Below are 144,179 nucleotides of genomic sequence, written 5' to 3' on the forward strand. Positions count from 1 at the left end.
AGTCACCTCTTACACTCATTCTTCTGGACCTGGAACATACATAGCTGCTGAATGGATGAACAGAATGTAGTATCTCCATGTAGTGGAACATTATTCACACGTAAGAGTGAATTAAAAAAAATAATAAAAGGGAAGATAAAAAGGTCTCCTGCTCTGGGAAGTCCACCCTGACTGTTCAACCCGCCCTTTTCCCTTTGAAACCCAATCACTTATGCTCCACTCTACTCTTTTTGATAGTACTTATGACCTTCAAATAAACTTTAACGTTTTCAAAAAAAAAAAAAGACAGAGATGCTGATACCACTTCAACATGGACGAGTCTTGATAACAGCATGTTAAGTGAAAGGAACCAGACACAAACGGCCACATATTGTTGATTTCAGTGATCTGAAATGCCCAGAAAAGGCACGTGCAGAGGCAGAGAGCAGGTGATGGTTGCAAGGGGCTGGGTGGAGAGGAGTTAGGGAGTGACTGTTAGTGACAGGTGGTTTCTTCTGGGGTGATGAAGTGTTCTGGAAATAGATGGTGGTGAGGGCTGCACAACCGTGAGTGTGCAGAAGACAGCTGAGCACTGTCTCTGGGAGTGCCTGTTGTTGGGGTGGCTTTATTTTGTTCTCATCCTGCAATGTGAAGGGTCATCTTCTGCTGTGGCCATTCTACTCCTGTGAGTGGTGAGGCTCAGAGACTTTGCAGAGTCATGTTTCATTTTTCCCCCTTGCTGAGTGTAGGCAAAAAAAGTTTAAGCCTGAGAAAGTGCTCCATATGCAGAAATGTCTTTTAGATTTGCATGGTGTAAAAATCTTGAGAGCTTTTTAATCTTTGAGGACAGTCTGTGGGGGGAAACAGCCCATGAAGCCTGGGTAGGACCTTGAAAATCTGTGCTTCCCTCCCTGACAGGGGTGGGGATTTCACCCCCGTTCAGGCAGTGAGGGGTCCAGACTCGTGAGCGGAGTTGACAGTCGTGAATATTTACGTGTATCCGCTGCTTCATCTTGGATATTAATTTCAAGCTGAGTCAGTTTGTGGCGGCAGCCTCATCCTACATCAGGAATTTATAGTATCTGCTCTTTGAGGTGAAGACCAGACAGACTTGACTATTTAACAGTCTCGAATTGATATCTCAGATTCCTTTGTCAAAAGCAAAACAGCAGAAATACAGACATCCTTTAATAACAATGTGACGTGGAACGGGTTTAGTCTCTATGCCTCAGTGGCCTTATCTGCGGGTGGAGAAGATGATAAAAGTGCTTCCCTCAGATGGTGAGGGGGGAGTGAGAAGCACAATGGAGGCCTTACAGGAGATGCTCATGAATGACCGAATTTAGTGCTCTCAGCCTGGTGAGGCCTCAGGGGCAGAGATGTCAGAACAGAGCAGTCCTAGCCGGAGCTCGATCCGTGTTGGCATCTGTTATGATCAGTATCACCACTGTGGATTATCAGGTAGTTTTAAGACTTGGTAATATGAATCCATGAATAATGTTAGAAGACTAGACATCTCAGATCCAGTTTACATAGTTCTCAAGATTTCCTCTGAGAAATGGATGGTTTCTTCCCCATCTTAAATCTGAGATGTGTCTCTAAAGAAATTCTGTATTCCTCCATCTTTTTGCTTTAATTCTCCATTTCTTAAAAACAAAGTTTTTAAATGGAGTTAATGGGGACTGAACTGAGGGCCTCATTCATGCTAAGCACATACTCTCCCAAATGAGGTATAATCTCCACCCTGATTTTTTTAAAAATTTACTTTCTTCGTATTCAGAGGTCAGAGGCCTCTAATTCTTTATCTGGAGACTTGTCCATGAACCAGCAAATCTATAATTAATGGACAAAACATAGTTTATTAAAAAAAATCCATAGAATATTCTGCAATCCACCCAAAAGGAAATGCTAATTGACATAAAATGTTTCTCCTTTATGGGGATTTCTACTTTTTGGTCTAGCTTAATTTATTAAGAGGCATCCTCATCAACATAATGACCAAACTCGCTGTGAGTGGACACCTACCTAAGGCTAAAATGCTTTCCTCATGTTTTCCTTCATAGCAGGTGTTTGAGGGTAGGTATCAGTGTCTCCTTTTTTGCAGCTGAGGGATTGAGAGATGGAGCAGCTTGTCCCAAATTACACGCAGCAGGCGGTGGCTAGCTCGGTGCTGGAATCCAGGCTGCACAGGATGCATTCTCAATTTCTCCTCTAATCAGCATCCCGTTGAGTGGTTACCCGAACCCCTGTGACTCCATAAATCGCCGATTTTAGTGATCTCAGCCTGATGAGGCCTTCAAAGGAGAGACACCAGTGAGAATGTGAGATAGAGTGGCATAAATTAAAATTGTACATTTCACAAATGTTTTATTCTCAGGTAATGACTTAAAAAGGTACTTTTTTTATTTTAGTGCTTTGTAAGCTCTAGAAACAAAACCTTTAAAATAATTATTGTGCAAAAGAGAAGTTGGTTTTGAAAGTCGAACCTTTGCTAATGATGTTACTTGTTTTTCTCTAGTGGTGCTTATTGACTGAAAAATTTACAAAGACTGAAATGGTTTTATGTAGTCTTAATATGCAAGAAAAGATTGTCAGTGAGTATTGTAAATCCTTACTCTTTTCTTTCCTGATGATGAATATATTAGTTGTTTTCATGGCTTAAGTACATTTCCTCATTTGTGAAATTTGAGTAATATCGTTTAACTTGTCTGACTGTGAGAGTTAGACGCCTTGTATACAAAGCACCGTAAAGGTGCTTAATAAAAATGTGCTGTCACAATGACTGATACTTTAGAAGGATCAACTCTGAATACTAAAGAGGGTGGCTTATTTTTGATGCATATTCAATATGTATATATATGATATATGTGAATATGGGTTAAAGTAACAAGGGTTCAGTTTTTTTTAGTGCAGTATGAAGTTTTAATGAAATCTGTATCATTCTAGTGAGACAGGGACTAGTTAAATTGCCTTAAGGAGACGACCTTGAAGATTATTTACACAGAATGTGTATTGTTACAACTCAGAATTCATGTTGCCGTGTAACCATCCACTCAGACTTTTAAATTCGTGGGATTCTGACCAGAACCATTAAGTTTAGAAAAATCCACATTGATCATCTTCAGGGAATAAGCTTCTCTATTTAGTGATTAAAGAAAATTTTGATTTTTTTTCTGCACTCTTAACAGGTTTTAAAACATAAAATTTTTATTTGACATGTCACTTTTTTAATAGAGAGAATAAAGCTCATGTTGTTTTAATATGTAAATAAATGTTTTTGTATTTTAACAAACGTGTTATTTCCTGGCTCTTTGAGAAATATTTTGCAAGATACTTAGATTACCTACTGTTGGAAAATACAGACGTGACTTTTATGAATATAGGCGTAGTACAGATCTGTTGGTTTTTTCTACAGTGCAAGACATGAGACCTAGGAGAGCTTTGCTGCTGATTGCCAGGAGGAAAGATCCAAGATCTCAGTCTCCCCTCCTGTTAAATTAAGTAGCTGGACTGAATTCTTTCCTCTTCTAAGATGAGTTTCCATGAGCCTATGTCTTTTGTTTATATTTAGGAGTATTAGCAATATCATATTAAATACTGAATACCCCTCCCTTCCCCTGAAGCAAAGTGTAGTGTGTGCTAAATAAGCTTTTAGTTATCTGATTCTCGTTTTTCAACCTACAGGCAATTTTTGTGTTGCACCTTTCCAGGTAACCTGGAAGGTCTTTTTAGCGATAGGTGGCGCTATTGCACATTCTTACAGTCTTAATTTTCCTGTTTGTAAAAGAAGGCTTAAACAACGTTATTTTATTTTGATTTCTTTCCTTAATGATTCAGAATAGCACAATGTCCATTATGTCTGTCTACCTGGAAAAATTATTCTGCTTATATCTTAGTTTTATTCTGTCATCTCGCTGTGAACATTTTAGACTTGCTGTGCAAAGAATGGCAAAATCGGACTTTTCTTCCAGTGTTAGAAACCAGTGAGCCGGGATTTTATAAAACAGCTAGAAGCGGACTCTGGAGAAACTTAAAGGTAAAAAGTGTGTTGAGTTCACTGAGTATTGACCCCGCCGCTGTGTGTTAATTGGTGGTAGGAGATTTGGTACATATACGAAGGGGTGAAGTGCTTTGACTTGGGTTTGCGTGCACGCGCTGCCACTGAGCCACGTGAGCCTGAGTCAGTTTCTTCTGAGTTTTTCCCTCGCCTGTGATTTGGGGACGCTCATATCTGCTTCGTAGAATTGTGAGAATTAGTAATTATGTAAAGTGTTTACCACAGTGGGTTTGTCAAGAGGGCTCTTAAACTTTAGCTGCTGTTTTGTTTGAAGCCATCGTTTGAGAGTCTTTGGCAACTACTAAGAAACAGGAAAATAAGAAAAGCTGGTTTTATGATGAAAGATATTTGAGGAGGTTCTATAATTCCTATACCTATAATTTAGCATCACCAGAGTCAGAACTGTTACACAGTCGCCATGAACCAACGTTAAGCCACAGAATTTTTTGTTACTTCATATATGTTGGGGCCTCAGGGGATCCAAAAGTTATACACATGTTGTCTCCAGCAGCCAACTGAGAGATGACACAAAAGACAAGGCAGGAGATAAATGTCTTCTTTGTTACTGATGAAGCCACATTCTCCATGAACTTCAGGGCTGTGTGAAAATGCGTGTCATGATACTGTGTTGCAGAATTAGAAACTCACCCTGTCCCAGCTGTCTCTGGGCCACAGCGAGCCTTCCCTTGAGAGGACCTGCCCCTTCATACACAGAGCTGTCCTGCCATGGAGCTGAGCATCCCGGGTGCTTCCAAAAGGTGGTCAACACTGGAGGGAAAGGAAGGGTTTCACATACCCTGCTTGTCTCCCTGGACTCACACATCACTCTGTTAGTGTGACGAGGTCTAGCTGTGGGCCAGAGGTCAGGGGTGTGAAGGGAGAAGTACTCTCTATGGCCCAGAGGAGTGGGAAGAGGCATCCCCTCCTTCAGTTTAAACAGGTGGTGGGATGGAACAGAAGGGTGCACCCCAAGTGTTTATAAAAGGAGAAATAAGGATTTCCTTTGGGAGTTAGTCTAGCCAGGAAACACAGAAGACGATTAGAAAGGAGACTTGTAAACCACTGTATTTTTAAGTTGACATTTGTTGAGAACCAAAAATGTGCTACATTCTTTGCTGAGGGTTTTACAGAAATGAATCATTCAATCTTCTCAACAAGCGAGTAAGGAAGGTTTGATTGTTATCCCAGGTTTACAGTGTGGAAATTGAGGCACACAGAGGGTAAGTAAGTTGGCCAAGGTTACAGAGTTAGTAAGTGGCAGAGCTGGTATTGAAACCCTGGCTGTCTGGTTTTGAGGCTCCCAGAGATGGGCTTTGGGTGTTTAGATGTATCTGCATCCCTGGATTTCTGTACACCTGTGCATCAGTAAGCCCAGAAAGGACAGAGAAGGGAGAGTTACACAGGTGCTCAAAGTCGTGTCTTGGCCACTGTCCACGGAGAGTGCACCGTGATTGGCGTTAATTGATTTCCAGGCAGTAGATCTGTTTGTATAACAGAAATTTAGTCCATTGAGTTAATCTAGAAACCCTTCATGCTCTGCTTCTGTCCACGCTTGCCATGTGACTGCCCGGGATTTGGCCATTGAGGAGAAAATGTACTCATGGTTGAACTCTGATATCGCAGTCTGGTTCATAGTTTCATGTCTTCTGTTACATTAAGTTAAGTTTCTGGTTTTCTTGAATCGATGTCTCATGAGTTTGGTTAATGTGAAACCAGTCCATGGGAGCCCAGGGCTAATAACGGTATAATTTCTTAGAATGTTGTGGCATTTCTAGCCATGCAGACCTGACTGGAGGATATCCGCCTTCCTCACTGATTTCCCGCAAGATCACGGTCGTCTCCCACCCCCGGATATGAGGCTGGGAGCTCTCTGAGTAGGCCAGTCAGAGTCCAAGTCCAGCAATCAGAAAATGATGAAGTACCTGGAAGTGGGTTTAATAGAAGTAAGGGGCTTCCAGGTAGTCCGATGGGTTGTTTGAATAATTTGGTGAAAAGCTGTCCACTGTCTGTGGTTTAGCTGCTTCTTTGCTGTTGAAAAGTCTGGATTAGATGAAGGGATTTTAAAAAGCAGAAAGGAGTGATTTCAGGTGGTACATCCACACCGGGCAGATGTGATGGATGACCGCCTGTGTGAGGCGTATACAGAATCTTACAAACTTCATAAAACAGCTTTAAAAACTGCCATCTGAGTGCACTTCATATGGGGTCCAGATCATCACTGGTCGTGCTGTGAGGGCAAGTAACTGATGATGGCAGAAAGGACATGGAGGCATCAAAAAGGTCTCAGTCATGTTCCCTCTTTAAAGGATATGGCACAGTGTAATATATTTGAGCTGGTTTTTCACTGAACAATTTTTAGTGTTTTCTGGGACTCCCCAGTTCCCCAAGGTTCCATACAGCTGGGTGTCCCCTCAGTGCAGCTCTGTCAGCGCTTGCCCTGGGGTGACGTGGTGTCACGGGGAGCAGGGCGGTCAGCGTCCCCGGCTCCTCCAAGCTCCATCTCCTCATCCGCAGAGCCGGGTTTCTCATCCGTGTCTACTTAGCAGGATTGCTGAGAATCACACGTGATGGTGATTTGTGGTTGTCTCTGTGATTGGCATATAGTCAATATTTGATAGAAACACTTGTTTTATTATTGTAATTATGGCTCCTCGATTGCAGTGGTTTTTGTCTTTTTTTTATAACTATTTTCTTATTTTTAAATATGACCTTATTTCTATTTATTTTTTTGAAGGTACTGGGGACTGAAGCCAGGACATTGTGCATGCTAAGCAGGTGGTCTACAACTGAGTAACACCCACCCTCCTTGTCTGCACTTAAAAATAAATATTGCAATACACAAAATAGTTCTTAAACACCATCATGGGACCTAGTCTCTGTATAGGCAATTGAACACGTATACTATTTCAATAAGAATATATGTTGTTTGGACATACATTTCTGAATCTGTTAATGTGCTTAAAGATGATCATACCTAGTGATAAACACGAGACTTGGATCCAGTACTTCTTAGGGTCTGTTTTGCCATCAAGAGAAATTACATTCTACAGAGAAGGCTAATTTGGTCTCTTTGATATTTGGATGGTTTAGCAGTTGATCAAGGCTTTCAAAAGCTGACAGTTTTGTATTTTAAACAAACTACAAAGTTCTCTTCTAGAAGTTGTAAGTCCTAAGCTTGTGAAGTGCCCAGTAATCCAGGGGGAATATGTCTGTGTCTGTGTGAATGACTGTGTGTGTGTTTTCAGGAAGGTAGAAATAAGTTCCATATAGACTTCTGATATATTTCTCCTCTAGTTTAAGCTGTAGGCTTATATTTACACAAATAACTTGATATGCTTTTGTCATTTGGCATATTGGTGGAAATAAGTCGTTCTCATACTTGTTTCAGAAGGGTTGGGAAGGATGAGCTAAGAAAATGGGAGGAGAAAGAGGCAGGGAGGCTCTTCACACTTCATGCATAATATGAGAAACAGTAACTTTTGTTTTCTCTTTTCTTCTAAAGCAAACTGGCACTGAATTGTAACCTGCTATTACTGAGAATTGCTTTTCTGATCAGATACAAGTGCCTCAGATTTTTCAAGGGAACATGAATGATGAAATGTGTTTTAGCAGTTATCTTTAAAAGTAGTTTTATTTTTCAAGTAAAAGGCTGTAGCCTGTTCTTTCTTCCAGCGGTACACGAAGTTCTCATTGATCCAGGTACATGATTTATGTGCTTAGTTTCTTTGGGTTTTTTGGTTTTTTTCCCCAGTGCTTGTTTCATTGTGGTGTGAATGAATGTTTAAAATTTCTGGATTTTGATCTTTAGAACATGCTGATTTATCAGAACTGTTAAAAACCTGATTGTTCTTTCGTCCTTGTTTGGTGGGGCACCCTATTGGTTACTGTTGTCTGTTAAAGAGGGAAATTCTTCCTCTAGCCTGCAGATCATTAAGTGAATGGTTTGCAGTGTGCCTTTAAAATTATTTGAATGCATTGAGCATGTTTGTCCAGTGAATTTTGAATTGACTCATTGTAATGACTTTGCTTTGATTCTGTGGCTTTTGTCCTCTCCACAAGAATTTGAATTCTCTGTTGCATTTTGTATACGTGTTCTTCACAGGGGAAGAAATTTTGCATTTTTTACAGAGGTGGGTTTTCCTAACCCCTCTGAATGCATATTGTAATTGATACAACTATAATCTGTTTTTGCAGTGCTTAATTATATCATAAACTAGTTTTTGGCTTAATCAGAAACAATGACAGAGTGATAATAAAAAATAGGAAAACCTTCCTTCCTTTGAAGAATAGAAATCAGGTGGTCAGGCTCCCGCATGCTTTGTGCCTGACACACTTACTCTCATGTCATTGTGTATCATGATTCGGAGATGGAGTTGCTTCAGGTTTATAGATTTTTCTTTAAACATTTGTGTTGAATTCTTTCTCGAGGCTGATGTATCCTGTTGGGTTTGTTGAAAGTTTAGAAGGGAAACAAATGCGTTTTTTTGGTTTCCGGAGGCCTGAGTTGCTCATGATAAAAAGCTGAGGGTGGGCTGAGAAACAAAGTGACACTCCCTCTCCTCCCAGATGAAATTGATGAACAATGAAATCAATTAAGTGTATCGGTATTTGACCAATAAAAGTTAGCGAGACCAAACTGGCTAGTTATGCCCAAAGAAATTACTGAATTCACCTGCAGAATTAAGTGCTTTACCAAGAAGCAGCAGCTTACAGCAATCAGAAAAATCAGTAAAATGATGAGATATAAAATGAATATAATATCTTTTATTTCTGAAATGTTTCTACGTTAAGTTGTGTAGAGCTTAAATTAACTTTCAAGCACCAGGAGTTAAGAATGTGGGTGGTTCTGTATGATCGTTATTCAGGGATGTGCCTAGACCCTGCTAGAGTGGCTGAAGCTGGCAGGAAAAGGCCTAGAGCCAGGATTTGTCACCTAAGGTGTCCTCCAAAATGGTTCCATGTGGGAGCCCATTTTTGGGTTAAGAAATTTTAACAGACACCAGCCTCCTGTCAACTTTAAGAAGAAAAATATATGCTTAGCAACTGCTTTGCAAACAAGCGCCTGTGCATCCTTACTGCTGTCTCCTTGCCTTAAAAAGCAGAGACAATGCTTTACTTGAGAAGTTGTGGTTTTAGATAGCACTCAGCTCATTGCAAAGCAAGGACCCAGGCCTTCAGCTATAAACGCTGGGCTTGTGTGCAGTTAGATAGCCTATTATCCCCAAAACAAGGAACTAGCTGGTCTGGTGGTCTGCTGTGTAATTCACATATCTAAAGAATATATCTTACTCCCCTCACCCCATGACTTCCCTAAAGATATACTAAGCCTTTGTACTCATGTTGGATTCTACAATCTCTGTCTGATCCCTTTTTTCCCCAGGTTCCTGTTTAGTATCAACACTGTAGCTGTTAATGACTTTTTACTTTGATTATACACAATAAACATGGGAGCATTTGAGAGGCTCGTGGAGTTGGCTCCCTAATCCTTCTCTATTTCTTGACTTTTTCCACAGAGTCTTGAGTAATCATTCCGTGTCGGTAAGACTTCTGCCAGCCAGAACCCACAGTTCCAGGTGAGAACGTTGCAGGCTTTAACTCTCCTACCCGAGGGAGAGAGAGAAGAGAATTGAGATATGCTTCCCTCGTGGTCCCTTCCTGCCCCAGGGCCACTCCAGTTCACCTGCAGCCTTCTGGCCTCTGCTCAGAGGGCCTCTGTCCCAGGACTGACCGCAGCTTTTTCTTCCCTTGTAAACATTTCCTGTGCCTTTCGGAAGTTGGTCTCTTCTCTGCAATTCAACCCTGGCAGATGTGATGGTGGTCAGCGTGCTTGTGGGCAGTCACTTGGGGACTCCCAGGAGCCATGCTGTTTCCTCAGTCTCTCATTCGACTGTTACAGAACAGTCGAGCCCTGAAGGAAGCCCATTCACGTGAGGTCAACAGAGTATTTCATCACTTTCATTTTATTTTTAAATTTTCAGTGGAGAAATAGTTTGTAGCAAACTGTTCCAGATATTCGGCCACCTGCTTTCCTCACCACCTTTTCCTTGTTGCCTATGGTGCTTGTTTTAAGAACCAGGTTTCTTCTCTGGTCATTTCTAGCAGCTGGGCTTGCTAAATCCTTGATCTGCATTTGAAGCAGAAGGCTTCTTGGTAATGTCAAACTGATTTTCCTATTTCTGAATATTTCGTGAACACTCAGCAACAGTTTCAAGTGAATTTCTCTTGTCCAATTTCGGTTAACTCACATTTGCTGATCTTCTGCTTTCAATGCTGAGGGCAGTTTCTTCTTCCTGTATTAAAAGTTAGCAGTTTGCATTTACTATTTGAAGGTACTGGCACTAGGTTCTTTTTCCTTAACAGTTTTAATACAATTCACCCACTAACATATGCAGCACTTTTTACTCTATGCCCAGAATTATGCATCTAAGTCAATCTCAGAATATTTTCATCCCCCAACAGGAAGCCCCATATGCACAAGCAGTCATTCCCATTTTCCCCATCCTCCCCCAGCCCCAGGGAGCCACTCTTCTCTCTCTGTGGATTTACCTGTGCTGAACATTTAATGTAAATCGAGTCACTTCATGTAAGTGGAACCGTCTATTGTGACTGACTTCTTTCACACTGAGTAACGTGTTCAATTTTTGTCCACGTTGTGGCCTGGGTCAGTACTTTATGCTTTGCTATTGCTGAATTATATTCTACTGAATACATGGGCCCCACTGTTTACCCATTCATCAGGTGATAGTCATTTGTGTTGTTTCTGCTTTTTGGCTGTGATGAGTAATGGCGCCGTGAATATTCCTGTAGGAGTTTTTATGTGGACATTTGTTTTCAGTTCTCTTACGTGTGTGCCCAGAGAGCAGAATTGCTGGGTCATTCATAAACCAAATGTTCAACTCTCTGAGGACCTGCCAGGCTGTTTTCTAAAGTGGCCACGCTGTGTTACATCCTCACCAGCAAGGGCTGTGTGCTCCGCTTCCTCTGGGTCCTCATTAGTGCTTGTTACCCCTTTTTTTTTATAACCTATTGTAGTGAGTGTGAAGCAGTTTCCCCTAGTGGTTTTGACTTGATTTCCTTTACAGCTAATGATATTGAACACCGTTTGATAGTGCTTATTGGCCATTTGTAAATTTTCCTTGAAAAATACATTTTCAGATCCTTTATTCACTTTTTAATTGAGTTTCCTTTTTATTGTTGAGTTCTAGGAGTTTTTTTTTATTTGAAGATACAAATTCCTAATCAGATAAATGATTTTAAAAAATTTTCTCCTGTCTATTGTTTTTTCACTTTCTGGATGGTGTCCTTTGAAGCAAAGTTTTACATTTTGATGAACTCCAATTTATCTCTGTTTTCTTTGTTCCTTGTGCTTTTGGGGTATTATATAAAATCTGAGGTATTTTATTTAAACTTTTATATATAAAATAACTTAATTCTTAGGACCATTCTAGCAGACGGGTCCTGTTTTTGTCCCCAGTCTATGGATAGGAGACTGTGATGCAGAAAATTTCACTGACATACCAGTGTCACAGCTAGCCAGTGCTGTGGGAGTTCAGACCCTCATGTTTGTCCCCAGCATCTGTGCTCTTCACCACCATGTACCACTTCTTCCTGGAATCGTTATTGAAAAAGTCTTTCCTTTTTTGATTACTTGTTAGTTTGTTTTCTCATTGGGGACCTCATCTTCTCATTTTCCTTTCAGATATCAGTGTAGCTTTATTTTAGGTCTCATGTAGGCAGAAGCATTGCTGTCAGTTAATTTCTTTATTACTCACTCTCCAGTGATGATTGTTGCTAATTGACCTAATCAAGTCATGCTTAAGTCTTTTCTGCTCATGACACTAAAAACAGAGTCATGACTTACAGAATGCTCAAAGAAAAAAGTACTTGAGTGATTTTATTTTTCTAACCAATCAAATTAAAACCACGGTGTTAACACAGATTATAAGCCTTCCAGAATAGGTTCACTGTCTTCCTTGGGTTTCATTTGTTTGGTCACAGTGTCTGGATAGTGCCTTGCTGTCCAGCAGTTTTGTTAGGATACGTTGCTGGTGAATCATTGTAAAGACAGAATTTTGACAACAGACTGTGTTGTTCATTTCACGAGGGAAAAGATCATATAGAAATACTTGTCAGATGTATTTTAAAATTGAGCTTGGAATTTTGAGAAGAGTTCAAGAAAACATACAAAGCTCTTTTTCCCAAATTTTAGATCTATCTTAGATACATTATGTTTACATAACAGAGTAACTTATCAACTAGATTTGACAAGAGGAGTGTATTATTGATTATTTGTTTTAGTTGAAATATTCTAACTGGGATAAAGTAATCAGTGCCCATAAATGAACAAATATGTTTGTATTATTTTGCAACATAGGAGCAGACTTCATATGTTTCTATATAATATATATGACTGTGTGTTTTAATCTGTCTGTCAGTGTTTTCATAGTTTTTCAGCAATGTTGTAACTTTAGAATTCTTCTGAGAAAATCACCCGCGATTCTAGTGCAGTTTGTACCGTGCATCCTGTCTTTTGCATGGGATTCCACTGTCCCCTCAGTGAGGACTTTCCTCTCCTATTGAGTTAGTAGCAGAGTTAAAGGAACTGTGATTTCTAGGTCTTCGCTCTCCATGTGTTTGCCTTTGGCTGTCAATCATGATTTTCCCTTTCTTGAGTTTTCATTGTTCCATTAGAATTTTTGAAAATAACTATTAGTATGTTGCATCGGTCTCCCTAGAAACTTGATGTGTTTGTGCTTTTCAGTTTTCAATTTATGAAACATGAAAATGCACTCTTGTTTTTAAGTAGTCCTTTTTCACTAGATATTTGTTTACCTCTTTATAGTTAAAATATTTTTCCCAATGAATAAATTGGTGTGTATGTTTTAAAATATACCTTACTTTTTATTGTTCTTATTGTAACAGTTATATTCATTGTAGAGAATTTAGAAAATAAGGATAAACACAATAATAACTTAAAAATGGCCTCTAACCTCACCTGGAGATACAGTTGTAAGGTTTGAAATTGAGAATTACAAGTCCTCTCAACTTGTTCTTCTTTTTCAAGTATATTTTGGTTACTGAAACCCTCGAATTCCCATATGAATTGTAGCAGAAGCTAGACAGTTTCTGCAGTGGAGGCCGCTGGGATTGTGATCGAAACCACGTTGTATGTATGAATCACTCTGGGGAGCATTGCCATCCCAAGAGCGCTGTCTTCTGATCCAGGAATGTGCGTGGTGTCTCTGTCCAGGTATTTAGGTCTTCTTTAATTTTTTTTCAACAATGCTTTGAGTTTACAGAGCATTATTTTACTTTATTTTTCTTTGCCTTTATACTGAGGACAAGTGTGCAAGGTACCGGGATCAGAAGTGTATTTCAGCCCCGCGACTTGCTGCCACGATGAACGCTGCACTCTTACTTGGCCCTCTGTAAAATCTTGCACAAAATAGGACATCAGTAACTCTCTCGAATGAATGATAATATGATTGTTGATTGATGTTCGAGGGTCCATGTGATGATGTCTTTTTCCCAGCCTTTCCCCTCTTCTTAACTATGCCCTTTCTCTTCCTTTCCTCCAGCCTGGTTTTCAGCCTGCCTGTGGCATTGATTTTCCCTGCCTGTAGATTCTTCCTTTCACTGGTTCAGGATAATGTTACATATGGGCTGTAGAAACATGCTAGATGACAAGAAAGAGCAAGTCCATTGCATGCTAGTATTTTAGATTGAGTTATTCTTTTATCGATTGAAATTAAATCAGGCTGACCCCCTGAGCCCTCCCATGAGCTCTTTCCACCTTCCTACAAGTGATACTGCTCTTGTTGCTGCATGTTCCCTGCCCCCAGCCTTGATTTTGGAGTTGAGTAAGTCACCATCAGTGAAGCCCTCTCTTTAAAAGTTGAAGAGAACATTTGCTCCTTCTCTCTCATTGGGGACTTGGATGAAATGAGTTACCAGATAAAGAATAGAGCCCCACCTCATTCTGAACCCCGCTCTTTCCGTTCTTTTCTCCAGGGGAAAAAAGTACAATTCAACAGTATAAAGATTGTGAGCTAATGAGATAGACAAGACAACTGATCATTTATTAAATACCCTTTCATGCTAGAAACAAATGTATTATACACACAAACAGCACACAAAGCACGGTAGAACCGTGGTTACAAACTTGGGTCCGAGTTCGAGTCCTGCTCTGGAGTGACCAGTCCTGTGAGATGGAGAACTGGTAGGTCGGCTTAGCCTCTCCAGGACTGGTTTTCTGTCCTGCAGAGACGGGGCTCGCTAGGCGTCCCCCCCCGTAGAGTTGCTGTGGGGTGTAAACGATGCGCGTGGGCAGCCAGAGCACAGCTGCTCGTTCCTCGTAAGTGCAGGATCGCATAGCTTTTGCTGTGACGGCTTTATGACCGCCCTGTGTAGACTCTCAGTGCTCCGAAGGGATGCCTTGTGGTTTGGAGATGGGATTCTCACTTCTGTAAATACCCAAGGATAGTGTTATTGGGCCCCGCTGATTTGAATCTCTTCTTTAGAAAGTACATAATGTAGATATATTTTTCAAGCATGCGTGCTTTTTTTCTTTTACTATTTAAAATTCTACCCTCTCATCTCTTGGTGTGACTTTTCATGGAATCCAGGAAACAGCCCTAAGCTACCTGCCTCTTCACACTTCTCTGTGGTGGTTTCCTTCCCTGACTAGAAGAGGGTTTTGCATAGGAAATTTTATTTGGTCCCCTTTTCTTGGAGTCTCTCTGTCTGTCTGCCCATCTCTCACCTCTCAATCTGTCCATTTATCGACCCACTGATTCTTCTGACATGTTCCAAAATGCATTTCAGGCAGCTTACAGAAGAACAGATACCAAATAAACAGGTGAGAAAATGAGGCCAAGTTCATACAGTGAAGCTAGGAGGCGAGTCTTTATGACGGTTGTAGGCGTGAGACACACGCCTCTTCCCTGTGACTTACAAGATGGACAGCAAGAGTGTGCCTAAGGCTCCCAGCAGACACAGGGAAACAGGGTTTGTGGGAGATGCTCATTGACCGTGAAATAATGAAGTGGCTGAGCTACTTAGGCTTAGAAGAATATTTTGAGTGTCTTCCAAAATCAGAGTATTGCATCTTTTCTTTTGTGAGAGTTCTACGTATAGTTGGCTACATTCTATACCTGGAAGTTTCTCCAAAACTGCTTCCCACGTGAGTCCCATGGCTCGGGAATGGGGTGGTTCTGCTCATTGACGGGGGTTGGCCCGAAACAGAAAATGAGAGCCTCAAAGGAGCCTGGGATTTGTCAGTTATGTTTTGTCAGTTCTGTAGAGTTCAAAAAATGCTTTCACAGTTTCTCTCCATCTGAGGAAGCAGCGTGCTCTCTTACCGGCATCAGGAGCTCAGGGCCACGGGATGGTGGGGGCTGACTGCACTGCCTTCAAGACAGCTGAGCTAGTCACTGCAGGTGTGGTTCTTTTACATAATTCATTTCATGTTCTTTACTAGAATGTTTCAACAGGGAGTTAATTAACTGAGTTAATTAACATCAAATAAGTATGATCTTTGTTGAAAAGACATTTATAGGCAGAATATAAGCTGTGTAGACTTTAAAAACCGTTTCATTACTGAAATTTCATTTGGGAAGATACACAGTTTATCTTATATATGCCTCTCTTAAAGTAACAAAGAAACCAGACAGGAAAGGCAGAGGATGGTTTCTGTTCTTCCTCTCGGCTTGCAGGTGCCCTCACGCCCAGTAGCATCAATCCAGGCACCAGCACTGACACTGGCCGTGCTCAGAACTGCCTCAGCTCTGAAGACACTGCTGACAAATAGAAGGGGGCCGCGCCCTGTTACAGCAGGTGCTGTCACTCTGTGGGTCCTTATGTAACTGCGTGGTGTTAATCAGGATCGCCCGTTGTACATTGTGTGACGCTGCTGTCTTGTCTCCTAGCTACTTGTTTCTCTAAGTATTCATGTATTATTCTCCAATGTGTGGTACTACACACCTGAAAATGCTTTTTTCAGATGAAAAAGAATGTGCATTTAAAATAATAAGTCTGAAAAAGGGGTCAAAGTTGCTATCCTGGTCCCACTATTCAAAGATAATAATTAATACGTTAATGTATATTTTCGTCAGCGTGTATCACCTCTGTCATAAAAAACCAGAGAGCACTCTGTGCCTGTTTACTGTGTGGACACCTCCATTTTCCATTCGGCTTTTTATATGTTTTTCTACAATATTCTATCTCCCCTGGCATGATTTTCGATGACCAGTATAGCATTCTGTCTTGTGGAGGCATCGTCCATTTTACTTCGGACTTAAACTTTTAAATTCCAAGTATAGTTAACTGAAATACTGAAAAGAGAACTGTGGTGGTACAGGAAGGCCCTACCTCCCTTCCCCTTATTTCCGAAGAGTAAAAGCTGTTGAAAATTTGGTATATATATTTCATGACCCTTATGCCTATGACATACATATATACACACATATGAGAATTCTATATATACGTGTGTATATATATGCTTTATTTAAAAATGAGACCATACTATATGTTTTTCTGCTGCTCGCTTTATTCACTCAGGTGTATATCATACACGTCCTCCCACTCCAGACTCACCCAGTCCTTTCAGAAAGAGTGGAGGGTTCTCCTGATGTGCGGGTGTGGTCTCTTGTCCACGGACACCTTTGGTGGGAGAATGCTGTGGACAAGGCCCTGGACCACGGCGAAACGCCGGCTCCCCTCAGTGCTCGCAGGTCTCTGTGATTTACCGCATCATTGTCTTGATGGTGGACACTTAAGTTTTCTCCATTTTCCACTGTCAGAAAGGATGTTTGACTGGCATCCTTCTTGTACAGACATTCCTGTGATCTTGTATGTGTATTCCTTTAGTTAAGGCTTCTGGAAATTTAGTCCCTGGATGTGACATTTACATTCATCACAGACTCCTTTCAAGTGACTCTAGAAATTCCTTCTCCAGTGGGGAATGAAAAGATGTACAATTACCTATGTAACCAATTCTCTATTGCTGGATATGATTTCACTTAATTTTTTCTTCACACCATTGTAAACAGTGCTGTGTAAATGCCCTGAAAGGTGCATTTTTTGGACTGATTTTCCTTTTTCCTAAAGGAAACGATTCCTAGAAGTGGTGTTGAGTCAGTGTGTACGTACGTTTTTCAGAGTTTACATATCCATTGACATGTCGTCCTCCGAAAATGTCGCTCATGGTTTGTTCTCCCACAAATGGACACTAGCTAGAATATGTATTAAAAATGTTTGCCAATATGATGAGCAAAAGTGCTTTTTCATTGTTTTAGTTTGCATTTGATGACCAATGAGGTATTGAGCATTTTTTACTCATTAGCCACTTGACTTTTTTAAAATTAATGATACCTTTTTTCCTTTGCACACATTTAAGTGGGGGAGCTTCTTGTTGCTTTGTGACAGCTCTGTGTATGTTATGAACATTAACCCCTTGTCTTCATCAACATGTATCACAGAGCTTTTTCTTGTCATTTCTTGCCTTTCATTTTGTTCAGGAGTTTTTTTATTTTGGTTGTGTCTCAAAATATTCATATGATAGTAAATGTCTTCCTTATGGATTTTATCTTTGACATTATTCTTAGAAATACTTTCTTATAATGGAATAAATTTCTTCTGTAGGTTTTTTTTTTAATCTCTAACATGGAGATGATAATAGTACTTGTTAATGTAAGGGTAAGTTGAGTTAATAAGAGCAAAGTGTTGTACTTGCTGTTATTAGTACTTTTTAATATTTATATCACTGTCTGTAATTTATCTTCTGCTCCTTATGACAGGAATAGGATTTATTCTTTCCAGGTGATTCTCTGATTGTCCCAGGACAATTATTGAAGACATACTTTTCTCTTTGATTTGAAATCCCACCTGTACAAAATACTTACGTACACTAGAGTCTCTTTTTGAGCTCATGGTTCCTTTCTGTCAATCTGCCTTTCTTACTCCAGCACCATATGTTATATATTGTAAAAATTTATTTAATAATTGGCAGTCAGAATCTTTTTTGATTATTTTGTTCCATCCTAAATTTTCTTGTCTAGAATTATGACTTTATTATTCCTGAAGAATTCAAAAATATTTTGTTCAAGTTAAAAAAAAAATCAGATTGGCGTTTTCATGGGAATTTTTAGTAAGTTTTGAATTATTCTAAAGAGAACTTACATCTTTACAAAACTGCCTTCCTCCATGCAATTTGTTGATGTCTCTACATTCACACCTCTTACTTTACCCCTCAGTAGAATCCTGAAGTTTCTCCATTTAGAACATGGCCATTATTTTTGAATTTATTCCAGATTATTGTTTATGTTTTTGTCAATTTTGTAAGTGAGAATTTTTTGCTATTATATTTTTAAATGCTTAAAACTGACATTTAGAAAGGAAGATTAGGTTTGTAAATACTCACTTTGTAACTTGTCATTTAAAATTGTTAAGTATTAAGTACTTGTTCCAGAATCCTTTCTTTTTTGTTTTTAAAAATTTGTGTCCAAGATTCTCAAAATGGTCTTAGCTAAGTAGTATAGGTGGGGAGACAAATGGAGAGAGGTTGTGAGGCTCATGTACAAACTGTGAGCAGTTTCATGGCTACCTTTAGGCTGGAGAAGCCACAGAAGAGACCAGGTTAGACCAGGGATGGCTTCGTATGCACTTGAAAGCCAGCTTTCCTGCCTGTATGGTGAAGCCTGGTGGGCGTGGCAGGTAGATGATCAAGGTCTGATCAAGGTCATTGGCTGCACAGAGCGCTGTGTCTGTGAGAACTGGTGACCATTGCCATGGGAAATGCTTGGTGCCAGGAACACTGCAGAGGAGCTGGGGAGTCTGTGTGTTAAGGATTTTCCAGTCCTGGGAGTGGGAAGATCAGACTCTGCATTCAGATCTGAGTTTGAATTCATCCTCTTTAGTTTACTGGTCCTCTGACTTTTGTCAAGTTATACATCCTGTTTGAACTCCTGTCTCTCAAAACAGGAGACCTACGGCCTGCTGCTAGAGTGTTTGATCAGGGTAAATGATTTGTGTCTATAAGATGCCACGTACAGTCACAAGCTCAGTAAGAATTGGGCTGTCGCCTCTTCTTCTGCAACTTAGTGCTCGATAAGTCATCAGGGGAAAGCGAGTCCCTAATTTATATGTGGTGCAAGGAAGAACAAAACTAACATCTTGCCTTTCCCTGGCAGTATTCTTACTTCTTTGCTTCGTGTACCTCTTTCCTCCTTTACTCTTCTCTTTCACCTCCTCCACCAAGTTCCTGAGACTCTCTCAGAACACCAGATTCAAATTACTTTAAATGTTGGCTCATCCCCATGAAATGACAGTGACATAAAAAGAACTGTACACATCCCAGACATGATTGTATTTGATTTACACACACACACGTGCACACACACACACACACACACACATCTGGCTACCTCCCATTTGCTGAGGGAGAAGGACCACTTTTTCTGAGTTTTCATTTACTGAGCGTGAGAGCAAAGTCTCTTGAGCAGAATTTCGCCTGGCTTCATGCATGGTTTTTTAAATTGGATTTCTGCTTTGTGTCCATAGAAATATTCTCCTATTAGAAGAGAGGAAGTGGAGACATAGATATTCTGCTGACATATTGGTGTCATCATATTTGAGTTTTAAACGACTTAAGACAGCATAGAGTCGTAACTTTTTATGGGTGAGAATCCATGATGGTGTAAGTTGAACAAGAACCTGGGTCTCCTGCCATCATGTCCACGCGGGTGAAGAGGCAACTGGTTGGGGGATGGCAGGGATCCTTCTTGCTTATGTTCCAGGGTCTTGTTAGTTTTCATTGCTCAGCTGCCTTTAGTTTATATTCATGTGCCCTCTCATGGGAAGGTCACTCTTTACTGATTGACTGAGTTTCTAATCAGCAAAAAGCTCTGGACCCACTCATATTTTCCAGAGTTTTTCTTCTGACTTGCTGACACTTTATATAAATGAGACCTAACAAACTACTGGATATAAAATCCTTATTGTTTTCCCTCAAGTTCCTTAGGAATGGGGTGCTGTCTCAGGCTGTCTAAGGCTAGATCTGAACAAATATAGGGTGATAGGCTGTGCTGCTGGACCCTCCCCAGTCGAATTGGTTTTCCACCTTAGTTTTTAGAATCAGGCAGATGAGTTCAAATCTTGTCTCTACCAGTTATTAGCTTTGTGACCTTGGGGAAGTAACTTTACTTTTTTGAGTTCCAATTTTCTTTATCTGTAAATAAGTTCTGTATTTATTATATGGTTTTTGTTTTAGAATTGAATGAGCTAATTCCCTCGTTTATACCTAGAGTACTTACCGCGTTGTTGTATGATGGTTCCTTGGTAGTTGATTACTAAGGCACTCGGCAGTGAGAAAGGGGGTGGGGCCCCCTGGATCAAAGAGCTTATATTCCAGGATATGCTTGTAAAAGACTGGATTGCAGTGGATTTTTAGTAAATGTCCATTCCTTTTCTAATCCCCATTGATTGTGTATATATTTTTATACTAATATATGAACAATTTGTTTTTGCAATTTAAATATTTGTATTATTTAAAGAATGTAACTATAACAAAAATACGTGAAATAAAATGATTTGACTTTTATTTTCCTTTCAATAGGCAAAACAAAATAAAATAGAAAAGAAAAGAAAAAGTATTGAAGGAGTAGAAATAATTTTATTTCCGTGGAATTAACTCCCTATATTATGTTTTTCTGTTGTGTTGTTAAACAGCATATAAAATTGACAGTTTGTGACTTCAGTGTTGATAGCTAGGTGAATATACTTTCTTTTTGTGGTTGTCTTTGATGAATTATTTGCACTAGATCATAAATGATGTGCATGTTACATATTGGAAACAAGGAAACAGTGGATAAATACTACCTCCAATGCAGTCATTTTGTTACCGAGCCCAAACTCGTTCTGCTTGCCACATGACAGGCCAATAAACTGGGAGATGAAGTGTTGGAGCATGGAATAGTGACTTTATTTGCAACGCTGGCAGACCCAGAAGACGGCAGATTGATGTCCTCGAGATCCATCTTCCCCAAGTCAGAATTCAATCTCCTTTTATAATAAAAAGGGGCTGGGTTGTGGTTGGTTGTTGCATACTTCTTGCTGCATGAATTGTTTGTCCTCTGAATCCGCTGTTCTTGCAGGTGTCCATGTGGATCAAATCATGGTGCCCCTGTAAAACCTCCAAAAAAACAAAGGTTATTCTCTATTTTGCAACATGCCATCTCTACAGAAGTGCAGATGAGCTAACATTTTTAAAGATCAGGGCCAGGAGAATAGGCTTTCCTGTAGATTTCACGCTAAAGGCAACTTTCTTTTACAAATGGTGCAGATCTACCAAGTCTGAGCCTAGAAAACAGGGCACAGGTTTAAAGCCAAAAGAATAGATCAAACATAGGGTCAAAATTGTTCTTTTTTATTACAATTCCCTTTTCAGCTTCATAGATAATTTTAGTAAGAAACATGAGCAATTTTGTATTTTTGCTTCTTAATAACCGACAAGTGGGCCAACAATATTTTTGTGAGCAGGGATGCTGTGCAGGCCCTGGGGTGACAGCAAACTCTTGTTGGGGTGGCCGACCCTGCAACATGTCTGATGCCCTGTGAGTGTTGGTGAGGGTCCCCCTAGACAGGGGCTCTCTTCAGGAACCAGCATATGGGCATTGTCCTCTGGAGACCTGTTTTTCGGCTTCAGGAAATTTTTTCAGATACTGTGATTGAAAAATCACTCCAGCTGGGGATAGTTAGGGGAAAAAGGAAAAGGAAAAGTGTTTGGAGTAGAGTAGAAGAGTAGGACATAAGATCACGGATCCTGAGTACTTGGCAGCGGGGCCTCGGGAGAGAGGGGAGCACAGGTGGTGAGGGGCCTGGCTCCGGAACCAGCTCCTGTACCTGTCCCCGCGCCCAAGCCACATAGGTTTTAATTGACCTGGGCCACCTCTCTGGGCTGGATGTCACCCTGGGCAGAACCTTGAGAATCGAAGGTAAGGGGTGGGCAGCACTCACCTAGGGGGTCACTGAGGACTTCGTTCAAGTCCACAGTGCCTTTCTGGTCATGTGTCTTCACTTGTACTTTATCTCAGGATCTGTGGAGGAGGAACAAGGAACTCAGGGAAGGATCCAGGAAGATATCCGACTGTGTTAAGAGAGGAGAGAAAATGTGAAACGGGGAATGAGGACACTTGCAGCAAAGTAAAATGACTTCACAACTATTGCTTCAGAGCTGCAGGTGTGAGAGAGCCTAAGCCTGTCTCAGAGTGCAGAGGACAAGGGGAAAGGAACGGCAAAATTTCCACTGACAATTGAAATTTTGTTAAATAGCCTGATACTGTTGTTTGCATCACTTGAATGAATGCAGGCATATTTCTGTGGGCAATTACAGGTTCACTGAACCCCACCAGCCCCACTTGCCCCCATCGGGGATGGGCTTTCTCAAGCACAGTGCCCCTCCTGCTTGGGTGGGCCATGCTGCTGGTCCTCGCCTGGTGCCGGGCTGCTGCAGGGCACTGAGTCCGCGAGGCACGGCCTGTGATACATGACAGGAACATCTCTGCTCTTGACTGGGGGCCTCCGTTTCCCCTGCAGTGTAAGAATGCCAGTGACTGAGTTAGAAGCACGCTTCCAAGCTGTCCGTGTCCTCGGCATACAGAAGAGGAGCCTGGAAGCTTCCGAGTTTCTCCAGGATGCGGTCTACTTTCACCTTCGGCAGGTGAGTGTATGTCCTTATAGATGTTGAGGAATAACTGCAGTTTTCCTGGAACTTTCTCACCTCTAGTCCATCTGATTTTTCTGTGCTAGGATTCAGTATGGCCTGCTAAAGAATCTGGAGTGAGATCTTGAAACCCTGATGAAGAGGATTATTTATTTCATTTCTCTTTTACTTTTAAAATTCAGAATGATTCTTTCAGGAAATTTTGGTGGGGTTGGAGAATCAACTTTGCTGTTAACATCTTTGCTACCTGTTGCTTTATGCCTCTCACCTGTCTTCTGTCACTTGTGAGGCAGTTTCATTTGTGATTCTGCCTGGGTTGTTCATGTTATAAAATATAAATTCTATAAAAGTACAGTCTCTTTTACTCCGAAGACATTCCACAAATACTCCTTTAATCTGGGTGTGGTTTTAAGAAGACAGAATCATTAGAACATATAATTGCAAGTTGCTAGTGCAAAATCCCCAAATCAATAGTCTAGCTAAACATCTAAAATCTTTCTAATCTTCCTTGGATTTGTATGGAAAAGTGAAGCAGTTTGCTAAGAACACAAGACCAGGTTTAGAATACAGGCTGGTGTAGCTCAGCAGGTCCTCCCAAGCTGATGCTCTGCCAGAGGGTGGGGCCGAGGGAAAAGGGGGTGTCCTGCCCTCCCTGAGCTGACAATTTTATAGCAAAGACCTTCAGCAGGTGAAGAAATTGGGGTTTCTTCTAAGAACAGTGAGTTTGAAAAGAGTCCCAAAAGCACGGGAGTGGCACAATCCCATTTGTCTCAAGTAGGGGAGAGTGGCTGTGGGGCCACTTGGGAGACTCGTGAGTCCAGGTGCGCAGTGTTGGTGGCTTCCACTAGAGTGGTGGGACGGTCATTGGGTAAAAGCGAACAGATTGAAGGTATGTTTAGATGGTAAAAAGTAAAGGATTAATTCTGTCTGTGAATGTAGGATGGAGTAAGGCCCAGGCTTCTGTGTGAATTAATGAGGTAAAAGATACTCCTGCGGTGCTCTGAGGAGGAAAGCTGCAGAGGGAGTTCTGGGGGAAAACTGAGGAGTTCAGCTGTGGGTAAATTTAAAGGCTGTTAAATGTGTGGTCTGGGAGCTCAGGTGAGAGCCAGTAGTGAGTAGGGGGAGGGGAGAGGGACTTTCAAATCATTTTGTCTTGTGAACATACAAATAAATATGAGTAATGACTCACTTAACACCTCTGAATTCTGGATTTAAAGCCCAGTAAAATTTTGCTATTCAGACTGCAGAGGTTCTTTATTTTCTTAATAGAAATAAATAGAAACAAAATATTGGAGTTAAGGAATATCTTAGAATTGATGTGTGTCCTTGTTTGTATTTTGATACCTCATCTGTTTATAACCATAATCTACAAAAAGTTAGCTTGCTTAGCATAAGAGTTAAACAGGGAAGTGACACACACTGTTGGGGGTTGAAGCTGATTTTCTTGGGCAAATTATGTAGTCTCTCTGTGCCTTAGTTGCATCTTCTGTGACTGCCCCCGGGCCCCTCATCACAGCAGATTTCCTAGACTAGATGTTGGGAGGGAGGCTGCTGAAGGGAATAAGAAGTGGCAACTGCTAAGGATACTGAAGACAGAGACAAAAACAGGTTAAAGCCGATATACTGAGTGCTAATACCCTCAAAGGAGAAAGAATCCCGCAGTGTTTTGAGCCACTTAGCGTAAGAGAAACAAAATCAGGTGGACCCAAAGCTCTTGAGCATATGAGTATTGTGGGTGGGAGGGTGTCATCAGAAAAGTGTTGAGAAAAGGCCTCTTCGTTTCCCTTGACGTTTCCAGTAAGGATGCGGAGCAGAAGTGAAAACCCCCTACTTCACAGTTGAAGGTGCTGTTTTGTGCGAAACTGACCAAAGTTTGGAGACCAGTCATCAGCGGTGCTGGCAAATGAAGAGGCTTGTGGATTGGGTGGGGCACTTGCTGTGACTTCAGGTGATCTGTTGGCTGGGGGCTGTGAGGAGGGCAGTAGGTTTACAGGGTGGCCCGGGCATAATCCCTGGCTCTGAGGCTGCTGGTCTGATTAGCAGACCTGGGCACCCGCAGTCCTAATGGGGCAGCTCGGGATGTGGCCTGGGACACCTGCCGTGCTGAGGGCGAGAAGAGGGCTCCCCTGAGGGGGTGTCCCTGCGGAGAGTGTGAACGTCCTCCTGCAGGGGAGGAAGAGCCTCTGAGCAGGGGGCCGGATGCATAGGCAAGACCAGCCTAAGCACTGAGTTTTCTGGGAGCCGGAAGTCATACAGTGGCCCAAACCGCCTTGTTCCTGCGAGACTGGAGGGAAAAGATGCTGAAAAGACACGCTAGAGTCAGACCCTGTATTAAGTTATGAGTGACAGGAAAGGACTATTCAGGCAGGCACGAGAGAATCCTGTGGGCTTCCCAGCTGGGGTGTCACGCCGAAGGGAAGAACAGAGATATAGACTTTGCCACTTATTTGCGGTGTGACTTTGAGCAATATCACCCCACCTCTCTCTATATATCTTCATCTGTAAAGTGACAAAGTGACAAGCTCGTGTCATCAGAAGGCTTAGTTTAGCTCTGATCCTCTTTGTCCAGTCCTGTCAGTGCTGCCCTGCAAGGTTCTGCAGCTGCTGCTCTTACCCTGAGAAGGGAGGGCGTAGAGGGACATTGTAGCGCCCGAGGGCAGGAGGAGGGTGCTTTAAAACCAGTCATGTAACTGCCTGCAGCTGCAGACCTGCAGGCAGTTTGGTTCACGGTCCTTGAGAGGACTTTGGAGGCTTTAGGTCGTGGAGAGAACTTTGGAGGCCTTAGCGTCGTCTTAAGTCTTGTTTTCCCTTGGGGTCCGGATTTGCCTTTGCAGATTGATGTTGAAGCTTTGGGCTTCTGGCAAAGCTGTTTTCAGAGATGGGTATATACGTAAAATATCGTATAAAATAAAGTGATTTATTTAACGTGTGCGAATTTGCAGCTGTTGGGAAGAGCTCTGTTGGCCTGGTCTCCACCGAGTACACCAAGGGTCAGCAGAGCATTCGGGAGCGCAGGTAGCCTGCAGTGCTGCTGCGGGGTTTCTCCCCAGCAAGGCGCTCTGCTGAGTTGACTCTTCTATGAGTTTGGTTGCCAGAGGAGCAGACAGAAAGTTAATGAGTTCTGGAGGGATTGTATAATGACAGGAAGAATGAGGAAACCGTAGTTTTTCGGGACTAGAACACGCTTTTGGTTCCTGATTCAGTGTGTTCCATTACAGAATTGATGAGTTGTGTCTATTCTGGGACTTCATTGAAATAAACGTTCAGCCTTAATGTTAAGGGATTTGTTTTATTTGGCTGGAGGACTCGAGCCGGGATGACAGCCTCTCAGATCACTTTGAGGGACTGCTCCCAAGAGGTAGGGGAGGAGCTAGGATATATAGAAGCTAATTGGTAATTGGAACAATAAAAAAATTGCTTGTTATCTAAAGAAAACCAGATATCTCAAGTTCAAGTATTTAGTGCTTTTCTATGTATGGTGGGAAGCAAACATTTGGGTCATTGAATTCATTCCTTTGGCAAGCCCCTGGCTATCTAGGGCAGGTATCCTGTCCTTTCTTACTCTGAGTCCGCTCAGAGGGCACCTCTGTGAGTGGCTGAGAGGCCGGGCTTCAGGCCTCTCCTCGTTGGAGCTTGGCAGCAGCCACTGATGACTTGGATTCAGCATTCTTAGTTTACTGACATGGTTGCAGTATTTTCATTCACAGTGTTCCCCCTTGGTCCTAAATTCGACCAATATTTTGAGAGACATTTCATGACCAATTTTGTCCCACGGTGCTACGATGGCTCATTCCTAGTTCAGGTGAAGAATCTTCTGAATTGCCATTCAAGGTGTTAGATTTTTTTATTAGGCCTTGTTGATACTAAAAGTTCTCTGGATCACCTGTCTTACTAGTCTATTATGATCCAGGAAGTGTTTACCCTTCTTTGCTCATTCCCATACCTAGAATCACACTATTATATTTATTTTATTCAAAGTTATAAATTCTATCTGTTTCTTCAAGATGTTTAGCAATCATCAATCTTGTAGGCCTAGTTACACATTGGGAAATGTAACAGACAACAATTTTATAAATTAGACAGGATATAAGTAATACAACTAGTAACGTTAATAAAGTCACGAGTAAGAATTTAATAGTTGAGAAGTTGTATTTTTGGGTTAAAATTTTGTGTTTCTCATTGAGTTTGATCTTATGAGAAAGTTCATATTTATTTTCAGGCTCACAGCAGGTATTAATTGGCCAGGTGAAGTCTCCCACCTTGTAAGATCAACAGTGGCCTAAGCAGAACTATAATTTCTTTTGAGAATAATGTTTCTGAGGGCTATCTAGTTAGAGCCTTGTAGTAGGGAAACCCACCAAGGTAACACAGAAGTACTAGACATAGGTAATTTATCATAAGCTTAACAATTTGAGTAGTTCATAATCAAAGATTGGAGAAATTATCAAAGTAATTGTTATACAGGCCTGGTCCGGTGTCTTGGGTCAGCTGTCTAGCTCAGATGTCGTCTTCTTCTCATCCTGGCCTGGTAGCTTTTTCTCCAATTGGGCACTGCTTTAACGTGAGCAGTGCTCTATTGGCCAGTGCACTGCAGGGGCTGTTTCTGATAGGAAATGAATCCGAGAGTCTGTTTCCTTCAGCTTTGGTGTGTATGGTCTAGTTAAGAGTTCCTGATAAAGGGCCCTTCCATTCAGGTTGGAGACAGTAATTTAAGTCATCCATCTTCCAGTATGTATAATCCCCTGGCTGCAGGTCATGGGGCATTGGAACTTTACCCAAGGATAGATTACTGAGCTTCACAAACAAACCTACTGTATCCTTTTCATAATTCAATTAAACTGTACAGCAATGTGACATTACAGCAAGGAATGATCTGGGAAGTGTCTTAGTAAATATGGACCTCAATTAACAAAACTAGAATTAGTATCCACTAAAATATAATCTTTTTTTCTCTCTAAGGTTACCCTCAGTTTTCTCAAATAAAACCAAATGAAGATTAATTTCTTTACAAGTGAAGTCTGATTATTTGATAATATAGGCTATTTTAAATTGGCTGTGTTGGAAGTTTTAATACGGAGTCTCAGGGTAGAATGTTAATAAGGTTTGCTAAGGCCAAGAAAGCCACGTCAAGGCTTTTCATGGGTTTCTGCCTTACAGATTTAGGTAAATTCTTTTCTCTTTAAAATCCTTAAAATACCTTTATACTCCTATATCTATTAGGAGATGAACTTCCTAATTTGTCTGATAGAGCCACTGGGGACCTAAGTGTTTTTAGTCTCTTGAGGGATCAGATAGAGAGAAAAGATAACTGTTCCACGTGTGATTACATAGGTATAATTTATCAAATTGCTGTGAACCATAACTAGCTTAAGGAGAAGAGATTCTTTATGTCTGGGAAACAGGTTAAAAGCCAGTAGTATTTCAAACAATATCAAAAATTATAATCATATTCACCAGTTTACTCAGTCCCATGTAACTAATTCTTTTAATGAGAGTTTCCATTAGAACTTTAAAATTTCTTACCAAGTTTAGTTCAGTGCTATAGTTTGAAATTTATTGGAAAACAGTAAATCTCCTTGAAGAGAAAGCATTTTGCAAAACCAGCAGAAGAAAACAATTAACTGTCTATAAATGACAAAAGTTTTAAAAGCACGGTTAAACACCGTTACACTATAATCGATAAAGAAACCTGTTCACTATAACCATAATTATCACTGGTAACATTTCAGATATACCAGAATTTTAGGGAGTCCATATAATTTCTACAATATCTATATTAATAATATTTTCTCATTCAATATAACCTTAGAAGTTTTATGATTCATTTGACAATTCCATGTTATTTAAAATGCCAAATGAAAATTTATAGTTTAAAATCTCTCTTTGGGATGTTTCAGGGGCCCTCTGTAGCATCCCAAACTTAACTGGAGATTAAAAGAACTTTAATTAGAATTTGATATTTGTAGAGCCTGTTAAAAGATTTCAGAACACTTGGTCAGATAAACATATAGATCACTGTAAAGTAGTATTAATTCATTAACAAGAAAATACATCAAAAGTAAAGGCAGAACAGATCAGCTAAGTGGTATAAGTAGTTTTACAATCTGTTACTGAATGTGGATTAACATTTTAAGAAAATATTTTCCTCTTAACAGAGAGAAAACCAAATCTATTCTTGTACCAGCTTAGTTCTAAGTTTCACTTACGTTGCCCAATTTGATTCTAAACTTAGCCAATTCTGACCACGTACAAAACACTTTCCTCAGGTTACCTTTTCCACAAGCCTTCCACAGATTTCTATACTCATATTAGTGTGTCCCTTATTTTCTCTTCCATTCAGAAGTAACCAGCTTCAGGAGAAAGTCACTATTTTTCATTAACAAAATATAATTCCATTCTTATATCTTCCTTTACACATTTATATTACTTTCCTTGGATACTGAGATCATTCCCTTAATAATAGAGACTTTTTCGGTGTGGCACCAACCATTTATTAATATTTCTAAACACCTTTAGTTTCACTGTAAGAGGAAGTTAAATGTTAAGTAATTCATATTTCAATCTTATTTTATCTCATAATGGCATAGCTATTTAATAAATCCCATCATTTAACTTAATTTAGCACATCTCTAGAATTTAAAGATACCAAACGTTTACAGATTATCTTAAGCATACATTTTAAAAGTATATATTAAATATTTACCCAAAGCTCTCATCTCATTTGCATTTAATTTACTTAAAATTTTACCACACCACATTAATACTGTCTTTTTTTTTGACAAATCTGCAACAGATATAACAGGATTTTATTTGACTTTCATTAAACCTAGGTACAGTAAAGGTATTATACTTAATATTGATGACTTTAAAGATGTCTATATTAATTAGAACATCCTTAAACTAAACAATATCAAATATTATCTTAATATTGAATATTTTCCATTTCACGTGATGCTGAAAGTCAATTTGTTCAGTTTTTATCTTAAAAATACTTAATTTTTAAGTTCTTATTTTTTTACGTCAATTAAGCAGAGCTCTTTCACCTTGACTTTTTTTTTTATCAGTAGAAATATCTCACCACTATAATGTGTATGCTGGCTTATAATCAGACAAAAGCTAGAGATCTCATAGCTTCCCTTTAAAACTTACTTATAAGATAAGTATAATAAAAGTTGCAGTAAGCTGAATTTGCTTGCTCAAATCACTAAGGCTTACTATTTATGAAACAGACAGTTAAGATTTCTTCACAACGTCTGAAGGGCCCGTCAGAGTTCTGAGTTCTAAAATGCCAAAAATTTCTTGGCCTTAAGTTCTATTTCGTTGAGGGAATTAGGCTCAGTCTAAGGTCACTGTTTGTTGTATTTATATTTCTGATCTGCAAGACAAAGACACTCTCTTCCAGGTCCCCAGAGAACTTCTCTGTCAACCAGACCCAATTTTATCTCCTTAATTGACATTTTTGTGTCAGTGAGAAGAGCTGTAAACAAAGAATTCCATGTTTTAAAACTTTAAGGTTTACTGTATCATGTCTTCCAAAGCTTGCATAAGGCATTTAGTAAGGTCTCTTTTCCTTGAGTTATAAGTTAAACCCAGGGTAAAACTCTAATTATATTTTTTTATTAGCCACTCAATATTAGTTTTTAGATTTACGTTATATTGGACGGCTCATGTATCAATATTGGTTTCCTTTAATTTGTTCAATTAATATTTTCAGAGGGACAGATATGTGCCCAGCCTTATAATACCAAGAAGGGGAAGCGTTTTTCCACTGAAACATACCTATCCCACAACACAAGCAAAAGGATTGTATAAAGGCCATTTAAATATACCAATTTCACAATCTTTTATCTCAATTTTATTAAATCTTATACCTTTAATTTTTATATTTATTAGGTTTAATCAATAATTCTTATTTCTAGAAGGAGTGCCAGAAGCATTTTTTTTTTTTGTGCATTGTATATAATTTTATAGAAGTCTCTAGGATGCCCAAGTTTCAGCCAAAGAGCTTAGGCCCTTCTCAGTTTTTAATTTCATTAATTGGTCTGTTGTCGCAAATACTGATGAAGTATTTCAGTCTATATATACATATATTTTAAACTGTGGTAAATAAAACGGACTTGTTTGAACTTTAATGTTGGGGGGGAGTAGGTGATTTCTTTGGTCCTTTTTTTTTTTAACTTTACGTAATGTAGTATCAAAACCTTGTATGTAAATCCAAAAATGTCCATTTTATTTATCTCATTCAAAATAACCATATAAAAATATTTATCCATTTGGGATAAGCTACTTATCGTTTTTTAATGACATTTTTACAATCTATTTTCCAGTTATTCAATTTAATTAACATTAATTATTCTAAGTTTTTATTAGCATCTCTAGAACCATTTATTGGGAAGGAAAAACACAAATGTAGCTTTTCAAACCAGTTTTATTTTTTTAACTAAGTTCTTAGGTTAACCATTAGATATATTTTTCTACATTTAAACTTGATTTTAATAGGTACCAATAAAACAGCTGTTTATAATGAGATCTCTTTAAACTTTCACCAATTTAAAAGTTTTTCCAAATTAAAAGAGCCATCATATGGCCATCAATTTATATATATATTTATATATATATATATATATATATATATATATATATATATATATATATATATATAGTGATTTTAAACCAATAAGAAGAAGCGGCTCTTCCACATGATTGTCGGGGTGTTGCCTAAATAAAATTCAAAGGTTTTCTCTCCAAAAGCTAAAGGCCATTGTGGTCCAGGCTGATGCAACAAAGTTTAAGATGGCAAAATATCAGAAAATTGGTACAAAGAATTGCTTAGAATCCAATTTATTTGCGTGGCCACCATATGTACACAATACTTGAAACTTTTGTATGACAGAGTCCAAGGTTTCCTTTAAAAAATAAAGTAAACATATATATACATACATACACACACTTAATACACCCAGAGAAAGATAAAACATTTACATTTCAAGGACACAGGAAGAGAAATCCAAGTTCCCCCTAAAGGGGATTTTGTTTTTATAAGTTCAGAATTCCAAAAAATGTTTTTATCAGGCTTGTTAATTACTTTCAGAGTGAGTTTTTTTTTCTTAATCCCAATTATTGTTGTAAGTTTTGTATGTACATAAACCTGGCTGGGGTAATAGTTGGAGACAGGCAATCTGTCATTTCTTTTTCTTTTCTTTTCTTTTCTTTCTTTTTTTTTTTTTGTATGTTCTATTCCCCATTGTAAGGTCGGGTTCCCAGAATAAATTTGTTGGTAAGATTTCCCACAGGGACAATTCTGTGGCATGAAGTCTTTGTCACTACCACTGCTGGAAGATTCTCTGTCACCCGAGAAAGCTGTTACAAGCCAGGAGGATGGTCCGAATTTTCGAGTTGAAAGGTTCCTCATAAGAGTTTTACTTTTATCCTGAAAAATTCAATGGTTGTAACCAAATTGATGAAAATATTAGACCAGCCTCTTACCTAACCACTCAGTCCTGAACCCAGTGTCTTTGAACTTGGACTCACTCGGGATGTCTCCCCTGGTTGAGTATTTTCCTCATATATTTCCACCAGCCCCACTTTGGACATCTCCTCAAGGTGGGTATTTCCTGTTATCTTTCAACCAGGCCCCACCCAGTATGTCTCCACTGGGTGGGTAATTCACCCCAATTTCTTTCAACTGGAGGGCCACGTACCTGGATACACCGCCAGATAAAACTCAGGATCATCAACCAATATGTGAGATCCGAGAACCAGGAGAGACTCACCCAAATTCATCTGGACTCCCCGAGGAAACGGATGGCACAAAGGGCCACTGCTGGTACCAAGGCTCCGGTTACTCGGAGAGTCCAGGTGGAGAGAAGTCTGCCGTGGGTCCCTTCATGGTGTCCAAAACTGTTGACTGAAATACATGTGCAGCCTAAAAGTTAAGAGTTATGTTTTATTTGGCGGGAGGGCTCGAGCCGGGATGACAGCCTGCCAGATCTCTCTGAGGGACTACTCCAAAGAGGTTGCGAAGGAGCTAGGATATATAGGAACTTTACAACAAAGACCAGATTGTTGGAACAATAAAAGATTTCTTGTTATCTAAAGAAAGCCAGGTATCTCAAGTTCAAGACTTTAGTGCTTTTCTATGTATGGGAGGAAGCAAATATTTTGGACTCACTGAATTCATTCTTTAGACAAGCACCTAGCTATCTAGGACCAGTAGCCTGTCCTTTCTTATTCTGATTCTGCTCAGAGGACACCATTGTGAGTTGCTGTAGCAGCTGGGCTGCAGGCTTGTCCTAGCTGGGGGTGGTGGCAGCCTTTAATGACTTGGTTTCAGTATTCTTTGTTTACTGTCATGGTTGCAGTATTCTCATTCACATTGTACTATGTTCGTTCACAGACTGATTATGGATAATCTGCAAACTTGGAAAGCAACCGAGATGGAATTACTGCAGGTACCTTCTGCTTTAATAAGCCATGTGCAAACATATACATGGAGGAAACATACACTGGTATTTGGTGGTGTCGGGAAGGGTTTCTGCACATTACAGGAGAACTCAGTGCAGAATTCCTTAAGTCCACTTTTCTTTACTGTAGTGGTTTCTGAGAAATGTTTATGGTAATTAACCAACACTGACAAACGGTGGCACACATTGCGTTTAAGAGCTGGCCGGCTGCAAACTTGTGTATTGGACCAGTGGAATTCATAAGCAAGTGGTCAGGTGGATGGGATAGAGATGGAGCCAAGGCCTGGGCCCAGATTCCGGTTTAAATCGCCATTTTTTCACCATAGGGCCTTGGACTAGAATGTAAACTCTCTTAACCTGTTGGAGAATCTGTGAAATGGGCATGATAATATTCGTTTCTTCCTGGGATTGTTGTAAGTTTTAAAGAGTATTATAGCACACATGAAGCACTTAAAACACTGGCACGTAGCAGTGTTCACTGTGTGGCGCCGCCCCGCTAAGCGTGTGTCAGAGCCGTAAAGGCAGCATTTGTCTGTTGAGGATGCACTGGTAGCCCCTTGGCTAGGTTGTAAACTTGGTGATTTCCTTTAATCCTTGTAACTCTGTGTGCCATAGGCAGTTATTTTCATGGACAGATGAGGAATCTCATGATAAAGAAGACTGTGTAATTTGCCCAAAGTCAGACCATGATTTTGGGTGCAGGGGCCTTGGTTCAGCATGGGCCCCTAGGCCTTCTGCTCTCTCCGTTCAGCACCAGAGCCAGATATGGAGTTGGCTGTTTCCCAGCCCAGAATACCCGGCAGGCCGCAAGACACACCTGGCCCTGCGCTGCTTGATCAAAAACTCCGAAGGAGAGGCAGTTACAAAAGGGATAAACATAAAAACAGAAGACAGCAAATTGTGATCAGCTCTGAGAAGGAAAGGAACACGTCTCGCCGTGCAGAGCTCGAAGCTTTCCCATCGGGGCTGCTCTGGGGGCTTTCATCTCAGCTAAAGAAACTCTGCTGCTGCACCAAGGCAGGAAGGCAGGTCGCGTGTGGCCAGGTAGACAGGGCCTCATTGATCGTCCTCATTCCCCATTAAGCAGCAGCTGTCACGGGCACTTACCTAGCAAAAAGGTGTCAGCCATAATCATCACGCACTTTACTTGGTAGTATTATTTGCCCCAGTTTTGAGATGAGGTCATTGAAGCTGGGGAGTTTGCTGCATGCCCTTGATTACCTTGGAAATACCCTCACTGGTCTTTCAACCTAGACTGGTGTGTCTGTCATGCCCCAGCCCTGTGAATGGCATCGTGTTGCTTCTCCCAAGTGGCCCAAATGACTGACAATGATATTCTTAATTCGTAGGAAATGGTATGTGACAATAAGAGAAAAAGGTAGTAAGAAATTGCTTGGAAAACTAGAAAAAAACCTGTTCTTCCCCAGCTGGTGGAGTGTACCCAAAATCACTCACCCCATTCACTGCCTGTCACCTCCTCCCTGCAGACTCCGTGTTCAGAAGCCACTCTGAGCCTTTGAGGAACATTTTGCCTCATGACACTTGACTAGGACCTGCGACTTCTCTGTCCCTGTTTAACTCTCTCTTCAAAGCCATTTAATTTTTTGCAGGCTCCTCCGCTCAGATGTATGAATAGCCTCTTTAAACTTCTTGATGCAGCTCCTTAATGAAGATCTTGCGTAGGAAACCTAGTCAAAACCTGGGAGGTGTGCACATAGTGAGTGCAACCTCAGCATTTTGTGAAGTTCAGAATCAGAGGGGTGGGTGACTCAGGAAAGGCTTTTGTAAGGTAACAAGGGGAAAGTGATAGGACGCAGGCTGTGTGAGAAAGAAACATCTTGGTCACAGCCAGCAAGGCACCTGGGTTCAGGATGGAGTTTGGCGAGTGCAGAGTTCTCACAAAGAAAGAAGTGGTGTGATGGGAGGCAGGACAGTTGTGTCCTTTATTGGGGAGGAAAAAAGTGGGCTGAACACTTCCTGGTTAAACAAGAGGATTGTGAAATGATGTGCTTGTATTTTGGAGAGAAGGGTTTTGTGGGGACAGGCCTAGGATTACGCTGTCTGGCTGGGGAGTCAGCACAACAGAGAAACACGGAGAACCGGGCAGACGCCAAGGCCCATGCTGGGGGAGAGGCTGCCCGCCAATTGGAGCCCTGGATGCTGCTTCTGTCCCTTAGCTGGGGACTCAGACCTCCCTTCACAGCCCAGTCCTGTTGATACAAGAATAAAAATGCTGGGCATGAGAAGGGCTGTGTCCCAGGCTTTGGTTGAGCCCTTGGGATGTGCCACACCAGATTTTGTTCCTTGGCTTCATGCAGTAAAGTATTCAAGAGCAAGCCAGTGTTGAGTAAAAGTAGATTTATTCAGAGAGATACATTGAAATGCAAGAGAAACTTCACGAGGTTTGGGGGTTTGATGCTCAGTTTAAAAGTAGGTACACATTCCACAGACAGAGTGGGGGTCTTCTCCGAAGAGGGTGAGAGAGTGGTGACCGAGAGGTGGCGCTGTGTTGCTTGTTTTCTTGGGCTTGGTGGTTTCATATGCTAATAAGTAGAAGGACCAGCCTTAGGGCAAGGGGCTGGGTTTCCCAGGAAGTTGGCCATTTCCCACCCTGACATTTGGTGGCTAGCTTTTGGACTGCCATGGTGACTGTGGCACGTTATTCACCATGTTACTATTACAATGGGTGTTTACTGAAGCTTAAGATCTGCTAGAAGTTAAATCTCTTCATCCTGAGCCTCAAGGCCTATTGGGTGTTGAATCCTTCACCCTTTTTCTGTTAATTGCTGTGGCCTTACTTGAATGGCTGTGCTCTGCCCCCTTCCATCCTATCTCACTGTGATGACACAGAGACACCAAAGGCCAGGGCCTGCCTGTGCTCCTGCATTTAATGGCGGGAGGGGTGGGGTGGGCTTATGATGACTCTGAGTGGTGAGAAGGATGTTTCAGATTTTCCCACGTGAGACATGGGGACCTGACAGCAGTCACCGCAGATTTATTTCACGGGCATTAACGCTTGTGTTGTTACAGAAACAACAGGCCAGCCAAGAAACAAGAATCACTCAGAGGGTGTGAGTACTGAGATTTATTACACTGGCGGGCTCAGAGGGGCTTCTGTTCCGAAGCTCTGAGCACCTCCAAGACGTGCACATGAGGTTTTATAGGCTATTATACAAGTATGGGGCTATTAGCCAATAAGGCTCAAACAGCAAAAAGCAAGGAATCAGTGCACTGAAGCTTATCAATTTGGAGAAGATCACGTTATTGACAATTGTTGACCTTGGATTTACGATTTAGCTTATTAACCCTGTAAACTGACACTAAACTTCAGGTTTACCAGGTAGCCCAGCAAAACTTAGATCAGTAAACCGACACTTATCACACTTTGATTTGTGACTTAGCTTGTTAGCCCAGCTGGGCTTTTCCTTCACAGTGTCACTTATCTTTTCTATTTTTCTTTTTTTCTTTTTTTATGTATTTAATCCAAATTTAATATCAGGGTTTTTTGGGAAAGAAATTTCTCTTTTTCTTTTCTTTGGAGCTCTTTTGGTGGGTGAGGTAATTAGATGTATTTATCTGTTAGTGGAGGCCCTGATGCTTAAATTCAGGACCCCGTGCACGCTAAGCACACGCTCTACCACCCGCACCATCATCTTTTTCTTTTTGCTTTAGCTGCCAGGAATCTTACAGCTGAATTCCTAGTCGGCTTTTAACACTTGCCCTGACTTCATGGAATCCATTTTTATGAGTTTATCTCCCCCTTGTTTCATTTAAGTATTTAATCTCCATTTTCTCTTCACTCTCAGTTTTGCCTTTTTTTTATTATGATAGTTAAGCTGTGTTTAAAAAAATTGTTTAAATTCTCTTTAAGCATGAGTCTGAATGTAAATAAATATGTAAACAAACAGCACAATTAAATGCTTTTATATATTCTAAGCTGTTTAGTAGTTACTTAAAAACCGAATTGAATATTAAAGTGATAACATTTTAAAATTATTTTTTAATTTTTTATAAAGATATAGCTGAGTTAAAATATGATATTAGTTTCAGGTGTACAATAGATGCTCCATTTATATTTACTGTAAAACTTTGTCTCTATTCCCGGTGTTGTAAGATACATCCCTCTAGCGTGTTTACATTTCATGTTGCAGTTTGTATAAGAAATTTGGGTAACGCAGAGTCTGGGAAGTGGATGTGTCTGACCCAGGTTCACGCTCACCCTACCAGTCAGAGCTCAGGCCCTCACTACTGTCTGCAGGGGAGCGAGTGGAGGCAGCTCTCATCAGCGCTGGCACCACCCTCTGAGTGGCAGTGACAGCAGTGAGTGTATGTGGACGTGCAAAGTGTCGTTCGAAGAGTTTTACATGCGTTTCTGCATTTAATAATTAAAGCCCTCCTGTGAGGAAGCGTTTTAAGTTTTTAATGTATAATACATTTTATTTTGATATTGATAGATTTCAAACCTCCAGAAAATTTACAGGAATAGTACAAAAGACGCTTAGATACAGTTCACCTTTAAGGTCATTATTTGGCTTTTTGTGTCTGGCATATTATAGCATAAAGTTTCAAGGTTTTTCCATATTGTAGCCTGAATCAATACTTTAATCTTTTTGTTTGATAGTATCCTTTTTCTTTGTTTTCGTTTTTGGTCTATTTAAATATATTTTCATTGAATTCTAGTCAGTTTATAATGTTGTGTCAGTTTCTTGTGTACAGCACAACACTTCAGTTAAATAGGAACATACCTGTATTCATTTTCATACTCTTTTTAAACATAAGTTACTATAAGATATTAAATATATTCTCCTGTGCTATACAGTATAAACTTGCTGTTTATTTGTTACATACTCAGTATCTGCAAATCTTGAACTCCCAATTTATTCCTTCCCACACCCTCTCCCCTCAGGTAACCATAGTTTGGTTCCTGTGTCTCTGTGTCTGTTTCTGTTCTGTAGATAAGTTTATCTTTTTGTTTCTTTTTTTTTTTCTTTTTAGATTCCACATGTGAGCGATCTCATATGGTATTTTCCTTTCTCTTTCTGGCTTACTTCACTTAGAATGACATCCTCCAGGTCCATTGATATTGCTACAAATGGCATTTTTTTATTATTATTTTATGTCTGAATAGTAGTCTATTGGACAAATATGCTACAACCTCTTTATCCAGTCATCTGTCAGTGGACATTTATTTTGTTTCCATGTCTTGCTATTGTAAATAGTGCTGCTGTGAATATTGGGGTGTAGGTGTCTTTTTGAATTAGGGTTCCTTCTAGATATATGCCCACGAGTGGGATTGCTGGTTCATATGGGAGGTCATTTTTTTTTCTTTAGAGGAACATCTATGCAGTTTTCCACAATGGCTCCACCAAACTGCATTCCCACCACAGTGTAGGTGTGTTCCCAATTCTCCGCAGCCTCTCCAGTATTTATTGTCTGTGAACTTCTGAATGATGGCTATTCTGACTGGTTAGAGGTGATACTTGATTGCAGTTTTGATTTGCATTTCTCTGAGAATGATAGTGAAGATTTTTTCATGTGTCTACTGGACATTTGTACGTCTTCATTGGAGAAATGTTTCTTTAGGACTTCTGCCCATTTTTGAATTGAGTTGTTTGTTGTTCTTTCTTATTAAGTGTAAAAGCTGTTTAAATATTCTGGGAATTAAGCCCCTATCAGTTTCATTTATTGCAAATATTTTCTCCCATTCCATAGGTAGGTTGTCTTTTTGTTTTGCTTATTGTTTCCTTAGCTGTGTAAAAGTTTGTATGTTTAATTAGATCCCTCTTGTATATTTTTGGTTGTATTTCTATTGCTTTAGTAGACTGCTCTAGGAAAACATTGCTGAGATGTATGTCAGATGTTTTGCCTATGGTTGCTTCTAAGAGGTTTATACTGTCTTGTCTACATGTTTAAGTCTTTAACACATTTTGAATTCATTTTTGTGTATGGTGTGAGGGAGTAGTCTAACTTCAATGATTTACATGCAGCTGTTCAGTTTTCACTACACCATTTGCTGAAGAGGCTGTCTTTACTCCATTGTATGTTCTCACCTCCTTTGTCAAAGATTAAGTGACCAAAAGTTTGTGGGCCTATTCTTGGTAATTTTGTTTATCATTTCATTGATGGATGGATATTGTTAGTAACTTTTGGCTGCTCTGAATGATACTGCTATTAATATTGACGTGAAAGTTTTTATGAGAATATGTTTTCATTCTGCTGGCTGTACATTTGGCCCGCCATATCTGTAGTTTCCACTACATGGATCCAGATGGCTGATTGTAAAGGGACTCGAACATCCTTGGATTATGGTATCCAGGGTGTGGGGTTCCTGAAACCAACCCCCCGAGGATACTGAGGGATGACTCTATATGTAGGTGTGGAATTGCTGAGCCATATAACTCTAAGCTTTTGAGGAAATACCACACTTCTCCAAAGAAGCTGCACCATTGTGCCTTTCCACTGGCTGCATATGAGGTTTCTCTGCCCCCTGAATGACATTTGTTATTGTCCATGTTTTGGTTATAACCATCCTAGTGGGTGTAAAATGAGATCTCATTTTGATTTTGATTTGACTAGTGATGCTGAGCATCATTTCATATGCTTATTGGCCATTTGTATATCTATTTAAATTTGTGGTAAATTTAAAATTTGGGTCTATTTTCTTGTATTGTTTAGTTGTAAGCATTTGTTATATATCCTGGATGCTACTCTCTTATTAGATACATGTTTTGCAAAATTTTTCTTTGACTCTGCACATTGTCCTTTCACTATATTTTGTTAAACATTAAAACAATTTCTTTACAGGGGAGGTAATTTGATGTATTGATTTATTTTATTTTTCTTGCTAAGCACACACTCTATCACTTGAGATACCCATTTCCACTGTCATTTCACTTTCTTGATTGTGTCCTTTGTAAGAAAAAGGTTTTAATTTTGATGAAGTCCAGTTTATCTGCTTTTTTCTTCTATCACTTGTGCTCTTGGTATTGTATCTAGGAAACCAAAGCCTATCCTAGGACCACAAAGATTTATACTGTGTCTTCTTTTAGAAAGTTTATAGGTTTAATTTTTACATTTCTGTCTGTGATCTATTTTGAATTAATTTTTATTTGTTATATAAAATATGAGTATTCAGATTCCAGATTGATTTTTTGCCTGAAGAAACCCAGCTGTCCCTGTACCATTTGTTGAATAGACTATTCTTTCAATGGAGTGTTGTTGGCCCCCTTGTGGAAAATTGTCTGTAAATGTAAGTTTTTTCCCCCTGGGTTTTTATTGTGTCTCATAGATTTATTTACCCAACCTTATGTCAGTACCATACTGACTTAGTACTATAGCATTTTAGTACAATTTAAAGTGAGTCCTACAACTTTACTCTTCTTTTTCAAGGTTGTTTTGACTGTCCTGGGCCCCTTGCACGTCCATATGAATTTTGGGATCAGTTTTTCAATTTTGGAAAGAAGTCAGCTGGGATTTTGATAGGGATTCCACTGAATATGTAGATCACTTTGAGGAGTCTTAACATTTTTAAGAATATTGTCTATCATTCCATGAAAATGGGATATCTTCCATATATGTAGATCTTTTAAAATTTATTTTAGTGATACTTCAAATAGTTCAATGTACAAATCTTGTAAATTTTGGTTAAATGTATCTCTCATTTTATTTTTAATGCTGTTGTAAATGGAAAGGCTGAGTTTCTTATGGGTGGGAATATATATCAATCTCCTTATTTCTAGAATTCCTTCACAGCAAATACCCTAGGTTTATATTTGCTACATAAATCTATCCACAACTATTCCCCGCCCCGTGTTATAAGAAACCAAGACCCAAGTTAAGCTGCCTGAAAACACCTATGTGGAAGTGAGAAATGAGACCATTGGGTGGGGTTTTGTGGAGATGATACTTAGAGCTTATTCAGGATGGCTTCTTCATAATTTCTTTTAAGCAACCCTTTCAGTGTATTTAGTCAGATACATTAAGAACATGCCCTTTTGATGTGCAGAATAGCTAAGACTATAATTTTCAAATAATTTCTAGTGAGAGTTTTGTACTTGAAACCTAATTTGCATCAATCTTTGAAGATTTATATTTGAGGAACTTTGACTAAAGAACACCTGTCTTATTATTCAATAACGACAACTAAATGCTCAAGCAACATGTAAGAGTTTGAGCAAACTGCCCCCGCCCCGTTGTGCTGGGTGGCTGCAGCTGTAAATTGAGTCTACGCTTGCCTCTCCCAGTACGCCTGTGCTGATCTGTTCAAAGGGGTTCGTCCAACTGTTTGTCAGTAGTCTGTTGGACAAAGTCATAAAACATTGATTGAAAGTTGCTGGAATGCAATATATTCTTATTAATATTAATTAAGCACATATTGAGTGCTTACTGTATGATGGAATTGTCCCTCAGCCTCACATGAATATTATTTCTCTTAAAACCTCACATATTTCCTTGTTATTCTCACTTTACAGATAAGGAGACTGAGAATTATTTCTTCTGTCTTTTGTGGGGAGCTCATTATCAATGATGGGAAGTTGTAAGGAAAAAGATATCGATTCATCCTAAGAAAACATTTTTCTAAGAGTCAGCAATGAAGAAGTTGAACACTGAAGAAGGTGATGATTGTTCGAGTGAGACAAGCCCCGAGTTGTACGGAGTCAGCATCCCTGTCCTGGACACGGCACGTGTAGAGCTGCGTGGTGGGTGAGGTGGCGCGGCCGCGCAGGGAACGCGGATGCCGGGCCATTGGGCTGTGCTCAGGCCCGGTGGGGCTTTCTCCAAAGGGCAGTGGACCGTCATTGACAGATTTTAAGTAGGGGGGTGGGGTGCTCTCGTAGATCACTTCTGTCTTGCAGAATGCTTGGAAACATTTAGAAGGCTCGGCAGGAGGTGATGTGATGAGTCAGAGTAGGATGGCTGCGAGGTGTAGCAGTGTTCAATTTTCAAGTGGTTTTCAGTCCCAGGCTTGTGGCTCAGTAGCCGTGTCACTTTGGATCACGCACTCAAGGAAGTGGAACAATTTATCTAATCAATTGAAGCAGTGATGTACCGACTTCCCAGGACTGCTGTGGAGATCCAGTGAGATAACGTGTGCACAGTGTGCAGCGTGGTCTCCAGCACAGAGTCAGTGCTGAGTGAGTGCCAGTGAGTACCTGGTAGGTCAGGTGAGGGTGGTGGGACTCGGTGACTGAGGATATCTCGGCCCTGAAGGAGGGGTCCATTCACATCTGTGAGTGATGGGCCTGAGCTGGGAGACGCAGGGAGACCTTATCCCTGCGCAGGTGCCCTGGGCAGGACGACTATGGGAGGAGCACCGTGAAGTCAGCTCTTTGCAGGTGGAGTTGGAGGTGCCTTTGAGAAATCTAAGTGCAGTGTCACGAGCTCATAGTGGAGGTCTGGGCCCGGGCTGTGCATTTTCCTATAATCTCAATCCCTGAGGACGCCAAAATATTGATCACTGAACGTGAAGTCATACTTTACAGGATAAATGAATAGTAGTATCATGTCTGGTATCAAAGCTCACGTCTCTTTATTCATCACTCACTTTGCTAATTGGGTGCTTACAGAGCTCACTTCACTGTCCTCCCGTGGGCTCAGGCTCCACAGAAAAGAGCTGGTGAGTCTCCCTCTTTTCCAGAAGCAGACACATTTAGCTGGTAGCCTTCTGTACCTCGTCAGACTTAGGATATTAGTTTGTTGTTTTAATTCTATTTTCTTTTGGCCATCTCCTGATAGGAGAGACGTTTTACCTCATGGTCATGTTTCAATTAGCTGTTACTGAGAATTGCTGATCTGATACATAGTGCATGTAGTATATTAGCTTTGTTGGGTAGTTATCAGTTTTCTGTCTTTGCCCTTTAATGTTGTTTGCCCCTTCAATGTTCTATCTTATTTGGGGCCTTATATTTTTAATTAAAAATATCTTTTAACAGTTAAGAAAAGCAAAGAAAAAATGAACATGAGTGCTAAATTTTGAAAACGTATAGTGTGTTTTCTGTCTCGGCAATGGAGGGTTCTAGAAACTCATGAAATCCTTCATTACACAAGTTCCTTAAAATGCTGATTAAGAAATAAAACCTTCCTTCCTCATCTTTCAAACTACACAACTAATTGTCAAGAAAGAGAGGGGAAATCCTCAGAAGCCAGGACAAACGAGAAAGCAGGGATTCTGGGAGATACGGGAGCCTTAGAAGCCCTGGGATGCCGGGTGGCTCCTGAACTGATTTTGAGTTGCCTTGACAGGAGTGCAGGAGGTGAGCCCCAGGCCTCTCACACTAGGAGTTGGATGGCTGATCATATTATCGGCCAAGCCCTTCCCTAGAATCTTGGTTTACTAAAGGTTGAAATAGGAAAGAAATTCCTCAAGGCAAGAAAGTAAGGAAAGTCAATTTTGTTGGAAGAGGGGAAAAATAACAAATCCAAACTAAGGATATAGTTTAAAGCTGTTCTGGCATGAGAGTGACCACAAACTCCTGGCAGAAAAGCACCGCTACTCCTTGATTGAGATGATGTGTTTTGAATGAATCAGTGAACATCCATTCAGATAAAGGCCTCCAGATTCTTGTGGATCAAGATACTGGACCACAAATACCTCTCTTCCAAGGTCTCATTCAAATAACCAGAAAGGTTTTAAAGGAAAGTAGCAATAATCATAGTTCTATTTATTGACATTACTATATGCTAGGAATTCAGAGGTGACTATGCAGTTGTCTCCTCTTTTATGGACCTTACTTTCTCTTTGGGGAGACAAAATGACATAGTTGGGTAGCTTGGTGGAGGAAGGTGTTCGTCTGTTGCAATTAGCCAGGAGAAGAGATTAAGAAAGCAGTGAAGGGTGGGTGAACTTTTTAGCTGAGGACGGTCTTGTTCTGCTGGCTTTTAATTGCAGGCTCAATGAGCTGTCACTGGAGGGAATATATCTTACGGAGGATGGACTTAGCTCAGGCCCCTTTAGAATGGACAAGTGAACCTGGAGAAAGACAGTCAAATCTGTGCAGACACTAAAGTTCACTTCAACGTGCTCCATTCCTGAGCCAAAGATAGGACAAATATGCAGCATTTCTTGAGGAGAGAGGAGTGGTTTTTAAGGTTCTCCAAGAATAAATCCCAGGGAACCGGTGTGGCCAGTTGTCAAACTGTGACTTTGCTCTTTGGACGGTATACCCACCAAGGGTATTGGCCTTTTATAGGTTTTCATTTCTCTTTATTACATGTCAGGTGATGGGGACGTGGACACAGGTGTTTGACACCTTGTTGAGTCGACTTTGAGTACCTGCCTAGAAGCACGGTCACAGTTGCGGCTGCGTCATACATCTTGCAGCCCATCCCGTTCCCCGGCTCCGTGATCACGGCAGAGTGGTTCCTTGTTGACCTGTCCGTCTCCTCTGTGACATCATAACCCATGAAAAGACCGGAACGTATTAACTTGGCTTTGTTAAAGTCAAAGGAACAGATCAAATATGTAGTCAGATTTGTTCTTTCCTATTTCAGTAGTGCCATGGAGTAGGCAGTTTGGGCAGCTTTTTGTAGGATCCTGGTGGCTTTCCCTCTCAGCCTCTGGGCGCCTCTATTGAAAACCCTTCATATCTGTCTGGCCTGCTGGAAAAACACTCTGCCTATTATGCCCTGAATATGTTTTCAATTTATAACTCAATTCTACTCCTTGGAAAACAACTCAAAAATACTCAGTTGGTTTTCCACCAGCCATGGGCAGGGGTGAGGGGTACCTTCTTATTATTTCATAAAATAATAATAATAATAAATAGCAGTAGTAGTAGTAGTAGTAGTAGTAGTAGTAGTAATAATAATAATAATAATAATAATAATAATAATAATAATAATAATAATAAAAGAAGGCTTAAAACAGCACTGGGCACATTGGAGAGAGTCAATCAATGCTTCCTGGCTTAAATCAAAAGTGATGACTCAGTGATTCCATGGCTGTTGTATTTGCTGAGCTAGTTATTCCTTTGCTCCATTACACATATTTTTTTAACTGAAAAAGAAATACAAGCAAATGGTTCAAAAAATTCAAACAGAGCACAAATATACACAAGTGAAAGAAGTTTTCCCTCATTCTCTTTTCTGTCTGCCCTCCCTGGTAATGCCACTGTTTACTATCCTTTGGGTGATTTTCCATATATGCTATGCACATTCCCAACTATGTATGTAAATTCCTTTAAGGTTTTAGTTATTTTTAACTTAAAGGGATTTAAATCCTCAAGTGGCTTCTACCCGGGTAATAGAACAGAACAAGTCTGACTCCATATTAGATCTGTTCCTTTGACTTTAACCCTGTGCTCTGTCTCCTAGGCTTCATCTTGCTTGTAAAACAATGTTGCTTAGAGCCTGAAATATACAGGAGAGCCTATTCTACAGGCTCTGACCTTTAAGGATATTTAACAATTTTCATTCATAAAAAGATAACAAATTGTAGAATAGAAAATAACGTTTGTTTTGTTGGTGGTTTACAAAGATTTGACCCAGGCAGATAGCTGCATGAACAAAGGATTCTAACAAGAAGAAATTCCTACACCAAGAAGATTGCAACAACCAAGCACGTAGGAAAGGAGCCTGAATTGTGACTTGGGGAGATGGTTTTTCAAGACATTATTTTGCCATTTAGGTCTACAGAAACTTGCTATTCCATGACCGAACAGCTGGTCTCCCAACTTATTGGCCTGTCCTGCACTGAGGAGAATGAATGTGGACTCGGTAACACTCCTATCTACCTAGCAAGCTGAGCACTGGAACTGAGAGTTACGGAAATAACAGGCCAGCCAAGAAACAAGCACCACTCGGAGTGTTGGAGTACTCAGATTTATTATGCCTGCGGGCTTAAAGGTGCTTCTGCTCCGAAGTTCTGAGCAGTTCCAAGACGTGCACATGAGGTTTTAAAGGTTTAATTACAAATAAGGGGGTATTAGCCAATAAGGCTCAAACAACAAAAAGCAAGGAATCAGTACACTGGAGCTTATCAACTTGTAATAGATAACGTTACTAACACATGTTGAGCTTGGATTTACGGGTTAGCTTGTTAGCCCAGTAAACTGACACTAAACTTCAGATTTACGAGTTAGCCCGGCAAAACTTAGAGCAGTAAACCGACACTTATCACACTTAGATTTGTGACTTACCTTGTTAGCCTAGCTGGGCTTTTCCTTCACATGAGGACACCTCTCCCACACCCAGAGACCTACTGTTAGCACTAGATGGTTCTACAAGTGTGTGGTGTGGTTTACCCAGGAGGGGTGGGGACTATGCACCAACACTCAGGCAGTCTGCTCTGTCTGGGGCGCTGATCTTGTACCACCCCGCTCCCCGCCAGCCCGACAGCTGGGACAGTGGAACTAAGGCAGAGATCCTGCCCGCTTGTTTCCCAGCGTGTAAAAGGGGAATATGTACTCTTCCCAAGGTAGTTCTGAGCGACAACACCTGCGGGTGCTTGGTTCCCTGAGCAACAGAAAACCCAGCTCCGCGTGGGGGCATCGGGTGGAGGGCTGGACCAGCGAGGTAAAATTTCAGCTGCGGGTCTTGAAGGGTTACAGAAGGGTACAGAGGCAGTACTGCTGCCTCCTTTGGGGTGCCCCCAGATGTAAAGCTTTTTCTCTTCGCTAAGACCCTCACCTATCCAGATTCCTCTCTTCTCTCCGTTCTTCCTGTCCATCTGTCTCGCTCCACTTTTCCCCTCCTCTCCTCCCCCTCCCTTCGTCTTCCTTCCTCGCTGACCCACCATCTCTCGCAGAACCCAGAGAGGATCGCTAGCCTTCCTGCGCATGCGCAGTGGGTGCCAGCTGGACCGCGGTTTGGAAGCTCCAGCTCCAAGCCAGGGATCGGCCGAAAGGCTTCTCAGCTCTGTAGCCCGGTAAGCCTTTGGCTCCTGCATGGGGCCGGGGCCTCTGGCTGTGGAAGTGCAAGGTGGGGAGCCCCCGGGAAAGTGGTCAGGCGGCTGCAGGAGGGCGGTCCGCGTGTCACAGCCCTCAGGGAGCCAGTCAGCCTGTGTCCAGCTGAATAGCTCGGGCCAGACCCCTCTGCCCACGCCACCTGCCCCGGCGCCCCAGGCACACCTGTCCAGGGCGAGGTGTGCACCTGCCGCCTCTCACCCAGCCGGGCTCCCCTCAGTCCGCGGCTGGCGTCCCCTCCCCCTCTCCCTCCCGCGAGTCCTCTCCTCCCGGGCTTCCTCTCCTCGGCCGCCGGCCCGTCCCCGCCCCTGGGCCGGCTTTGTCCCGGGCGGGCAGGGTCTGCGGACATGGACGGGGCAGCTGGGGCTGGGGCTGGCCTCCTAGCGGGGCTGCAGCCCGCGTTTCCAACACGTCCCGCTTTCCCTGCCCCGCGACCCCCGGGCTGCCTTCCTCTCCCTTTCCCGCTTCCTGAGGACCAGCTCAGTGGCGTGGGCGCTGCTCCCTGGGCTGAGAGTCACCGGCTGTAAAGCCCAGCTTCTCCTGGTGGAGTCGGGAAAAGGGAGCTTAAGTGCTGAGCGAGCTTCTGTCTCCTCCCTCAGTGTTTCTGCCCCAGGTAAGTACCTTGAACACTTTCAGGTGTTATCATGGCTGTGCTTGTTGATGTCACGTGTTTTTATAGTGAGCGGGATTACAGTGGTGAAAGCAGGGCTTGGTTCTTTTAAAAATGAGCTGAAGGCATAAGGCTGTGACATCCTCCTTCCTTCCCTCTCCCAGGGTGAAACGTGTGACCATCGATCCTAAAAAGATAGTTACAGTCCCTAACTAGCCCAGCCCAGCTAGTGTGTGTTAACAGGAACAGCACCACCAGAGGCCTTGGAGACCCAGGGACATTGCAGTCCTAAAAAGCTCCTGGCACAGTTTGGCTTGTTTTGGTTTTTTGTTTTTCTTAAATTGTGTGGCACACTAGTAGTATAGAGGGGAAAATAATTGTCAAGAAATATTTTTTCATATACCAGCTTTATTGTGATATTTTTCACACACCATGAAGTCCATTCATTTAAATGGTACAGTTCAGCAGCTTTTAGCATATTCACATTTGTGCAACCATTATTATTCCAGAACGTTTTAATCACTTCAGAAAGAACAGTGGAAATTAATGACCCAACCACCCCTCCCCAGTGGTGTTTCTAAAGAAGTTTCTTGGTTATTCCTGACCATAAATTAACTTGTTACATTCCATGAAAAATCTGGTAGGAATTCTAATCAGAATTGAAATGAATCTGTCTATCAAAACAGGAAGAATTAATTTCTTTATGGCATAAACTTCTTCTGCACATGAATATATCTGGGACCCTATATTTTCATCTCTCCAGAGCCTGGCCCATGGGAAGTCCTCACTATTTTTTGGGCTTGTGAATGATGAAATTCTATACATCGTTAGTTGCAACTGTAGCCTTTCACAGAAAAGAAAATTAACCTCAGTGAGGCCAAGTGACTCTCTGATTGTCAGAAAGAGTGACAGTCAGTGCTGGAGTGATCCAGTGGACTTGGTGCTTGCAACCAGAATTCTCCACCACCTACAGGTAAGGGGATTTGAGTGTTCTTTTATTTTTTCTTAATGGCGTTGCTTTTATTTTTACTTATTTTTTAAAATTATTTTTTCTTGAAGTGTAGTCAACTTACAATGTTATTTTCAGATGTACAGCAGAGATTCAGTTATAAACATATGCATATGTATATATATTTGTTTTAGATTGTTTTTAGTAGAACTCATTACAAGAAGTTGAATATAGTTCCCTGTGCTATATAGTAGGTCCTTGTCATTTATTTTATATTTATTAATGTGTATCTGTAATCCCCCCTTTCCTGCCTGCTTACCACAGTTTGCTTTCTATGTCCATGAGTCCATTTCTAGGAGCACCCTTTTTCCTAGTAATATATGCTCTTTGGCTGCTTTCAGTTTCAGTAACTCCATCTTATCTGTGGGCGCTTTTCTTCTGGTGGCCTTTATGTGGTTTCACATGTGATAAAAAAGATCTGTATTTAGAAGAACTCCAGGCCTCGTGTAGTCCCTGGTACAGAGGGCCCACTGAGCTGATGCTTGAACTGGGGAACAAACATAGTAAATGTTGGAATTTCCACTATGGTTGAGGCTTCCAGGTTTCCATAACCTGTTTAGCCCACCTTAATGTTGGCTGCACCCATACTGGGTAATTTGGTGGAACTTCATGGTATGGTGGTGTAGAGCCGGGGCCTTGTATGCTTCTTCTCTTTCCGTTTTCTAAGACTCATTCTCCTGGGCCTCCCAGGTACTCCCCCAGAAAGGCCCAGGGCTGGCTTGGTGCTGCGCTGAGGCAATATTTATTAATAAGGCCCTTTCTTCATCTGTTCTGAGCCTCCGTCTCTTCCTCTGCACAATAAGGGCTTGGACTAGATAAGTGCTTTTCAGTTTGTTTTAAAGCCATGTTTCCTTTGAGAAACAGAAAATGCAAATCTCTCCTCCCATCCCAACCCTTTAGATTTTGACACGTCCTCCAAGGAGTGACATAGCTCTTTGTGGAAAACTGATGTGATTGTGATTCCAGGTGGCACAAAAAAGACTCTTCAGAGATTTATTGCAGGGAGAGAGCAGGAATGGGGCAGTATGTCACACTTTCTATTGTGAGCACTGGAGCAGGGGCATGGATTTAAGTACAGTGTCTGACGTGGCCTCTTTCTAATGTTGTACAATGTGATAAATTTCTCTACCTCAGTTTCTTGATGTGTCAAGTTGGGGTGATACTATTTTAGTGCTTTCGTGAAACATTATACACATAATTCATTTGTGTCTCGGTAGAAACAAGACCTGCTAGGGATTCAGGGATTTGTTTAAAAAAGAAAAACCTCGTCCATAGCAGTCTGTCGGTGTGTATTTTGAATTTCCTGGAGGGTGAGGGCTGTGTCTGAAGTCCATCGTGGGACAGGTGGCCCATAGTTCTCTGTGCCCCAGATTGCCCCCTCCTCCCCAGTCCTCTTCCTCAGTCCAGGATGAATTTCCCTAGTAAATTTACACAGAAGTCTTGTGGAAATGGCTTTTCATTTTATTGTTTCACCAAGAAGGGCTGCCTTCATGATCTGTGTTGTCAGGTATTGAAGGACTGCCATCATGATATCTGGTCAGTTGAAAGCTATGCAATTGGGAGTTTCTATTAAATAAAGAAACAATCACAAATAGAAAATTAGAACAAGGGTGGTGACAGGGGCTCTTGGAATTGGGCACCATTAGCTTTGTTAGCTTCAGGTGCGGTGGCCTCCTGCCACGACAACCCATCCTCTTGCTCTGAAGTTTGAGGGACCAGTGGGTTCAGTGGGAATGTTAACTGAGTGTATCTCATGGGCTGGTCATTGTCCTATTTGTACTGTGTGTTCCTTATTTGAGAGAGTGAGCTCACCTAACCTCGATATCCTCTTTAAAAAATTAGACTTTTTATTTTGAGATATAATGTAGATTCCCATGTAGTTGAAAGAGACAGTATGAAGAGGGCCTATGGACTCTTTGCCCAGTTTTCCTTAATGGTTCCATCTTGCAAAGTTGGGGTACAATTCATAATGACTCACTAACAATTTTAAGTTTGTGTTATTGCCCTCATTTCTATTCATGATTAAACTGGGGCTTAGAGAATCACACAGGCCTGCCCATGTCATCCACATGGTTAGTTTAGAGACAGGTGGAACGTGGGCTTGGGATTTCCAGGCAGTACCATTATGATGGTCTGTGGCAGGGAGCAGCATTCACTTTGCTTGTTTATTCATTCATTCAACAGACATTTATTGAGTAACCTCTGTGGGTCAGATGCTTTCATAGGGTTATCTGATTCTTCAGCAGTATGGCGAATCAGGTAATGTTTTCTTTTTTTCAATCTGAGAAAATTAGCTCTGAGACGTTTTAAACCCCCCAAAGGAAATATAGCTCATAAAGGAGCAATAGTAAATTTGTACATTCCCCCCTTTTATGCAGGGTGTACCCTAGGCATTTTACATTTGCAAACATCCGTAATCCAGATATATTCTTGTAAGGCAAAGATTTTGTTTTTAAGTGAAGTAGAGTCAAGTGTACAATGTTGTGTCAATTGCAAGGTGTTTTTTGAATTTTGAATTAAAAATATTTTTTGAGGAGGGTAATTAAGTTTATTTATTTGTTTCATTTTTTAAAATGAGGTTCTGGGGTTTGACCCCAGGACCTCGTACATGATAAGCTCATACTCTACCACTGAACTGTACCGTCCTCCCCAAGGCAAGTTTCCTTATCCATTATTCTGCAGCTTAGGAGTTCAAATAAATTGGATAGAAATCCAGATCTTTTGATCCTACTGTGGTCCTTTTCTTTATATTCTGCTGAAGGGGGTTGGGGAAAGCATTTACTTTGTTCATTTCTTTATTCAGCATTTTTGAGCAGTGACTTTGCATCAGGGCCTTGCTAGGTGCTTGGAAACAGAAATCAAGAAATGACCCTTCTCTGCAGGGGCAGGAAGCCTAGACCAAAATCTGGGTAATGTGATCCGAGCTATGTGCATACACTGAGGACAAACTGTACCCCTGGATTTGCTTTGACTTCCCTTGCCTTCTGGCTGGTACACACCAGATCACTGCAACCAAAATGTGCCCGCAGCCCACTGCACAGTATGTACCTCGATCTCCTCTGCCCTCTCTGCAGGGTCTGCAACATGAGCATCCCTGACTACGTGCAGTGTGCTGAGGACTATGAGACTCTTCCCGTTGTGGTCCAACCCGTGGGGATCATCTCAGAGGAGAATTTCTTTTGCATCTATAAGCGAACCTCCTCAGTGAGCCAGATCAGCCCGTGCGGCTCCCAGTGGGCACTCTGTATCCACTACAGGCACCTCTATGCTCCCGAGAGTGGGTGGAGCGGCTTCCAGACCCACCGCAAGGTCGTGGGCCCTGTCACCATTACCGACTGCCTCTCTGCCAAGGCCTTCTAGAAGCTCCATGTGCAGAGGAGCTGTATGGCACCGCGCTTAATGACTCTCAGCTCTCTGTCTTTGTGCTGCATGGGGAGGTAGCCGAGCAGCCGCGCAGCGACGTGTTCTTCAATCTACGAGGACTGCAGGGTGGTGGAGAAGAGGATTGAGGACTTCACTGAGTCATTCTTCATCTTGCCCAAGTCCAAGTGGCTGGATGCAGCCCCCAACAAGTCTGGGGACAAGATCGCCCTCCGCTGCATCCCGTTTGAGAAGGAGGACATCATGGGACTGGACGCAGACAGCAGGTAAGTTTCCCTGGGGGCCAGTCCACCCTGGCTGTGTTCCGGGTTTCTTCCCTACATCCAGAAAGGGATCAGCAAGTAAGAGGACTGTGTTGTAGCCAAGGTGGAGGGAGGTGAAGCCCGCTGGTTTACAGACATTTAAAAGTGAATCTGCCTTTGTTTCAGAGAGATCCTTTTAGGGTTAATGTGGACCCTTCCTCCCGCTTTTCAGCCAGGACCATGGTGTGACCCCTTGAGTCGCTGTCCAATAAAGTAGCCACAGCCACTGATGCTAGGAGCACTGGGGAGGAGGCTGGTCTGTGCTGAGATGTGCTGTAGGTCAAATGCACATTAGACGCTGAGGTTTGTCTAGTAAAAGAATATAAACTATCTTGTTATTTCCTATATTGTTTACATGTCAAAATGATAGTATTTTACATGCAGTAGATTAAGTAAGTTCTGTTCTTAAAATTAGTTTCTAGTATTAGTTTTTGTTTGTCGGTTTGTTTCTTTGTTTTCTGTTTTAAATGTGACAACTGGGAAACTTTCTTTACATGGCTCTCATTTCATTTCTGTTGGGCAGCCTGTCCTGAGACAGTCTCATCCCTTTGTTTATAGATGAGATGCTGAATCCCGAGAGGCAGAAAGAGGCGCTGGTTTAGCTGGGGCTGGAGCCGGTGTCTCCTGCCTCCCAGGCCCAGCACCTGTTCGGCTCAGGCCCTCTCTTCCTGCCCGACAGCCAGCATGCCATGTTAGGACATCAGAAACACCGCCAAGGACTTCTGAATGAACTCCTTATGCAGGGAAAAGCGTATCACGGAGTATGGGACAGAGCAGAGAAATGATCATTCTCACTTTGTCCCTGTGATTAAGTCAAGGGCCCCACTTTGCCTCAGAAGTGCAGACTAGCTCTTCTGGGCTGCCTACACCCCCACCTTCTGCTCTGTTTCCCCATGTATCTATCGTGCTGTCCCTCGTGCAGAAGATGGTGAGATGCCTTTGCCGAGAGGTGGTCTCTGTTTGCTGGGGAGAGTGAGGGAATCTGTGTCACCGTGGCCTATGGACTTGGGCCATGAGTCTGGAGAGCGCTCATGGTGGTCCCACAGGCGACGGTCGGAGGACCTGGCACGTGCTGCTGGGCCCACTGTCGGGGCGGTGCTCTGTGATTCTTGAACTTAACTAATCTCAGATTCTACTTTCTGGTTGTTGGTAAGTTGGAGGAGAAGATGCCAGAGAATTGATAAACAGAATGTCCAGACCAGCCCTGTGAGTTATAGGAACAGGGGACCCGAGTCCCACCTGTGTGAGGTGCCTAGTGGGCTCTGGATGAATTTTCTGTTCCTCCCGAACATACCTCTATGGCTTAAGGAAGGGGCAAGTCATGTCGTGGCCATGAACTGTACTTGTTCCCGCGGGGCCCTGTGATCTCCATGCCCGCACTCCCCTTCTGCTCCTTGGAGATGAAGTGTCAGGTATAGGAGCCTGGACACTGTTGAGGGCATAGCTGCCAACACTGTGTTACACCGAGGCTGGCTCCGTTCACCTCATATGTCACCTCCTGCTGAGACCCCAGGCGTCAGTCAAGGTAGGTGCATCGTTGCAACATAAGCAGGGACCACCTTCTCACCCTGCACAGACTGGTGGGTGACCAGTGGAAGCCTGGAGCCCTGCCCCAGCCCCCAGGCCAGTGCCTCTTTTGTCATAGGAGGCACTGGTGACATTTTTCTCAGCAATTGCTTGGCTCTGAGTCTACAGAGCCACCAGAGAATGCCAGCTTGTTTTTGCCTTTTGAAGTCTGCCCTTGGGATTTGGCGGAGTAGCTGGATGTGTGCTTAGCCCATAGTGGAAGACACTGTCACCATTGTTTACCCAGAACCTCGTGTACCAGCCATGGCTCTCGGCATGAAAATATAGCAGCGCATAAAAACTCCCTCCTGGTGGGTCTGTCGGTTCTGGTACCATAAGGGCTCAGCCAGCATCTGAACGTCAGTGAGATATCGCGGCCAGTGAGCTAGGGTCAAGCACGTTCTCTTCCAGTCTCTTTTACTCCATTGTTGCTTTTACTATTCCACAGTCATTAATTTTTTAAACAATGCTTTTGTGCAGGAGCAGAGCCTAATTCTCTCCTGCTACTCTTGGTGGAAGTGAATAAAATTGTCCAGCCTGAAATGCGACCACAGTTTATAGCTCAAAACTTCCTAGACGCATGTAGGTGGAGTTTTGGTTAGGGGCGCTGACCACGTTGGGGTCCCCTGGCAGCGTCGCTCACCTCAGGCCCCTGTCTTCCCTGGATCAGGAGGTGAGGGTGGGTCTCACCATTCCCACGTCCCTGGCCTCACACACTCACGTAAATTCTTGTACATGCTGTCAAAATCATTTTTGTTCTTGTGTGTTTCTAATTTTCTGTTGTTCCTCTTTTCCTTTTTCTTTATTCCTTTTTCTCTTGTACTGCCACGTTAGCATCTTGTTGCGTCTGAAAATGTGGGCTGTGCACACCCTGCATTGGAAATAGCCAGATTGCCCTCCGTACTGTCTCCATCGCTTTAAAAACCAAAAACTTAACAGCTGTCTTGATCCCTGTATTATCCTAGTCATCTTTTTTATTTCTAATTTTTTGGAATATTTGCTTTGTTACCACATCACCCACTGGTGTTTGATACCTGTTAAAATCCGTGCTTGGAGGAACCTGTTTGGTCCTCCTTATATTTGGTGACAAATGTGCCTTTATTAAATTTGTTTGATTGTTTTGAAGAAGTGAGATGTGAATTGATTTGGGCTGCTGCTGAGGGATTCTTTTCATGGAGAATTTAACCTTGTAAAGTCAAATTCTGCAGGATATTTCTCGATTCCTGCTTTTACACAAACGTGCTCAGCACGCGGTTCTTGGCTGTCGCTGTGTGACATGCGTGACGGCGCTTCCTGGCCGGCAGTCACTGGTGAGAAAGTGGCCTGCTCTGGGGTGAGCAGCTGCAGGGGACGCTGTTGGAGGAAGCATTCACCGTTTTGTTTTTTTTTTTTTTTTTGGATTCAACTTCCCCGTGCCATATACTTTATTTTGCCTTCATAAAGGGGCAGAAGTGGGTCTAAAATCCATGCCACTCTTTTGTTCCCTTTACGAGGCTGTTTCTTCTGAGTATCAGGACAACATGTCCTTCTCCTAAGTAGCTGGCTCACCTGGATCTGGTGGACAAAGGGACCAATAAAGGGGACCGTAGCTTCCTCTCTGCTTCAGCCAGTGGGCATTCAGAGCCGGGTCTGTGGTTTGCCTCAGCAGCCGTGCAGGCCTCGCTGCCCCGGCCTTCACTTGTAACTCATAGTGGCAGTAAATAGCTGACTCCGTGTCTGTTGCAGCTGACGTCCACCACTGACGGCCTTGTCGTTAGTTTGCGGTAGTGAGACCCCAACACCCCAGTCAACCGTGAAGGAAGTTGCTCTGGCCGACCTAGGACCTTGGATTCTCACCCCCACCCTGGTTCATCTCACCCGGGGGAAGGGTTTGGCCACCACCATCATGCTGTCCATGAGGCCTTGTTTCTCCTTTCATGCTCTGGTCCAAATGTGGACAATACATTTTTCACTGAATTTGTCTCGATTGAGACAGGCCAGAATATATGAATGAGTCCATCATATTCTGGGTGGGGAACAGAACTGAAATAATGTCACAAGTAGAAGGAGTCTAGGCTGTCCAGGTTGGCAAATGCAGGTTGGGATTGTGCCCTGGACAAAGGCCTTTCCCGTGGCTCCCGAGAGCCCAGATGTCGGAGTGAGAACAGCCTTGCCTGGGATCCTCCATCCTCATCTGCTCACTGGCAAGTGTGTCTGCTAATTAGGAGCTCCCCCAGACCTCGGGCCCTTCAAAGTTCAGGCCACGGGAGTACTTTGAGTCCCTTCTCCTGGGCCTCCAATGTGAGAATCCAGTGCCTTCTGAGGTGACCCGTGCCAGGAGATGCCTCCCCTTCCAGGGAGCACCCTATGGAGGACTGTGACTCCGTGCACCATGCTGTGAGCTTGTGGGGTTACGGCCATGGTGCCTGCAGAACCAGACTTGAGATGGGCTTAGCGACGGAAATAATAGGACTGATTCTGGGGCAGGGATTGTGGGAGGGAACAGTGGAAATTGAATGTGACCTCAAACACATAGGTGGGTGCTGGGCCTGTAACTAAAATGGGGAGCCTGGGAGGTACCTGCCAGGAATCGAATTCCAGAGTAAATATTGGACACGAGGCATTTTTAAGATGCCACTTGTCATCCAAGTTAGGACTTCAAAGAGGCACTCAGGTATGTGACCCTGGGGCTCACCTGAAGGAGTCGGACTATAGATACACGTTAGGAGTCGTCATTCTTAGCTGGTGTTCACAGCCTTGCATGTGAATTAGATCATCTTGAGGGCTGCAGACTGAGGCAGAGGGGGGGCAGGGCTGTGCCTGGTTTGGAGGAAAGCCGAGACCATGCAGCTTTGGTGTGTCAGTCAGCGGCGTTTGCGATTTTTCGACTAATGCCGTTTATCCTTAAGGGGCCTGGCGGTGGGCAGGGCCAGCCAGGAAGAAACCTGAAGGGAGGGTCATAGCCACGTGTGTGTCTTGGGAAGATGCAGAGTCTGCAGGGTGCCGGAGGGTAGAATTCTTTGAAGATGGAGTTGGAGTGGGGAGTGGGGAGAAGGTAGTCACACTCACCTGTGAGGGAGGGAGGGAGGCCTGGGGATTCCCCAACCTACCGGACTCACTTTCCCATGAACAGAAGGCAATCATACAGAGTATCTGAGGTGAGAAAGGATGGGCGCTGGGAGGGGAGCCAACCTGGAGAATGGTGTTTGGACAGTTCTGGAATAGTCTCCCTGCAAAATAGAGTTAAAAATACCCAGACTCTTAAGAACATTGATAGTGACTTGGGAGGAGGCAGTTGTTTTTCTGGCCTCCTAAGGTTAAGGCATGTATCCGGGGATACACATATGATATGGGCAGTCTGTTCCGGGGGCTTGATCCTTACTGGGGGAACAGTGCAAGTTTAAAGGTGGAGAAGGGCAGCAGAGGGAAACTAGCCAGGCCCAATATCAGGTACCAGTCGGCCGCCCTGCTTGCATGTTGCATTCACACCCATGCCTCCCAGGTGGGTGGTGGCAGCCCCCTTTTGCAGATTGGGAAGCCTTCTCAGAGGGATTAAGGAATTGGTTCGTTTAGCGGCTAGTAAATCCTGTAGCAGGATTGAAGCAGGGCCTTGTCAGATTTCAAGGGCATGTTCTCTTTACTGTTTCCAGTACTTCCCTGTTATACCTGGAATGGTGAAGTGGGTCAGTTTTGGAGCATTTCAGAAAAAGTATGATTTAAGTGCCTCAGGACTGTTTCACAAAACTCAGCGTTCTTTGATGGTTCTGAAGCACCGCAGTGCTTTTCGTCCCACAGTTGTTAGATCTTACTCCTTTGTTGATTACATGGTTACAAATGACGTACAGTTGCAAAACCACACTTAGCAGCTTCTGAAGGGAAACTCTCCAGTTCTCCCTTGATCGGCTGTCTTCCACGGGATGTCACTGTGCTGCAGCGTAGGCCTGAGGTTTACTTATGGAGTGAGGGTTTGATATTCAAAGTTAGCATAAAACGGTCAGATGAAGAAAATCCACGTTGACAATTTTTTTTGGGTTTCATTAGTCAAGATATACTATCAGTCAATGGCCCAATTAACAAATGAAATTGAGTACACAACATTGCATTTCTTACTTTCTATTTAGACTTCTCTTACAGAATAAGGTTGCCTGCTTTGTAACATCAGCTCCACCACCACGGCACCTATCAGTGTTTAGGTGTGATTGCATGTACACCATGAATATAATCTGGGCTTCCTCAGCCTCAAACACTCCAGTGCATAATCACGGGCTGTAGCCATCTCTTAGTCACGCAAATACTTCTAAAATTATAGGATGCCAGAAAAGAAAGAAGAGAGAGAGAGTGTTTGCCTTTATCAAAATTCCTTTCAATTCTAACTGCAAACTGTTTTTGAGCAGCTCTGGTTTCCTTTGGATATGAATATATACATTTTTTTGCATGTAATCTGGGCTTTGGACTAGAACACCAAGTTCTTGCTGTCCACAAGCCACAAAAATAGGAGCCAAATTGCACACGTGTGAAATGGTTTAAACTTTTTTCTGAGAAAGTATCCTTGAATTTGGGACTTGGACTGTGATTTTTGCTTTTTGCTTCCCCCACCCCTCTTGTAATCTCTCACTCTTTCCCACGTGGCCCCCAAGATTTCGTGGTCTCAAAGGAGTGGGCAAACAACCAGTTGGTCACCATGTACTGCTGCTATAGATGGAGCCCAGCGAAGAACTAAAGGACATTATCTGAGAGGACTTCCTGGAAGAAATGGGCCCTACACTCAGTTGTGAGGACAGAGTAAGTGTCAGCCAGGAGAAGGAGTCAAGAATGTGGCTCAGGTGGCAGGTGCAGCCCGGGCAGAGACCTGGAGGCTTTTTGTGTGGGGACCCGTGGAGAGTGCCCTGTGTGATCCAGGGTGGATGGTGCCCCTGCTGGGGAGGACACTGGAGAGTGTATGGAGTGGAGGGCTTTGGAAGAGGTTGGGTTTTACTAGAACTGACACAGTAGGCAGTGAAGGGTGTCATCAGAAAGTGACCGTCAGGAAAGGTACTTCTGGTTTTGCTTCTGATATTCTACAGACAGAAGGGTCGGGACGAGAGAGATCAGGTATGTCTGTCCCTTTGTGACCCATCCCATCATTCATTTATTCATAACACGCGCACTTCTGAGTGTCAAGGGGAGAAAAGTTTCAGCCACATTAGTAAGCAAAATGTATTTGGTTCTTGTGAGCTTAGCATTGTCAGAAGTTGAATTACCCTAGAATGTTCTAGGAACAGAGGAAAAAATTTGGGAGGTTGGAGGGAGGGAAGACTTCCTTGGGAAACAGTCAAAATGAGCCTGGAGGCAAGTGGGAATTAGGAGCAGGTCAGGGGGCCCCTTTGGTCACTGGGGACTTGGGTACTGAGTTGAGGCTGGGCAAGCAGGGTCTGGGGTGGGGCTAGAATTCCACCAGGGAGCCTCTGAAGGGTTTGAAGTGGGGGTGATGTAATCAAATTTGTGATTTGGGAAGGCTGCCGTGGCTCTGTGTGTGTGTGTGTGTGTGTGTGTGTAGCGGGGAAGAGGGGGAGGATGCCACCAATTGGGGGGTCATTAGAAGACCATTCACAGGCTGGGAGAGTGGCGTCGGGACTGCTTGAGGACGGCAGGGGCAGTGTGGATGCAGGATTTCCTTATGGGGAAGGCTTGTTAGCGGGGTCTCTCTAGCCGCACCTTGTGGCTGGAAGAAAACAGATGGAGGCCGCCAGGTGGACTTTCCTCTTCTCTCCTTCCCTGCCTTGTGTGATGATCCTAGCTCAGCTAACTTTGGAACAGAAGAGCTAAGTTCCAGGGTAGCCCAGGAGTTAGTTGAGCTCGTTCAAGTGAGATCTGATAGGATTTAAGCTTGTGTTGAGATCTGCATGTTCACTTAGCAAGAAACATCCTGTCATTTCGATTTCCATAGGGGTTTTTATTCTTCATAAAGATTGCTTTATTGGTGAGAGGAAATTTAATACAGCTGTTGTCTTTCTCAAAATAAATCATATATTTTAAGAACTTTAATATTCAAAAGAATAGGAATGTATAAAAATGTTAAAGTATGTCTTTGGTGTAGTTTCTTTGCTTTCTGAACTAATGTGGATTTAGAGTCTTTGCAGTACTTAATAGCACATACTTGTCAGTATTTAAAGAGCTGTTAGTGAGAGCCCCAGGCCCCACCTCTCAAAACATCATTAAAGTTTGCTCTGAAATAGTGAGGTCATAAAGGTCTTGTTTGCAGAAATCAAAAAGTTGGTTTATAATAAGCAGCATAGCTACATTTATAAAATAATAATAGGTTCAAAATTAAGAAAGTGGAGGATAATTAGTTTTTTTAAACCTGAAACATAAAGTTTCTTGTGCTAATGTTGCAACTGGAAATTTTGAAAAGAAAAATCCTACTGTAATATCATCTATATGGAATACATATATGACTTTCACATTTCAAAAGTAACTGCGCAGTGGTTTTTGAAGTCAGGAGCATTCCAGCTCAGTTACTTGCAGTGGTGGTTGCTGGTTTTCAATGGAAGAGCCTAAATTTGCCTTCTTAGCTTTTTTTTTTTTGTAGTGAGAGGGTTAAGTAGTGCTTTGCCAGCATGATTTTGGGGCAATTTGAGGGCAGATGTGTACCAGCAGTGAGATATTTCCATGCACTTTATTTTTTGAACATCACCAGGGCACATGTGGGTTTGTGCCTGCAGGCTGGGATGCTGCAGGGCTCCCTGATCCATCACCGTTATGTCTTGGTGCTGCTACAGTCAGTGAATGATTTTCTGTGGCTTGGAATTAAGGTGGTCTGATGCAGATGATCAGATGTGCAGTTAAAGTGCTATTACTTGAAATAAGAGTAACCTAGAAACATGGCTCTAACAATACAGGATGAGGGAGGAGAACTGGCTGAGCTGCTTGCAGTAGGGAGTCTTCTCAGGTGACCCCCTCACCGTGATTCCTGCCAATATCCGCCCCAGCCCTGCACGGCAGTCTTAATATGGAAGAAAAGATTGTCAGTGAGCATTCTAAGTAAAATCTTTACTCTTTTCTTTCCTGATGATGAATATGTAAGTTGTTTTCATGGCTTAAGTACATTTCCTCGTTTGTGAAATTTGAGTGATATCGTTTATCTTGTCTGACTGTGAGAGTTAGACGCCTTGTATACAAAGAACTGAAGAGGTGCTTAATAAAAATGTACTGTCACCATGACAGATATTTTAGAAGAATCAACCCTGAATACTGAAGAATGTCGCTTATTTCTGATGAATATTCAATGTGTATATATATGATATATTTGAATATGGTATAAAGTAACAAGGATTTATTACTTTTTAGGGCAGTATGAAATTTTAATGAAATCTGTATAATTCTAGTGAGACAGGGAGTAGGTAAATTGCCTTAAGCAGACGACCTTGAAGATTATTTACACAGAATATGTATTGTTACAACTCAGAATTCACGTTGCCATCCACTCAGACATTTAAATTCATGGGATTCTGCCCAGATCCATTAAGGTTAGTAAAATGCACATTGATCATTTTCAGGGAATAAGCTTCTCTCTTTTGTGATTAAAGAAAATTTTGATTTTTTTTCTGCACTCTTAACAGGTTTAAAACATCAAAACATTGATTTGACATGTCACTTTTTTAGTAGAGAGAATAAATCTCATGTTGTTTTATTATGTAAATAAATGTTTTTGTATTTCAACAAGGTTGTACGATTTCCTGGCTCTTTGAGAAGTATTTTGCAATATACTTAGATAACCTACTGTTGGAAAAATACAAAAGTGACTTTTATGAATATAAGCCTAATACAGATCTGTTGGTTTTTGCTACAGTGCAAGACATGAGGCGTAGGAGAACTTTGCTGCCGATTGCCAGGGGGACAGATCCCATGTCTCAGTTTCCACTCCTGTAAAATGAAGTGGCTGGACCGGATTCTTTCCTCTTCTAAGATGAGTTTCCATGAGCCTGAGTCTTTTGAATATATTCAGGAGTATTAGCAATATCAGATTAAATACTGAATACCCCTCCATTCCCGAAGCGAAGTGCAGTATGTGCTACATAAGGATTTAGTTATCTGATTTTCGTTTCTGATCCTACAGGCAATTTTTCTGTTGCATGTTTCCCGGCAACCTGGAAGGTCATTTTAGCCATAGGTGGCGCTGTTGCACCTTCTTACAGTCTTACCTTTCCTGTTTGTAAAGGAAGGCTTAAACAACGTTATTTTAATTTCTTTGCTTAATGCTTCAGAATAGCCCAATGTCCATTATGTCTGTCTACCTGGAAAAATTATTCTGCTTATATTTTAGTTTTATTCTATCATCTCACTGTGAACATTTCAGACTTGCTGTGCAAACAGTGACAAAATCGGACTTGTCTTCCAGTGTTAGAAACCAGTGAGCCGGGATTTTATAAAACAGCTAAAAGCAGCCTCTGGAGCACCTTAAAGCTGAAAAGTGTATTGAGTTCCCTGAGTATTGACTCCGCCGCTGTGTGTTAATTGGTGGTAAGAGATTTGGTACCTATACGAAGGGGTGTAGTGATTTGACTTGGGTTTGCGTGCACGCGCTGCCCCTGAGCCACGTGAACCTGAGTCAGTTCGTTTTGAGTTTTTCCCTCGTCTGTGAGATGGGGACATTCGTATCTGCTTTGTAGAATTGTGAGAATTAGAAATTATGCAAAATGTTTACCACAGTGGGTATGTCAAGAGGGCTCAAAAACTTCAGCTGCTGTTTTGTGTGCAGCCATCATTTGAGAGTCTTTGGCAATTACTAAGAAACAGGAAAATCAGAAAAGCTGGTTTTATGATGAAAGATATTTGAGGAGGTTCCATAGTTCCTATAACCCATAATTAAGCATCAGCAGAGTAAGAACTGTTACACAGTCGCCCTGAACCAACGTTAAGCCACAGAATTATTTGTTACTTCATATATGTTGGGGCTTAAGGGGATCCAATACTTATACACATGTTGTCTCCAGCAGTCAACTGAGAGATGACACAAAAGAGTAGGCAGGCGATAAATGTCTTCCTTGTTACTGATGAAGCCACGTTCTCCATGAACTTCAGGGCTGTGGGAAAATGCGTGTCATGATATTGTGTCCCAGAAGTGGAGACTCACACTGTCCCATGTAGCTCTGGGCCACAGCGAGCCTTCCCTTGAGGGGACCTGCCCCTTCATGCACAGGGCTGACCTGCCATGGAGCTGAGCATCCCAGGTGCTTCCCAATGGTGATCAACATTGGAGTGAAAGGAAGGGTTTCAAACACCCTGCTTGTCTCCCCGGACCCACACCTCACTCTGTTCGTGTGATGAGGGCTATCTGTGGGCCAGGGGCCAGGGATGTGAAGGGAGAAGCACTCTCCATGGCCCAGAGGAGTGATTAGGAGGCATCACCTCCCTCGGTTAAACCAGGTGGTGGGATGGAAGAGAAATGTGCTCCCCAAGAGTTTATAAAAGGAGAAATAAGGATTTTCTTAAGGACTTAGACTAGCCAGTAAACACATAAAATGATTAGAAGAGAGACTTGTAAATCACTTTCATATTAAGTTGACATTTGTTGAACACCCTAAATGTGCTACAATCTTTTCTGAGAATTTTGCAGAAATGAATCCTTCAATGTTCTCAACAAGCAAGTAAGGAAGGTTTGATTGTTATCCCAGTTTTACAGTGTGGAAACTGAGGCACACAGAGGGTATGTAAGTTGGCAAAATCACAGAACTAGTAAGTGGCAGAGCTGGTATTTAAACCCTGGTTGTCTTGTTTTGAGGCTCCCAGAGATGGGATTTGTGTGTTTAGCGTTATTGGCATCCCTGAATCTTTGTACCACTGTGCATCAGTTAGCCCAGAAAGGACAGGGAAAGGAGTTACACAGGTGCTCATAGTCGTGTCTCGGCGACTGTGCACGGAGAGTGCACTGTGATTGGTATTCTTTGTCTTCTGGGCAGTAGATCTGTTCGTATAACAGAAATTTTGTCCATTGAGTTAATCTAGAAACCCTTCCTGCTCTGCTTCTATCCATGCTTGCCATGTGACTGCCTGCCCGTGATTGGGCCATGGAGGAGAAAATGTACTCATGGTTGAACTGTAATATTTCAGTCTGGTTCATAGATTCACATCTTCTGTTACATTAATAAGTTAAGTTTCTGGTTTTCTTGCATCAGTGTGTCATAAGTTTGGTTAATGTGAAACCACTCCAGCGGAGCCCAGGGGTGCTGACGGTATAATTTCTGAGCACGTTGTGGCACTTCTAGCCGTGCAGACCTGGCTGGAGGATTTCCGCCTTCCTCACTGATTTCCCCCAACAGCAGGTCCCGCTCCCACCCCCGGATGTGAGGTTGGGAGCTCTCTGAGTAGGCTAGTCAGAGGACGAGTCCACCAATGAGAAAATGATGAAGTACCTGGAAGTGGGTTTAATAGAAGAAAAGGGCTTCCAGGTAGTCAGATGGGCTGTTCTAATCCACTTGGTGAAAAACTGTCCAGTGTCTGTGGTTGAGATGCTTCTTTGCTGTTGAAAAGTCTGGATTAGATGAAGGGATTTTAAAAAGCAGAAAGGAGTGATTTCAGGTGGTACGTCCACACAGGTGAGAAGTGATGGTTGACCGCCCGTGTGAGGAATAGACAGAGTCTTACAAACTTCATAAAACAGCTTTAAAAGCTCTGCCATCTGAGTGCACTTCGTAAGGGGTCCAGTTCATCACTGGTCGCGCTGTGAGGGCTGGTAACTGATGATGGCAGAAAGGACACGGAGGCATCAAAAAGGTCTCAGTCATTTTCCCTGTTTAAAGGATGCGGCACAGTGTAATATATTTGAGCTGGTTTCTCACTGAACAATTTTTAGTGTTTTCTGGGAGCCCTCAGTGCTGCAAGGTTCCATGCAGCTGGGTGTCCCCTCAGTGCTGCTCTGTCAACGCTTGCCCTGGGCTGACGTGGTGTCACAGGGAGCAGGACTGTCACTGTCCCCGGCTCCTCCGAGGTCCGTCCCCTCATCCGCAGAGCCGGGTTTCTCATCCGTGTCTACTTAGTAGGGTTGCTGAGAATCACACTTGATGGTTGTCAGGTGTGATTTGTGGTTGTATCTGTGATTGGCATATAGTCAATATGTGATAGAAACACTTGTTTTTTATTGTAATTGTGGGTCGTAGATTGCAGTGGTTTTAGTCTGCACTTTTTATGCCTTTACTCTTATTTTTAAATATGCACTTATTTTTATTTATTATTTTGGAGGTACTGGGGACTGAAGCCAGGACATTGTGCATGCTAAGCAGGTGGTCTTCAACTGATTAACACCCGCCCTCCTTCTCTGCACTTAAAAATTAATATTGCAATAAACAAAATAGCTCTTAAACACCATCATGGGACCTAGTCTCTGTATAGGCAATTGAACACGTATACTATTTCAATAAGAATAAATTTTGTTGGGACATATATTTCTGAATCTGTTAATGTGCTTAAAAATGATCATAGCTAGTGATAAACACGAAACTTGGATCTAGTACTTCTTAGGGTCTGTTTTGCCAGCATGGGAAATTACATTCTACAGAGAAGGCTAATTGGGTCTCTTTGATATTTGGATGGTTTAGCAGATGATCTAGGCTTTCAAAAGCTGACAGTTTTGTATTTTAAACTAACTACAAATTTATCTTCTAGAAGTTGTAGGTCCTAAGCTTGTGAAGTGCCCAGTAATCCAGGGGGAATATGTCTGTGTCTGTGTGAACGTTTGTGTGTGTGATTGCAGGAAGGTAGAAAGAATTTCCATATAGACTTGATATATTTCTCCTCTACTTTAAGATGTAGGCATATATTTACACAAATAAATTGATATTCTTTTGTCATTTGGCCTATTGTTGGGAATAAGTAATTCTCATACTTGTTTCAGAAGGGTTGAGGAGCGTGAGCTTAGAAAATGGGAGGAGAAAGGCAGGGAGGCACTTCACACTTTATGCAGGATATGAGAAACAGTAGCTTTTCTTTTCTCTTTTCTTCTAAAGCAAACTGACACTGAATTGTAACATACTATTACATAGAATTGCTTTTCTGATCAGAGACAAGTACCTCAGATTTTTCAAGGCAACATGAATGTTGAAATGTGTTTTAGCATTTATCTTTAAAAGTAGTTTTATTTTTCAAGTAAAAGGCTATAGCCTGTTCTTTTTTCCAGCAGTACTTGAAGTTCTCATTTATCCAGGTACATGATCTATGTGCTTAGTTTCTTTTGTTTTTTTGTTTTTTTAAGTGCTTGTTTCATTGTGGTGTGAATGAATGTTTAAAATTTCTGGATTTTGATCTTTAGAACATGCTGATTTATCAGAACTGTTAAAAACTGATTGTTCTTTGGTCCTTGTTTGGTGGGGCACCCTATTGATTACTGTTGTCTGTTAAAGAGAGAAATTCTTCCTCTAGCCTGCAGATCATTAAGTGAATGGTTTGCAGTGTGCCCTTAAATTTCATTGAATGCATTGAACATGATTGTCCAGTGAATTTTGAATTGACACATAATAATGACTTTGCTTTGTTTCTGTGGCTTTGGCTCCTCTCCACAATAGTCTGAATTCTCTGTTGCATTTTGTATATGTGTTCTTCACAGGGGAGGAAATTTTGCATTTTTTACAGAGGTGGGTTTTCCTAACCCCTCTGAATGCCTTCTGTCATTGATACAACAAAAATCTTTTGTTGCAGTGCATAATTATTTCATAAACTAGTTTTTGCTTAATCAGAAACAATGACAGAGTGATAATAAAAAAAATAGGAAAACCTTCCTTCCTTTGAAAAATAGAAATGAGGTGGTCAGGCTCATGCATGCTTTGTGCCTGACACACTTACTCTCATGTCATTGTGTGTCATGATTCGGAGATGGAGTTGCTTCAGGTTTATAGATTTTTGTTTTAACATTTGTGTTGAAGTCTTTCTCCAGGCTGATGTATCCTGTTGGGTTTTTTGAAAGTGTAGAAGGGAAACAAATGCTTTTTTTCTGTTTTCCGGAGGCCTGAGTTGCTGATGATAAATAGTTGAGGGTTGGATGAGGAACAAAGTGATACTCCCTCTACTCCCAGCTGAAATTGATGAACAATGATATCAATTAAGTGTATCGGTATTTGACCAATAGAAGTTAGTGAGACCAAACTGGCTAGTTATGCCTAAAGGAAAGTACTGAATTCACCTGCAGAATTAGGTGCATTACCAAGAAGCAGCAGCTTAGAGGAATCAGAAAAATCAGCCCTATGATGAGATATAAAGTGAATATAATATCTTTTTCTTATGAAACTTTTATACTTTAAGTTGTGTAGAGCTAAAATTAAGTTTCAAGCACCAGGAGTTAAGAGTGCGTGTGGTTCTGTAGGATCGTTATTCAGGGATGTGCCTAGACCCTGCTAGAGTGGCTGAAGCTGGCAGGAAAAGGCCCAGAGCCAGGATTTGTCACACTAGGTTGTCCTCCATAATGGTTCCATGTGGGAGCCCATGATTATGTTAACAAATTTTAACAGACCCCAGCCGCCTGTCAAATTTAAGAAGAAAAATATATACTTAGTGTCTGCTTTGCAGGCAATCGCCTGTGCATTCTCACTCCTGTCTCCTTGCCTTAAAAAGCAGAGACAATGCTTTGCTTTCGTAATTGAGGTTTTAGATAGCACTCTGCTCATTGAAAAGCAATGACCCTGGCTCTCAGCTATAAACGCTGGGTTTGTATGCAGTTAGATAGTCTATTATCCCCAAAACAAGGACCTAGCTGGTCTGGTGGTCTGCTTTGTAATTCACATATCTAAAAAATGTATCTTATTCCCCTCACCCCATGACTTCCCTAAAGATACACTAACCCTTTTTACTCATTGTGGATTCTACAATCTCTGTCTCATCCCTTCTTTCCCCAAGTTCCTGCTTACTATCACACAGCTGTTAGTGAATTTTTCCTTTGATTATACACAATAAATATGGGAGCAATTGAGAGGCTCGTGGAGTTGGCTCCCTAATCCCTCTCGCTTTCTCGACTTTTCCCACAGAGTCTTGAGTAATCATTCCCTGTAGGTAAGACTCCTGCCCGCCGGAACCCACAGTTCCATGTGAGAAGGATGCAGACTTTATCTCTCCTACACGAGGGAGTGAGAGTAGAGGATTAAGATCTGCTCCTCCGTGGTCCTTTCCTGCCCCAGGGCCACTCCAGTTCACCTGCAGCCTTCTGGCCTCTGCTCTCAGGGCCTCTGTCCCAGGACTGACTGCAGTCTTTTCTTCCCTTGTCAACATTTCCTGGGCTTTTTAGAAGTTTGTCTATTCTCTACAATACAACACTGGCAGATGTGATGTGGTCAGCATGCTGGTGGGCAGTCACTTGGGGACTCCCAGGAGCCATGCTGATTCTCCTGAGTCTCGCATTCGGGGTTACAGAACTGTCGAGCACCGGAGGAAGTCCATTCATGTGAGGCCAGCACAGCATTACATCACTTTCATTTTTTTTTTGAATATTCAGTGGAGAAATTATTTGTAGAAAACTGTTCCAGATATCTCGCCGCCTGCTTTCCTCACCACCATCTCATTGTTGGCTCTGGTGCTTGTTTTTAAAACCAGGTTTCTTCTCTGGTCATTTGTAGCAGCTGGGATTGCCGAATCCTTGATCTTCATTTGAAGCAGAATGCTTCTTCGTGATGTCAAGCTGATTTTCCTATTTCTGAATATTTCGTGTACACTCAACAACTGTTTCAAATGAAATGCTCTTGTCCAATTTCAGTTAACCCCCATTTGCTGATCTCCTGCTTTCATGCTGAGGGCAGTTTCTTCTTCCTCTAATAAAAGTTAGCAATTTGCATTTACTATTTGAAGGTTCTGGCCCGAGGTGCTTTTGTCCTTAACAGTTTTAATACAATTCACCCATTAAATTGTACAGCGGTTTTTACTCTATGCCCAGAATTGTGCATCCCAGTCAATCTTAGAACATTTTCATCCCCCAACAGGAAGCCCCAGTATGCACAAGCAGTCATTCCCAACTTCCCCATCTTCCCCCAGCCCCAGGCAGCCACTCTTCTCTCTATGTGGGTTTGCCTGTGCTGGACATTTCATGTAAAATGAGTCATTTCATGTAAGTGGAACCGTCTATTGTGACTGACTTCTTTCACACTGAGCAACGTTTTCAATGTTTGTCCACGTTGTGGCCTGGGTCAGAACTCTATGCTTTGCTATTGCTGAATTATATTCTACTGAATACATGAGCCCCACTGTTTACCCATTCATCAAGTGATAGTCATTTGTGTTGTTTCTGCATTTTGGCTGTGATGAGTAATGGCGCCGTGAATATTCCTTTAGGAGTTTTTATGTGGACATTTGTTTTCAGTTCTCTTACGTGTGTGACCAGAGAGCAGAAATGCTGGGTCTTTCATAAACCAAATGTTCAAATCTCTGAGGACGTGCCAGGCTGTTTTCCAAAGTGGCCACACTGTGTTAACGTCCTCACAAGCAAGGGCTGCGCGCTCCGCTTCCTCTGTGTCCTCGTTAGTGCTTGTTACACTTATTTTGATTATAACCTATTGTAGTGAGTGTGAAGCGGTTTCTCCTAGTGGTTTTGACTTGATTTCCCTTACAGCTAATGATATTGAATATCGTTTCATTGTGCTTATTGGCCATTTGTATAATTTCCTAGAAAAATACCTTTTCGGATCCTTTATCCTTCTTTTAATTGAGTTGCCTTTTTATTGTTGAGTTGTAGGTTTGTTTTTTCTTTTTAATTTGGAGATACAAATTCTTAATCAGATAAATGATTTGAAAAAATTTTCTCCTCTCTGTTGTTTTTTCACTTTCTGGATGGTGCCCTTTGAAGCAAAGTTTTAAATTTTAATGAAATCCAATTTATCTCTGTCTTCTTTGTTCCTTGTGTTTTTGGGGTATTACTTAAAATCTGAGTTATTTTATTTAAACTTGTATATATAAAATAAGTTAATTCATAGGACCGTTCTAGGAGATGGGTGCTGTTGCTGTCCTCAGTCTATGGATAGGAGACTGAGATGCAGAAAATTTCATTGTAATATCAGTGTCACAGCTACCCAGTGCTGTGGGAGTTCAGACCCTCATGTTTGTCCCCAGCATCTGTGCCCTTCACCACCATGCTCCACTACTGCCTGGAATTGTTAATGAAAACGTCTTTCTTTTTTGATTTCTTGTTAGTTTGTTTTCTCAATGGGGCCTCATTTCCTCATTTTCCTTTCAGATATCAGTGTAGATTTATTTTAGGTCTCATGTAGGCAGAAGCATTGTTGTCAGTTAACTTCTTTATTTCTCACTCTCCAGTGATGATTGTTGCTAGTTGACCTAATCAAGTCATGCTTAAGTCTTTCCTGCTCATGACACTAAAAACAGTCATGAGTTACAGAATGCTCAAAGAAGAAAGTACTTGATTAATTTTATTTTGCTACCCAATCAAACCAATCAAATATAAACCCCTGTGTTGACACATATTATAAGCCCTCCAGAATAGGGTCACTGTCTTCCTTGTGTTTCATTTGTTTGGTCACAGTGTCTGGATCGTGCCTTGCTGTCTAGCAGTTTTGTGAGGATACGGTGCTCATGAATCATTGTAGGACAGAATTTTGACAACAGACTCTGTTGTTCATTTCACAAGGGAAAAGGTAATATAGAAATACTGCTCAGATCTATTTTAAAATTAAGCTTGGAATTTTGAGAAGAATTCAAATACCATACAAAGATCTTTTTCACTGATTTTAGATCTATCTTAGACACATTATGGTTACATAGCAGAGTAACTTATCAAGTAGATTTGACAAGACGAGTGTAATATTGATTATTTGTTTTAGTTGAAATATTCTACCTGGGATAAATTAATCAGTGCCCATTATTGAACAAATATGATGATATTCCTATGCAACATGGGAGCAGACTTCATATGTTTATATATAATATACATGAGTGTGTGTTTTAATCTGTCTGTCAGTGTTTATATAGTTTTTCAGCAATGTTGTAACTTTAGAATTCTTCTAAGAAAATCACCCCCGTATCTAGTGCCGTTTGTACTGTGTATCCGGTCTTATGCATGGGATTCCACTGTCCCCTCAGTGAGGAATCTCCTCTCCTTCTGAGTTAGTAGCAGATTTAAAGGAACTGTGATTTCTAGGCTTTTGCTATCCACGTGTTTGGAGTTGGCTGTCAATCAGGATTTTCCCTTTGAGTTTTCATTGTTCAATTAGAATTTTTGAAAATAACTGTTAATGTATTTCACTGGTCTCCCTAGAAACTTGATGTGTTTGTGCTTTTCAGGTTTCAATTTATGAAAATTGTAAATGCACACTTGTTTTTAAGTTGTCCTTTTTCACTAGATATTTGTTTACCTCTTTATAGTTAAAATAATTTTTTCCCAATGAATGAATCAGTGTGCATATTTTAAAAGATACCTTACTTTTTATTTTTCTTATTCTAAAGATATATTCATTGTACAGAATTTAGAAAATAAGGATAAACACAGTAATAACTTAAAAATGGCCTCTAATCTGACCTGGAGATACAGTTGTATGGTTTGAAATTGAGAATTACAAGTCCTCTCACGTTGTTCTTCTTTTTCAAGTACGTTTTGATTACTGAGACCCTCAAATTCCCATATGAATTGTAGCAGCAGCTAGTCAGTTACTGCAGAGGAGCCCGCTGGGATTGTGATCGAGACCACGTTGAGCATACGGATCGCTCTGGGGAGCACTGCCATCCCAAGAGCGCTGTCATCTGATCCAGGAATCTGTGTGGTATGTCTGTCCAAGTATTTAGGTCTTTAATTTTTTTCAAGATTGCGTAGTGTTTACATAGTATTATTTTACTTTATTTTTTTGCCTTTATACTAAGGACAAGTGTGCAAGGTACCGGGATTCGAATTGTATTATAGCCCCGCCAACTGCTGCCACCATGGATGCTGCGGTCTTTCTTTGCCCTCTGTAAAATTTTGCACAAAATAGGACCTAAGTAACTCTGTCTTGAATGAATGATTATATGATTGCTGGATGATGCTTGAGAGTCCTTGTGATGATGTCTTTTTCCCAGACTTTCCCCTCTTCTTAACTATGCCCTTTCTCTTCCTTTCCTCCAGCCTGGGTTTCAGCCTGCCTGTGGCATTGATTTTCCTTGTCTGTGGACTCTACCTTTCACTATTTCACGATAATGTTACATGTGGGCTGTGGAAACTTGCTAGATGTCAAGAAAGAGCTAATCCATTGCATGCTAGTATTTTTAGATTGTGTTATTGTTTTATCGATTGAAATTAAATTAGGCTGACCCCTGAGCCATCCCCTGAGCTGTTTTCGCCTTCCTACAGGTGATACTACTCTCGTTGCTGCATGTGCCCTTCCCCCAGACTTGGTTTTGGAGTTGAGTAAGTCACCATCAGTGGAGCTCTCTCTTTAAAAGATGAAGAGAACATTTACTCCTTCTCCCTGGTTGGGGACTTGGATGAGATGAGGTAACAGATAAAGAATGGAGCCCCAACTCATTCTGACCACCGCTCTTTCCGTTCCTTTCTCCAGGGGAAAGGGTACAATTCTACAGTATAAAGATTTTGTGCTAATGAGATAGACAAGACAACCGATCATTTATTAAATACACTTTCATGCCAGAAACAAATGTATTATACACATAAAAAGCACATAAAGTTCGACAGTACTGTGGTTAAAAACGTGGGTCCGAGTTCAAGTCCTGCTCTGGAGTGACCAGTCCTGTGAGATGGAGAACAGGTAGGTCGGCTTATCCTCTCCAGGACTGGTTTTCTGTCCTGCAGAGACGGGGCTCGCTAGGCGTCTTCCCCGTAGAGGTGCTGTGGGGTGTAAATGACGCGCGTGGGCAGCCCGAGCACAGCTGCTCGTTCCTCGTAAGTGCAGGGTAGCATAGCTTTTGCGGTGACGGCTTTATGCCCGCCCCGTGTAGACTGTCAGTGCTCCGAAGGGATGCCTTGTGGTTTGGAGATGGGATTCTCACTTCTGTAATTACCCAAAGATTGTGTTATTGGGCCGCGCTGATTTGAATCTATTCTTTAGAAAGTACATATTGTAGATATATTTTTCAAGCATGCATGCTTTTTTCTTTTATTATTTATAGTTCTACCCTCTCATCTCTTGGTGTGACTTTTCATGGAATCCAGGAAACAGTCCTAAGCTACCTACCTCTTCACAATTCTCCATGGTGGTTTTCTTCCCTGACTAGAAGAGGGTTTTGCATAGGAAATTTTCTTTGTTCCCCTTTTCTTGGAGTCTCTGTTTGTCTTCCAATCTCTCACCTGTCCATCTGTCCATTTATCTACCCACTCATTATTCTGACTTGTTCCAAATAGCATTTCAGGCAGCTTACAGAAGAACAGATACCAAATAAACAGGTGAGAAAATGGGGTCAAGTTCAGACAGTGAGGCTAGGAGGTGAGCCTGTGTGAGGGTTGCAGGCGTGAGACACACTCCTCTGCCTTGTGACTTATAAGATCGACAGCAGCAGTGTGCCTGAGGCTCCCAGCAGACACAGGGAAGCAGGATTTGTAGGATATGCTCACTGGCTGTGAAATAAATAAGTGGCTTAGGAGAAACCCAGCCTTTCCAGCTACTAATGTTTAGGAGAATATTTTGAGTGCCTTCCAAAATCAGAATATTGCATCTTTTCTTTTTCAGAGTTCTATGTATAGTTGGTTACATTCTATACCTGGAAATTTCTCCAAAACTGCTTCCCACATGAGTCCCATGGCTCGGGAATAGGGTGATTCTGCTCATTGACGGGTGTTGTCCAGAAACAGAAAATGATAGCGTCAAAGGAACCTGGGATTTGTCAGTCATGTTTTGTCAGTGCTGTAGATTTCAGAAAATGCTTTCACCTTTTCTCTCCATCTGCGGCGGCAGCGTGATCTCTTTCCAGCATCAGGAGCTCAGGGCCACGGGATGGTGGGGGCTGACTGCACTGCCGTCAAGACAAATAAGGTAGTCACTACAGGCGTGGTACTTTTAGATAGTGCATTTCATGTTCTTTAATAGGTTTCAACAGGTAGTTAATTAACTGAGTTAATTAACATTTAATAAATATGATGCTTTGTTGAAAAGACAGTTAAAGGCAGAATATAAGATGTGAACACTTTAAAAACGGTTTCATTACTGAAATTTCAGTAGGGAAGATTCAGTTTATCTTATTTACGCCTCTCTTTAAAAGTAACAAAGAAACAAGACAGAAAAAGCAGAGGATGATTTCTGTTCTTCCTCTCGGCTTGCAGGTGCCCTCACCCCCAGTGGCATCCATCCAGACACCAGCACTGACACTGGCCGTGCTGAGAACTGCCTCAGCCCTGAAGACACAACTGACAAATAGAAGGGGGCCACGCCCTGTTACAGCAGGTGCTCTCACTTTGTGGGTCCTTATGTAACTGTGTGGTGTTATTCAGTATCGCCCGTTCTACATTGTGTGACGTTTCTACGGTGTCTCCTAGTTATTTGTTTCTGTAAGTACTCGTGTATTTTTTTCTATATGTGGTACTAGACATCTAAAAATGCTTTTTTCAGATGAAAAATAATGTGTATTTAATATAAAACTCTGAAAAAAGGGTCAAAAGTGTCTGTCCTAGTTCCACTACTCAGAGATTATAATTAACATTTTAATATCTATTTTCTGTTCTTTTCATCAGTGTGTATTACCTCTGTCATAAAAACCAGGAAGCACTCTGTGCCTGTTAACTGTGTGGAGACCTCCATTTTCCATTCGGCTTATTACACGTTTTTCTACAATATTCTGTCTCCCCTGGCATGATTTTTAATGACCAGTATACCATTCTGTCTTGTGGAGGCATCGCCCATTTTACTTCGGACTAAATAAACTTTTAAATTCCAAGTATACGTAACTGAAATACTGAAAAGGGAACTGTGGTGGTAACGAAAGGCCCCTACATCCCTTCCCCTTTTTTCCTGAGAGTAAAAACTGCTGACAATGTGGTGAATATATTTCATGACATTTATGCCAATGTCATATGTATATACACACACATACATACACGTATATGAGAAATCTATGTATATGTGTGTGTATATATGCTTTATTGAAAAATAAGGCCATACTATGTGTTTTCTGCAGCTCGCTTTATTCACTCAGGGGTATTTCATAGACGTCCTCCCCCTCCAGACTCACCCGGTCCTTTCAGAGAGAGTGGAGGGGTCTCCTGATGTGCAGGTTTGGTCTCTTGTGCACGGACACCTTTCATGGGAGAGTACTGTGGACAAGGCCTTGGACCACGCCGAAACACCAGAACTTTAGTGCCCAAAGCTCACCGTGATTTACCGCATCATTGTCTTGATGGTGGACACTTAAATTTTCTCCATCTTCCACTGTCAGAAAAGGTGTTTGACTGGCATCCTTCTTGTACAAACATTCCTGTGATCTTGTATAAGTATTCCTTTAGTTAAGGTTTCTGGAAATTTAGTCCCTGGATGTGGCAATTACATGCATCACAGGTGTTTTCAATTGACTCTAGGAATTCCTTCTCCAGTGGGGAATGAAAAGATGTAGAATACCTTATGTAACCAATTCTCTATTGCTGGATATGATTTCACTTCAGCTTTTCTTCCCACCATTGTAAACAGTGCTGTGTAAATGCTCTGATGAGTACATCTTTTTGAACTGATTTTTTTCTAAATGAAACGATTCCTAAAAGTGGAGTTCAGTCTGTGTGTACACACGTTTTTCAGAGTTTACATATCCATTGACATGTCGTCCTCCAAAAAGTTCGCTCACAGTTTGTTCTCTCAAAGATGGACACTAGCTAGAATATCTTTTAAAAATATTTGCCAATATGATAAGCAAAAGTTCTTTTTCATTGTTTTAGTTTGCACTTGATGACCAGTGATGTATTGAGCATTTTTCACTCATTAGCCATTTGACTTTTAAAAAGTGAATGATCCCTTTTTTCCTTTGCACACATTTAAGTGAGGGAGCTTCTTGTTGCTTTGTGACAGCTCTTTGTATGTTATCAACATTAACCCCTTGTCTTCATCAACATGTATCACAGAGCTTTTTCTTGTCATTTCTTGCCTTTCATTTTGTTCGGTAGGTTCATTTTTGTTGTGGCCCAAAATATTCTTAAGATAAAAAATGTCTTCTTTTTGTGTTTTATCCTTGATATTATGCTTTGAAATACTTTCTTATAATGGTATAAATCTCTTCTGTAGGTTTTTTTAATCTCTAAGATGGAGATGATAATAGTACTTGTTATACTGAGGAGAAGTTGAATTAATATGAGCAAAGGGTTGTATTTGCTCTTATTAGTACTTTCTAATATTCACATCACTTTCTGTAATTTTTCTTGTGGTCATTATGACCGGAATAGAATTTGTTTTTTCCAGGGGATTCTCTGATTGTCCAAAGACAATTATTGAATTCATACTTTGCTCTTTGATTTGAAAGGCCACCTGTGAAAAATACTTATGTACACTAGAGTCTCTTTTTGAGATCATGGTTAATTTCTGTCAATCTTACATTCTTACTCCAGCGCTATTTCTTACATATTGTAAAAATTTACATAATATTTGACAGTGTGATTTTTTTTATTCTTTTTTCCATCCCTAATTTTCTTGGCTAGTATAATGACTTTATTACTCCTGAAGAATTCTAAAATACTATTTTCAAGTTAAAAAAATAGATAAGAGTTGTCATGGGATTTTTTAGTAAGTTTTGTATTATCTTTAGGAGAACGTACATCTTTACAAAACTGCTTTCCTCCATACAATATGTTGATGTCTATACATTCACAGCTCTTACTTTACCCCTCAGTACATTCCTGTACTTTCTGCATGTACAACATGGGCATTGTTTTTGAGTTTATTCCAGATTATTGTTGATGTTTTTGCTAATTTTGTAAGTGAGAATTTTTTCCTCTTATGTTTTTTAACTGTTAAAACTGACACCTAGGGAGGCAGATTCTGTTTGTGAATACTCACTTTGTAACTTCTCATTTAAAATTGTAAGTATTAACTACTTGTTACAGAATCCTTTCTTTTCTGTTTTTAAAAATTTGGAAGATTCTCAAAATGGTCATAGCTAAGTAGTATAGGTGGGGGCACAAATGAAGAGAGGTAGTGTGGCTCATGTACAAACTGTGAGCAGTTTCATGGCTGTCTTTATTCTGGAAAAGCCGCTGAAGAGCCCAGGTCAGACTAGGGATGGCTTTGGATGCACTTGAAAGCCAGATTTCCTGCCTGTATGGTGAAGACTGGTGGGCGTGGCAGGTAGATGATCAAGGTCGAATGGAGGTTATTGGCTGCACAGAGCCCTGTCTCTGTGAGAACTGGAGACCATCGCCATGCGAAATGCTTGGTGCCAGGATCAATGCAGAGGAGCTGGGGATCCTGCGTGTAAAGGATTTTCGAGCCCTGGGAGTGGGAAGATCAGACTCTGCATTCAGATCTGAGTTTGAATTCATCTTCTTTAGTTTACTGGTCCTCTGACTTTTGTCAAGTTATATACCCTTTTCAATTCTTGTTTTCCTGTCTCTCAAAATAGGAGAATTACGGCCTGCTGCTAGAGTGTTTGATCAGGGTAAATAATTTATGTCTATAGGATGCCACATACAGTCACAATCTCAGTGAGAAATGGGCTTTCGCCTCTTCTTCTACAACTCAGTGCTTGACAAGACATGGGGGAAAGCTGGTCCCTAATTTGTGTGTGATGCAAGTAGGAACAAAATTAATGTCTTGCCTTTCCTTAGCAGTATTCTTACTTCTTTGCTTCATTTACTTCTTTCCTCCTTTACTTTCTCCTTTCCCCTTATCCACCAAAACAGCCTGAGACTCTCTCAGAACACTAGATTCAAATTACTTTAAAGGTTGTCTCATCCTCATGAAATGAAAGTAACATAAAAAAATCTGTACACATCCCAGAATACATTGTATTTGATTTACACACACACGCACACGTGTGCGCACACACACAGACAATCAGGCTACCTCCCACTTGCAGAGGGAGAAGGGCCACTCTTTCTGAGTTTTCATTCACTGAGCGTGAGGACAAAGTCTGTTACGCAGACTTTCACCAGGCTTCGTGCATGGTGCTTTTAATTGGATTTCTGCATTTTGGCCATAGATATAGTCTCCTAAAAGAAGAGGGAAAGTGGAGACATAGACATCCTGCTGAGATATATGTGTCATCATATTTGAGTTGGAAAATTCTTAAGACAGCATAGAGTCGTAACATTTTATGGGTGAGAATCCATGATGGTGTAACTTGGACAAGAACCTGGGTCTTCTGCCATCTTGTCCACAAGGGTAAAGAGGCAACTGGGTAGGGGATGACAGGGATCCTTCTTGCTTGAGTTCCATGGTCTTGCTACTTTTCATTGCTCAGCTGCCTTTAGTTTATGTTCATGAGTTCTCTCATGGGAAGGTCGCTCTGTCCTCATAGATTGAGTTTCTTATCAGCAAAAACTCTGGACCCACTCATATTTCCCAGAGTTTTCTGCTGACCTGCTGATACTTTATATAAATGAGACCTAAGAAACTACTGAATATAAAATCCTTATTGTTATCGTTTGCCCTCGAGTTCCATAGGAATTGGGTTCTGTCTCAGGCTTTCTAAAGCTAGATCTGAACAAAGATAGGGTGATAGGCTGTGCTGCTGGACCTCCACAGTTGAAGGGGATTTCCACCTTAGCTTTATAATCAGGCAGATGAGTTCAAATCTTGCCTTTACCAGTTATTATCTTTGTGACGTGGGGGAGAAACTGTACTTCTTTGTGTCCAATTTTCTTTATCTGTAAATAAGTTCAGTATGTATTTTAAGGTTTCTGTTCTAGAATTGAATGAGCTAATTCCCTCATTTATACCTAAAATAGTGATCTCATGGTTCTATGCTTATGCCTTGGTAGTTGATTACTAAGGGACTCGGCAGTGAGAATGGGGGTGGGGGCCCATGGATAACAGAGCTTATATTCCAGGATATGCTTGTAAAAGACTGGATGTGCAGTGGATATTTAGTAAATATCCACTCCTTTCCTAATCTGCATTGATTGTGTATATATCTTTATACTAATATATGAACAATTTTTATTGCAATTTAAATATCTTTGTAGTATTTACAATATGTAGCTATAAAAATACGTGAAATAAATGATTTGACTTTTCTTTTCAATAAGCATAACAAAATAAAATAGAAAAGAAAAAGGTTTTGAAGGAGTAGAAATAATTTTATTTCCGTGGAATCAATTCCGTATAATAGGTATTTTGGTTGTGTTGTTAAACAGCATATAAAATTGATAGGCTGTGACATACTGGAAATGAGGAAACAGGGGAGACATGCTACCTCTAATGCAGTCATTTTGTTACCAAGTCCAAACTCGTTCTGCTTGCTGCATGACAGGCCAATAAATCATGAGATGAGATGTTGGAGTAAGGAATAGTGACTTTATTTGAAAAGCTGGCAGACCCAGAAAATGGCATACCGATATCAAGGAGAACTCTCTTCCCCAAGTCAGAATTAAGTCTCCTTTTATACTAAAAAGCACTGGGGATGTGGTTGGTTGTTGCAAACTTCTTGCTGTACGAATTGTTTGTCCTTGGAATCCTTTGTTCTTGCAGCTGTCCATGTGGGTCAAATTATGATGCCCCCGTAAAACCTCCAAAAAAAACCAAAGGTTATTCTGTATTTTGCAACTTGCCATCTCTACATAAGTGTAGAAGAGCTAACATACTTAAAGATCAGAGCCCGGACAATAGGCTCTCCTGGATATTTCAAGCTAAAGGCAACTTTCTTTTACAAAAGGTGCAGAGATATCAAGTCTGAGTCTAGAAAACAGGGTACAGGTTTAAAGCTAAATGAACTCAACTAACATGGAGTCAAATTTGTTCTTTTGTATTGCTATCTCTTTTTCTACCTCATAAATAATTTTAGTAAGAAATGTGAGCAAATTTTTTTTATTTTTGCTTCTTAATAATGGATGACTGTGTCAACTACACCTTTGTGACAGGGATGCTGTGTGTTCCTTGGTGTCACAGCAAACTCTTGTTGGGGGTGGCCAACCCTGCAACATGTTTGATGCCCCATGACTGTTGGTGAGAGTCCCCCTAACCAGGGGATCTCTTCAGGAACCAGCATATATGCATTGACCTCTTCAGACCTCTTTTTCAGCTGCAGAAAATTTTTTCAGATACTGTGATGGAAAAATCACTCCAGCTGGGGATAATCAGGGAAAAAAGGAAGAGGAAAAGGGCTTGGAGTAGAGTAGAAGAGAAGGACAGAAGTTCAGAGAGCCTGGGGGCTTGGCAGCGGGGCCTCAGATAAGAGAGGAGCAGAGGTGGGGAGGGGCCCGGTTATGGAATCAGCTCCTGCACTTTTTACCGCACCCAAGCCACACAGCTTTTAAATGGGCCCAAGACTCTCTCCTGTCTGGATGTCACCCTGGGAAGAACCTTGAGAATCGAAGGTAAGGGGTGGGCAGCACTCACCTAGGGGGTCACTGAGTACTTTGGTCAAGTCCTCATTGACTTTTCCAGTCATGTGCTTTCACCTGTTCTTTATCTCAGGATCTGATAAACAGGAGCAATGAACTCGGGGAGAGATCCAGGAAGACATCTGACTGTGTTAAGAGACGACATTCACAGCGACACGGGGAGCAAAGGCACGTGCAGCAAAGTAAAATGATTTCACAACTATTGCATCAGAGCTGCAAGTGTGAGAGAGCGTAAGCCTGTCTCAGAGTGCAGGGGGCAAGAGGAAAGGAATGGTAACATTAAAACTGACAATTGAAATTTTGTTAAATAGCCTGCTACTCTTAATTTTATCATTTGAATGTATGCAGGTGTATTTCTATGAGAATTTATAGGTTCACACAACCACACCAGCCACTCTTGCTCCCATCTGGGATGGGCTTTCTCAAGCACAGTGCCCCTCGTGCTTGGGTGGGCCACGCTGCGGGTCCTTGCCTGGGGCTGGACGGCTACAGGACACTGAGTCCCCGAGGCACGGCCTGGGAGACATGACAGGAAAATCTCTGCTCTTGGCTGAGGGCCTCCTTTTCCCCCTGCAGTGAAAGAATGCCGGTGACTCAGTTAGAAGCATGCATCCAAGCCATCCTTCCGTGTCATCACCATCTAGAAACGGTGCCTAAATCTTCTGAATTTCTTCAGCATGTGGTTTACAATCACCTTCAATAAGTGAGTGTGTGTCCTCTTACAAGTGGAGGAATTGCTGCCGTTTTCCTGGAACTTACTCACGACTAGTCCATCAGATTTTTCTGTGTTAGGATTCAGTATGGCCTGCTAAAAACTCTGCAGTCAGATCTTAACACCCTGATGAAGAGGATTATTTATTTTATTTCTTTATATGATAGTATTTTACTTTCAAAATTCAGAGTTTTCGGTTCTTGGAGGAAATTTTTCGGGGGTTGGAGAAACAACTTTACTCTTACCATCTTTGTGACCTGTTGCTATATGCCTCTCACCTGTCTTCTGTCACTTGTGAGGCGGTTCCATTTGTGACCCTGTCCGGGTTGTTCATGTTATAAAACATAAAGTCTGTAAAAGTACATTCCCTTTAACTCTGACGACATTCCACAAATACTACTTACCTCTGGGTGTTGTTTTAAGAAGACAGAATCATTAGAACGTGTCCTTGCAGGTTGCTAGTGCAAAATCCCCAAATCAATAGTCTAGCTCAACATCTAAAATCTTTCTAATCTACCTTGGATTTGTATGGATAAGTGAAGCAGTTTGCTAAGAACTCAAGACCAGGTTTAGAACACAGCCTGGTGTAGCTCAGCAGGTCCTCCCAAGCTGATGCTCTGTCAGAGGGCGGGGCCGAGGGGAGACGGCAGGTCCTGCCCTCCCTGAGCTGACAGTTTGATTGCAAAGACCTTCACCAGGTGAAGAAATTGGAGTTTCTTCTAAGAACAGTGGGTCTGAAAAGCGTCCAAAAAGGGTGGGAGTGACACAATCCCATTTGTCTCAAATAGGGGAGAGCGGCTGAGGGGCTACATGGGAGACTCGTGAGTCTAGGTGGGCAGTGTTGGTGGCTTCCTCTTGAGCGGTGGGACGGTCAGTGAGTAAAAGCGAACAGATTGAAGGCATGTTTTGATGGTAAAAAGGAAAGGATGAATGCTGTCTGTGAAGGTAGGATGGAGTAAGGCCCAGGTTTCTGGGTGGATTAATGAGGTAAATTATGGTCCTGCTGTGATCTGAGTAGGGAAAGCTGCAGCGGGAGCTCTGGGGGAAATCTGATGAGTTCAGCTGTGGGTAAAGTGAAAGGCTGTTAGATGTGTGGTCCGGGAGCTCAGGTGAGAGCCCGTAGTGAGTCTGGGGTGGGGAGAGAGACTTTCAAATCATTTTGTCTTGTGAACATACAAATAAGGTTGTGTAATGACACAGTTAACCCATCTATATTCTGGATTAAAAACCCAGTAACATTTTGCTATATTGACTGCAGGGGTTCTTGATTTTTGAATAGAAACAAAATAGTGGAGTTAGTGAACATCTTAGAGTTGATGTGTGTCATTGTATGTATTTTCATACTTCATCTGTTTATAAACATAATCTACAAAACGTTAACTTTCTTAGCATAAGAGTTAAACAGGGACGTGACACACACTGTTGGGGGTTGAAGCTGATTTCTTCGGCAAATTATGTAGCCTCTCTGTCTTAGTTGCATCTTCTGTGACTGCCCCCGGGCCCCTCATCACAGCTGATTTCCTAAACTAGATGTTAGGAGGGAGGCTGCTGAAGGGAGTAAGACGTGGCAACTGCTAGGGATACTGAAGAGAGAGACAAAAACAGATTAAAGCCGATACAATGAGTACAAATACCCTCAAAAGAGAAAGAATCCCGCAGTGTTTTGAGCCACTTAGCGTAAGGGAAACAAAATCACGTGGATCCAAAGCTCTTGAGCATGAGAGTATTGTGGGTGGGAGGGTGTCACCAGAAAAGTGTTGAGAAAAAGGCCTTTTGGTTTCCCATAACATTTCCAGTAAGGATGGTGCGCAGAAGCGAAAACCACCCGCTTCACGGTAGATGGTGCTGTTTTGTGCGAAACTGATCAAAGGTTGGAGAGCATTCATCAGCTGTGCTGGCAAATGAAGAGGCTTCTGGATTGGGTGGGGTACCTACTGTGACTTCCAGGTGACCTCCTGGCTGGGGGCTGTGAGGCGGGCAGTAGGTTTGCAGGGTGACCCAGGCATAATCCCTGGCTCTGAGGCTGCTGGTCTGACTAGCAGACCTGGGCACCCCCAGTCCTAATGGGGCAGCTCGGGATGTGGCCTGGGACACCTGCCGTGCTGAGGGCGAGAAGAGGGCTCCCCTGAAGGGGTGACCCTGCCGACAGTAGAAACGTCCTCCTGCAGGGGGGAAGAGCCTTTGAGCAGGAGGCCGGATGCACAGGCAAGACCAGTCTGAGAACGGAGGTTTCGGGAAGACGGAAGTCATACAGTGGCCCGAGCAGCCTTGTTCCTGAGAGACTGGAGGGAAAAGATGCTGAAAAGGCAGGCTAGAGACAGACACTGTGGTGAGTCATGAGTGACAATAAAGGACTGTTCAGGCAGGCACTAGAGAACTCTGTGGGCGTCCCAGCTGGGGCGTCACGCCGGAGGGAGGAGCAGAGTTATAGACTTTGTCACTTATTATCTGTGTGACTTTGAGTAATATCACCCTACCTGTCTCTATATATATCTTCATCTCTAAAGATGACACAGTGACAAGCTCGTGTCATCAGAAGGCTTAGTTTAACTCTGATCCTCTGTGTCCAGTCCTGTCAATGCTGCCCTGCAAGGTTCTGCAGCGGCTGCTCTTACCCTGAGATGGGAGGGCATAGGACACTGTAGCACCCGAGGGCAGGAAGGAGTTGCTTTAAAAACAGACATGTAGCCGCCTGCAGCTGCAGACCTACAGGCAGTTTGGTTGATGGTCGTGGAGAGGACTTTGGAGGCCTTAGCAACAACTTAAGACTTGTTTTCCCTTGGGGACCGGAATTGCCTTTGCAGATTAATGTTGAAGATTTGGGCTTCTGGCAAAGCTGTTTTCAGAGATGGGTATATACGTAATATATCGTATAAAATAAAATGTTTTTATTTAATATGTGGGACTTCGCAGCTGTTGGGAACATCTCTGTTGGCCTGGTCTCCACGGAGGACACTAGGGGTCAGCAGAGCGTGCGGGAGGGCAGGCAGCCCGCCGTGCTGCTTGGGGGTTTCTCCCCAGCAGGGTGCTCTGCAGAGTTGACTCTTCTCTGAGTTTTGTTCCCAGATGGGCAGACATCAAAATAATGAGTTCTGGTGGGGTTGTATAATGACAGGAAGAAAGAGGGAGCCGTAGGTTTTCCTGACTAATACACGCTTTTGATTCCTGATCCAGTGTGTCCCATTACAGAATTGACGATTTGTGTCTATTCTGGGACTTGATTGAAATAAACGTGCAGCCTAAAAGTTAAGAGTTATGTTTTATTTGTCGGGAGGACTCGAGCCAGGATGACCGCCTCTCAGATCACTCTGAGGGACTGCTCCCAAGAGTAGGGGAGAAGCTAGGATTACATAGGAGCTTTACAACAAAGACCAGGTAGTGGAACAATAAAAGATTATTTGTTATCTAAACAAAGCCAGGTATCTCAAGTTCAAGTGTTTAGTGCTTATCTATGTATGGGATAAAGCAATCATTTGGGTCTTTGACTCCACACATTTGACAAGCACCTTGCTGTCTAGGGCCAGTATCCTGTTCTTTCTTATTTGAGTCCGCTCAGAGGGCACCACTGTGAGTGGCTGAGAGGCTGGGCTGCAATCCTGTCCTCGCTGGGGATGTCAGCAGCCGCTGATGACTTGGTTTCAGCATTCTTTGTTTACAGACATGGTTGCAGTATTTTCATTCACACTGTAGTATTTTCATTCACAGTGCTCCCCCATGGTCCTAAATTCGACCAATATTTTGAGAGACATTTCATGACCAATTTTGTCCCACGGTGCTAGGATGGCTCATTCCTAGTTCAGGTGAAGAATCTTCGGAGCTGCCATTCAAGGTGTTAGGTTTTTTTTTCAGGCCCTGTTGATACTGAAAGTTCTCTGGATCGCCTGTCTTACTAGTCTATTTTGATCCAGGAAATGTTTGCCCTTCGTTGCTCATTCCCATGCCTAGAATCACACTATTATATTTATTTTATGCAGGGTTCTAAGTTTAATCTATTTCTTCAAGATGCTTAGCCATCATCAATCTTGTAGGCCTAGTTACGCATTGGGAAATGTAAGAGACAACAATTTTATAAAATAGACAGTATATAAGTAGTACAGCTAGTAACGTTAATAATGTCACGAGTAAGAATTTAATACTCGAGAAGTTATATTTTGGGTTAAAATTTTGCTTGTGTTTCTGATTGAGTATGAGTGATCTTATGAGGAAGTTCATATTTATGATCAGGCTCATAGCAGTTATTAATTGGCCAGGTGATGTCTCCCACCGTGTAAGATCAACAGTGGCCTAAATAGAACTATAATTTCTTTTTAGAATAACATTTCTCAGGGCTAACTATTTAGATACCTGGAGTAGGGAAACCCACCAAGGTAACACAGAAGTAATAGACATAGTTAATTTACCATATCCTTAACAATTGGTGTAGTTCATAATCAAAGGTTGGAGAAATTGTCAAAGTAATTAGTATACAGGCCTGGTCCAATGTCTTGGGTCAGCTGTCTACCTCAGATGTCGTCTTCTCAACCTGACATGGTAGTTTTTTCTCCAATTGGGCATTGTTTTAAGGTGAGCAGTGCTCTATAAGCCATTGCACTGCAGGGACTGTTTCTCATAGGAAATGAATCTGAAAGTCCGTTTCCTTCAGCTTTGGTGTGTATGGTCTAGTTAAGCGTACCTGTTAAAGGGTCCTTCCATTCAGGTTGAAGACAGTTCTTTAAGTCATGCCTGTTCCAGGATGTATAATCCCCTGGCTGTAGGTACTTTACCCAAAGTTAGATTACTGAGGTTCAGAAACAAAGCTAGAGTATCCTTTTAATAATTCAATTAAACTTTTCAGCAATGTCACATAACAGAAAGGAATGATCTGGGAAGTGTCTTACTAAATAAAGGCTTCAATTAACAAAACTAGAATTTAATATCCACTAAAATATAAACTTTTTTTCTCTATAAATTTACCCTCATTTTTCTCAAATATAGCCAAATAAAGATTTATTTGTTTACAAGTTAATTCTGATTATTTGATCATATAGGCTTTTTTAAATTGGCTGTGTTGGAACTTTAAATAAGGAGTCTCAGGGTAGAATGTTAATAAGGTTTTCTAAGGCCAGGAAAGCCACGTCAAGGGCTTGACATGGATTTCTGCCGTACAGATTTAGGTAAATTCTTTTTTCGTTAAAATCCTTAAAATACATTGAGATTCCTATATCTGTTAGGAGATGATCTTCCTAATTTGTCTGATAGAGCCACTGGGGACCTAAGGGTTTTTAGTCTCTTGAGGGATCAGATAGAAAATATAACTGTTCCAAGGCTGCTTACATAGGTATAATTTATCAAATTGCTGTGAATCATAACTAGCTTAAGGAGAAGAGATTCTTTATATCTGGAAAACAGGTTTAAAGCGAGTAGTATTTCAGACAAAATCAAAAATTATAACCATATTCATCAGTTTACTGAGTCCCATGTAACTAATTCTTTTAATCAGAGTTTTCTTTAGACCTTTAAAATTTCTTCCCCAGTTTAGTTCAGTGCTATAGTTTGAAATTTATTAGAAACCAGTAAATCTTCTTGAAGAGCAAGCATTTTGAAAAATCATCAGAAGAAAACAATTAACTGTCTATAAATGACAAAAGAATTAAAAGCATGGTAAAACACCATAACACTATAATTGGTAATGTAACCTGGTCACAATAACCAGAATTATGACTGGTAACATTTCAGATATACCAGAATTTTAGGGAGTCCATAAAATTTCTGTAATATCTATATTAATATTTTCTCATACAATATAACCTAGGAAGATTTATTATTCAGTTGAATATACCATGTTATTTAACATGCCAAATGAAACTTACTAGTTTAAAATCTCTCTTTGGGATGTTTCAGGGGGCCTCTGTAGCATCCCAAACTTAACTGGAGATTAAAAGAACTTTAATTAAAAATTGAAATTTGGGGAGCTTTTTGAAAGATTTCAAACACTTGGTCAGATAAACATATAGATCACTGTAAAGTAGTACTTATTCATTAACAAGATAATTCATCAAAGGTAAAGGCAGAACAGATCAGTTAAGTGGTATAAGAAGTTTTACAATTTGTTACTGAATGTGGATTATCATTTTAAGAAAATTTTGTCCTCTTAACAGCGAGAAAACCAATTCTATTCTTGTACCAGCTTACCTCTAAGATTCATTTACATTGCCCAAGTTGATTCTAAACTTAGCCAATTTCGACCACGTACAAAACCCTTTCCTCAGGTTTCCTCTTCCACAAGCCTTCCACAGCTTTCTATACTCATATTAGTGTGTCCCTTATTTTCTCTTCCATTCAGAAGTAACCAGCTTCAGTACGATGTCACTATTTTTCATTAACAAAATATAATTCCATTCCTTGTATCTTCCCTTACACATTTATCTTACTTTCCTAGGATAATGAGATCTTTCCCTTAATAATAGAGACTATTTCAGTGTGGCACCAACCATTTATTAATATTTCTAAACACCTTAAGTTTCTCTGTAAGAGGAAATTAAATGTTATGTAATTCATATTTCAATCTTACTTTATCTGAAAATGGCATAGCTATTTAATAAAATCCTATCGTTTAACTTAATTTAGCACAACTCTAGAATTTAAAGATACCAAACATTTAGAGATTATCTTAAGCATACATTTTAAAAAGTATTTGAAAGAATTTACCCAAAGTTCTCATCTCATTTGCATTAAATTTACTTAAAATTTTACCACACCACATTAATTTTTTTTTTGACAAATCTGCGATGGATGTAACAGGATCTTATTTGACTTTCATTAAACCTAGGTACAGTAAAGGTATTATACTTAATATTGATGACTTTAAAGATGTCTATATTAATTAAAACATACTTAAACAAAACTTAATATCAAATATTATCTTAATATAGAATATTTTCCAGTTCACGTGAACCTGAAGGTAAATTTGGTCAGTTTTTATTTTAAAAATACTTAATTTGTAACCTCTTAGTTTTTACATCAATTAAGCAGAGCTCTTTAACTTTGGTGTTTTTTTTTGTTTTTGTTTTTGTTTTTGTTTTTTTAGCTATAGAAATATCTCACATATATAATGTGTACGCTGGCTTATAAAGAGACAAAAGCTAGAGATCTCATACCTTCACTTTAAAACTTACCTATGAGTTAGGGATAATAATAGTTGGAGTAAGCTGAATTTGCTTGCTTAGATCACTAAGGTTTACTATTTATGAAACAGACATTAAAGATTTCTTGACAACGTCTGAAGGACCCCTCAGAGTTCTCAGTTTTAAAATGCGAAAAATTTCTTTGGCCTAAAGTTTTATCTCGTTGAGCTAATTAGGCTCACCCCTAGGTCACTGCTGTATTTACATTTCTGATCTGCAAGACAAAGACACATATGTCCAGTTCTCCAGAGAACTGCTCTGTCACCCAGGCCCAATTGCATCTCCGTAATTTGCTTTTTTGTATCAGTGTGAAGAGCTGTAAACAAAGAATTCCATGTATTAAAACTTTAAAGTTTACTTTATCTTGTCTTCCAAAGCTTGCATAAGGCATTAAGTAAGGTCTCTTTCCCTTGAGTTATAAGTTAAACTCAGGGTAAACCTCTTATTATATTTTTTATTAGCCACTGAATACTAGTTTTAAGTTTTACGTTATATTGGACGGCTCGTGTAACTCTATTGGTTTCCTTTACTTTGTTCAGTCAATATTTTCTGAGGGACAGATATGTGCCCAGCCTTATAATACCAAAAAGGTGAAGCGTTTTTCCATTGAAACATATCTATCCCACAACATAATTAAGTAAAAGGTTTATATAAATCTGATTTAAATATACCAATTTTAGAAACTTTTATCTCAAATTTATTAAATCTTATACCTTTAATTTTAATATTTATTAGGTTTAATCAATAATTTTTATTTCTAGAAGGAGTGCCAGAAGCCTTTCTTTTGTTTGTTTTTGTGCATTGTATCTAATTTTATAGAAAAGTCTCTGGGATCCCCAAGTTTGAGCCAAAGAGCTTACACCCTTCTCAATTTTTAATTTGATTAATTGGTCTGTTGTCCCAATCATTGATCAAGTATCTCAGTATATAAATATATATATATATATGTATATTTTAGCCCTATACATACATACATATTAAACTGTGGTAAATAAAACAGACTTGTTTGAACTTGAATGTTGGGGGGCAGTAGGTGATCACTTTGGCCTATTTTTTAACTTTACGTAGTGTAGTATCAAAATCTTGCATCTAAATCCAAAATTGTCCATTTTATTTATCTCATTCAAAATAACCATATAAAATATTTATCCATTTGGGATAAGCCCCTTAACTTTTCTTTTTTCATTAAAAAAATCGAAATTTTTACAATCTATTTTCCAGTTATTCAACCTAATTAACATTAATTGTTCAAAGTTTTTATTAGCATCTATACAACCATTGATGGGAAAGGAAAAACACAAATGTAGCTTTTCAAAACAGTTTTTTTTTTAACTAAGTTCTTAGGTTAACCATTAGATATATTTTTCTACCTTTAAACTTGATTTTAATAGGTACCAATAAAACAGATGTTTATAATGAGATCTCTTTCAACTTTCACAAATTTAAAAGTTTTTCCAAATTAAAGGATCCATCATATGGCCATCAATTTATATATATATATCTCTAAACCAAAAAGATGAAGAGGCTTTTCCACATGAGGTTGGGGATGTTGCCTAAATAAAATTCAAAAGTTTACTCTGCAAAAACTAAAGGCCTTTGTGGTCCAGGCTGATGCATAAAAGGTTAAGATGGCAAAATGTCTGAAAAATGGTACAATCAAAGGATTGTTGAAAATCCCAATTTATTTGCATGGCCACCATATGTGCACAATACCTGTACCTTTTGCATGGCAGAGTCCAAGATTTCCTTTAAAAAAAAGAAAACACATATATACATACATACACACACATAAAATACCCAGAGAAATAAAAAACGTTTATATTACAAGGACACAGGGAGAGAAATCCAAGTTCCCCCTAAAGGGGATTTTGTTTTTATGAGTTCAGAATTCCAAAAAATGTTTTTATCAGGCCTGGTTAGTTTCTTTCAGAGTGAGATTTTTTTTTCTAGTTCCCAATTAAAGTTATAAGTTTTCTAAGTATATAAACCTGGCTGGGATATTAGTTGGAGGCTGGCAATCTGTTATTTCTTTTTCTTTTCATTCCTTTTCTTTTTTTTTTCTTTTTTAAAGTTCTGTGCCCCATTCTAAGGCCGGGTTGTCAGAATAAAATTGCTAGAAAGATTTCCCGCAGGGACAACTCTGTGGCATGAAGTCTTTGCCTCTACTACTCCTTCAAGTATCTCTCTCACCCGAGAAAGCTGTTAACAGCCAGGAAGAGGGTCCCATTTTTGGAGTTGAAAGGTTCTTCATAAGACTTTTACTTTTATCCCGAAAAATTCAATGCAGGTTACCAAATTGAGGAAAGCATTAGACCAGCCTCTTACCTAAACACTCTGTCCTGACCCCAGTGTCTTTCAACTTGGACCAACTCAGGACGTCTCCACTGGGTGAGTATTTTCCAGGTATCTTTCCACCAGCCCCACCTCGGGCGTCTCTTCAAGGTGGGTATTTCCTGTTACCTTTCAACAAGGCCCCACCCAGCATGTCTCCATTGGGTGGGTAATTCACCCCACTCTCAACTGGAGGGCCAGGTACCTGGATACACTGCCATATAAAACTCAGGACCATCAATCAATATTGGAGATCCGAGAACCAGGACAGACTCACCCAAATTCATCTGGACTCCCCGAGGAGGCAGATGGGCACAAAGGGCCACTGATGGTACCAAGGCTCCGGTTACTCGGAGAGTCCAGGTGGAGAGAAGTCTGCTCTGGGTCCCTTCATGGTGGTCAAAAATGTTGACCGAAATACATGTTCAGCCTAAAAGTTTAGAGTTATGCTTTATTTGGCGGGAGGACTTTAGCCGGGATGACAGCCACTCAGATCGCTCTGACGGACAGCTCAGAAGAGGTTGAGAAGAGCTAGGATATATAGGAGCTTTACAACAGAGACCAGGTAGTTGGAACAATAAAACATTGCTTGTTATCTAAAGAAAGCCAGTTATCTCAAGTTCAAGAATGTAGTCCTTTTCAATATATGGGAGGAAGCAAACATTTGGGCTCACTGAATATATACTTTAGACAAGCACCTAGCTATCTAAGGCCAGTAATATGTCCTTTCTTATTCTGAGTCTGCTCAGAGGGCACCGTTGTGAGTGGCTGCAGGCCTGTCTTCACTGGGGGGTGGCGGCAGCGCTGATGACTTGGTTTCAGAATTCTTTGTTTAGTGACATGGTTGCAGTATTTTCATTCACATTGTAGTATTTTTGTTCACAGGAAAATATGATATTACACTGATTATGGATAATCTGGAACCTTGGAAAGAACCGAGATGGAATTACTACAGGTACCTTTTAGTTTAATAAGACGTGTGCAAACGTAAACACGGAGGAAGCATACAAAAGGATTCAGTGGTGAATGGGAAGGGTTTCTGCACGTTACAGGAGAAGGCAAGGCAGAATTCCTCTTCTTTGTGGGCAGGGACGTGAGTCCAACTTTTCTTTCTGAAGTGCTTTCTGAGAAGTGCTTATGGTTATTAACCAACATTGACAAACGGTGGCAAACATTGCATTTAAGAGCTGGCCAGCTTCAAACTTTGGTATTGGACAGGTGGAATTCATAGGCAAGTGGTCAGGAGGATGGGAGAGAGATGGAGCCAAGGCCTGGGCCCAGATTCCGGTTTAAATCACCATTTCCTCACCATTGGGCCTTGGACTAGAATGTAAACTCTCTTAACCTGTTGGAGAATCTGTGAAATGGGCATGATAATATTCGTTTTTCCTGGGAATTTTGTATGTTCTAAAGAGTATTATAGCACAGATGAAGCACTTAACACGCTGGCACTTAGCAGTGTACAAATTGTGCGGCCACCATGCTTGGCTTGTGTCAGAGCCGTAAAGGCAGTATTTGTCTGTTGAGAATGCACTGGTAGCCCCTTGGCTAGGCTGTGAATTTGGTGATTTCCTTTAATACTTGTAACTCTGTGTGCCATGGGCAGTTATTTTCATGGACAGATGAGGAATCTCAGGGTAAAAAAGACTGTGTAATTTACCCAAAGTCAGACCATAATTTTGGGTTCAGGGGCCTCGGTTCAGCATGGGCCCCTGGGCCTTCTGCCCTCTCCATTCAGCACCAGAGCCAGATGTGGGTTCAGCTGTCTCCCAGCCCAGAATATCCGGCAGGCCGCAAGACACACCTGGCCCTGTGCTGCTTGAGCAAAATCTCCGAAGGAGAGGCAGTTACAAAAGGGATAAACATAAAAACAGAAGACAGCAAATTGTGATCAGCTCTGAGAAGGAAAGGAACACGTCTCGTCCTGCAGAGCTGGAAGCTTTCCCATCGGGGCTGCTCTGGGGGCGTTCATCTCAGCTAAAGAAATTCTGCTGCTGCACCAAGGCAGAAAGGCAGGGCGCATATGGCCAGGTAGACAGGGCCTCATTGATCGTACACATTCCCCATTAAGCGGCAGCTCTCACGGGCACATACCTACTAAACAGGTGTCGGCCATAATCTTCACGCACTTTGCTTGGTAGTTTTATTGGCCCCACCTTTGAGATGAGGTCATTGAAGCTGCGGAGTTTGCTGCATGCCCTTTTATACCATGTAAATACCCCCACTGGTCTTTCAAACTAGACTGGTGTGGCTGTGATGCCCCAGCCTTGTGAATGGCATCGTGTAGCTTCTCCAAAGTGGCCCAAATTACTGACATTGGTATGCTTAATTCGAAGGAAATAGTATGTGACAATAAGACAAAAATGTAGTAAGAATTTGTATGGAAAACTAGAAAAAAACCTATTCTTCCCCAGCTGGGGAAGTGTACCCTGTATCACTCACCCCATTCACTGCCTGTCACCTCCTCCCTGCAGACTCCGTGTTCAGAAGCCACTCTGAGCCTTTGAGGAACATTTTGCCTCATGACACATTTTAACTAGGACCTGCGACTTCTCTGTCCCTGTTTAACTCTCTCTTCAAAGCCATTTAATTTTTTGCAGGCTCCTCCGCTCAGATGTATGAATAGCCTCTTTAAACTTCTTGATGCAGCTCCTTAATGAAGATCTTGCGTAGGAAACCTAGTCAAAACCTGGGAGGTGTGCACATAGTGAGTGCAACCTCAGCATTTTGTGAAGTTCAGAATCAGAGGGGTGGGTGACTCAGGAAAGGCTTTTGTAAGGTAACAAGGGGAAAGTGATAGGATGCAGGCTGTGTGAGAAAGAAACATCTTGGTCACAGCCAGCAAGGCACCTGGGTTCAGGATGGAGTTTGGCGAGTGCAGATTTCTCACAAAGAAAGAAGTGATGTGATGGGAGGCAGGACAGTTGGGTACTTTATTGGGGAGGAAAAGAGTGGGCTGAACATTTCCTGGTTGAACAAGAGGATTGTGAAATGATGTGCTTGTATTTTGGAGAGAAGGGTTTTGTGGGGACAGGCCTAGGATTACGCTCTCTGGCTGGGGTGTCAGCACAACAGAGAAACACAGAGAACCGGGCAGTCGCCAAGGCCCATGTAGGGGGAGAGGCTGCCTGCCAATTGGAGCCCTGGAGGCTGCTTCTGTCCCTTAGCTGGGGCTTCAGACTTCCCTTCACAGCCCAGTCCTGTTGATACAAGAATAAAAAACGTGGGGCATGAGAAGGGCTGTGTCCAGGCTTTGGTTGAGCCCCTGAGATGTGCCCCACCAGATTTTGTTCCTTGGCTTCGTGCAGTAAAGAATTCAAGGGCAAGCCAGTGTTGAGTAAAGGTAGATTTATTCAGAGAGATACATTGAAATGGAAGGGAAACGTCACGAGGTGTGGGGGTTTGATGCTCAGATTAAAAGTAGGTACACACTCCACAGACAGAGTGGGGGTCTTCTCCGAAGAGGGTGAGAGAGTGGTGACCGCGAGGTGGCGCTGTGTTGCTTGTTTTCTTGGGCTTGGTGGTTTCATATGCTAATAAGTAGAAGGACCAGCCTTAGGGCAAGGGGTTGGGATTCCCAGGGAGTTGGCCTTTTCCCACCCTGTGACATCATGTGGCTAGCATTGGGCCTGCCATTGTGCCTGGGGCATGTTATTCACCATGTTACTATTACAATGGGTGTTTACTGAAGCTCAAGCTCTGCTAGGAGTTAAATCTCTTTATCCTGAGCCTCAAGGCCTATTGGGGGTTGAATCCTTCACCATTTTGTTGTTAATTGCTGTGACCTTACTTGAATGGCTGTGCTCTGCCCCTTCCATCCTGTCTCACTGTGATGACACAGAGACAGCAAAGGCCTGGTCCTGCCTGTGCTCCTGCATTTAACAGCGGGATGGGTGGGGTGGGCTTATGATGACTCTGAGTGGTGAGAAGGATGTTTCAGATTTTCCCACTTGAGACATGGGGACCTGCCAGCAGCCACCGCATATTTATCTCACGGGCATTATCGCTTGTGTTGTTATGGAAACAACAGGCCAGCCAAGAAAAAGGCACCACTCAGAGGGTGGGAGTACTGAGATTTATTACGCTGGTGGGCTCAGAGGGGCTTCTGTTCCGAAGCTCTGAGCACCTCCAAGACCTGCACATGAGGTATTATAGGGTTAATTACAAGTATGGGGCTATTAGCCAATAAGGCTCAAACAACAAATAGCAAGGAATCAGTACACTGAAGCTTAACAACTTGGAACAGATCACGTTATTGACAATTGTTGACCTTGGATTTACGAGTTAGCTTATTAACCCAGTAAACTGACACTAAACTTCAGATTTACCAGGTATCCCAGCAAAACTTAGATCAGTAAACCGACACTTATCACACTTAGATTTGTGACTTAGCTTGTTAGCCCAGCTGGGCTTTTCCTTCACAGTGTCACTTATCTTTTCTATTTTTCTTTTTTACTTTTTTAATGTATTTAATCAAAATTTAATATCAGGGTTTTTTGGGAAAGAAATTTCTCTTTTTCTTTTCTTTGGGGCTGTTTTGGCAGGGAGTTAATTAGATGTATTTATCTGTTAGTGGAGGCCCTGGTGATTAAATCCAGCACCCCTTGCACACTAAGCACCCGCTCTAACACCCGCCCCATCATCTTTTTCTTTTCACTTTAGCTGCCAAGAATCTTACAGCTGAATTTCTAGTCGGCCTTAAACATTTGCTCTGACTTCATGGAATCCATTTTTATGAGTTTATCACCCCGTGGTTTCATTTAAGTATTGAATTTCCATTTTCTCTTCACTCTCAGTTTTGCCTTTTTGTTGTTTTGGATGTTAAGCTGTGTTTAAAAAAATTGTTTAAATTCTCTTTAAGCAAGTGTCTGAATGTAAATAAATATGTAAACAAACAGCACAATTAAATGCTTTTATATATTCTAAGCTGTTTAGTAGTTACTTAAAAACCGAATTGAATATTAAAGTGATAACATTTTAAAATTATTTTTTAATTTTTTATAAAGATATAGCTGAGTTAAAATATGATATTAGTTTCAGGTGTACAATAGATTCTCCATTTATATTTACTGTAAAACATTGTCTGTATTCCCTGTGTTGTAAGATACATCCCTCTAGCATGTTTACATTACATGTTGCAGTTTGTATAAGAAAGTTGGGTATAGTAGAGTCTGGGACGTGACTGTGTCTGACCCAGGTTCACGCTCACCCTGCCTGTCAGAGCTCAGGCCCTCACTTCTGTCTGCAGGGGAGCGAGTGGAGGCAGCTCTCATCGGCGCTGGCACCACCCTCTGAGTGGCAGTGACAGCAGTGATTGTCTGTGGACGTGCAAAATGTTGTTCCAAGAGTTTTACATGCGTTTCTGCATTTAATAATTAAAGCCCTCCTGTGAGGAAGAGTTTTAAGTTTTTAATGTATAATACATTTTATTTTGATATTGATAGATTTCAAACCTCCGGAAAATTTACAGGAATAGTACAAAAGACGCTTAGATACAGTTCACCTTTAAGGTCATTATTTGGCTTTTTGTGTCTGGCATATTATAGCATAAAGTTTCAAGGTTTTTCCATATTGTAGCCTGAATCAGTACTTTAATCTTTTTGTTTGATAGTATCCTTTTTCTTTGTTTTCGTTTTTGGTCTATTTAAATATATTTTCATTGAAGTGTAGTCAGTTTATAATGTTGTGTCAGTTTCTTGTGTACAGCACAACACTTCAGTTAAATAGGAACATACCTGTATTCATTTTCATACTCTTTTTAAACATAAGTTACTATAAGATAATAAATATATTCTCCTGTGCTATACAGTATAAACTTGCTGTTTATTCTTTACATACTCAGTATCTGCAAATCTTGAACTCCCAATTTATTCCTTCCCACACCCTCTCCCTTCTGGTAACTATTGTTTGGTTTCTATGACTCTGTGTCTGTTTCTGTTCTGTAGATAAGTTTATCTTTTTGTTTCTTTTTTTTTTCTTTTTAGATTCCACATGTGAGCGATCTCATATGGTATTTTTCTTTCTCTTTCTGGCTTACTTCACTTCGAATGACATTCTCCAGGTCCATTGATGTTGCTACAAATGGCATTATTTTATTATTATTTTATGTCTGAATAGTAGTCTTTTGGACAAATATGCTACAACCTCTTTATCCTGTCATCTGTCAGTGGACATTTAGATTGTTTCCATGTCTTGCTATTGTAAATACTGCTGCTGTGAATATTGGGGTGTAGGTGTCTTTTTGAATTAGGGTTCCTTCTAGATATATGCCCAGGAGTGGGTTTGCTGGTTCATATAGGAGGTCAATTTTTTATTTAGATGAACCTCTATACAGTTTTCCACAATGGCTCCACCAAACTGCATTCCCACCACAGTGTAGGAGTGTTCCCAATTCTCCGCAGCCTCTCCAGTATTTATTGTCTTTGAACTTCTGAATGATGGCTATTCTGACTGGTTAGAGGTGATACTTGATTGCAGTTTTGATTTGCGTTTCTCTGAGAATGATATTGAACATTTTTTAATGTGCCTACTGGCCATTAGTACGTCTTCATTGGAGAAATGTTTCTTTAGGACTTCTGCCCATTTTTGAATTGAGTTGTTTGTTTTTCTTTCTTATTAAGTGTAAAAGCTGTTTACATATTCTGGGAATTAAGCCCCTATCAGTTTCATTTATTGCAAATATTTTCTCCCATTCCATAGGTAGGATGTCTTTTTGTTTTGCTTACTCTTTCCTTAGCTGTGAAAAAGTTTGTAAGTTTAATTAGATCCCACTTGTATATTTCTGGTTGTTTTTCTATTGCTTGAGTAGACTGCTCTAGGAGAACATTGCTTAGATATAAGTCAGATGTTTTGCCTATGGTTGCTTCTAAGAGGGTTATAGTCTTGTCTGCATGTTTAAGTCTTTAACACATTTTGTATTCATTTCTGTGTATGCCGTGAGGGAGTAGTCTAACTTCAATGATTTACATGCAGCTGTTCAGTTTTCACTACACCATTTGCTGAAGAGGCTGTCTTTACTCCATTGTATGTTCTCACCTCCTTTGTCAAAGTTTAAATGACCAAAAATTTGTGGGCCTATTTTTGATAATTTTGTTTATTCGTTCATTGGTGGATGGATATTGTTAGTAACTTTTGGCTACTCTGAATGATACTGCTATGAATATTGATGTGAAATTTTTTATGAGAATGTGTTTTCATTCTGTTTGCTGTACATTTGGCTCGCCATACCTGTAGTTTCCACTACATGGATCCAGATGGCTGATTGTAAAGGGACTCAAACATCCTTGGATTATGGTATCCAGGGTGTGGGGTTCCTGAAACCAACCCCCCGAGGATACTGATGGATGACTCTATATGTAGGTGTGGAATTGCTGAGCCATATATCTCTAAGCACTTGAGGAAATACCAGACTTCTCCAAAGAAGCTGCACCATTGTCCCTTTCCTGTGGCCGGATATGAGGTTTCTCTGCCTCCTGAACGACATTTGTTATTGTCCGTGTTTTGGTTATAACCATCCTAGTGGGTGTAAAATGAGATCTCATTTGAATTTTGATTTGTCTAGTGATGCTGAGCATCATTTCATATGCTTATTGGCCATTTGTATATCTATTTAAATTTGTGGTAAATTTAAAATTTGGGTCTGTTTTCTTGTATTGCTCAGTTGTAAGCATTTGTTATATATCCCGGATGCTACTCTCTTATTAGATACATGTTTTGCAAAATTTTTCTTCTATTCTGCACATTGTACTTTCACTATATATTTTTTAAACTTTAAAACAATTTCTTTACAGGGGAGATAATTAGATGTATTGATTTATTTTATTTTTCTTGCTAAGCACGCACTCTATCACTTGAGATACCCATTTCCACTGTCATTTCACTTTCTTGATGATGTCCTTTATAAGAAAATGGCTTTAATTTGGATGAAGTCCAGTTTATCTGCTTTTTTCTTCTATCACTTGTGCTCTTGGTATTGTATCTAGGAAACCAAAGCCTATCCTAAGACCACAAAGATTTTTGCTGTGTCTTGTTTCAGAAAGTTTATAGGTTTAATTTTTACATTTCTGTCTGTGATCTATTTTGAATTAATTTTATTTCTTATATAAAATATGGGTGTTCAGATTCCAGATTGATTCTTTTGTCTGCAGATACCCAGCTGTTCCTGCACCATTTGTTGAATAGACTATCCATTCAATGGAGTGTTGTTGGCCCCCTTGTGGAAAATTGTCTGTAAATGAAAGTTTTTTCCCCTTGGGTTTTTATTGTGCCTCATAGATTTATTTATCCAAACTTATGCCAGTACCATACTGACTTAGTACTATAGCATTTTAGTACCCTTAAAAGTGAGCCCTCCAACTTTACTCTTCTTTTTCAAGGTTGTTTTGGCTGTCCTGTGCCCCTTGAACGTCCATATGAATTTTGGGATCAGTTTTTCAATTTTTGCAAAGAAGTCAGCTGGAATTTTGATAGGGATTCCACTGAATATGTTGATCACTTTGAGGAGTCTTAACATTTTTAATAATATTGTCTATCATTCCATGAAATTGGGATGTCTTCCATATATGTATATCTTTTAAAACTTTTTGGTAATACTTCAAAAATTTCAATGTACATATCTTGTAAATTTTTGTTAAATGTATCTTTTATTTTATTTTTAATGCTGTTGTAAATGGAAAGGCTGAGTTTCTTATGGATGGGACTATATTATCAATCTTCTTATTTCTAGAATTCCTTCACAGCAAATACCCTAGCTATATACTTGCTACATATATCTATCCACAACTATTCCTGGCACCGTGTTATAAGAAACCAAGACCCAAGTTAAGCTACCTGAACACCTATGTGGAAGTGAGAAATGAGACCCTTGGGTGGGGCTTTTTGCAGATGATACTGAGAGCTTATTCAGAATGGCTTCTTCTTAAATTCTCTTAAACAACCCTTTCCGTGTATTTAGTCAGATACATTAAGAACATTCCCTTTTGATGTGCAGAGGAGCTAAGACTAAAGTTTTCAAATAATTTCTAGTGAGAGTGTTGTACTTGAAACCTAATTTGCATCAATCTTTGAAGATTTATGTTTGAGGAGCTTTGACTAAAGAACACCTGTCTTTATTCAATAACGATAACTAAATGCTCAAGCAACATGTAAGAGTTTGAGCAAACTGCCCCCGCCCCGTAGTGCTGGTTGGTTGCAGCCGCAACTGGAGTCAGCGCTTACCTCTCCCAGTACGCTTGTGCAGATCTGTTCAAAGGGGTTCGTCTAAAAGCTTGTCAGTAGTCTGATGGACAAAGTCATAAAACATTGATTGAAAGTTGCTGGAATGCAATGTATTTTTATTAATATTAAGTAATCACATATTGAGTGCTTACTGTATGATGGAATTGTCCCTCAGCCTCACATGAATATTATTTCTCTTAAAACCTCACATATTTCCTTGTTATTCTCACTTTACAGATAAGGAGACTGAGAATTATTTCTTCTCTCTTTTGTGGGGAGCTCATTATCAATGATGGGAAGTTGTTAGGAAAAAGATATTGATTCATCCTGAGAAAACATTTTTCTGAGAGTCAGTAATGAAGAAGATGAACACTGAAGAAGGTGTTCATTGTTCGAGTGAGACAAGCCCTGGGTTGTGCCGAGTCAACATCCCTGTCCTGGACACGGCACGTGTAGAGCTGCGTGGTGGGTGAGGCGGCGCGGCCGCGCAGGGAACACGGATGCTGAGCCGTTGGGCTGTGCTCAGGCCCTGTGGGGCTTTCTCCAAAGGGCAGTGGACCGTCATTGACAGATTTTAAGTAGGAGAGTGGGGTGATCTCGTAGTTCACTTTTGTCTCATAGAATGCTGGAAAACATTTAGAAGGCTTGGCAGGAGGTGATGTGATGAATCAGAGTAGGGTGGCTGCGAGGTGTAGCAGTGTTCAATTTTCAAGTGGTTTTCAGGCCCAGGCTTGTGGCTCAGCAGCCGTGTCACTTTGGATGACGCACTCAAGGAAGTGAAACAATTTATCTAATCAATTGAAGCAGTGATGTACCCAATTCCCAGGACTGCTGTGGAGATCCAGTGAGATAACATGTGCACAGTGTGCAGCGTGGTATCCAGCACAGAGTCATTGCTGAGTGAGTGCCAGTGAGTACCTGGTAGGTCAGGTGAGGGTGGTGGGACTCTGTGACTGAGTATATCTGGGCCCTGAAGGAGGGGCCCATTCACATCTGTGAGTGATGGGCCTGATTTGGGAGAGGTAGGGAAACCTTACCCCCCGACCATGTGCCCTGGGCAGGACTGCTATGGGAGGAGCACCATGAAGTCAGCTCTTTGCAGGTGGAGTTGGAGGTGCCCTTGAGACATCTAAGTGCAGTGTCACGAGCTGAAGGAGGAGGTCTGGGCCCGGGCTGTGCATTTTCCTATAATCTCAACACGTGAGGACGCCGAAGTATTGATCACTGAACTTGAAGTCAAACTTTACAAGAGAAATGAATAGTTGTATCACCTCTGTCATCAAAGCTCACGTTTATTTATTCATCAATCACGTTGCTAATTGGGTACTTACAGAGCTGACTTCACCGTCCTCCCGTGGGCTCAGGCTCCACAGAAAAGAGCTGTTTAGTCTCCCTCTTTTCCAGAAGAAGACACATTTAGGTTGTAGCCTTCTGTACCCCGCCAGACTTAAGATATTAGTTTGTTGGTTTAATTGTATTTTCTTTTGGCCATGTCCTGACAGGAGAGAAATTTTACCTCATGATCATGTTTCAATTAGCTGTTACTGAGAATTGCTGATCTGATACATAGTGTATGTATTCTATTAACTTTGTAGGGTAGTTATCATTTTTCTGTCTTTGCCCTTTAAATTTGTTTGCCCCTTTAATGTTCTATCCCATTTGGGGCCTTATTTTTTTTTAATTAAAAAATGTCTGTTAGCAGTTAAGAAAACAAAAGCAAAGAAAAAATGGACATGAGAGGTAAATTTAGAAAATGTCTATTGTGTTTTCTGTCTCAGCAATGGAGGGTTCTAGAAGCTCTTGGAAACCTTCATTACACAAGTTTCTTAAAATGCTGATTAAGAAATAAAACCTTCCTTCCTCATCTTTCAAGTTGCACAACTAATTGTCAAGAAAGTGAGGGGAAACTCTCAGAAGCCAAGACAAACGAAAAAGCAGGGATTCTGGGAGATACACGAGCCTTAGAAACCCTGGGGTGCTTGTTGGCTCCTAAACTGATTTTGAGTTGCCTTGACAGGAGTGCAGGAGGTGAGCCCCAGGCCTCTCACACTAGGAGTTGGATGGGTGATCATATTATTGGCCAAGCCCATCCCGAGAATCTTGGTTTACTAAAGGTTGAATTAGGAAAAAAATTTTTCTCAAGGCAAATAAGTAAGGAAAGTCAATTTTGTTGGAAGAGGGGAAAAATAACAAATCCAAACTAAGGATATAGGTTAAAGCTGTTCTGGCTTGAGAGTGACCACAAAATCCTGGCAGAAAAGCACAGATACTCCTTGATTGAGAAGATGTGTTTTGAATGAATCAGTGAACATCCATTCCGAAAAAGACCTCCAGAGTCTTGTGGATCAAGATACTGGACAGCAAACACCTCTCTTCCAAGGTCTCATTCAAATAACCAGAAAGGTTTTAAAGGAAAGTAGCAATAATCATAGTTCTATTTATTGACATTACTATATGCTAGGAATTCAGAGGTGACTATGCAGTTGTCTCCTCTTTTATGGACCTTACTTTCTCTTCGGGGAGACAAAATGACATAGTTGGTTAGCTTGGTGGAGGGAGGTGTTAGTCTTTTGCAATTAGCCAGGAGAAGAGATTAAGAAAACAGTGAAGGGTGGGTGAACTTTTTAGCTGAGGACAGTCTTGTTCACTTGGCTTTTAATTGCTGGCTCAATGAGCTGTCACTGGAGGGAATATATCTTACGGAAGATGGACTTAGCTCAGGCCTCTTTGGAATGGACAAGTGAACCCGGAGAAAGACAGTCAAATCTGTGCAGACATTAAAGTCCACGTGAATGTGCTCCATCCCTGAGCCAAAGGTAGGACAAATATGCAGCACTTCTTGAGTAGAGAGGAGTGGTTTTTAAGGTTCTCCAAGAATAATTCCCAGGGAACCGAGATGGCCAGTTGTCAAACTGAGACTTTGCACTTTGGACGGTGTACTCAGCAAGGGTATTGGCCTTTTGTATGTTTCCATTTCTCTTTAATACATGTCTGTTGATGAGGACGTGGGCACAAGTGTTTGACACCTTGTCGAGGCGACTTTGGATACCTGCCTAGAAGCACGGGCACAGTTGCGGCTGCATCATACATCTTGCAGCCCATCCCTTTCCCCGGCTCGTGATCACGGCAGAGTGATTCTTTGTTGACCTGTCCATCTCCTCTGTGACATTATAACCCATGAAAAGACCGGAGCATATTAACTTGGCTTTGATAAAGTCAAAAGAATAGATCAAATACGGAGACAGATTTGTTCTTTCCTAGTTCAGTAGTGCCATGGAGAAAGCAGTTTGGGCAGCATTTTGTAGTGTCCTGGAGGCTTTCTCTCTCAGCTTCTGGGCACCTCTGTTGAAAACCCTTCATAGCTATCTGGCCTGCTGGAAAAGCACTCTGCCTGTTTTGCCCTGAAGATGTGTTTTTTTTATAACTCATCTCTTCTCCTTGGAAAACAACTCAATAAAAACTCAGTTGGTTTTCCACCAGCCATGGGCAGGGGTGAGGTATTCCATGTTATTATTTCATAAAATAAAAGTAATAATAGTAATAGTAATAATAATAATAATAATAATAATAATAATAATAATAATAATAATAAAAGAAGTCTTAAAACAGGAATGAGCACATTGGAGAGAGTCAATAAATGATTTCTGGCTTAAATTAAAAGTGATGACTCAGTGATTCCATGGCTACTGTATTTGCTAAGCTAGTTACTCCTTTGCTCCATTACACTTTTATTTTAACTGAAAAAGAAATACAAGCAAATGGTTAAAAAATAAACTCAAACAGAGCACAAAAATGCACAAGTGAAAGAAGTTTTCCCTCATCCTCTGTTCTTTCAGCCCTTTCTGGAGATGCCACTGTTTAATATCCTTTGGGTGCTTTTCCAGGTATGCTTTGCACATTCCCACCTATGTGTGTAAATTCCTTTAAACTTTTACTTATTTTTAACTTAAAGGGATTTAAATCCTCAAGTGGCTTCTGCCCGGGTAATAAAACAGAACAAATCTGACCCCATATTAGATCTGTTCCTTTGAATTTAACCCTATGCTCTGTCTCCTAGGCTTCATTTTGCTTGTAAAACAATGTTGCCTAGAGCCTGAAATATACAGGAGAGCCTATTCTGAAGGCTCTGACCTTTAAGGATATTTAACACTTTTTCATTCATTAAAAGATAACAAATTGCAGAAGAGAAAATAAAGTTTGTTTTGTTGGAGGTTTACAGGGATCTGACCCAGGCAGATAGCTGCAAGAACAAAGGATTCTAACAAGAAGGGATTCCTACACTAAGAAGTTTGCAACAACCAAGCACGTAGGAAAGGAGCCTGAATTGTGACTTGGGGAGATGGTTTTCCAGGACATTAGTTTGCCATCTAGGTCTACAGAAACTTGCTATTCCATGCCCCAACATCTGGTCTCCAAACTTAGTGGCCAGTCCTGCACTGAGGAGAATGAATTTGGACTTGGTAACACTCCTATCTACCTTGAAAGCTGGGCACTGGAGCTGAGTGTTATGGAAACAGGCCAGCCAAGAAACAAGCACCAATACGAGTGCTGGAGTACTCAGAATTATTATGCCGGCGGGCTCAGAGGGGCTTCTGCTCCGAAGTTCTGAGCACCTCCAAGACGTGCACATGAGGTTTTAAAGACTTCAATACAAGTAAGGGGATATTAGCCAATAAGACTCAAAGAACAAAAAGCAAGGAATCAGTACACTGGAGCTTATCAATTTGTAATAGATCACGTTACTGACACTTCTTGAGCTTGGATTTACGAGTTAGGTTGTAAGCCCAATAAACTGACACTAAACTTCAGATTTACGAGATAGCACAGCAGAATTTAGATCAGTAAACTGACCCTTATCACACTTAGATTTGTGACTTAGCTTGTTAGCCCAGCTGGACTTTTCCTTCACGTGAGGACAGCTCTCCCACACCCAGGGAACTACTGTGAGCCCTTGATGTTTCCACTAGTGTGGGGTGTGGTTTACCCAGGAGGGATGGGGACTCTGCACCAACACTCAGGCAGTCTGCTCTGTCTGGGGCTCTGATCTTGTACAACCCCGCTCCCCGCCAGCCCAAAACCAGGGACAGTGGAGCTAAGGCTGAGATCGTGCCTGCCTGTTTCCCAGCATGTAAAAGGGGAATATGTACTCTTCCCAAGGTAGTTCTGAGCGACAACACCTGCGGGTGCTTGGTTCCCAGAGCAACAGGAAACCTAGCTCCGCGTGGGGGCAACGGGTGTGATACCCGTAGCGGTTCTGCAGAAGCATCGGATGGAGGGCTGGATCAGGGAGGTAAAACTTGAGCTGCGGGCATTGAAGGGTTACAGAAGGGTACAGAGGCAGGTTTGCCGCCTCCTTTGGGGTGCCCCAGAGGTAAAGCTTTTTCTCTCCAACTCCGCTACGACCCTCCCCTCTCCAGATTCCTCCCTTCTCTCTGCTCCTCCTGTCCATCTGTCTCCCCCTACTTTTCCCCTCCTCTCCACCCGCTCTCATCTTCTCCCTCTCCCTCCCTCGCTGTCCTACCTTCTCTAGCAGAACTCAGAGGGGATCTCTGCCCCTCCTACGCATGCGCAGTCGGTGCTAGCTGGTCCGCTGGTTGGAAGCTCCATCTCCAAGCCAGGGATCGGACCAAAGGCTTCTCAGCTCTGTAGCCCGGTAGGCCTTTGGCTCCTGCCTGGGGCCGGGGACTCTGGCTGTGGAAGTGCAAGGTGGGGGGCTCCCGGGAAAGGGGTCAGGAGGCTGCGGGAGGGCGGTCCGCCTGTCACAGCCCCCAGGGTGCCAGTCAGCCTGTGTTCAGCTGAATTGCTCAGGCCAGACCACTTTGCCCGCGCCACCTGCCCCGGCGCCTCGGTCACACCTGTCCAGGGCCAGGTGTGCCCCTGCCGCCTCTCACCCAGCCGGGCTCCCCTCAGTCCTCGGCTCGCGTCCCCTTCCCCTCTCCCACCCGCGAGTCCTCTCCTCCCGGGCTGCCTCTCCTAGGCCGCCGGCCCGTCCCCGCCCCTGGGCCGGCTGTGTCCCGGGCGGGCCGGGTCTGCGGACCCGGACCGGGGCGGGCGGCTGGGGCTGGGGCTGGGGCTTGGGCTGGCCTCCGAGCGGGGCTGCAGACAGCGTTTCCACCGCCTCTGCTTTCCCTGCCCCGCGACCCCGGGGCTGCCCTCCTCTCCCTTTCCCGCTCCCCGAGGACCAGATCAGCGGCGTGGGCGCTGCTCCCTGGGCTGAGAGCCTCAGGCTGCAACGCCCAGCTTCTCCAGTTGGAGTCCGGAAAAGGGAGTGTCAGTGCTGAGCGAGCTTTGGTCTCTTCCCTTAGTGTTTCTGCCCCAGGTAAGTACCTTGAACACTTTCAGGTGTTATGATGGCGGTGCTTGTTGATGTCACGTGTTTTTATATTGCGAGGGTTTACAGTGTTGAAAGCAAGGCTTGGTTCATTTAAAAATGAACTGAAGGCATGAGGCTGTGACATCCTCCTTCCTTCCCTCTCCCAGGGTGAAACGTGAGACCGTAGATCTTAAAAAGATAGTTACAGTCTCTAACTAGCCCAGCCCAGCTAGTGTGTTTTAACAGGAACAGCACCACCAGAGGCGTTGGAGACCCAGGGACATTGCAGTCCTAAAGAGCTCCTGGCACAGTTTGTTTTGTTTTGGTTTTTTGTTTTTCTTAAATTGTGAGGTAGACTAGTGGTATAAACAGAAAAATAATTGTCAGGAAATATTTTTTCATATAACAGCGTTATTGTGATATAGTTCACACACCATGAAGTCCATCCATTTAAATGGTACAATTCAGCAGCTTTTAGCATATTCACAGTTGTGCAACCATTATTATTCCAGAACGTTTTCATCACTTCAGAAAGACCAGTGGAAATGAATGACCTATCCACCCCTCCCCAGTGGTGTTTCTAAAGAAGTTTCTTGGCTATTCCTGACCATAAACTAACTTGTTATATTCCATGAAAAATCTGGTAGGAATTCTAATCAGAATTGCAATGAATCTGCCTATGAAAACAGGAAGAATTAATGTCTTTATGGAATAAAATTCTTCTACCCATGAATATATCTGGGATCCTATCTTTTCATTTGTCCAGAGCCTGGCCCATGGGAAGTCCTCGCTATTTGTTGGGCTTGTGAATGATGAGATTCTATACATTGTTAGTTGCAACTGTAGCCTTCACAGAAAAGAAAAGTAACCTCAGTGAAGCCAAGTAACTCGTTGAGGGTCAGAAATAGTGACAGCCAGTGCTGGAATGATCCAGCGGAGTTGGTGCTTGCAACCAGAATTCTCCACCACCTACAGCTAAGGGGATTAGAGTGTTCATTTATTTTTTCTTAATGGCGTTGTTTTTATTTTTACTTATTATATAAAATTATTTTTTTTGAAGTGTAGTCAATTTACAATGTTAGTTTCAGGTGTACAGCAGAGATTCAGTTATAAACATATGCATATGTATATACATTTGTTTTAGAGTGTTTTTAGTGAAACTCATTACAAGAAATTGAATATAGTTCCCTGTGCTATATAGTAGGTCCTTGTCATTTATTTTATATTTATTAATGTGTATCCATTAATCCTCCCTTTCCTGCCTGCTAACCACAGTTTGCTTTCTATGTCCATGAGTCGATTTCTAGCAGCACCTCTTTTGCTAGTAATATATGCTGGTTGACAGTTTTCAGTTTCAGTAATTCCATCTTATCTGTGGGCACTTTTCTTCTGGTGGCCTTTATGTGGTTTGCACACGTGGTAATAGAGATCTGTATTTGGGAGAACTCCAGGCCTCATGTAGTCCCTGGTACAGAGCGTCCACTGAGTTGATGCTTGAACTGGGGAAAAAGCACAGTAAATGTTGGAATTTCCACTATGGTTGAGAATTCCAGGTTTCTATAACCTGTTTAGCCCACCTTAATATTTGGTGCACCCATACTGGGTAATTTGGTGGAATTTCATGGTATGGTGGTGTAGAGACAGGACCTTGTATGCTTCTTCTCTTTCCTTTTTCTAACACTCATTCTCCTGGGCCTCCCAGATCCTCCTCCAGAAGTGCCCAGTGCTGGCTTGGTGCTGCAATGAGGCTATATTTGTTAATAAGGCCCTTTCCTCATCTCTTCTGAGCCTCCGTTTCTTTCTCTGCACAATGAGGGCTTAGACTAGATAAGTGCTTTTCAGTTTCTTTTAAAGCCATGTTTCCTTTGAGAAACAGAAAATGCAAATCTCTTCTCTCAAACCAACCCTTTAGATTTTGATAATTCCTCCAAGGGGTGACATAGCTCTTTGTGGAAAACTGATGTGATTGTGATTCCAGGTGGCACAGAAAAGACTCTTCAGAGATTTATTGCAGGGAGAGGGCAGGAAAGGGGCAGTATGTCACACTTTCTAGTTTGAGCACTGGAGCAGGGGCTTCGATTTAAATACGGTGTCTGACATGGCTTCTTTCTAATCTTGTACAATGAGATAAAGTTCTCTACCTCTGTTTCTTGATGTGTCAAGTTGGGGTGATAATATTTTAGGGCTTTTTTGAAACATTATACACATAAGCCATTTGTGTCTTGGTAGGAAAAAGACCTGCTAGGGATTCAGGGATTTGTTTAAAAAAAATAATCTTGTCCATAACACTCTGTCGGTGTGTATTTTGAAGTTCCTGGAGGGTGAGGGTTGAGTCTAAAGTCCATCGTGGGACAGGTGGCCCATAGTTCTCCGTGCCTGAGATTGCCCCCTCCTCCACAGTCCTCTTCCTCAGTCCAGGATGAAGTTCCCTATTAGATTTACACAGAGATCTTGTGGAAATGGCTTTTCATTTTATTGTTTCACCAAGAAGGGCTGCCATCATGATCTCTGTGGTCAGGTTTTGAAGGGCTGCAATCATGATATCTGGTCAGGTGAAGGCTATGCAATTGGGAGTTTCTATTTAATAATAAAAAGTTACAAATAGAAAATTAGAACAAGGGTGGTGACAGGGGCTCTTGGTAGTGGGCACCATTAGCTTTCTTAGCTTCAGGTGCAGTGGCCTATTGCCACGAGGACCCGTCCTTGTGCTCTGAAGTTGAAGGGACCAGTGGGTTCAGTGGGAATGTTAACCGAGTGTATCTCATGGGCTGGGCATTGTCCTATTTGTACTGTGTGTTCATTTTTTGAGACAGTGAGCTCACTTAACCTCAATAACCTCTTTAAAAAATTATACTTTTTATTTGAGATGTAATGTAGATTCCCATGTGATTCTAAGAGATTATATGAAAAGGGCCTATGGACACTTTGCCCAGTTTTCCTTAATGGTTCCATCTTGCAATGTTGGGGTACAATTCATTACTGACTCACTAACAATTTGAGGTTTGTGTTATTGCCCTCATTTCTATTCACGATTAAACTGGGGCTTCGAGAAACACACAGGGTTAGTGTAAAGTCGGGTGGAACGTGGGCCTGGGATTTCCAGGCAGTACCATTATGATGGTCTGTGGCAGGGAGCAGCATTCACTTTGTTTGTTTATTCATTCATTCAACAAACTTTTATTGAGTAACCTCTGTGAGTCAGATGCTTTCTTAGGGTTATCTGATTCTTCAGCAGTACTGAGAATCAGGTAATGTTTTTTTTTTAATCTGAGAAAATTAACTCTGAGAGGTTATAATCCCCCCAAAAGGAAATATAGCTCATAAAGGAGCGATAGTAAATTTGTACAGTCCCTCCTTTTTATGAAGGTGGTACCCTAGGCATTTTACACTTGCAAACTTGTGTAATCCAGATGTATTCATGTAAGACAAGGAGTTTTTTTTGAATTGAAGTTTATTCAAGTTTACAATGATGTGTCAATTGCAAGGTGTTTTTTGAATTTTTATTTAAAAAAATTTTTTGAGAAGGATAAATAGGTTTATTTATTTGTTTAATTTTTTAAAATGAAGTACTGGGCTTTGACCCCAGGATCTCGTACATGTTAAGCTTGTGCTCTATCACTGAACTGTACCGTCCTCCCCAAGGAGAGTTTTCTTATCCATTATTCTGCAGCTTAGTTCAAATAAATTGGATAGAAATCCAGATCTTTTGATCTTTATATTTCTTTATATTCTGCTGAAGGGTGTTGGGGAAAGCAGTTCCTTTGTTCATTTATTTATTCAGCACTTTTGAGCAGTGATTTTCCATCAGGGCCTTGCTAGGTGCTTGGAAACAGAAAACAAGAAATGACCCTACACTGCAGGGGCAGGAAGCCTGGACCAAAAGCTGGGTAATGTGATCCGAGCTATGGTAGCCATGTGCAGACTCTGTGGACAAACTGTACCCCCGGATTTGCTTTGGCTTTCCTTGCCTTGTGACTGGTACACACCAGGTCACCGCAACCCAGATGGGCCCACAGCTCACAGCACAGTATATACCTCGATCTTCTCTCCCCTCTCGGCAGGGCCTGCAACATCAGCATCCCTGACTACGTGCAGTGTGCTGAGGACTATGAGACTCTTCCCGTGGTGGTCCAACCCGTGGGGATCATCTCAGAGGAGAATTTCTTTTGCATCTATAAGCGAATCTCCTCGGTGAGCCAGATCAGCCCGTGCGGCTCCCAGTGGGCACTCTGTATCCACTACAGGCACCACTATGCACCCGAGAATGGGTGGAGCAACTTCTAGACCCACTGCAAGGTCGTGCGCCTTGTCACCATTACCGACTGCCTCTCGGCCAAGGGCTCTGAGAAGCTCCACATGCAGAGGAGCTGAATGACACCACGCTTAATGACTCTCAGCTCTTTGTCTTTGTGCTGCATGGGGAGGTAGCCGAGCAGTAGCTCACCAACGTGGCCTTCAATCTACGAGGACTGCAGGGTGGTGGAGAAAAGGATCGAGGGCTTCACAGAGTCACTCCTCATCTTGCCCAAGTCCAAGTAGCTGGATGGGGCCCCCGACAAGTCTGGGGACAAGATCACCCTCCTCTGCATCCCGTTTGAGAAGGAGGACGTCATGGGACTGAAGACAGACAGCAGGTAAGTTTCCCTGGGGGCCAGTCCACCCTGGCTGTGGGCCAGGTTTCTTCCCTACATCCAGAAAGGGATCAGCAAGGAAGAGGACTGTCTTGTAGCCAAGGGGGGAGGGAGGGGCAGCTCGCCGGTTTACAGACATTTAAAAGTGAATCTGCCTTTGTTTCAGAGAGATCCTTTTAGGGTTAGTGTGGACACTTACTCCCGCTTTTCAGCCAGGACCACTGGTGGGACCCCTGGAGTTGCTGTCCAATAGAGTAGCCACAGTCACTGATGCTAGGAGCACTGGGGAGGAGGCTGGTCTGTGTTGAGACGTGCTGTAGGTCAAATGCACATCAGACGCTGAGGCTTGTCTAGTAAAAGAATATTAACTATCATGTTACTTCCTATATTGATTACATGTCAAAATGTTAGTATTTTACATGCAGTAGATTAAGTAAGATCTGTTCTTAAAATCTGTTTCTAGTATTTGTTTTTTGTTTGTTGGTTTGTTTCTTTGTTTACCGTTTTAAATGTGGCAACTGGGAAACTTTCTTTACATGGCTCTCATTTCATTTTTGTTGGGAAGCCTGTCCTGAAACAGTGTCAACCCTTTGTTTATAGATGAGATGCTGAATCCCGAGAGGCAGAACGAGGCGCTGGTTGAGCTGGGGCTGGAGCCAGTGTCTCCTGCCCCCCAGGCCCAGCACCTGTTCGGCTCAGGCCTTCTCTTCCTGCCCGACAGCCACCATGCCAGGTTTGGATATCAGAAACACTGCCAGGGACTTCCGAATTAACTCCTAATGCAGGGAAAGGCGTATCACGGAGTATGGTAGAGAACAGAGAAATGCTCATTCTCACTTTGTCACTGTGATTAAGTCAAAGGCCCCACTTTGCCTTGGAAGCGCAGACGAGCTCTTCTGGGCTGCCCACCTTCTGCTCTGTTTCCCCGTGTATCTATCGTGCTGTCCCTCATGCAGAAGAGGGTGAGATGCTTTTGCCGAGAGGTGGTCCCCCTTTGCTGGGGAGAGTGAGCAAAGCTGTGTCCCCCCAGCCTACGGCCTCGGTCCTTGAGTCTGGAGATCGCTCATGGCTGTCCCACAGGTGACGGTCGGAGGACCTGGTACATGCTGCCGGGCCCGCTGTGGAGGCGGTGCTCTGTGATTCTTGAACGTAACTAAGATCAGATTCTACTTTCTGGTTGTTGGTAAGTTGGAGGAGAAGATGCCAGAGAATTGATAAAAAGAATGTCGAGACCAGCCCTGTGGGTGATAGGCAGAGGGGACCCGAGTCCCACCTGCGTGAGGTGCCTATTGAGCTCTGGATGAATTTTATGTTCCTCCCAGACATACCTCTATGGCTTAAGGAAGGGGCAAGTCATGTCGTGTCCATGATCTGTACTTGTCCTCACAGGGCCCTGTGATCTACATGCCCGCACTCCCCTTCTTCTCCTTGGAGATGAGGTGTCAGGTTTGGGAACCTGGGCACTGCTGAGAGCATAGCTGCCAGCACTGTGCTACACAAAGGCTGGCTCCGTTCTCCTAACCTGTCACCACCTGCTGAGTCCCAAGGCGTCAGTCAAGGTAGGTGCATCGGTGCAACATAAGCAGGGACAACCTTCTCCCCCTGGACAGACTGGTGGGTGAGCAGTCGAAGCCCGGAGCCCTTCCCCAGCCCCCAGGCCAGTGCCTCCTCTTTTGTCATAGGAGGCACTGATGACATTTTTGCTCAGCAACTGCTTTGCTCTGAGTCTAAAAACACACCAGAGAATGTCAGCTTGATTTTGACTTTTGAAGGCTACCCTTGGGATTTGGCGGAGTAGCTGGATATGTTCTTAGCCCATAGTGGAAGACACTGTCACCATTGTTTACCCAGAACCTCGTGTACCACGCATGGCTCCAGGCATCAAATACAGCAGCGCATTAAACCTCCCTCCTTGTGGGTCTTTCTGTTCTGGTACCATAAAGGCTCAGCCAGCATCTTAACGTCAGTGAGTTAACGCGACCAGTGAGCTCGGGTCAAGCACATTCTCTTCCAGTCATTTTATTCCATTGTTGCTTTTTCTATTCCACAGTCATTAATTTATAAAGCAATGCTTTGGTTCAGGAGAAGAGCCTAATTCTCTCCTGCTACTTGTGGTGGAAGTGAGCCTGAAATGTGACCACAATTTGTAGCTCAAAAGCTGCCTAGACGCATGTAGGTGGAGTTTTGGTTAGGGGCGCTGACCACGCTGGGGTCCCCCGGCAGCGCCGCTCCCCTCAGGCCCCTGCCTCCCCTGGAGCAGGAGGTGAGGGTGGGTCTCACCGTCCCCGCGTCCCTGGCCTCACACACTCTCGTAAATTCATGTACATGCTGTAAAAATCATTTTTCTTCTTGTGTGTTTTTAATTATCTCTTGTTCCTCTTCTCCTTTTTCTTCGTTCATTTTTCTCTTGTACTGCCCAGTGAGCATGTTGTTGCTTCTGAAAATGTGGGCTGTGCACACCCTGCATTGGGAATAGCCAGATCGCCCTCCGTGCTGTCTCCATCGCTTTAAAAAGCAAAAACTTAACAGATGCCTTGATCCGTGTATTATCCTAGTCATCTTTTTAATTTCTAATTTTTTGGAATATTTGCTTTGTTAGCACATCACCCACTGGTGTTTGATACCTGTTAAAATCCTTGCTTTGAGGGACATGTTTGGTCCTCCTTATATTTGGTGACAAATGCGCCCTTATTAAACTTCTTTGATTGTTTTGAAGAAGTGAGATGCGAATTGATTAAGGCGGCTGCTGAGGGATTCTTTTCATGGAGAATTTAAACTTGGAAAGTCAAAGTCTGCAGCACCTTGCTTGATTCCTGCTTTTACACAAACGTGCTCGGCACGCGGTTCCTGCCTGTCGCTGTGTGACGTGCGTGACGGCGCTTCCTCGCCGGCGGTCACTGATGAGGAAGTGGCAGGCTCGGGATGGAGCAGCTGCAGGGGACGCTGTTGGAGGAAGCAGTCAGTTTTTTTTCCTTTGCATTCAACTTCCCCGTGCCATTTACCTTACTTTGCCTTCATAAAGGGGCAGAAGTGGGTCTAAAATCCATGCCACTCTTTTGTTCCCTTTATGAGGCTGGCTTTTCTGAGTATCAGGACAACATGGCCTTCTCCTAAGTACCTGGCTCACCTGGATCTGTTGGACACAGGGACTGCAAAAAGGGCCGTAGCTTCCTCTCTGATCCAGCCAGTGGGCATTCACAGCTGGGTCTGTGGTTTGCCTCAGCAGCCGTGCAGACCTCCCTGCTGTGGCCTTTACTTTTAACCCATGTTGGCAGTAAATAGCTGAATCCGTGTCTGTTGCAGTTGACGTCCACCACTGACGGCTTTGTTAGTTTGTGGTAGTCAGTCTCCAACACCCCAGTCAACCGTGAAGGAAGATGCTTTGGCCGACCTAGGACCTTGGATTCTCACCCCCACCATGGTTCATCTCACCCGGTGGAAGGGTTTGGCCACCGCCATCATGCTGACCATGAGACATTGTTGCTCCTTTCATGCTCTGGTCCAAATGTGGACACTTCATTTTTCACTGAATTTGTCTCGCTTGGGTCAGGACAGAATATCTGAATGAGTCCATCACATTCTGGGTGGGGAACAGAACAGAAGTAAGTGTCGCAAGTAGATGGAGTCTATGCTGTCCAGGTTGGGAAATGCAGACTGGTATCTGTGATGGCCGGGCTGTACTACCCTGGACACAGGCACTTCCCGTGGCTCCCGAGAGCCCAGGGGTCGGAGTGAGAACAGTCTTGCCTAAGTTCCTGCATCCTCACCTGCTCACTGGCAAATGTGTCTGCTAACTAGGAGCTCCCCCGGACCTCGGGCCCTTCAAAGCTCAGACCACGTGAGAACTTCTCCTGGGCCTCCTTTATGAGAATCCAGTGCCTTCTGAGGTGACCCGTGCCAGGAGATGCCTCCCCCTCCAGGGAGTAACCTACGGAGGACTGTGACTCACTGCACCATGCTGTGAGCTTGTGGGGTTCCGGCCATGGTCCCTGCAGAACTAGACTTGAGATGGGCTTAGTGAAGGAAATTACATGACAGATTCCAGGGCAGGGCTGGGGGGAGGGAACAGGGGAAATTGAATGTGACCTCAAACACATAGATGGGTGCTGGGGCTGTTACTAAAATGGGGAGTCTGGGAGGTACATGCCAGGAATCGAATTCCAGAGTAAATGGTGGACATGAGGCATTTTTAAGGTGCCATTTTTCATCCAAGTTAGGACTTCAAAGAGACACTGGTGTCTATGAGACTGGGGCTCAGGTGAAGGAGCCGGACTAGAGACACACGTTGGGAGTCGTCATTCTTAGCTGGTGTTCACAACCTTGCATGTGAATTAGATCATCTCGAGAGGTGCAGAATTAGGCTGTGGGGGGCAGGGCTGTGCCTGGTTTGGAGGAAAGCCCAGACCATGCAGCTTTGCTGTGTCTGTCAGCGGCGTTTGCGATTTTTCGACTAATGGCGTTTATCCTTAAGGGGCCGGGTGGTGGGCAGGGCCAGCCAGGAAGAAATCTGAAGGGAGGGTCGTGGCTATGTGTGTGTCTTGGGAAGGTGCAGAGGCTGCAGGGTCCGGGAGGGTAGACTTCTTAGAAGCTGGATTTGGAGTGGGGACAAGGTAGTCACACTCACCTGTGAGGGAGGGAGGGAGGCCTATGGAGTCCCACCCTACCGGACTTGCTTTCCCATGAACAGAAGGCAATCATACAAAGTATCTGAGGTGAGAAGGGATGGGCGCTGTGAGGGGAGCCAACCTGGAGAATGGTTCTTGGAAAGTTCTCGAATACTCTCCCTGCAAAATAGAGTAAAAAATACCCAGACTCTTAAGAACACTGATAGTGACTTGGGAGGAGGCAGTTGTTTTTCTGGCCTCCTAAGGGTAAGGCATGTATCCAGGGATACACAGAAGATACGGGCCGTCTGTACCGGGGGCTTGATCCTTACCGGGGGAACAGTGTAAGTTCAAAGGGGGAGAAGGGCAGCGGAGGGCAACTAGCCAGGCCCCGTGTCAGGTACCAGTCGGCCGCCCTACTTGCGTGTTGCATTCACATCCATGCCTCCCAGGTGGGCGGTGGCAGCCCCCTTTTGCGGATTGGGAAGCCTTCTCAGAAGGGTTCAGAAATTTGTCCGTTTAGTGGCTAGTAAGTGCTGTAGCCGAATTCAAGCATGGCCTTGTCAGACTTCAAGGGCATGTACTCTCTATTAATTCTGGTACCTCCCTGTTGAACCTGGAATGGTGAAGTGGGTCAGTTTTGGAGCATTTCAGAAAAAGTATGATTTAAGTGCCTCAGGACTGTTTCACAAAGCTCAGCGTTCTTTGATGCTTCTGAAGCACCGCAGTGCTTTTCCCCCCGCAGATGTTAGGTTAGGTCTTACTCCTAGGTCGATGACGTGGTTGCAAATGACCTACAGGTGCAAAACCACACTTAGCAGCTTCTGAAGGGAAACTCTCCAGTTCTCCCTTGATTGGCTTTCTCCCACAGGCTGTAGCTGTGCTGCAGCATAAGCCTGAGCTTTACTTATGGAGTGAGGGTTTAATATCCAAAGTTAGCATAAAACGATCAGATGAAGAAAATCGACATTGACAATTTATTTTTGGGTTTCATTAGTCAAGATATACTATCAGTTAATGGCCCATATAGCAAATGAAATTGGGTAGAAGACATTGCATTTCTTCCTTTCTATTTAGTATTCTCTTACAGCATAAGGCTGCCTGCTTTGGAACATCAGCTCCGCCACCACAGCACCTATCAGTGTGTTGGTGTGTTTGCATTTACACAGTGCATGTAATCTGGGCTTCCTCAGCCTCAAAAACTCCAGTGCATAATCACGGGCTGTAGCCATCTCTTAGTCTCGCAAATACTTCTAAAATTATATGATGCCAGAAAAGAAAGAAGAGAGAGAGAGATTGTCTTTATCAAAGTTCCTTTCAATTCTAACTGCAAACAGTTGTTGAGCAGCTCTGGTTTCCTTTGGATATGAATGTATACATTTCTTTGCATGTAACCTTGGTTCTGGACTAGAACACCAAGTTCTTGCTGTCCACAAGCCACAAAAATATTAGCCAAATTGCACACGTGTGAAATAGTTTATATTTTTTCTGAGAAAGTGTCCTTGAATTTGGGACTTGGGCTGTGATTTTTGCTTTTTGCTTCCCCCAGCCCTCTTGCAATCTCTCACTCCTTTCCACATGGCCCCCAAGATTTCGTGGTCTCAAAGGAGGGGGCAACTACCCAGTTGGTCACCATGTACTGCTGCTGTAGACGGAGCCCAGCCAAGACCTAAAGGACATTATCAGAGAGGACTTCCTGGAAGAAATGTGCTGTACATTCAGTTGTGATGACAGAGTAAGAATCAGCCAGGAGAAGGAGTCAAGAATGTGGCTCAGGTCGCAGGTGCAGCCCTGGCAGGCGCTTGGAGGCTTTTGTCGTGGGGACCCGGGGAGAGTGCCCTGTGTGGTCCAGGGTGGAGGGTGCCCCTGCTGGGGAGGACACTGGAGAGAGTCTGGGGTGGAGGGCTTTGGAAGAACTTGGGTTTTACTAGAACTGACAGAGTATACAGTGAAGGGTGTCATCAGAAAGTGACCCTCAGGAAAGGTACTTCTGGTTTTGCTTCTGATATTCTACAGACAGAAGGGTCGGGACGGGCGAGAGTAGGTATGTCTGTCACTTTGAGACTCACCCCGTCATTTATTTATTCATAACACACGCACTTCTCTGAGTCTAGGGGAGAGAGGATGTAGCCACATTAGTAAGCAAAATGTATTTGCTTCTTGAGAGCTTAGCATTGTCAGAAGTTTACTTAAGCCTATAATGTTCTAGGAACAGAGGAACAAATTGTGGATTTTGGAGGGAGGGAAGGCTTCCTTGGGAAACAGTCAAAATGAGCCTGGAGGCAAGTGGGAAGTAGGAGCAGTTCAGGGGGCCCCTGAGGTCACTGGGGACCTGGGTACTGAGGTGAGGCTGGGCGAGCAAGGTCTGGGGTGGGGATAGAATTCCACCAGGGAGCCTCTGAATGGTTTGAAGTGGGGTGATGTAATCAAATTTGTGATTTGGGAAGGCTGCCTTGGCTTTGTGTGTGTGTGTAGCGGGGAAGAGGTGGAGGGTGCCACCAACTGGGGGATCATTAGAAGACCATTCACAGGCTGGGAGAAGGGCGTCGGGGCTGCTTGGGGACAGCAGGGTCAGTGTGGATGCCGGATTTCTTTATGGGGGGCCTTGTTAGCGGGGCCACCCTAGAGGCACCTTGTGGCTGCAAGAAAACTGATGGAGGCCGCCAGCTGGACTTTCCTCTTCACTCTTTCCCTGCCTTGTGTGATGTTCTTAGCTCAGCCAACATTTGGAACTGATAATTTCCATTTGGAAATTTGGAAGAGCTAATTTCCAGGGTAGCCCAGGATGCTGTTGAGCTCGTTCGAGTGAGATCTGATAGGATCTAAGTTTGTGTTCAGTTCTGGATGTTCACTTAGCTAGAAACGTCCTGTCATTTCGATTTCCAAAGGGGTTTTTATTCTTGATAAAGATTGCTTGGTGAGAGGAAATTTAATACAGCTGTTGTCTTTTTCAAAAAAAAATCATATCTTTTAAGAAATTTAATATTCAAAAGAATAGGAATATATAAAATTGTTTAAGTAAGTTTTTGGTGTAGTTTCTTTGCTTTCTGAGCTACTGTGGAGTTAGAGCCTTTGCATTACTTAATAGCACATCCTTGTCAGTATTTAAAGAGCTGTTAGTGAGCCCCCCAGGCCTCACCTCTCAAAGAATCGTTAAAGTTTGCTCTGAAATAGTGAGATCATAAAGGTCTTGTTTGCAGAAATCAAACAGTTTGTTTAAAATCCGCAGCATAGCCCCATTTATAAAATAATAGTAAGTTCAAAATTAAGAAAGTGGAGGATAATTGACTTTTTTTAAACCTGAAGCATGAACTCTCTGTGCTAATTTTGCAACTGGAAATTTTGAAAAGAAAAATCCTACTGCAAAATCATCTACGTGAAATATATATATGAGTTTCACGTTTGAAAAGTAAATGCGCAGTGGTTTTCGAAGTCAGGAGAATTCCAGCTCAGATACTGGCAGTGATGGTTGCTGGTTTTCAATGGAAGAGCTTTAATTTTCCTTCTTACCTTTTTTTTTTTTGTACTGAGAGTGTTGAGTACTGCTTTGCCAGCATGATTTTGGGGCAATTTGAGGGCAGATGTCGTGTACCAGCAGTGAGATATTTCCATGCATTTTATTTTCCGGACATCACCAGGGCACATATGGGGTTTGTGCCTGCATTCTGGAATGCTGCAAGACTCCCTGATCCATCACCGTTATATCCTGGAGCTGCTCTGGTCAGTGAATGATTTTCTGTGGCTTGGAGGTAATGCGGTCTGATGGAGATGTTCAGATGTGCAGTAAATTGCTATTACTTGAAATAAGAGTAACCTAGAAACATTGCTCTAACAATACAGGATGAGGGAGGAGAATTGGTTGAGCTGCTTGCAGTGAGGAGTCTTCTCAGGTGACTCCCACACCGTGATTCCTGCCAATATCCGCCCCAGCCCTGCACGATAATCCTGCCGAAGCAAGCATGCACTTTGCTCAGAAACGCAGTGAATTTCCTTGTGCCTCTGTTGGTTGACTTTTTTTTTGAAAGCACATCTTGCCCTTTGCTTAAATGCCATCCCTGCTAGTCACCACTTACACTCATTCTTCTGAACCTCGTCCATACATAGCTGTTGAATGGATGAACAGAATGTAGTATCTCCATGTAGTGGAACATTATTCACATGTAGAGTGAATAAAAATGAAAAAAAAAGAGGAAAATGAAAAAGGCCACCTGTTTTGGAAAGTCCACCCTGACTGTTCAACGCGCCCTTTTCCCTTTGAAACCCAATCACTTATGCTCCACTCTACTCTTTTTGATAGTACTTACCACCTTCTAATAATCTTTAACGTTTTCCAAAAAAAAAAAAAGAGAGATGCTGATACCACTTCAAAATTGACAAGCCTTGATAACAGCACGTTAAGTGAAAGGAACCAGACACAAACGGCCACATACTGTTGAATTCAGTGATCTGAAATGCCCAGAATAGGCACATGCAGAGGCAGAGAGCAGGTGATGGTTGCAAGGGGCTTGGTGGAGGGGGATTAGGGAGTGTCTGCTAGTGAAAGGGGGATTCTTTTGGGGTGATGAAGTGTTCTGGAAATAGATGGTGGTGAGGGCTGCACAACCGTGAGTGTGCAGAAGACTGCTGAGCGCTGTGTCTGGTTGTGCCTGTTGTAGGGCGGCTTTAATTTGTTCTCATCCTGCCATGTCAAGAGTCATCTTGTGCTGTGGCCGTTCTACTCCTGTGAATGTTGAGGGCCAGAGACTTTGTAGAATCATGTTTCATTTTTCCCCCTTGCTGAGTGTAGGCAAAAAAGATTTAAGCCTGAGGAAGTGCTCCATCTGCAGAAATGTCTTCTAGTTTTGCATGGTGTAAAAATCTTGGGAGCTTTTAATCGTTGAGGCCAGTCTGTGGGGGGTAATAGCCCGTGAAGCCTGGGTGAACCCGGGAAGAGCCGCGCTTCCCTCCCGGACACGGGTGGGGATTTCCCCCCCCTTCAGGCAGTGAAGGGCCCAGACCCGTGAGCAGAGTTGACAGTCGTGAATATTTATGTGTATCCGCTGCTTCATCTTGGATATTAATTTCAAGCTGAGTCAGTTTATGTCGGCAGCCTCATCCTACATCGGGAATTTATAGTATCTGCTCTTTGGGGTGAAGACCTGACAGACTTGATTATTTAACAGTCTCCCTTGAATTGACATCTCAGATTCCTTTGTCAAAAGCAAAACAGCAGAAATACAGACGTCCTTTAATGCCGATGTGACCTGGAACTGGTTTAGTCTCTGTGCCTCAGTGGCCTTATCTGCAGGTGGGGAAGATGATAACAGTGCTTCCCTCAGAGGGGGTGGTGAGGGGAGAGTGAGAAACGCAAATGGAGGACTTACATGAGATGCTTATGTATGACCGAATTTAGTACTCTCAGCCTGGTGAGGCCTCAGGGGCAGAGATGTCAGAACAGAGCAGTCCTAGCCGGAGCTCGATCCGCATTGGCAGCTTTTATGATCAGTATCACCACTGTGGGTTATCAGGTAGTTTTAAGACTTGATAATATGAATTCATGAATAATGTTAGAAGACTAGACATCTCAGATCCAGGTTACATAGTTCTCAAGATTTCTTCTGAGAAATGGATGGTTTCTTCCCAATCTAAAATCTGAGATGGGTCTCTAAAAAATTCTGTAATCCTCCATCTTTTTGCTTTAATTCTCCATTTCTTAAAAAACATAGTTTTTAAATGGAGTTAATGGGGACTGAACTGAGGGCCTCATGCATGCTGAGCACATACTCTCCAAAATGAGGTATAATCTCCCCCGTAATTTTTTTTAAACTTTACTTTCTTAGTATTCAGAGGTTAGAGGCCTCTAATTCTTTATCTGGAGACCTGTCATGAACCTGTAAATCTATAATTAATGGACAAAAGTTGTTTTATTAAAAAAATCAATAGAATATTCTGCAATCCATCCAAAAAGGAATGCTCATTGACTTAAAATGTTTCTACTTTAAGGTGATTTCTCCTTTGTGGTCTAGCTTAATTTACTAAAAGCCATCCTCATCATCATAATGACCAAACTCGCTCTGAGTGGACACCTACCTAAGTCTAAAATGCTTTCCTCGTGTTTTACTTCATAGCAGGTGTTTGACGGTAGGTATCAATGTCTCCTTTTTTGCAGCTGAGGGATTGAGAAGTGGGCAGCTTGTCCCAAATCAAACGCAGCTGGCGGTGGCTAGCTCGGTGCTGGAATCCAGGCTGCACACTATGCATTCTCAACTGCTCCTCTAATGAGCCTCCCATTAAGTGGTTACCCTTACTCCTGTGGCTCCATAAATGGCCGATTTTAGTGATGTCAGCCTGATGAGGCCTTCAAAGGAGAGACACCATTGAGAATGTGAGACAGAGTGGCATAAATTAAAATTGTACATTTTCACAAATGTTTAATTCTCAGGTAATTATATGAAAAGTTGATTTTTTTTATTTTATTGCTCTGTAAGCACTGAAAACCAAACATTAAAAATAATTATAGTGCAAAAGAGAAGTGGGCTTTGAAAGTCCAACCAGTGCTAATGATGTTACTTGTTTTTCTCTAGTGGCCCTTATTGACAGAAATACTTACAAAGACTGAATTGCTTTATGTAGTCTTAATATGGAAGAAAAGATTGTCAGTGAATATTGTAAGTAAAATCTTTACTCTTTTCTTTCCTGTTGATGAAAATGTAAGTTGTTTTCATGGCTTAAGTACGTTTCCTCATTTGTGAAATTTGAGTAATATCTTTTAAATTGTCTGACTGTGAGAGTTAGACGCCTTGTATACAAAGAACCCAAGAGGTGATTAATAAAAGTGTGCTGTCACAATGACAGATATTTTAGAAGGATCAACTCTGAATACTAAAGAGTTTCTCTTATTTCTGATGCATATTCAATATATATATATGATATATTTGAATATGGCTTAAAGTAAGAAGGATTCATTTTTTTTAATGTAGTATGAAGTTTTAATGAATTCTGTATCATTCTAGTGAGACAGGGACTAGTTAAATTACCTTAATCAGATGACCTTGAAGATTAATTACACAGAATATGTATTGTTACAACTCAGAATTCATGTTGTCGTGTAACCATGCACTCAGACATTTAAATTCGTGGGATTCTGACCAGATCAATTAAGTTTAGTAAAATCCACATTGATCATTTTTAGGGAATAAGCTTCTCTTGCGATTAAAGAAAACTTTGATTTTTTTTCCTGTACTCTTAACAGGTTTAAAATATCAAAATATTGATTTGAGATGTCACTTTTCTAATAGAATAAAGCTCATGCTGTTTTATTATGTAAATAAATGTTTTTGTATTTCAATAAACTTGTATGATATCCTGGCTCTTTTAGAAGTACTTTGCAAAATACTTAGATAACCTACTGTTGGAAAAATACAAACATGACTTTTATGAATATAGTGCCTAGTACAGTGCTTTTGCTACAGTGCAAGACATGAGGCCTAGGAGAGCTTTGCTGCCGATTACCAGGAGGACAGATCCCATGTCTCAGTTTCCCCTCCTGCAAAATGAAGTGGCTGGACTGGAATCTTTCCTCTTCTAAGATGAGTTTCCATGAGCCTATGTCTTCTGTTTATATTCAGGAGTATTAGCAATATCAGATTAAATACTGAATACCCCTCCCTTCCCCGGAAGCAAAGTGCAGTATGTGCTACATAAGCTTTTAGTTATCTGATTCTCGTTTCTGATCCTACAGGCAATTTTTTTGTTGCATCTTTCCCGGCAACCTGGAAGGTCTTTTTAGCCATAGGTGGCGCTGTTGCACTTTCTTACAGTCTTGATTTTCCTGTTTGTAAAAGAAGGCTTAAACAACGTTATTTTATTTTGATTCCTTTGCTTAATGTTTCAGAATAGCCCAATGTCCATTATGTCTGTCTACCTGGAAAAATTATTCTGCTTATATCTTAGTTTTGTTCTGTCATGTCACTGTGAACATTTCAGACTTGCTTTGCAAACAATGGCAAAATTCGTCTTGTCTTCCAGTGTTAGAAACCAGTGAGCTGGGATTTTATAAAACAGCTAGAAGCGGCCTCTGGAGCACCTTAAAGCTGAAAAGTGTATTGAGTTCCCTGAGTATTGACCCCGCCGCTGTGTGTTAATTGGTGGTAGGAGATTTGGTGCATTTACGAAGGGGTGTAGTTTTTGACTTGGGTTTGCATGCACGCGCTGCCACTGAGCCATGTGAGCCTGAGTCAGTTCGTTTTGAGATTTTCCCTCGTCTGTGAGATGGGGACATTCATATCTGCTTTGTAGAATTGTGAGAATTAGAAATTATGTAAAGAATTTACCACAGTGGGTATGTCAAGAGGGCTCAAAAACTTTAGCTGCTGTTTTGTGTGAAGCCATCATTTGAGAGTCTTTGGCAATTACTAAGAAACAGGAAAATCAGAAAAGCTGGTTTTATGATGAAAGATATTTGAGGAGCTTCCATATTTCCTATACCCATAATTAAGCATCAACAGAGTAAGAACTGTTACACAGTCATCCTTAACCAACGTTAAGCCACAGATTATTTGTTACTTCATATATGTTGGGGCCTAAGGAGATCCAATACTTATACACATGTTGTCTCCAGCAGTCAACTGAGAGATGACACAAAAAAGTAGGCGTGCGATAAATGTCTTCTTTGTTACTGATGAAGCCACATTCTCCATGAACTTCAGGGCTGTGGGAAATGCATGTCATGACACTGTGTCCCAGAATTAGAGACTCACCCTGTCCCATGTAGCTCTGGGCCACAGCGAGCCTTCCCTTGAGAGGACCTGCCCCTTCATGCACAGGGCTTTCCTGCCATGGAACTGAGCATCCCTGGTGCTTCCCAATGGTGACCAACACTGGAGGGAAAGGAAGGATTTCAAATGCCCTGCTTGTCTTCCCAGACTCACACCTCACTCTGTTACTGTGATGAGGGCTAGATGTGGGCCAGCTGCCAGGGGTGTGAAGGGAGTAGCACTCTCCATGGCCCAGTGGAGTGGTTAGGAGGCATCCCCCACCCGTGGTTTAAACAGGTGGTGAGATAGAAGAGAAGTGTGCTCCCCAAGAGTTTATAAAAGTAGAAATAAGGATTTTCTTTGTGACTTAGACTAGTCAGGAAACACATAAATGATAAGAAGGCAGACTTGTAAATCACTTTGGTATTAATTTAACATTTGTTGAGCACCAAAAGTGTGCTACTTTCTTTTCTGAGAGTTTTACAGAAATGAATCCTTCAATCTTCTCAACAAGCGAGTAAGGAAAATTTGATTATTGTCTCAGGTTTACAATGTGGAAATTGAAGCATACAGAGGGTAAGTAAGTTAGCCAAAATCACAGAACTAGTAAGTGGCAGAGCTGGTATTTAAACCCTTGCTGTCTGGTTTTGAGCATCCCAGAGATGGGCTTTGGGTGTTTAGCGTTATCTGTATCCCTGAATCTATGTACCCCTGTGCATAAGTTAGCCCAGAAAGGACAGGGAAAGGAGAGTTACACAGGTGCTCATAGTTGTATCTCGGCCACTGTCCACGGAAAGTGCACTGTGATTGTCGTTAATTGTTTTCCAGGCAGTATATCAGTTCTTATAACAGAAATTTAGTCAATTGAGTTAATCTAGAATCCCTTCCTGCTCTGCTTCTGTCCATGGTTGCCATGTGACTGCCTGCCCGTGATTGGGCGGTGGAGGAGAAAATGTACTCATGGTTGAACTCTGATATTTCAGTCTGGTTCATAGTGTCACATCTTCTGTTACATTAATAAGGTAAGTTTCTGGTTTTCTTTCATCAGTGTGTCATGAGTTTGGTTAATGTGAAACCAGTCCATGGGAGCCCAGGGGTGCTGACGGTATAATTTCTGAGCACGTTGTGGCACTTCAACCCGAGCAGACCTGGCTGGAGGATTTCCACCAACCGCACTGATTTCCCCCAACAGCAGGGTCCTCTCCCACCCCCGGATGTGAGGCTGGGAGCTCTCTGAGTAGGCCAGTCAGAGGCCAAGTCCACCAATCAGAAAATGATGAAGTACCTGGAAGTGGGTTTAATAGAAGAAAAGGGCTTCCAGGTTGTCTGATGGGCTGTTCGAGTCCGTTTGGTGAAAAACTGTCCTGTGTCTGTGGTTGAGCTGCTTCTTTGCTGTTGAAAAGTCTGGATTAGATGAAGGGATTTTAAAAAGCAGAAAGGAGTGATTTCAGGTGGTACGCCCACACAGGTGAGAAGTGATGGATGACCGCCTGTGTGAGGCATAGACAGAGTCTTACAAACTTCATAAAATAACTTTAAAATCTCTTCCATCTGAGTGCAGTTCCTTTGGGGTCCAGTTCATCACTGGTCACGCTGAGAATGCAAAAATTGATGATGGCAGAAAGGACACGGAGGCATCAAAAAGGTCTCAGTCATTCTCCCTTTTTAAAGGATGCGGCACAGTGTAATATATTTGAGCTGGTTTTCCACTGAACACTTTTGAGTGTTTTCTGGGACTCCCCAGTGCCCCAAGTTTCCATGCAGCTGGGTGTCCCCTCAGTGCAGCTCCGTCAGCGCTTGCCCTGGGCTGACGCGGTGTCACGGGGTGCAGGACGGTCAGCGTCCCCGGCTCCTCCGAGCTCCATCTCCTCATCCGCAGAGCCGGGTTTCTCATCCGTGTCTACTTAGTAGGGTTGCTGAGAATCACACGTGATGGTTGTCAGGTGTGACTTGTGGTTGTCTCTGTGATTGGCATATCGTCAATATTTGATAGAAACCCTTTTTTTGTATAATTGTAGCACATAGATTGCAGTGGTTTTTAGTCTGCATTTTTTTATAACTGTATTCTTATTTTTAAATATGCACTTATTTTTATTTACTTTTTTGGAGGTACTGCAGAATAAAGCCAGGACATAGTGCATCCTAAGCAGGTGCTCAACAACTGAGTAATACACACCCTCCTTGTCTGCACTTGAAAATAACTATTGCAATAAACAAAATAGCTCTTAAACACCATCAAGTTACCTAGTCCCTGTATAGACAATTGAACACGTATGCTATTTCAATACGAATAATTGTTGTTGAGAAATAATTTCTGAATCTGTTAATGTGCTTAAAAACGATCATAGGTAGTGATAAACATGAATCTTTGATCCAGTAATCCTTAGGGTCTGTTTTGCCATCAAGGGAAACTACATTCTACAGAGAAGGCTAATTGGGTCTCTTTCGTATTTGGATGGTTTAGCAGATGATCAAGGCTTTCAAAAGCTGACAGTTTTGTATTTTAAACTAACTAAAAAGTTATCTTCTAGAAGTTGTAAGTACTAAGCTTGTGATGTGCCCAGTAATCCAGAGGTAAGTGTCTGTGCCTGTGTGAACGTATGTGTGTATGATTTCAGGAAGGTAGAAATAAGTTCCATATAGACTTCGGATACCTTTCTCCTCCAGTTCAAGGAATAGGCATATATTTACACAAATAAATTGATATTGTTTGTCATTTGGCATATTGTTGGGAATAAGAGGTTCTCATAGTTGTTTCAGAAGGGTTGGGGAGCATGAGCTTGGAAAATGGGAGGAGAAAGAGGCAAGGAGGCACTACACACTTTGTGCAGGATATGAGAAACAGTAGCTTTTCATTTCTCTTTTCTTCTAAAGCAAACTGGTACTGAATTGTAACCTAGTATTACTCAGAATTCCTTTTCTGATCAGATACAAGTGCCTCAGATTTTTCAAGGCAACATGAATGATGAAATGTGTTTTAGCAGTTATCTTTAAAAGTAGTTTTATTTTTCAAGTAAAAGGCTATTGCCTGTTCTTTCTTCCAGTGGTACAAGAAATTCTCATTGATCTATGTACATGATCTATGAGCTTAGTTTCTTTTTTTTTTTTACGTGCTTGTTTCATTGTGGTTTGAATGAATGTTTAAAATTTCTGGATTTTGATCTTTAGAACATGCTGATTTATCAGAACTGTAAAAAACCTTATTGTTATTTGGTCCTTGTTTTTTGGGGCACCCTATTGATTTCTTTTGTCTGTTAAAGAGGGAAATTCTTCCTCTAGCCTGCAGATCACTAAGTGAATGGTTAGCAGTGTGCCTTTAATATTATTTGAATGCATTGAGCATGTTTGTCCAGTGAATTTTGAATTGACTCATTGTTATGACTTTGCTTTGGTTCTGTGACTTTTGCTCCTCTCCACAAGAATTTGAATTCTCTGTTGTATTTTGTATACGTGTTCTTAACAGGGGAAGAAATTTTGTATTTTTTACAGAGGTGGGTTTTCCTACCCCTCTGAATGCCTTCTGTAATTGATACAATAAATGTCTATTATTGCAGTGCATAATTACTTCATAAACTATTTTTTGGCATAATCAGAAACAATGACAAAGAATTATAATAAAAAATATGAAAACCTTCCTTCCTTTGAAGAATAGAAATCAGGTGGTCAGGCTCCCGCATGCTTTGTGCCTGACACACTTACTCTCATGTCATTGTGTATCATGATTCGGAGATGGAGTTGCTTCAGGTTTATAGATTTTTGTTTTAACATTTGTATTGAATTCTTTCTCCAGGCTGATGTTTCCTGCTGGGTTTGTGGAAAGATTGGAAGGGAAACAAATGCTTTGTTTTGTTTTCAGGAGACCTGAGTTGATGAGAAAAGTGTTGAGGTTGGGCTGAGGAACAGAGTGACACTCCCTCTCCTCCCGGCTGAAATTGATAAACAAGGAAATCAGTTAAGTTTATCGGTATTTGACCAATAGAAGTTAGTGAGCCCAAGCTGGCAAGATATGCCCAATGGGAATTACTGAATTCACCTGCAGAATTAGGTGCTTTACTAAGTAGAAACAGCTTAGAGCAATCAGAAAAATCAGTAATATTATGAGATATAAAGGGATTGTAATAACTTTTATTTCTGAAACTTTTCTTCGGTAAGTTGTGTAGAGCTACTATTAAGTTTCAAGCACCAGGAATTAAAGAGTGTGGGTGGTTCTGTAGGATCGTTATTCACGGATGTGTCTAGTCCCTGCTAGAGTGGCTGCAGCTGGCAGGAAAAGACCGACAGCCAGGATTTGTCATCCTAGTCTGTCCTCCATAATGGTTCCATATGGGAGCCCATGATTGCGTTAACAAATTGTAACACACCCCAGCCGCCTGTGAACTTTAAGAAGAGAAAAATATGCTTAGAAACTGCTTAGCAAGCAAGTTCCTGTGCATCCTCACTCCAGTCTCCTTGCCTTAAAAAGCAGAGACAATGCTTTGCTTGCATAGTTGAAATTTTAGATAGCACTCTGCTGGTTGCAAAGCAAGGACCGAGGCCCTCAGCTATAAACGCTTGGCTTATGTGCTGTTAGAAAGTCTATTATCCCCAAAACAAGGCCTGGCTGGTCTGGTGGTCTGCTTTGTAATTCACATATCTAAAAATGTATCTTGTTCCCTTCACCCCATTACTTCCTTAAAATTAAACTAATCCTTTGTACTCATTGTGTATTCTACAATCTCTGCCTCACCCTGTCTTTCCCGAAGTTCCTCCTTACTATCACACAACTGTTAATGAATTTTTCCTTTGATTATACACAATAAATATGGGAGCATTTTAGAGCCTCTTGGAGTTGACTCCCTACTCCCTCTCGATTTCTTGACTTTTTCCACAGAGTCTTGAATAATCATTCCGTATGGGTAAGACTTCTGCCAGCCAGAACCCACAGTTCCAGGTGAGAACGATGCAGGCTTTATCTCTCCTACCAAATGGAGAGAGAGAAGAGAATTGAGATCTGCTCCCTAGTGGTCCCTTCCTGCCCCAGGGCCACTGCAGTTCACCTGCAGCCTTCTGACCTCTGCTCATAGGGACTCTGTCCCAGGACTGACTGCAGCCTTTTCTTCCCTTGTCAACATTTCCTGTGCCTTTCAGAAGTTGGTCTTTTCTCTGTATAACGCTGGCAGATTTGATGGTGGTCAGCATGCTGGTGGGCAGTCCTTTGGGGACTCCCAGGAGCCATGCTGATTCCCTGAGTCTTTCAATCTGGGTTACCCAACATTCGAGCACCGTAGGAAGCCCATTCACATGAGATCAACAGAGCATTTCATCAGTTTCATTTTATTTTTAAATTTTCAGTGGAGAAATTATTTGTAGCAAACTGTTCCAGATTTTCGGCCGCCTGCTTTCCTCACCACAATTTCCTTGTTGGCTCTGATGCTTGTTTTAAGAAACAAGTTTCTTCTCTGTACTTTTGTAGCTGTTGGGCTTGCCCAATACTTGATCTGCATTTGAAGCAGAATGCTTCTTCGTGATGTCAAACTGATTTTCGTATTTCTGAATATTTCGTGTACACTCAGCAACTGTTTCAAGTGAAATGCTCTTGTCCAATTTCGGTTAACTCACATTTGCTGATCTCGTGCTTTCATGCTGAGGGCAGTTTCCTCTTCCTCTAACAAAAGTTAGCAATTTACATTACTATGGAATGTACTGGCCCGAGGTGCTTTTGTCCTTAACAGTTTTAATACAATTCACCCATTAAATTGTACAGCGGTTTTTACTCTATGCCCAGAATTGTGCCTCGCAGTCCATCTTAGAATATTTTCATCCCCCCAACAGGAAGCCCCGTACGCATAAGCAGTCATTCCCATCTTCCCCATCCTCCCCCAGCCCCAAGGAGCCACTCTTCTTTCTCTGTGGGTTTGCCTGTGCTGGACATTTCATGTAAACCCAGTCACTTCTTGTAAGTGGAACCGTCTATTGTGACTGACTTCTTTCACACTGAGTAACGTGTTCAATTTTTGTCCACGTTGTGGCCTGGGTCAGTACTCTATGCTTTGCTATTGCTGAATAATATTCCACTGTATGGCTGAGCCCCTCTGTTTACCCATTCATCACGTGATAGGCATTTGGGTTGTTGCTGCTTTTTGGCTGTGATGAGTAGTGTTGCCGTGAATATTCCTTTAGGAGTTTTTATGTGGACATTTGTTTTCAGTTCTCTTACGTGTGTGCCCAGACAGCAGAATTGCTGGGTCATTCAGAAACCAAATGTTCAACTCTCTGAGGACCTACCAGGCTGTTTTCCAAAGTGGCCACGCTGTGTTATGTCCTCACCAGCAAGGGCTGCGCGCTCCGCTCCCTCTGTGTCCTCATTAGTGCTTGTTACTCTTTTTTTTTCTTATAACCTTTTGTAGTGAGTGTGAAGCGGTTTCTCCTAGTGGTTTTGACTTCATTTCCCTTACAGCTAATGATATTGACCATCGTTTCATTGTGCTTATTGGCCATTTGTATATTTTCCTTGAATAATACATTTTCAGATCCTTTATTCACCTTTTAATTGAGTTGCCTTTTTAGTGTTGAGATGTAGGAGTTTTTTGGGATTTTTGGTTTTTGTTTTTTTTTTTTACATTTGGAGATACAAATTCCTAATCAGATAAATGATTTGAAAAATTTTCTCCTGTGTGTTGTTTTTTCACTTTCTGGATGGTGCTGTTTGAAGCAAATTTCTAAATTTTGATGAACTCCAATTTATCTCTGTTTTCTTTGTTCCTTGTGCTTTTGGGGCATTATTTAAAATCTGAGTTATTTTATTTAAACTTGTATATATAAAATAACATAATTCGTAGGACCGTTCTAGGAGATGGGTGAGGTTGCTGTCCCCAGTCTATGGATAGGAGACTGAGATGCAGAAAATTTCACTGAAATATCAGTGTCAAAGCTACCCAGTGCTGTGGGAGTTCAGACCCTCATGTTTGTCCCCAGCATCTGTGCTCTTCACCACCATGCTCCACTACTGCCTGGAGTCGTTAATGAAAACGTCTTTCCTTTTTTGGTTTCTTGTTAGTTTGTTTTCTCATTGGGGACCACATCTCCTCATTTTCCTTTCGGAAATCAGTGTAGATTTATTTTAGGTCTCATGTAGGCAGAAGCATTGTTGTCAGATAACTTCTTTATTACTCACTCTCCAGTGATGATTGTTGCTAGTTGACCTAATGAAGTCATGCTTAAGTCTTTCCTGCTCTTGACACTTAAAACAGTCATGACTTACAGAATGCTCAAAGAAGAAAGTATTTGATTGATTTTATTTTGCTACCCAATCAAACCAATCAAATAAAAACTCCGGTGTTGACACAGAATATAAGCCCTCCAGGCTAGGGTCACTGTCTTTCTTGTGTTTCATTGGTTTGATCACAGTGTCTGGATAGTGCCTTTATGTCCAGCAGATTTGTGAGGATACGGTGCTTGTGAATCATTGTCAGGACAGAATTTTGACCACAGACTGTGTTGTTCATTTCCCAAGGGAAAAGATAATATAGAAATACTGCTCAGATCTACTTTAAAATTAAGCTTGGAATTTTGAGAAGAATTCAAGGAACCATACAAAGATCATTTTCACTAATTTTAGATCTATCTTAGACACTTTATGGTTACTTAGCAGAATAACTTATCATGTAGCTTTGACAAGAGGACTGTAGTATTGATTATTTGTTTTAGTTGAAATATTCAAACTGTGATAAAGTAATCAGTGCCTATAAATGAGCTAATATGTTTGTATTTCTATGCAACATGGGAGCAGACTTCATATGTTTCTATATAATATATATGACTGTGTGTTTTAATCTGTCTGACAGTGTTTTTATACATTTTCATCAATGTTGTAACTTTAGAATTCTTCTAAGAAATTCACTCCACATAATATTGCAGTTTGTACTGTGTATCCTGTCTTATGCATGGGATTCCACTGTCCCCTCAGTGAGGAATTTCCTCTCCTATTGAGTTAGTAACAGAGTTAAAGGATCTGTGATATCGAGGCCTTCGCTCTCCATGTGTTTGCAGTTGGCTGCCAATTAGGATTTTGCCTTTCTTGAGATTTCATTGTTCAATTAGAAGTTTTGAAAATAACTATTAGTATGTTTCACCGGTCTCCCTAGAAACTTGTGTTTGTGCTTTTCAGGTTTCAAATTATGAAAATTGTATATGCACACTTGTTTTTAAGTAGTCCGTTTTCACTAGATATGTGTTTACCTCTTTATAGTTAAAATATTTTTTTCTCAATGAATGAATCGGTGTGCATGTTTTAAAATATAGCTTACTTTTTATTTTTCTTATTCTAACAGGTATATTCATGCTACAGAATTTATAAAATAAGGATAAACTCAGTAATAACTTAAAAATGGCCTCTAATCTCACCTGGAGATACAGTTGTAAGGTTTGAAATTGAGAATTACAAGTCCTCTCACGTTATTCTTCTTTTTCAAGTACGTTGTAGTTACTGAGACCCTCGAATTCCCATATGAATTGTAGCAGCAGCTAGTCAGTTACTGCAGAGGAGCCCACTGGGATTGTGATCGAGACCACGTTGAGTATACGGATCGCTCTGGGGAGCACTGCCATCCCAAGAGCGCTGTCAGTTGTTCCAGGAATGTGTGTGGTGTGTCTGTCTGTCCAGGTATTTAGGTCTTCTTTAATTTTTTTCAAAAAATGCATAGAGTTTACATAGTATTATTTTATTTTTTTTGCCTTTATACTGAGTAAAAGTGTGCAAGGAACCGGGATCAGAATTGTATTATAGCCCCGCCACTTGCTGTCACCATGGACGCTGCAGTTTCTTTGCCCGCTGTAAAATCTTGCACAAAATAGGACGTCAGTAACTCTCTCTTGAATGAATGATTATATGATTGTTGGATGATGCTTGAGAGTCCTTGTGATGATGTCTTTTTCCCAGCCTTTCCCCTCTTCTTAACTATGCCCTTTCTCTTCCTTTCCTCCAGCCTGTGTTTCAGCCTGTCTGTGGCATTGATTTTCCCTGTCTGTGGGCTCTTCCTTTCACTAGTTCACGATAATGTTACATGTGGGCTGTGGAAACATTTTAGATGTCAAGAAAGGGCAAATCCATTGCATGCTAGTATTTTTAGACTGTGGTATTCTTTTATCGAATGAAATTAAATCAGGCTGACAACCTGAGCCCTCCCCTGAGCTCTTTTTGCCTTCCTACAGGTGATACTGCTCTGGTTGCTGCATGTGCCTTTCTCCAGCCTTGGTTTTGGAGTTGAGTAAGTCACCATCACTGGAAAACTCTCTTTAAAAGGTGAAGAGAACATTTGCTCCTTCTCCCTGGTTGGGGACTTGGATGAGATGAGGTAACAGATAAAGAATGGAGCCCCACCTCATTCTGACCCCTGCTCTTTCCGTTCATTCTCCAGGGGAAAAGAGTACAGTTCAAAAATATAAAAATTGTGAGCTAATGATATAGACAAAACAACCGAACATTAATTAAATACTCTTTCATGCCAGAAACAAATGTATTATACACACAAAAAGCACATAAATTATGGTAGTACTGTGGTTACAAACGTGGGTCCGAGTTCGAGTCCAGTTCTGGAGTGACCAGTCCTGTGAGATGGAGAACTGGTAGGTCGGCTTAGCCTCTCCCGGACTTGTTTTCTGTCCTGCAGAGACGGGGCTCGCTAGGCGTCCCCCCCCGTAGAGGTTCTGTGGGGCGTAAATGACCCGCGTGGGCAGCCCGAGCACAGCTGCTCATTCCTCGTAAGTGCAGGATGGCATAGCTTTTGTGGTGACGGTTTCATGACTGCCCCGTGTTGACTCTCTGCTCCGAAGGGATGCCTTGTGGTTTGGAGATGGGATTCTCACTTCAGTGAATACCCAATGATTGTGTTATTGGGCCCTGTTGATTTGAATCTATTCTTTATAAAGTACATATTGTAGATATATTTTTCAACCATTCATGCTATTTTTTTTTTTTTTTTACTATTTATAATGCTACCCTCTCATCTCTTGGTGTGACTTTTCATGGAATCCAGGAGACAGTCCTAAGCTACCTGCCTCTTCACAATTCTCCATGGTGATTTTCTTCCCTGACTACAAGAGGGTTTTACATAGGAAATTTTTTTTCCCCTTTTCTTTCTTCTTTTGTTCACCTTTCCATCTGTCCATTTATCTACCCACTGATTCTTCTGACTTGTTCCAAGGAGCATTTCAGGCAGCTTACAGAAGAACAGATACCAAAATAAACAGGTGAGAAAATGGGGCCAAGTTCAGACAGTGAGGCTAGGAAGCGACCCTGTGTGAGGGTTACAGGCGTGAGACACACACCTCTGCCCTGTGACTTATAAGATCGACAGCAGCAGTGTGCCTCAGTCTCCCTGCAGACACAGGGGAACAGGGTTTGTGGGAGATGCTCACTGGCTGTGAAATAAATAAGTGGCTGAGGAGAAGCCCAGCCTTTCCATCTACTAAGGCTTAGGAGAATATTTTGAGTGTCTTCCAAAATCAGAGTATTGCATCTTTTCTTTTGTGAGAGTTCTACGTATAGTTGGTTACATTCTATACCTGGAAATTTCTCCAAAACTGCTTCCCACGTGAGTCCCATGGCTCGGGAATGGGGTGGTTCTGCTCATTGACGGGTGTTGGCCAGAAACAGAAAATGACAGCCTCAAAGGAGCCTGGGAATTGTCAGTTATGTTTTGTCAGTGCTGTACATTTCAGAAAATGGTTTCACCATTTCTCTCCATCTGAGGAGGCAGCATGCTCTCTTACCAGCATCAGGAGCTCAGGGCCACGGGATGGTGGGGGTTGACTGCACTGCCATCAAGTAGCTGGGCTAGTCACTGCAGACGTGGTGTTTTTACATAGTACATTTCATGTTCTTTAAAAGGTTTCAACAGGTAGTTAATTAACTGAGTTAATTAACATTTAATAGATATGATGCTTTGTTGAAAAGACAGTTATAGGCAGAATATAAGTTGTGAACACTTTAAAACCGGTTTCATTACTGAAATTTCAGTAGGGAAGATTCTTTATCTTATTTACGCCTCTCTTTTAAAGTAACAATGAAACAAGACAGAAAAAGCAGAGGATGATTTCTGTTCTTCCTCTCTTGGCTTGCAGGTGCCCTCACCTCCAGTGGCATCCATCCAGACACCAGCACTGACACTGGCCGTGCTCAGAACTGCCTCAGCCCTGAAGACACAACTGACAAGTAGAAGGGGGCCGCGCCCTGTTACAGCAGGTGCTCTCACTTTGTGGGTCCTTATGTAACTGTGTGGTGTTATTCAGGATCGCCGTTCTACATTGTGTGACGCTGCTGCGGTGTCTCCTAGTTATTTGTTTCGGTAAGTACTCCTGCATTCTTTTCAATGTGTTTTACTGGACATCTAAAAATGCTTTTTCCAGATGAAAAATAATGTGTATTTAATATAAGAGTCTGAAAAAAGGGGCAAAAGTGTCTATCCTGGTCCGACCAGTCAGAGATAATAATAAACACTTTAACATCTATTTTCTGTTCTTTTCATCAGTGTGTATTACCTCTGTCATAAAAACCAGTGAGCAATCTGTGCCTGTTTATTGTGTGGAGACCTCCATTTTCCATTCGGCTTATTACACGTTTTTCTACAATATTCTATCTCCCCTGGCATGATTTTTAATGACCAGTATAGCATTGTGTCTTGTGGAGGCATCATCCATTTTATTTTGGAATTAAATAAACTTTTAAATTCCAAGTATACTTAACTGATATACTGAAAAGAGAACTGTGGTTGTACCGAGAGACAGCTACATCCCTTCCCCTTTTTTCCTGAGAGTAGAAACTGCTGACAATGTGGAGTATGTATATCATGAACTTTATGCCTATGTTATATATATATACACACATACATACAGATGCGTATATGAGAAATCTATGTATATGTGTGTGTATATATACTTTATTGAAAAATAAGGCCATACTATATGTATTCTGCAGCTCGGTTTATTCACTCAAGTGTATATCATAGACGTCCTCCCACTCCAGAATCACCCGGTCCTTTCAGATAGAGCAGAGTGGTCTCCTGATGTGCAGGTTTGGTCTCTTGTTTAAGGACAACTTTGGTGGGAGTGTACTGTGGACAAGGCCTTGGGCCACGCTGAAACGCCGGCCCCTTAGTGCCCACAGCTCGCCTTCATTTACGGCATCATTGTCTTGATGGTGGACATTTAAGTTTTCTCCAATTTCCTCTGTCAGAAAGGATGTTTGACTGGCATCCTTCTTGTACAAACATTCCTGTGATCTTGTATAAGTATTCCTTTAGTTAAGGATTCTGAAAATTTAGTCCGTGGATGTGACAATTACATACATCACAGGCTCCTTTCAAGTGACTCAAGAAATTCCTTCTACAGTGGGGAATGAAAAGATGTAGAATTACTTATGTAACCAATGCTCTATCGCTGGATATGATTTCACTTCAGCTTTTCTTCCCACCATTGTATACAGTGCTGTGTAAATGCTCTGATGAGTACATCTTTTTGAACTGATTTTGTTTCTATACGAAACGATTCTTAAAAGTGGAGTTGAGTCTGTGTGTACACACATTTTTTAGAGTTTACATATCCATTGACACGTCGTCCTCCAAAAAGATCTCTCACAGTTTTTTCTCCCACAGATGGACACTAGCTAGCATATCTTTGAAAAATATTTGGCAATATGATGAGCCAAAGTGCTTTTTCATTGTTTTAGTTTGCATTTGATGACCAGTGAAGTATTGAGCATTTTTCACTCATTAGCCATCTGATTCTCAAAAAGTGAATGATCCCTTTTGTCCTTTGCAAACATTTAAATGAGGGAGCTTCTTGTTGCTTTGTGACAGCTCTTTGTATGTTATCAATATTAACCCCTTGTCTTCATCAACATGTATCACAGAGCTTCTTCTTGTCATTTCTTGCCTTTCATTTTGTTCAGTTGGTTTATTTTGTTTTGGCCCAAAATAAACTAAAGATAGTAAATGTCTTCTTTTTGGGTTTATCCTTGATATTATTCTTAGAAACACTGTCTTATAATGGTATAAATCTCTTCTGTAGGTTTTTTAAATCTCTAAGATGGAGATGATAATGGTACTTGTCATAGTGAGGAGAAGCTGAATTGATATGAGCAAAGAATTGTATTTGCTGTTATTAGTACTTTCTGATATTTACATCACTATCTGTAACTCTTATTGGGGTCATTATGACTGGAAAAGAATTTGTTTTTTCCAGGTGATTCTCTGATTGTCCCAGGACTATTATTGAATTCACACTTTGCTCTTTGATTTGAAATCCCACCTGTACAAAATACTTATGTATACTACAGTCTTTTTGAGCACATAGTTTATTTCTGTCAATCATACTTTCTTCCTCCAGTGCTATATCTTACATATTGTAAAAATTTAATGTCTGACAGTGCGATTTTTTGATTCTTTCTTCCATCCCTAATTTTCTTGGCTAGTATTATGACTTTATTACTCCTGAAGAATTCTAAAATACATTTTTAAACTTAAGAAAAAACAGATAAGGGTTATCATAGGATTTTTTAGTAAGTTTTGAATTACCTTTAGGAAAAAGTACATCTTTACAAAACTGCTTTCTTCCATAAAATATGTTGATCTCTCTACATTCACACCTCTTACTTTACCCCTCAGTACAGTCCTGTACTTTCTCCATGTACAACATGGGCATTGTTTCTGAGTTTATACCAGATTACTGTTGATGTTTTTGTTAATTTTGTAAGTGAAAATTTTTTGCTATTGTATTTTATAACTGTTAAAACTGACACCTAGGAAGGCAGATTCGATTTGTAAATACTCACTTTGTTACTTGTCATTTAAAATTGCAAATATTAAGTAATTGTTACAGAATCCTTTTTATTCTGTTTTTAAAAATTTGTTTCCAAGATTCTCAAAATGGTCATAGCTAAGTAGTATAGGTGGGGAGACAGATGGAGAGCGGTAGTGTGGCTCATGTACAAACTGTGAGCAGTTTTATGGCTGCCTTTACGATGGAAAAGCCGCGGAAGAGCCCAGGTCAGACCAGGGGTGGTTTTGTATGCACTTGAAAGCCAGCTTTCCTGCCTCTATGGTGAAACCTGGTGGGCGAGGCAGGTAGATGATCAAGGTCGAATGGAGGTTATTGGCTGCAAAAAGTGCTGTGTCTGAGAACTGGAGACCATCGTCATGAGAAATGCTTGGTGCCGGGAACAATGCAGTGGAGCTGGGGAGCCTGTATGTTAAGGATTCTCGAGCCCTGGGAGTGGGAAGATCAGACTCTGCATTCAGATCTGAGTATGAATTCATCCTCTTTAGTTTATTGGTCCTCTGACTTTTGTCAAGTTATATACCCTCTTTCAATTCCTGTTTTCTTGTCTCTCAAAATAGGAGAATTACGGCCTGCTGCTAGAGTGTTTGATCAGGGTAAATAATTTGTGTCTATAAGATCCCACGTACAGTCACAATCTCAGTGAGAAATGGGCTGTCGCCTCTTCTTCTGCAACTCAGTGCTAGACAAAACATGGGGAAAGCCAGTCCCTAATTTGTGTGTGATGCAAGTAGGAGCAAAATTAATGTCTTGCCTTTCCCTAGCAGTATTCTTACTGCTTTGCTTCATTTAACTCTTTTCTTCTTTTCTTTTCCCTTTCCCCTCCTCCACCAAAAGAGACTGAGACTCTCAGAACACTAGATTCAAATTACTTTAAATGTTGGCTCATCCCCATGAAATGACAGTGACATTAAAAAAAATCTGTACACATCCCAGACTTGATTATATTTGATTTACACACACACACACACACACACACACACACACACACACAATCAGCCTACCTCCCACTTGCAGAGGGAAAAGGACTACTTTTTCTGAGTTTTCATTCACTGAGCATGAGGACAATGTTTCTTTATGCAGACTTTCACCAGGCTTCGTGCAAGGTGTTTTAATTGGATTTCTGCTTTGTGGCCATAGATATAGTCTCCTAATAGAAGAGAGAAAGTGGAGACATAGAGATTCTGGTGAGATATTGGTGTCATCATATTTGAGTTGGAAATTACTTAAGAGAGCATGGAGTCATAACTATTTATGGGTGAGAATCCATGATGGTGTAACTTGGACAAGAACCTGGGTCTTCTGCCATCGTGTCTACGCGGGTGAAGAGGCAACTGGGCAGGGGATGGCAGGGATCCTTCTTGCTTGAGTTCCATGGTCTTGCTACTTTTCTTTGCTTAGCTGCCTTTAGTTTATGTCCATGAGGTCTCTCATGGGAAGGTCACTGTGTCCTGACACAATGAGTTTCTTATCAGCAAAAAGCTATGGACCCACTCATATTTCCCAGAGTTTTCGGCTGACCTGCTGACACTTTATATAAATGAGAACTAAGAAACTACTTAATATAAAATCCTTATTGTTATCATTTGCTCTCGAGCTCCATAGGAATGGGGTGCTGTCTCAGGCTGTCTAAAGCTAGATCTGAACAAAGATATGGTGATACACTGTGCTGCTGGACCCTCCACAGTTGAAGCGTTTTCCACCTTAGTTTTTAGAATCAGGCAGATGAGTTCAGATCTTGCCTTTACCAGTTATTATCTTTGTGACGTGGGGGAGAAACTGTTCTTTTTTGTGTCCAATTTTCTTAATCTGTAAATAAGTTCAGTATGTATTTTAAGATTTCTGATTTAGAATTGAATGAGCTAATTCTCTCATTCATACCTAAAATAGTGATCTCGTGGTTCTATGCTGGTGCTTTGGTAGTTGATTACTTAGGGACTCGGCAGTGAGAATGGGGGTGGGGGACCCCTGGATAACAGAGCTTATATTCCAGGATATGCTTGTAAAAGAATGGATGTGCAGTGGATTTTTAGTAAATATCAACTCCTTTCCTAATCTGCATTGATTGTGTATATATCTTTATACTAATACATGAACAATTTTTATTGCATTTTAAATCTTATTAGTATTTACAATATGTAGCTATAAAAAATACGTGAAATAAAATGATTTTACTTTTATTTTCTTTTCAATAAGCAACAAAATAAAATAGAAGAAAATAAGGTTTGAAGGAGTAGAAATAATTTTATTTCCGTGGAATCAATTCCGTATAATAGGTTTTTTGATCATGTTGTTAAACAGCATATAAAATTGATAGGTTGTGACATACTGGAAATGAGGAAACTGTGGAGATATACTACCTCCAATGCAGTCATTTTGTTACCAAGTCCAAACTCGTTCTGCTTGCAGCATGACAGGCCAAAAAATAGGAGATGAGATTTTGGAGTAAGGAATAGTGAGTTTATTTGAAAAGCTGGCAGACCCAGAAGATGGCATACTGTTATCCAGGAGATCTCTCTTCCCCAAGTCAGAATTCAGTCTCCTTTTACAGTAAAAAGTGGCGGGGGTGTGGTTGGTTGTTGCAAACTTCTTCCTGTACGAATTGTTTGTCCTTGAAATCCTTTGTTCTTGCAGCTGTCCATGTGGGTCAAATCGTAGTGTCCCCGTAAAACCTCCAAAAAAAAAAAACAAAAGTTATTCTCTATTTTGCAACTTGCCATCTCTCCGTAAGTGTAGAAGAGCTAACATCCTTAAAGATCAGAGCCCGGAGAATAGGCTCTCCTGTATATTTCAGGCTAAAGGCAACTTCCTTTCAAAAAGGTGCGGAGATAGCAAGTCTGAGCCTAGAAAACACGGTACAGGTTTAAAGCGAAATGAATGCATCTAACATGGAGTCAAATTTGTTCTTTTGTATTACAATTTCTTTTTCCACCTCATAAATAATTTTAGTAAGAAACATGAGTAATTTTTTTCTTTTTGCTTCTTAATAACGGATGAGTGGGCCAACTACAGTTTTGTGAGCAGGGATGCTGTGCGTGCCTTGGGGTCACAGCAAACTCTTCTTGGGGGTGGTCTACCTGCAACATGTCTGAATCCTGGTGACTGTTGGTGAGAGTCCCCCTAACCAGGGGCTCTCTTCAAGAAGCAGCATATTGGCATTGACATCTGGAGACCTCTTTTTCAGCTGCAGGAAATTTTTTCAGATACTGTGATGGAAAAATCACCCCAGCTGGGGATAATCAGGGAAAAAAGGAAGAGGAAAAGCGCTTGGAGTACAGTAGATGACAAGGACAGAAAATCAGGGAGACTGGGGGCATGGCAGCGGGGCCTCGGTAGACAGAGGAGCAGAGGTGGTGAGGGGCCCGGCTCCGGAACCAGCTCCTGCACCTGTCCCCGCAACCAAACCACACAGCTTTTAATTGGGCCCAAGACTCTCTCCTGTTTGGATGTCACCCTGGGCAGAACCTTGAGAATCAAAGGTAAGGGGTGGGCAGCACTCACCTAGGGGGTCACTGAGGACTTTGGTCAAGTCCACAGTGCCTTTTCTAGTCATGTGCCTTCACCTGTTCTTTATCTCAGGATCTGAGAATCAGGAGCAAGGAACTCAGGGAGCGATCCAGGAAGACATCTGACTGTGTTAAGACACGACAGTCACAGCGACACTGGGAGTGGAAACACTTGCAGCAAAGTAAAATAACTTCACAACTATTGCACAGAGCTGCAGGTGTGAGAGATCCTAAGCCCGTGTCAGAGTGCAGGGGACAAGAGGAAAGAAATTGTATTATTAACACTGACAATTGAAATTTTGTTAAATAGCCTGCTACTGTTAATTGTATCACTTGAATGTATGCAGGTGTGTTTCAGTGAGCATTTACAGGTTCACGCAACCCCACCAGCCACTCTTGCTTCCATCGGAGATGGGATTTCTCAAGCAAAGTGCCCCTCTTGCTTGCGTGGGCCACCTTGCGTGTCCTCGCCTCGGGCAGGGCTGCTGCAGGGCACTGAGTCCCCGAGGCACGGCCTGTGATACATGACAGGAACATCTCTACTCTTGAATGGGGGCCTCCTTTTCCCCCTGCAGTGAAAGAATGCCGGTGACTCAGTTAGAAGCATGCTTCCAAGCTGTCCTACCGTGTTATCACCATCTTGAAGTGGTGACTGAATCTTCTGAAATTCTCCAGAATGTGGTTTACAATCACCTTCGTCATCTGAGTGTGTGTCCTCTTACAAGTGGAGGAATTACTGCCGTTTCCCTGGAACATACTCACCACTAGTCCATCTGATTTTTCTGTGCTAGGATTCAGTATGGCCTGCTAAAAATTCTTCAGTCAGATCTTGAAACCCTGATGAAGAGGATTATTTATTTCATTTCTATATATGATAGTATTTTACTTTCAAAATTCAGAGATTTCTGTTCTTCAAGGAATTTTTTCGGAGTTTGGAGAAACAACTTTGCTCTTACCATTTTGTGACCTGTTGCTATATGCCTCTAACTTGTCTTCTGTCACTTGTGAGGCTGTTCCATTTGTGACCCTGTCCAGGTTGTTCATGTTATACAACATAAAGTCTGTATAAGTACAGTCCCTTTTACTCGGAAGACATTCCACAAATACTACCTGAATCTGGGTGTGGTTTTAAGAAGACAGAATCATTAGAACATGTCCTTGCAGGTTGCAAGTGCAAAATCCCCAAATCAATAGTCAAGCTCAACATCTAAATCTTTCTAATCTACCTTGAATTTGTATGGATAAGTGAAGCAGTTTGCAAAGAACTCAAGACCAGGTTTAGAATACAGGCAGGTGTAGTTCAGCAGGTCCTCCCAACCTGTTGCTCTCCCAGTGGGTGGGTCCGAGGGAAGAGGGCATGTCCTGCCCTCCCTGAGCTGACAGTTTCATAGCAAAGACCTTCAGCAGGTGAAGAACTTGGAGTTTCTTCTAAGAACCGTGAGTTTGAAAAGCGTCCAAAAAGCGAGGGAGTGACACAATCCCATATGTCTCAAATAGGGGATAGCGGCTGTGCGGCCACTTGGGAGATTTGTGGGTCCAGGTGGGCACTGTTTGTGGCTTCCTCTTGAGCGGTGGGACGGTCAGTGGGTAAAAGCGAACAGATTGAAGGCATGTTTAGATGGTAAAAAGGAAACGATGAATGTTTTCTGTGAAAGTAGGGTGGATTAAGACCCAGGTTTCTGTGTGGATTAATGTGGTAAATTATGGTCCTGCTGTGCTCTGAGGAGGGAGAGCTGCATAGGGAGTTCTGGGGGAAAACTGATGAGTTCAGATGTGGGTAAAGTGAAAGGCTGTTATATGTGTGGTCTTGGAGCTCAGGTGAGAGCCCGTAGTGAGTAGAGGGAGGGGAGAGGGACTTTCAAATCATTTTGTCTTGTCAACATACAAATAAGTATGAGTTATGACACACTTAACACCTCTATATTTTAGATTATATCCCAGAAATATTTTGCTGTATTGACTGCAGAGGTTCTTAATTATTTTTAATAGAAATAAAATAAATTGAAACAAAATATTTGAGTTAATGAATATCTTAGAGTTGATGTGTGTCCTTGAATTTATTTTGATACCTCATCTGTTTATAACCATAATCTACAAAAAGTTATCTTACTTAGCATAAGAGTTAAACAGAGGGAAGTGACACACACTGTTGGGGGTTGAAGCTGATCTTCTTGGGCAAATTATGCAGCCTCTCTGTGCCTTAGTTGCATCTTCTGTGACTGCCCCCGGCCCCCTCATCAAAGCTGATTTCCTAAACTAGATGTTGTTGGGAGTCTGCTGAAGGGAGTAAGAATAGGTAACTGCTAGGGATACTGAAGAGAGAGACAAAAACAGATTAAAGCCTATAAACTGTGTACAAATACTATCAAAGAAGAAAAAATCAAGCAGTGTTTTGAGCCAGTTACCGTAAGGGAAACAAAATCACGTGGACGCAAAACTCTTGAGCATGTGAATATTGTGGGTGAGAGGGTGTCATAAGAAAAGTGTTGAGAAAAGGACTTTTGGTTTCCCTTGACGTTTCCAGTAAGGATGGGGAGCAGAAGCGAAAACCCCCGGTTCACAGAAGAAGATGCTCTTTTTTGCAAAACTGACCAAAGGTTGGAGACCAGTCATCGGCTGTGCTGGCAAATGAAGAGGCTTCTGAATGGGGTGGGGCACTTGCTGTGACTTCCAGATGAGCTGCTGGCTGGGGTCTGTGAGGCGGGCAGTAGGTTTGCAGGGTGGCCCGGGCATAATTTCTGGGTCTGAGGCTGCTGGTCTGATTAGCAGACC

General features: G+C 41.9%; 2 protein-coding genes across 5 annotated transcripts; both read left to right on the forward strand.

Annotated features, from left to right (window-relative positions):
* The first annotated feature begins 22,497 nt into the window (after positions 1–22,497).
* Positions 22,498–52,097, forward strand: LOC116277339 (trafficking protein particle complex subunit 9-like). Of its 4 annotated transcripts, XR_012070228.1 has the most exons (3): positions 47,570–47,731; positions 48,492–48,701; positions 51,812–52,079. XR_012070228.1 is itself a non-coding variant. In XM_072957809.1 (2 exons), the coding sequence occupies exons 1-2, from the start codon at positions 22,726–22,728 to the stop codon at positions 52,095–52,097; spliced, it is 312 nt and encodes a 103-aa protein (XP_072813910.1). In that variant the 5' UTR covers positions 22,601–22,725. The 4 variants fall into 4 exon arrangements, 1 of the variants encoding a protein (XP_072813910.1); XR_012070230.1 differs by lacking the exons at positions 47,570–47,731; positions 48,492–48,701; positions 51,812–52,079 and adding exons at positions 22,498–22,751; positions 41,689–41,725; XM_072957809.1 differs by lacking the exons at positions 47,570–47,731; positions 48,492–48,701 and adding an exon at positions 22,601–22,751 and having other exon boundaries at positions 51,812–52,097.
* LOC140694648 (trafficking protein particle complex subunit 9-like) lies at positions 52,091–110,580 on the forward strand. Its single transcript, XM_072957810.1, has 2 exons — positions 52,091–52,384; positions 110,181–110,580. Exons 1-2 carry the CDS (start codon positions 52,362–52,364, stop codon positions 110,401–110,403), a joined length of 246 nt encoding a protein of 81 aa, XP_072813911.1. The 5' UTR covers positions 52,091–52,361; the 3' UTR covers positions 110,404–110,580.
* Positions 110,581–144,179: the final 33,599 nt, after the last annotated feature.

The sequence above is a fragment of the Vicugna pacos genome, unplaced genomic scaffold, assembly GCF_048564905.1.
Source record: "Vicugna pacos unplaced genomic scaffold, VicPac4 scaffold_77, whole genome shotgun sequence".
In the NCBI taxonomy this organism is placed as follows: Eukaryota; Metazoa; Chordata; class Mammalia; order Artiodactyla; family Camelidae; genus Vicugna; species Vicugna pacos.

Bases quoted from the DNA above. Each gene is read 5' to 3' on its own strand.
- LOC116277339 (XM_072957809.1), top strand. From the start codon at position 22,726: ATGCGGTCTACTTTCACCTTCGGCAG. The intron at 22,752-51,811 runs GTGAGTGTATGT...CCCTCTCTGCAG, and splicing joins TCTACTTTCACCTTCGGCAG to GGTCTGCAACATGAGCATCC.
- LOC140694648 (XM_072957810.1), top strand. From the start codon at position 52,362: ATGGGACTGGACGCAGACAGCAG. The intron at 52,385-110,180 runs GTAAGTTTCCCT...CCCTCTCGGCAG, and splicing joins GGACTGGACGCAGACAGCAG to GGCCTGCAACATCAGCATCC.